At 36.1% G+C, this 144179-nt stretch overlaps 1 protein-coding gene across 2 annotated transcripts; it reads right to left on the bottom strand.

Annotated features, from left to right (window-relative positions):
* Positions 1-58295: 58295 nt before the first annotated feature.
* On the bottom strand, positions 58296-135316 carry LOC109097569 (ephrin type-A receptor 5-like). 2 transcript variants are annotated; one of them, XM_042732157.1, is made up of 17 exons: positions 134972-135316; positions 131179-131243; positions 120899-121562; positions 103482-103637; positions 102023-102358; positions 85530-85654; positions 82978-83137; positions 82541-82646; positions 73213-73280; positions 72363-72488; positions 71691-71876; positions 71320-71381; positions 68516-68725; positions 66886-67035; positions 61265-61458; positions 60058-60213; positions 58296-59225 (listed from the first exon to the last, which is right to left on the bottom strand). In XM_042732157.1, exons 1-17 carry the CDS (start codon positions 135060-135062, stop codon positions 59120-59122), a joined length of 2961 nt encoding a protein of 986 aa, XP_042588091.1. In that variant the 5' UTR covers positions 135063-135316; the 3' UTR covers positions 58296-59119. The 2 variants fall into 2 exon arrangements, with proteins under 2 accessions (XP_042588091.1, XP_042588092.1); XM_042732158.1 differs by having other exon boundaries at positions 82541-82643; positions 134972-135315.
* Between the last annotated feature and the right edge of the window lie 8863 nt (positions 135317-144179).

Genomic DNA, 144179 nt, shown 5'->3' with positions numbered 1-144179 from the left:
TGAAAGTGCAAAATCTAGCGACCCGGGTACAAATGCCGGAACACATTACCCGTGTATTTGCCGGAATCGCAGTGTGAAAGGGGCTTAAGTTGGAGACACGCTAGCTTTCCCAAGGCAGACAAGCTTAGAGTTTAAATCCAGGTTTAAATCACGCTCAAATTGATTTGATTTTGATGCAATACCTATATTTACTCTGAAGCTCACAACAGGCGGCTATGGTAAGGGGCAGGACATTTCCAGACCAGGCTCCGAGTGCTGTCAATCACAACACACACTGGCCCAGCTAACCAATCACAACACAGACTGGCACAGCTTACCAATCACAGCGCATTTCGTATTTCAGAAGGCGGGCCTTCATTTGATGCAGGAACTATTCCAGCCGTTCATCCCATACTGGGGAGAGAGGTGTTGTAATGTAAAATACGTGGAAAATATATGTTTTTCGAACAACCTAGTATGAGAGCCTGTTCTAGTAAACCCCCCAAACAAAATCAAGACTTTTTAAAAGTGCATAATAGGACCCCTTTAAAGTATAGTATTTCAGACAGATAATCATTGGTGTTTTTTTTTTTATGGAAGTCTTCTCAGTTTAGTTCTCCAATAAATGTCACACCACATATCTTTATGCAGGACAAATTTACACTAATTTAAAACCTGCCTTGATCAAAATTAAACAGTCACTCCTCAGATGAGAAATCATACCACAAAGTGAGCTCAAATTCAAAGCCAACTTAACAAAAAAGTTGGTAAACGTGGCATTTTCACACAACAAATTTGAACATGAGTGAAATCTGTGTGAGGAAATCCTTCACATTCACTCAAAACAGAAGATCACACAGATTCATGTTGAAATGAATTGATTTTACTCAACTGTAAATGTTACTGTATGAATTGAGTAAAGTGCAATGATGATCATATTCATGACTAAGTCAAAAGTCTGGATAAATAAGACTACAGACATTTCCTCAACTTCAGTCAAACTCAATAAAAGTGAAGTTAGCCTGGGAGGCCAGCTGACCTGCCAGAGTTCAAGCCTCAAAGTCAGACCACAAAGCTTGGCAGGAACTTAGTAAGATGAAATATGTAAGAGGTGTCAAAAGAGTAATTCACTATTGCCGTACACCTGCTGTCTCCAATCCACAGAGCTGAGCATGACTTTCCCCACGTAACAGTTACTCAGTCAAAGAATTTGCTGTATGCCCATAGAATAAGGGAGTATTGTCTGTCCATGTAATTCTGGAAACAACTGCACATCCTCTGACAAATGGACTCCTGTATTTCTGGATGGGAACACAAAATCACATTCATACAACTTCCAATTTTTGTCGTTTAGGATACAATAAGATGAGTTTAACCTATAATGCACTTTCAAGCAATGGCCATCTACTGCAAAATGGTTTACTCCAATGAAAATGGAGGTCAACAAACAAGTAAGGAAAAATACTAGATATCTTAAAATCTCATCTGCAACCTCAAAGTTGCTGATACTGCCCAACAACAATTTTATTGTAGACAATTTAGTTAAAAACCTAATTCAGCCCCCAACAAAGAACAAAACAATGAAAGTCAGTGGAGTGTTGTTTTGGACACTGACTTTCAATATATTGACAAAAACCTTTTTTTTTGTGGTCCGCAGAAGAAGAAGAAGAAGAAGAAGAAGAAGAAGAAGAAGAAGAAGAAGAAGAAGAAGAAAAAAAAAATCATACAGGTTTGGAGTGACGTGGGTGAGTAATTGATGATTGAATATTATTTTTGTTTTGAGTAAACTGTACGATTTACAACCCCAATTCCAGAGAAGTTGTGTGATTTGTTAATTCTCTTTAAATTTTATTTAATTGACAGTATTTCCAAAGTTTTCACTGACCAACATAAATGTATTTTGTAAATATGAACAAATTATGATTTTGATGGCTGCAACGCATTCCAAAAAAGTTAGGACAGAGGCTAAATAAAAGTGCAAAGGTTATAGAATATCCACTTTAAACTGTTTTGAAACAGTTCATAGTAAGCAGGTGAATTGGTGATAGGTCAAGGTATCATGTTTGGGTATAAAAGGAGCATCTCAGTCTTTGCAGGCAAAGCTGGATCATAGATCATCACTTTTTGAGTGGTCACATTTCATGAGAGAAGTGTCAAACAAATCAAAAATCACATTTCGCAATGCATAATTGCAAATAAATTATGTGTTTCACCAACTACACACATAATATTGTAAAAAGATTCAGGGAATCCAGAGAAATCACAGTACATGTAGGTCAAGGCAGGAAACCTCAGTTGAATGTGCTTGACCTTTGAGCCCTCAGATGGCATTGCATAAGAAGCCGTCATGCTGCGGTGTTAAATATAGCCACATGGGCTCAGGAGTACTTCAGAAATCTACTGTCACTTAACACAGTCTGCTGCATCAATAAATGCAACTTGAAACTCTGTTACACTGTTAGGAGAAAGCTATACATCAGTTCTATGCAGTGATGCCCCCAGATTCTCTGGGTCAGAGCTCATCTCAGATAGTCAACAATACTTTTAGTCTTCAGATCGAGTCTTCAATTCGATTTTGAGTTCTCAGTCCCAAAGACCAAAGGGACCAACCAGACATGAGTGCATGAGTGACTTTCATATGTGTGATGGTACCATTGACATGGAGGCATATATTGGAGTGGTACAGAGAAAAAAACTGCCATCAAGATGATATCTTTCATGGGAAGTCCTTGGTTATTAGATCAAAAAAATGCCAGCTCTCATTCTGCATGTGCTACAACAGCTCTGACTCCTATTGAAAATGTATGACCAGTCAAGAAAAGGAGAATTAGACAACGTCAATCACAGACTGCTGTGCATCTGAAGCCTTGTTTCAAGGGAGACTGGACAAAAATGTTGCTTGCAAAACATTAACAATTAGTATCCTTAATTCCCCAACAATGAAACATTGTAATTAAAAGGTAATTAAAAGTTGATGCGACACAGTATTAAACATGCCTCTGTCCCAACTTTTTTGGAGTGTGTTGCAGCCATCGAAAGTAAAATGTGTTCAAATTTACAAAATACATTTACGTTAGTCAGTGAAAACTTTGGAAATCTTTTCTTTGTACTTTTGTCAGTTAGGTAAAAGTTAAAGAGAATGAACAAATCACAGAATCTTATTTTATAGCATTTGTACAACACATTGTTTTTTTTTTTTTTTTTTACCAAATCAACTGACAATAAGTCAGATTAATTGAAATAAACCTGGCTTATTTGGTAAACTTGTTTTAAGAACAGCCCCCAGGTCTATTTGTGCTACATTTGCACTTTGGATGCACTTGGCTCAAATTCAAATGACAATCTCTATGTTTCGACAAAAAGAATTTATACATGTTTTTAAAGTGTGGTCCTGAAGAGAGCCAGCCTGAGGGAGTCTGTGTTTTGGAACAAGATGTTTACACCACCCACCCATTATGACAGTGTATTGCTGTCTTTTCCACAAACCACAAAACTTCATCACACTAAGCCTTTCTTCGTGGGAATGTTTCCCTACATGAGCTTTATAATGATCTTTTTGCCTCAAAACATTTATAGTTTTACATTCTTTTTTTTTTTTTTCATATGTTGCTCTTTCATAATTCGGGTGACATAATATTGCAGTTATGGAGTTATAAATATATAAATTTTATAATTAACGTGGAGCATATTGTTCATGTAATATTTTGTTGTTGGGATGTGATTTTTATTTATTTTTATTTCTTTTTAAATATATACAGTTCAAAAGTTAAGGGTCAGTAAGATCGTTTGCTTGTTTGTTTGCTTTCTGAAAGAAGTCTCTTATGCTCACCACAGCTACATTCATTTGATTAAAAAGACAGTCAAAAAGTATAATTAACAAGTGATTTTATTGAAAAGCTTTTATTTGAAAAGCTTTTTGAATACATTTAGGATAATTTATCATCATTGCATGGCCAGCAGAGGTGTCATTTAAAGAGAAATCAGGAAAACAACAGTAAAATTCCAAAATACAGCAAACTTTATGCATCATTAGAGCATTTAAACTAACATGTAGTTACACTTGGCTTGCCCGAGACAGTAAATAATTCAGGTTTGTTTATGGACAGCGACTCTAGACTGTTGACGTGATAGTCACTGTTTCTTTGTATTACAAAGGACGTGACCTTTTAATATTCACATGCCTCAGAGAATAACCAATTCAGATGTTCCTGCTGTAAGCAGGGTCTGAAACAAAGGCAAGCGGCGTAAACTGAAACACAGAGACCTTCTGGCATCCTGCATAGCTGCCTCACACCCTGCAGAATCATTTAACTCAGCCTGGGAGTTGCAAAAAGGCAGCATGGGAGTTCTCTGGGGTGGCTGTTTTTATGCGGCTGCTCTATCCGTGAAACGGCATTTCAGTGACCCGATCAGCCTGAGAGATCACGGCAGCTCGTAAAAACTAGGACATGGAGCAAAAGGAAAGATCCTTTTCAAATTTATGCTGTGCAATTAATTATCTGGAACCATTTCATATGTTGCATAAGCATGCACATAGGTTTTATAGGATCTTATAGTCCTGTAGATAATGTCAGGGGTCTTCTATAATAGGCTGTGTTTTCTTACATCATAGAAGCACATATATTGTTAGTGAGGCAGGAAGGGGTGTTTTTTATTTTTTTTAAGCAGGTTTTGTGTAATAATCCTCCAGTGCAAATTAGGCCAACTCGCATGCACAGGCACATGACACACTTCCTGCTTTTGTGCCCCATCTAGTGGATCAAACAGGGGTGACACAACTGTGAACCATTTTCTCTGTACTGCTTGCATACAAATGTGGAGACATATTCCATAATATATTTCATTGAGCATAACACTGCTACTTACATCATTACTCAAAGCATAACACTGCTACTAATATTAATGCATCACTGGAAAGCTGTACCAGAAGTTTATATCGAGAATCTATTCATATAATCTGCTTTTGTTCCTCTTTTGTAAGTGTCTTTGGATAAAAGTTTCTACTAAAAGCTTACATGTTAATGTAAATATCAGTTGCAAATTTAGGAGCACATCATCACACTCAGGCGTTTGGGGTCAGCTGGAGATCACGGACGAGGACGTGGTGCAGGAAACACCTCAGGAGCAGCTGGGATCCAACATCCCACTGGAGCTTTACGACTCAAATAAGCTGAATACCATATGCTGGTGCACCATATTGAAAACTCACTGACTTTCACATCCCAGAGAGCTTGGCACTTTCTGTCAAGGTCAAAATATAAGGCTCTGAGAGTCTGACATTTTAAAGTTCAGAGCTATTTGATTTGTTTGATTTGGGAAAACACATTCTCTTAAACTCTGAGGAATTGCATTCTGGAATTTTTCAGACCTTTGGGAATACCTAGGTGGACTTACTGTGTATGCAATCCAGCATTTTCCGAATATTAACTAGGTTAATTAAACTCATCCGCCATATGGTGTCTTATACTTCAAGAGAATGAATCCCGACATTTCGAGTGAAATCCACGGATGCTATGTAGCTTTTGGCACAACGTTACCTCAAGCAGCAATTAATATTTCTCTCTGCAGCCTGCAGATCTCAACCGAGTTCCAATGAAAATATTGTGACATACTTCACTTCAAATATCTCACCCTATGGCGAACTCCCAGAAGTGTGAAGGATGGAATTTCAAGCTCTGCTTTAGATTGCAGTGTAAACCCAGAAAACACATTTTGTTCTGAATTTTCTGTATTTGTGCTTTCTCGCGAAACTTCAAAATCTCAGAATGCTGACATCACAGCCAGCGTTTCATTATGTGGTTATTCCCCGCCAGAGTTGACCCAGCGCCTGTTTAATTGGTCGCTCCATTTCAGCTCAGTTTAACTCCAGCGTGCCATTCACCTCATGTAAGACCTGACCGACAAGATTAAGACGTCACTTCTTAAGAAGCATGAGAAATGTGGAATCTCACGGCGGAGCAGAGAGTCTGACACGGAAGAGGGAGAAGACAGAACTTAGGAGAGCAAACGATGATGTGAAGGTTACGGAGTTCAACCAGGAGTTGATGCTCTCTAATTAAGTCAGCTGGGACCGTGAAGCCGAACACATCATCCGCTTTTCTGGGTCAAACAGAATGGCTAAAAAGTGCTTTATGCAAGACATCCAAAGCAAATCCTAAATGTTTCATATTTGTTTGACACCAAATGCAACGATTCAGAATATACCTACTCTCAAGCAAGGCTTTGAGATAGTTTTGCACAACTTGAACATACAACTTCTAGCTCTGCTCTGCTCTGCTATATTCTTCACTCTGATTTGGGAATTATATGGCAATACAAGCGCCACAAGTACAAATTAAAGTGGTAGAAAACTCAGAGACATTAAATGCAGATGTCATTGTGCTTTTATTTATTTATTTATTTTTCATCCTAAAGCATTGAAGTGAGGTGAGGATAGTCAAGTGCAAAAAGGGCATTAACATTCTCTTACGGTGAATGAACGAAGCTTCATTGCTTAGCAATATTCAGCTGATTCATTCCTCAGCACCGACAGCTATCAACTGCATTTTGAACATACCAGACTCACTGGACACATATGGTGTTTTTCAGTCCAATATATTAAATATGGGTCCAACTTTATATTAGGTGGCCTTAACTGCTATGTACTTACATCAAAAAATAAGTACAATGTACTTACTGCGTTCATATTATATTGCAAAACACTTTTGCTGCTACTGAGGCGGGATACAGGTAAAACATAATCAACCAACATTATTAAATTACTAAATGTAATGTTGGGGCAAGTTCTAAGTTCAGTGCTGTACCAGTAGGAGGCAGCAGTTTTTATTGTATCAGACAGCTGAGGCCTCCTGAGACAAGAGACAGGCAAATGTGTTGTGTGTGTGTGTGCATGTATTGGGGATCTTCTTGCAGGAGACTAAGCACTTTTAGGGGGCACTATCATGTTTGTTTATAGCACTGAGATGGAGGTGTAATTGAAAGGGTAAGCTACACCATGCTCCCATTAGTATTGATCCACTGCTGTATGGTTACAGCTACAAAGTAGTCCCTTGCCGGCAGGAAAAGGGAGTCTTACGTTTCCTCCAATCGGCAGCTTTAACACTTAAAATTCAAACACACTATTAACATTAAGTAATGGTAGCTGAGAGACGTCCCAGAAGAGGGACTGTTAAAATGGCAGGTTAGCAGCTCTCACGCCACAATAGCTCAACACTGAAGAGTCACATGCACGCTTATCATTAAACAAGGATATGTGCGATGTGATGGATAACATCAGCTCTGCTATTGTAATGACCATCTGCGTGTAATCTGGGAAAGGACACCTTTGTAAAGCAATAATCATAGATTTGTGGTCTAACAGAAAAATCTGACAGCAAGTTGCAGGTCAAAAACACTATTAGTATCGCTCATCTTCTATAAACAGCATGCACTAATATAATCATAATGGATCCAGATACATTACAAAAGTCTTCTTTTTTTTTTTTTTTTTTTTTTTTAACCATGAATGGGTTTATGTGGAAACTGAGATGCCATGCCTTTAACAGCTTCACAGGCTACTTATGATGATGATGATGATGATAATAATAATAATAATAATAATAATTATTATTATTATTATTACTGGTTCTTAGTTATTACTTCTCAGCCCACACTAACCAGTAAAATGTTGTTAGTTACCATTATTACCATAATTTAATTTAATAATTAAATTAGAAATTAGTTAACAACAATAAATAACCATTATTTAATTGTTTAGGTAAACAAAATCATTGGATGTTTTTTACATTTTCAGTGCTCCAGAAACCTAAAAATCCATCTAATTTATTAATTATTAAACTTAATTAATTAATTGATAGAGTATTGCATGAACTGTTTTTAATTAATGATTTTTGATATTCAAACTGCAATATCATATTATGTAATAGCTGCTGCTGTATGTTATAACATATGTAAACAATTTGTGCACACTAATATTCAGTATAATATTTATAATTATAATTATAATTATAACAAACATTACAGCTTTTGCATGAGCAAAATTGACTACTATATGATATATTTATGGTCCCTTGGCATTCTTTTTGAAGCTTGAAAGCCTCAGTCCCCATGGGGACTAATTGCATTGAAAAGAGCAATCAGTACAATTCCCCTTTTGTATTTCAAAAAGAAAGCAATTCATATAGTTTGGAACAACGCTTACATACAGAATTTGGCCTCATTGTCTTCGGATGCACTATGTGCAACATAGGCCAGGAAGAGCTGCATGAGTGAACTGCACTCCCCTAACCTCAAGAGGTGCACTAGCAATGCAGCATTTAGCGGTCTTAAGTGTCCTTATTAACATAACCACCTACCATAATGGAGACATCAGTTCAAATCTGAGGGTGTTCCACAAGGCTCTGCTCTGGGACCTCTCCTTTTTTCTATTTTTATTACTGACTTACCTTTAATATATTAAAATTTTTCTTTACATCTTTTACTATTGAGCTTTAGATGACAACTAAGATTTTTTTTTTTCTTTCAATAAGTAAACTTATGTTTAAAATGTCTAAAATGGGAAGTTACTTTTTTGTGTTCATTTACTGTATGTACTAAAAATGAATCTTATACTGCTTTCTTCTAATTAGACTTTGTCTCTCTGTGTTAATTATTTTTCCTTCAGTTTCTCATGAGTTATAGTCCAAATTCATAATGTCAGCAGTCTAATTGATTCAAACAAGCATTTTTACACTTGCTCTGTATTCATGAGTTTAGACCACACCATAGTGTACACGTCTGGCAGCACTCAAGATGCAAATGACTGTGGATTTAGACATGCTGCTGATCTGTCGCTCTAGGGCATCTGTACTGTATCTTATTACCCACAATTCAGAGCAGACCACATCCATGTAAAAGTGGATAGCCTACATTCTCTGCCCTCCTCCTCAGTTTTTAAAGTTTGTTATAGCAGTGAGCAAGAAGTTGAGTGAAGATACCTGACATCAAAGACCCTTGTCATTATGCTCTACATTACAACATCATTTTGACCCCATTTTTTAAAAAATAGTTCTGTTTTTTACACAACCAATCTGGATGGTATAATGACTAGCTCAAAAAAAAGGACGAAAAACACAAAAGCGCACCATAAAAGTAGTCTGTAGACTTGTGTGCAGTAATTAATTTATAATGTTGCTCTCCATTGTGGCTTTCAAATTGTTTTCTAAACTGAAAAATGGCACCATTAATTTGGACATTGCTCCTTACATAAAACTATTCTATGGCTTTAAGAAAACCCTTAGAATGTGCACTCTCAAAAATAAAAGTTACATAATAAGGTTTTGACAGGTTTGTGAAGCCATTGAAGAAACATTTAGAGTTCCTGAAAGAACCTCTCAGTGAACATTATATATATTATTATATGCCGTATATTAGGAGTAACAACATACTTTTTTACTGTTTGATTGATTGATTTTAATGGATTGATTTTAATGTACATCTAAGTAAAACAGATTATCCAAAAATATAGAAAACATAGAGTGAGGACTTGTCTCTATACATCGGTTGTTGATTGGAAGGAGACAGATATCAATGCATGCTTGCAATCAATTAAAATAAAGGGGTGGGGTTTAACCAGACTAAATGATTGGAGAACTCCAGCCTACATCTGACATTTTTACTGGAAGATCTAGTTATGACATATATACAGTATATATCTTTAAAAAAATGAAATATATGGACGGATGATTGGTTCACAAAAAGATTAATAAGATGCATTTAAAAACTGAAGTGAATTTGCATTTCATATAGGATACACACTTCATATAGAATACACACCCACTTTAAAGGGATACAGTAGTTCACCCAAAAATGAAAATACCCCATAATTTGTCTGAAAGAAGAAAGTCATATACACTTAGGATGCCTTGAGGTTGTGTAAACCATGGGGTAATTTTCATTTTTGGGGGAACTAACCCTTTAATGTTCTTTTAAGGTGCAATTTTCCAGAGCCTAACAGGATCTGTTCCACTTTTTTTCCTACGGAAAACAAAAGCTCAAACATTATGCCTAACTTCTCCTTTTATGTTTCACAGAAGAAAGGAAGTCATTTGGGTTTGGAATGACATCAGAGTGAGTAAAATATGACCTTTTTTTTTTTTTTTTTTTTGGTGCAAACTATTCCTATAAAAGTAAAATGTCATCATTTGTTACAGTAATTGGTGTAAACAGGAAAGAAATAATGATGTTTTCTGCAGACTTTTGCCGGATTTCTTCTACTTATATTTCCTCAGGCATTTCCACCGAAGTACTGTCTCTAGAGGGCCCCCTATAGGGCACTTCTGCAAATGAATATCATATGCTATCCTCCAGAACTCTGTCTGGCAGATTGCTTATTCTGTTTGTCAAAAGTTTAAGCTGATGTAATGAACTCATTTTGACCTTTTCTGTTTGCCAAAAAAAAAAAAAAAAAAAAAAAAATTCTACAGACTCACTGCTCCTTTGGGAAAGGTCTGACTTCTTTACTTCTTTTACATGCTGCATTTTTTTTTTTTTCAGGGAATCGGCCAGACAAGAATATAAATGATGTTATTCCCACCCAAAATTATTATTATTTTTTATTAATTTTTTTAAAAAACACACTGGTTGCACCAGTAGCTTTTGATCGGGACACAGGGCTTCATCATAGAGCCCAGATGAAAGCAAAATGGCTGTTTAATGAACAAATAATAAAGCCTTTCAGAAGTTCCCACTGGAGCTGTCTGAATGCAATGTTACAAAGGCCACTTTTCTGCTCCTCACATGCACTATTTGAAATGATTAGGATCCGTGGTGAAGGCACATAATGAAAAATTAATTGCATCAATCTTTTCATTGTTGTGTACGAAACAGCTCATTTACAGATGGTCATTCCCCACCTGCTCAGCCAACCGGTGACAGCTGAGCAGAGCGCTGCTATGCATGCTAATGATACACACACACAACATGCCTGCATCTCTAAATGCTTCAGATGAGTGATTTACTTTTCTTGAAACACACTCTGGTAAGGAAGCACAGAAGTAACACTAATGATGAGAGAGTGCAGTAGGGTAAGAGTAAAACAGACCAGTATTTATCAGAGACTCATGAGAAGGTTGTGTAAGAAGCATGCCAATACTATGCAACAAAACTGCCCTGAAGTTGGTAGAATGTACTGTAATGTGTGAACCATTTGGGAAGCATGCAATTCTGAGATGTTACATCAAACGTGTGAAAGGCATTAATAAAATCGTATGCCTCATTCCATGCATAATACAATAAAGGCACAAATCCAATGTACTTTGAAGTGAAATCATATTAAATATGTTAGATGAACATATTATTTAGATACATATTATTTATTGTAACACATCATTTAGACACTACAGCCCAGGCAGGGGCAATGTCAATAATTGTACTCCATTTTGTGAATTTTGTATACAGTTTTGTTATTGTTAACTAAAATTAAAAGCATTAAAAATATTACATGGATTATATTAATTCAAAGCTGAAATAAAATAAAGCTAAGATAAAGTAGAAATAAACTTGTCAAATAAATGTAAAAAAAAATGTTGCTGTGAAAAAAGAAAAAGAAAATTTAAGTTGAAGTTGAAGTAAAATGACTAAAACCTACACATTTTTAAGTTTTAACATGACTAGAAATTTTAAACTTACAATTATTTAAACTAAAGCAAAAATTACAGCTAAAAAGAAATATAAAAATGACAAAAGCACATAACAAAATTACTCAAATTTAAACTAAAATTAAAACGGAAAATATAAAAAAATAAAAGCTAATATTTGTATAAAAAATGTTATAATTATATAAAATAATACAAACATACAATATTATATAAATGATAATAATAATAATAATAAACAACCGGGGTGCAAAAAAAAAAAAAAAAAAGGGCAAACCTCTGGAAAAAAAAAACAGCTCATATTTGAAAACAAATAAATAAACAAACAAACAAACAAACAAACAAACAAAATAATTAATTAATTACTTAATTAGAAACAATAAATAAAAAATATATATATACAGAAAATCTCAATAGTTCAAACTATAGATTGAAATTTGTATCCTCCCTGGACCATTCCAGAATTATGAGCACTATTGTGGTAATCACAATCATTTAGCTGACTATCTGGTTCACTATTGCACAAACCGCCATTACCGAGCGAGTTTGTGTGCTCACCGGCAGACACTGTCCAAACACCCAGGTCCTGGCCTGCACAGATTTGATATTGCCCTGGCTGGAGACGCGTGTTTGATCCCCTTGTGAGGCAGGCAGATGGCTTCCTTTGTGTAGCCATGGCTGTTATTAGCCATGACTCTCATCCATATGTTCCAATGGAAGGGCAGCTGGCCTAGAGATGAATTTTTTAAGCAGGTATGCTATGACTCTATCTGCACTCAGTATTCCCCAATGTGTAACCAACGGCGTTGTCTCCAATGTCAATGCCTTCTCTACTTCATTAACTGGCTCTGCTGATGCCATCATTGAAGTTATACATCCTGACTGACTGTAGACGGGCATTTTTGAAATCGTGCTACTGTGAAGGTCAGGGATGGGTTATGGAAAGGACACATCTGTAAATTTTACTCAGCTGAAGATGATAAATGCACCGCAACAGGAAGTACACGACTTCTTGGACAAACCAGCACAGGCAGAGCGAGTCTTTCTGCTCATGCTAATGTTACGAGTCCAGGGAAGTGCTGACATGAGTTACGCTTCAGCAAGTGCACTGAATACAAAAGCAAACATGCATAGTTTTAGATGAGCAGTGACTTGCCATGAATAAAAATCACTGATTCTTGAATACTAGGACAAAACAGACAACAATCCTGAAAAATGAAAGTTTGAGACAGGAATTATTTGGATTGATTAACACAAAATGTTAAGAAGTATTCGAGTACATTTTGATGTAACCTCCAATTACGTCTTCCAGTTTCTCACAAATTGTGAATTAATTTTGAATTAATTAATCAAAATGACAAACCCGATTCCAAAAAAGTTGGGACACTTTACAAATTGTGAATAAAAACAGAATGCAATGATGTGGAAGTTTCAAATTTCGATATTTTATTCAAAATACAACAAAGATGACATATCAAATGTTTAAACCGAGAAAATGTCTAATTTTAAGGGAAAAATAAGTTGATTTTAAATTTCATGGCATCAACACATCTCAAAAAAGTTGGGACAAGGCCATGTTTACCACTGTGTGGCATCCCCTCTTCTTTTTATAACTGTCTGCAAACGTCTGGGGACTGAGGAGACAAGGTGCTCAAGTTTAGGAATAGGAATGTTGTCCCATTCTTGTCTAATACAGGCTTCTAGTTGCTCAACTCCCTTAGGTCTTTTTTGTCGCATCTTCCTCTTTATGATGCACCAAATGTTTTCTATGGGTGAAAGATCTGGACTGCAGGCTGGCCATTTCAGTACCCGGATCATTCTTCTACGCAGCCATGATGTTGTAATTGATGCAGTATGTGGTCTGGCATTGTCATGTTGGAAAATCCAAGGTCTTCCCTGAAGGAGACGACGTCTGGATGGGAGCATATGTTGTTCTAGAACTTGGATATACCTTTCAGCATTGATGGTGCCTTTCCAGATGTGTAAGCTGCCCATGCAACACGCACTCATGCAATCCCATACCATCAGAGATGCAGGCTTCTGAACTGAGCTCTGATAACAACTTGGGTTGTCCTTGTCCTCTTTAGTCTGGATGACATGGTGTCCCAGATTTCCAAAAAGAACTTCAAATTTTGATTCGTCTGAACACAGAACAGTTTTCCACTTTGCCACAGTCCATTTTAAATAAGCCTTGGCCCAGAGAAAACACCTGCGCTTCTGGATCATGTTTAGATATGGCTTATTTTTTGACCTATAGAGTTTAAACCGGCAACGGCGAATGGCCAATGTTTTCTGGAAGTATTCCTGAGCCGGTGTTGTGATTTCCATTACAGTAGCATTCCTGTATGTGATGCAGTGCCGTCTAAGGACCCAAAGATCACGGGCATCCAGTATGGTTTTCCATCCTTGACCCTTACGCACAGAGATTGTTCCAGATTCTCTGAATCTTTGGATGATATTATGCATTGTAGATGATGATAACGTTAAACTCTTCGCAATTTTTCTCTGAGAAACTCCTTTCGGATATTGCTCCACTATTTTTCGCCGCAGCATTGGGGGAACTGGGTGATCCTCTGCCCACCTTGACTTCTGAGAGACACTGTCACTCTGAGAGGCTCTTTTTATACCCAATCATGTTGCCAATTGACCTAATAAGTTGCAAATTGGTCCTCCAGCTGTTCCTCATATGTACATTTAACTTTTCCAGCCATTTTTGGAATGAACCTTTTTGGAGCTCTCATGAAATCCAAAATGAGCCAATATTTGGCATGACATTTCAAAATGTCTCACTTTCAACATTTGGTATGCTATCTATATTCTATTGTGAATAAAGTATAAGTTTATGAGATTTGTAAATTATTCCATTCCCTTTTTACTCACAATTTGTTCAGTGTCCCAACTTTTTTGGAATCAGGTTTGTAATTCTGGAATTAATTTTGCCTAATAATGATTAATGAATTGAGAATACAAAATGTTTCCAACAATCTATATGAGCTCCATACACTGAAGAATCTCATTTTTTGATTACTTGTTTTTTTTTTGTTTTTTTTTTTGAGTGAATTATTCCTTTAATATGTTTATTAAAATATGCACTATATTATAATACTATACATTATTTCTCATCTTTTACAATAGAAACTACACTATACTATTGTCTTCTTCTACACTCTACAAAAGTCGCCTCAACTCAGTCTAAAACCTGTTTGTTGGGTATTCTTAGGATTGGGTGTCATAAAAAAATTGTCATAAAAGTGTATGTATTTGTGTGTTTTACAGGGTTTAGTCATATGGGAGCAGCCCAGTTGGATTTGGTAATAGAGCTTTCACGTTCCTGACAGCGAGTACTGTATTCACTTTAGGAATTTCTTTCTTTGTCAGACGATAGTGAAGTAACTTGTCACATGGAGACGGCTGTTAGCGAGAGCCATGGCAGTATTACTACACCTTCCTCAGGAGGAGGTGAATCCTCATCCACTCTCCTCCTCTTCATCAGGTCATTAGTTCCAAACCCTGCTGCCTCACTGTCCTACCTGGCATCCTTTGGGGGAGCAGAGCAAAGCAGAACTGGCAAGGAGAAAGGGAGGACATTTGTTGAGAGGAAGGAGGCAGATAATCACAAAGGCCACTTGATTGTGAACTCGACAGTGAGAATTCCCACTGTAAGGGTGTGAAAAGAAAAGAGCAACACAGAGCCGTAGCACAGGAAGCTCTCCTGTCAGAAGAATGATAAAAACGTTACAGGGATTAAACTCTTTCTCCGAGGAGGCAAAGGAGGCAGTGCTTTCTCAAACTAGTAATAAATAAATTAAAATAAGGAGAGAATAATCAGCAGTACAAAAACAAAACAAGTGATGTTACAGTTGTAATACACATAAAGAGTAAAATAGGTATAGTTATAGTTATCATTCTTGGTATGAGCCTAAATGGGTCGATGAATGACTCTTCATTCTGCACATTTAAGTGTCTGTTGAGTTGTACTTGCAAAAGCCGACAACAAAAACCACAAACAAATCATTGATCAAAGAAAGAGTTTGTGTGAATGTCTAACTCTTTTCTACCACACTTATTTTTCTATTTTAGGGATGCTTATTTAAAATGCATTAGTCCGTGCACAGGCACATAAAATATGCATCCTTTGGACTTTTCACCTTTTGAGAATTTATTTCTTGTATAAATCAAAGAGAAATTGAGTCTTTTATGGGTAAAAACTCATCCATGTTTCATGAGGTGCCAGAAGCAAGACCTAGATAATAGAATCCCTATCACAGGCGCTTTGTGTTCGGCTCTACCTTTCCCCAGATTCCATTACATCCCGCACATTAATAGGCATGCCACATTATAGTAGGGTTTCAAGTGTGCATCACCGAGAAAATGCAATAAACAATCCACTAAGCTATTGTTTTAAGGTCCAAAGCATCTAGTTAGACTGCAAGATGTTCACGATTGCATAAATGAGCTCAGAATGACAACAAGCTTCTACAATATTGTAGAAAACTTATGGAGCATTACGTTATTTTACTGACACGATGCTATAAGCAACAGGATGATTGTGCCTATAAAGCTCAAATGGGGCACTTGACTATACCATACAGGCACTGTGCAAATTAAACACTGACGTTCAAAAGGGATGCAAGTTTTTTTTAGGGCAATTTCTGTATGTCATTTTCAGAACACAGTATGTTGAAAATGCATACTCTAAATCTGTTACTTCAACGTGGTTAGAAACCCCTGTTGAAAAGTTACTCATATTGCGTAATCGGAGTGTCTATTAACACAAAGTGTAAATAGCTCCCCTTGTTGGCAGAGGCTATTTACACTAACTCCGCCCACCAAGGTGTGATTGGGATGGTCTGGACTACAACAAATGATTATCAAAAATCAGTTTCAGTGGCGAATAGGATAAAGCGGGTGCTGCAGTGTTTTTGATGCAATCGACCTGAGTTGGAATCCACTGTTGCCATACTTATTTTTTCTCCCTTTTAAAATCTCATATCACATCGGCAACACATTTATTTTCAATAAAAATTAAGGAAATATTCAAAAAGTTGAAAATAAAGTATTGGGAAGGGTTAGGGTAGGTGTAGGGAGGGCTTATATTGTCCCAATAAGGTGTAAATAATTTGATTTAATAATTTGAATTAAAATTATAATTTACACTCAATATGTTATTATTTTCCATGCTGTTTTATAATATACTACAATACTCAGGTGCAGATAATTGCCACAATTTGCAATAAGTAGTATAAACAACAGAAAATCCTGCTATTTTAACACAGTGTAAATAGAATCTATAGCTTAGGTATTTGCACTTAGTGTTAATAGTATATCGCTAAAAATACTGCTATTTTCACTTAGTGTAAATAGAATTCATTGCTATTTGTGGTTAGTGTAAATAGCATCCATCACTATTTGCGCTTAGTGTAGCATCTGTCACTAAGAAAATTAACTTAAAAATATCATCTAATTGCTGTTTACACTTAGTGCAAAAAGTCGCACCCTTACGTAATATATACTTGTATTCATCATATAGCTGTTCCTTTGTAATCAGTCGCAACTTAACACAATCCCCAGGACAAATTAGCTTCAGTAAGCAAAAAGCAGTAGGTGAAGGAAAAGTAGGCATGAAATCTCAATATCCACAAAAAGAGTAGGCGGGATTTACCTGGATGGAGCACTATTTCTCGCTAGATTTGGGCGTACGTATACATACATTTCGTTCAAATATGCCTACTTGCCTACTATATAGTAGGTGAAATGGGTACGTGAGAAGAGTAGTACGTCCGAAACCACAGTATTCATAAAAGAGTAGGTGAGAGATCCCCAGATGGCCTACTGCATCCCATCCAGACTCCGAAGTGCCGATCGAGGGATATTTTTCTGTCCTACAATGCCATGGGAAAGGATACATTAATTAAGAAGAAGAGGGGATGCATCTAGCCTGCTGCAAACCGCCGCAAATCCTTAAGGAGAAGAAGAAGAAGAAGATGAGGAAACGTCATAATCGAACATGGAGAAGAACGGGGATGTTTTCAAATGTGAGTATTAAAAACCAAAAACATGGTTTCTTGTGTTAATATTGCTTTTTTTAATTACTATAAAGTAAACTGTTGAATTGTTAAAGGTGTTGGCACAGATATGTTGTAATAACGTATTGCAGAAAAGAACATATCACAAGGGAAGTAGTGGCCTAGTGGTTAGAGAGTTTGACTCCTAACTCTAAGGTTGTGGGTTCGAGTCTCGGGCCAGCAATACCATGACCGAGGTGCCCTTGAGCAAGGCACTGAACCCCCAACTGCTCCCCAGGCGCTGCAGCATAAATGGCTGCCCACTGCAGAGCACGAATTCTGAGTATGGGTCACCATACTTGGCTGTATGTCACGTCACTCACTCTCACTCAACATGAAATAGACATCAGTGATGTGTGTGTGCTATTAGATATGCAGTAGAATTCACTGTTGTCAACACTGCAAAAAAATTTAAACAATTATGTAATGTAAATAAAACCATACTATTTTAAAGGTTTCAAGAAATTAAAGTTATCAATAAGCTATCAAATGTATTTGTCTATTAGTACAATTAGTACATTAGTAGCAAATGTTATTGGATAAAACACATCAGCAACTGCCTCAACATTTAAATGCACGTTTTAAAATAAATTGTGCTAAATAGCACTAAAAGTGGTTCGCTGACTCGTAATCATAGGGGAACCTTTTCAGTGCTATATAGCACCTGAACCAACCCACAGAACCACTGAAGAACTTGTTTCCTGTGTGTAGTGTTGAAAACATAAATCACATAAGTAACTTGTAACAATCTTGTTTGAATGTAACACACACACATGTGCTTATCTGGTGGAGAGTGTCTAATGAGGCCCTCTTTACCGGAAAACGAAATGAAGCCATCAAAGGCTTTGAATGAGTATACCGCAGAAACCAATAAATACGCGTTTCATATGCTGTTAACGTTATTTCAAACAGATATTACAGCACTTTTCTGATTCTTGATTTGTCTGTAGAGCTTTTGTGGGTGACGGCGGCCTTTGTAAACAAAAGGTGGCCTTTGTAAAAAAAAAAAAAGGGGGAAACCCTGAAAAAAAAAATATATAAAGTAAGATCATGTTGTTATTTCTAATACAGAAATCAGTTGACATTTTGCTGTTAAAATGATTGCTTTTGTTTTGTTTGTGCATTTTTGTAGGATCTCAAATGTCTGGCAACCGGTGTGAGCACTGAGGATGGAGAGCCCACAGCAACATCTTGGAAATGGTACAGGGCCATGGATGAGGCAACTGGGGGCAGATCCTTCAACATTCCACCTGCTCTTATTGCCTCATCTGGCCTGGATGTTGCTGTGGCCTCTACATCCTAACTGAGCTCAGACACACCAAGTGCATCAAGGAAAAGAACCCAGAAATCCATTGAGAATCTGATCAGGGAGATAGAGGAGAGGGAATTCGCAAGAGAGCAGGAAAAGTATTCAAAAGGGAGGAGAAAAGATGGAGAGAAATGGAGGAGAAGGAGGAGAGATAAGAACGAGACAGACAAGAGCGGGAGGAGAGATGATATGCTGAGGACAGAGAAATAGAAGAAAGGTGGCGCCAGGAAGCAAGTCAAAGGGAGGAAAGTTTACTTCGCCTCCTTGAATCAATTGCAAAAAAATAAGTCCATAATTAAATAATGTATATGTATATTTAAACATGGATTTTTGTGAAGAAAAAACATGTTTTAAATGAGAATTTAATTTCACACACATATACACACACACATTAGGGAAGGAAATGAACTCTGCTGGAAAATGGCCCTTCATAAGCTATGTTGAGAGTGTTTGCACAAGCCACATTCAATTTTGCATTTACTACATATAGTAACCATGATTTAAGTTCACCCAACTCAGTCATTATTTACTCAGTCATTACTTACTCAATTTCCATTCCTCTAGTTTTATTTCTGAACATAAAAGGTGATTTTGGTCAAGTATATTCACATTTAGAAGCCTCAAAAGCATCAACAAATAGTGTAATGAACAAAAACAGAAGGATAAAATGACATGGAAGTGAGTAAATAATGACTGAATTTACATGCTTGAGTGAACTAATCTCTCAAATAAAAATTGTAAGAAATGTATATACATTTATTAAAGCCTGTAGTAGTACCATGAAGAAATAAACTAAGACGACAGAGACACTTTCAAAAAAGGATTTACTAAGAAATACAAAACACATTTATTTTTATGTATGTATTTAGTAGACATTTTTATCCAAAGTGACTTAACCTGTTTTAATCTTTCACAGGTAGTCATGATCATGGAGAGCAGGCACACAAATTTTTGGAGCGGACACAGCAGCAGCCAGGTTGTCCCGCACATGTTCTCCCCCTCTTGGTTCAAGGTTGTGGGGTTCAGGGGGGCCATCATCATGGTCTTCCACCACTGGCTCAATGATGTCCCCATTGACAAGAGCGAGATTGTGAAGCACAGTGCAGCATGCAACAACCTCAGGCATGAAGACAGGGCTTATCTCCAAGGCCTTGAAGAAAAGGGAGCGCCAGCGTGTTTTCATCATGCCAAAGGCTCGTTCTACTATGCTTCGTGCTCAGGAGTGCTTGCTGTTTAAACAAGCCCTCACAGCATATACAGGGCTGTTCCTCAGCACCCTAGAATCATGCACAATGGTGTGTCGTGACTCAGATGGTAACCCAAGGGTGCTCTGCATTTACCAAGTGCACCACACAGCAGGATGAACACACCGTGAACACACACCCGAGCAGTTATATATCCAGCGCCCGGGGAGCAACTGCAGGTGGGGCACTTCATGGGTATTGAGGGTGGAAGAGAGCGCTGTTCATTCACATCCCTCCCAGCTACAACTCCTGCCAGCACCGAGACTCGAACCTGGCCTTCGGGTTACCACCCATGCACTTTCCTGCAGGTGGGTATATGCTGCTGGCATATACAGGGCTGTTCATCAACACCACGCAGGTGGGTATCAAGGAGCACCCTTTCCCCCTCGGATATCAAGGAATTTCCCCTGGTGATCAGTGATGGCCTGGGGTTGGATGGAATGAAACAGTTTCCTGTTGTAGTAGCATTGGGAGTTATTTGCTGGAGGTTTAATTCGGATGTGACCACCATCTATTGCACCGACTGCTCGACTGAAAGCTGGTGACCCAGCTAGCTGTGCAAATCCTGCTCCCACTGCCTCCAGGTCATCACTGGTTGGAAAAGAAATCACCCTCCTCAAAATTCCCATGACTGCCTTGCTCACTTTGTGCACAATCCCATGCACAGAGGATATGGGCATATCAAAATGTCTGTGAAACGACCCTATTGGATGCTGCATGTGCAAGTCAGTGGAGGAATATTAGGACTTCTATGTCCTTTTCCCACCCATGGTCAGATTCCAATCTGACTGCTGCAATGATGGACCTGATGGATGGCAAAGACAGGCAAAGGTGGGCCTGTTGGTCAGCTGCTTGGTCCAAATAAAACTGCAGAATCTGCACAGCTGTGTTGACATGGCAGTAGGATGCGGGGTTCACTGCGTGTAAATATGTTTGTTAGAACAATAAATTCAAATAAAGATTGTGTTGTTGACTTGTATATGTATACGGTTAATGTGATGGCTAATTTAATTCATTCACAAATTTTTTATTGTTTCCTAATGTCAGTAAATAAAGCAATTGTTTCATTACTTCATACATTAATTCACTGCTTGACTGAAAATTGATGTGTTCACATTGGCTCCATTTGTCTTATGTGTTTTCATGGATGTCATATGAAAACAATTATTTTGACTTTTTAATGGAATAACTAGCAGCCATATCACCCTGCAGCCCAAAACTGGTTGTCCACTGAAGCTAAGCAGGGCTGAGCCTGGTCAGTATCTGGATGGGAGACCTCCTGGGAAAACTAGGTTGCTGCTGGAAGAGGTGTTAGTGAGGCCAGCAGGGGGTGCTCACCCTGTGGTCTGTGTGGTTCCTAATGCCCCAGTGTAGTGATGGGGACACTATACTGACAAAAAGCACCGTCTTTCAGATGAGACGTTAAACTGAGGTCCTGAATCTCTGTGGTCATTAAAAATCCCAGGATGTCCTTCGAAAAAGAGTAGGGGTGTATCCCCGGTATCCTGGCCTCTGACCATCATGGCCTCCTAACCATCCCGATACACTGATTGGCTTCATCCCTCTGTCTCCTCTACACCAATAAGTTGGTGTGTGGTGGGCGTTCTGGTGCAATATGTCTGCCGTCACATCATCCAGACTGATGCTGCACAACGATATTACCCCACTATATTAACAAACATTTTGAGTGCCCAGAATAGCGCTAACTGAAACTAAGAAATTAATATTATATTATCAAACTATTTTTATTTATTATTTTTTAAAAGTTTCACGGTTAATTCATTTTTATAATTTTCCAGAAGATCCAATACACATCGTTACATGGATGTCTCATCCATATCATTGACCCAAGCAACACAAACACAAATCTAAATACATTCACAATCTTGGGCAACACATGGCTAAATGGATGGACAGTCTTTATTTTTCAAAAGGCTGTAACCTTGAGAACTATGTTGAGGAATTTCTCAACACCTGCCACAGTGCCAGCTGCGACGATGTCTGTTTGATGGAGGGACTTTGGTGTGGTCTGGATGACGATATCCACTTTGTCCTGCTCAGGGGAAATCCATGCTGGACCCTTAAGAACTACATCAATTTCGTGCTGTGTGTGAGTGGATCCACACTCTCAGCGGACGAAGTGGATGCAAACGGTAACATCAGTGTCCAGCCACACCTCACAGACATCTTGCAGCCAGACCCAGAACCCAGCCCAACATTACCCTGCTGAGTGGAGCTAAAGCCCGAGCCCACCGCTGACAGAGAGCCACAGCCAGCAGCGACAAACAAGCCATCCCCAAGAAGAGTGACAAAGAGTAGCCAAAAACCCATGTGTTGCGTGTATAACACAGAAGCCTTTAATTAGTATTCATTTATTGTGAAATTACTGCATTTCCGTGTCAATCCATGTTAATTTTTACCGCGAACAATGCGCTGTCATTTTAATTCAGCGCATGCAGCACAGCAAAAAATAGACTCGTACGTAAAACGATCGCTAGAGTTTTAGATGCAGACGCACCGCTCCTGGAACGCACTGACGGACCACAACCGCATTGAACGCTGAAATCGGTTAACATGGGTGCGTAAATAAAAATAAATAATCTGCATTAACGCACACGTAACTTGCATTACGGAGTATCTGTTAAACAGGCTCATTTAAATTTTTGCCGAAGTCATTCAAATTATGTTCAATAAGATGTACTTGTTTTAGTTTACTGATAGGAGCTGTTCTGCACTCAAACATACCACCTAAACGACAAAGCATCCCCTTAGCTACATGCGGTGGCCCGGCATCGTCCCGCATTAGGCCAAGGAATGCTTTGCGCAGGGGAACCCTGAGTCGTCGTCAAACTCCTACAGTAACGAGTCCAGCACAGCACTATCAGTACTAAACCTTACATCTGTTTGACACATACTCCGTTGAATGCCTAGGCGGCAGAATTTATTTATTTTTTTTACGCTGTTAACCGATAACCAGCGTAACGCGGTTGTGGTCCGTAGTGCGTTCCAGGAGCGGTGCAGTGAGAGTGCAGCGATAGTTTAATGTACCGAGTCCTATTTTTGCTGTGCTGCCCACGCTAATATATATATGACAGCGCATATATGGAGGTAAAAATTAACATGGATTCTCCACGGAAATTCAGTCTATTTCATAATAAATCCAATTACAGTCCATTGAGGCTCAGTGTCAACCTGCAACACATGGTGCAGTGGGCTAAGTTTAAAGCAAGAAAAAAGCACCTTTAGATAAACAGGCACCATGCTCTTTTATGGGCCCTAAGCCTGAAAAACAAAGTTCACTAGTAGCCGTCTCGCACCTGCTTGTAATAACGAGATTTAAATGCAAAGGGCACGAGAGTCACTGTTTCTGTCAGTCTTCTTTAATTTTAAATATTTGCCATATCGCTGCTGAAAAGTGGCTGCTAACTTGATGGTGGGCTAAATTGTTTTAGCCGCTTGCACTCAGCAGGGTAATTAATGGGCTGGGTCAAATGGGGTGCTGGCTGCAATATGTCTGTTTATATTGTGGCTGGTTTAAACTAATGTCTATGATTATGTAAGACTGTTACTGTTCTGTGATAAAAGTCACATTTTTTTTTTATAATTTTTTTTTTTTTACGGTTTGAAATATAGAATGATGAACAAATGTTGTGTTTGTGGACTAAACAGCCGCGGATCAGTAGCGGACTGCAAACGCGTCCTGTGTGAAAGCACAATGAGTCCGTGCTGCTTCTGCACTACATACGTAACGCACACGGACTGCATACGCACTGCAGATGGAGTATGTGTGAAACAGGCGTGAGTCTTTTGAGTTTTTTTTTTGGGAAGCTTGGTAATTTCACAGTAGGCATACACACAGACTCGTTCTCGCCGTCTACAGTGCAATTCGTCTAGGTATACATCCGCGCTAAACTATCACGGTGAAAGTCATCATAGCTTGCGTAGTATAGACCCAGCTCCCAACCCAACTTTGAGAATAGATTAACGGCGAAAAATTTTTTATCGCCCGATAAGAGTCTCACGTTAACGCAGCACGTTAACGCCGATAACGGCCCACCACTAATATATATAAACTCTCTGCCTGCCCTGAAACATCAGTCTGCCCTGAACCCTCTGTCTGTCCTGTTTCGGCTATGGAGGCCATTTGTGAACTCTCAGCCTGCCCCGAACTGTCTGTTAATGGGACAGTGACCATGGAGGTCATTCCTCTGTCTGCTCACAGTGCTGGGAGTCGCTATCTGGTGTGTGTGTGGGCAGCAAACACCATCCCTGAAAAAACTGGGGCTCACAAATTCAAACCCCACCCTCCCTTTCCTGCCTCTTCCTGTCAGCCCCTCTGCTCACCCTCAGCTCACCATTTGTGCGCTGGATTCGGCACGATTATGCCCAATGCTATCTCATGACCAATTCATACATATTTTATGAGGTGGCTAATTCGTACGAATTTGTACAACCTCACTCGTACAATTTTATACGATTTGTCTAAACCCCAGAGTGTGGTCGTACGAATTCGTACAAATTAGCCACGTCGTAAAATATGTATGAATTGCCATAAGATCGGGCTAGTCTACCAGTCTCCATCAGCCTTGGGGCTGGAGGATCCCTTGCCTCTGCCTCCAGCCTCTGAGTCCCGGACTCCGCCTTGGCCCTGTGACCCAGCGGCTCCTCCATGGCTCCTACCTCCCTCCTCTCCACAGTGGCCCATCAGTCCATCAGCTCCACCAAGCTCCCTCGTCCCTCCGGCTCCACCTTGGTCTGTTGTCGACAATCTGCCGCCTCGGGAAACCAAACCTAAACAGGCCCAGTGCCGGTTGCACAGGCGAGGCCCACAGCTTTGGGCTCACCGCAGGCTCTCTGTGAGCAGCCTACACTATGAGACTGCCCACATTAATCCCATGATGGCCCAGTGTGGGCCAGACATGAGCCTGTTAATAAGAATTTTGTGGGCAGTTTTCTTCCTTACCACTAGGGATGCTAGAGTGTTTTAGGTCTCCTTGTGTAAAGCCATATGGTAGAGAGAGTTAGCAAGCAGCAGTAGCCAGCATGGCTCACCTGCTGAAAACATTGTGCTGTGTCCTGGTTGGGAAATATATAATTTTAAGCCCAGTCTAAAGGAGTATTTACTGTATTTATTTTTTTCTATGTACACATTGCTGATGTTTTTTTTTTGTTGTTGTTGTTGTTCATTTTTTGCAGAGATGGTACATGTATGTATGGCCAATGTTTGGATTGATGCTAAGAGTTTAAGACAGTTTATTTGTAAGCATTTTAGAAGAACTAGTTATTGGTGAGGTTACCATATCATGGTCCAGTATGAATATGGATTTAACGTTCTTTTCGACATGAGACCATAGTCTGGACTATTTTTTGATTGTTCCTGATTAGGAAGAGTCTGGTGTTTGAGAGCTGTGGCTTGTTTTCCTTACAGTAGGTTGGATTATTAATTTGCTGTCAGCCAACTTCAGCTACGGTCAGTGATTGGACATTGATGTACTACAGATGAGACTTTCACACACATCAACTGACGAAATCCTACAATCTTTTTTTTTTTTTTTTTTTTTTTTTTTTTTTTTAATACATTTTTGTACTTTTGTGTATTTACATTTTTGGCTATATGCTGCTGTATTAACCTTGAATGTTTTCTATTTTGTATTTAATAAATCCATTGATTTGAAATCCCTTTGACTACTGTACATTTTTGACAATATAGACATTAGCTATGACTTCACCCAATCCATATCAAAAATAACAAAAACTGATTTTCCCAAAGACAAGATATAGTAGCTGAAAAGTATTAAATAAAACAGATGTATTGTTCTAGATCAGGGGTGCATCCTGTTCCTGGAGATCTACCTTCCCCCAGAGAGTTTAGTTCAAACCCTGATTAAACAAATCTGTGTAATTATCAAGTGCTCCATCAAATCCTAATTAGTTGGTTCAGGTGTGTTTGATCAGGACCAGAGTTGGGCACCCCTGTTGTAGATATAATAGTGTGGGCTAAGTGATGGCTGAGGGTCAGCACTAAGGGGCCAACGTTTTGCCAATGAGCAAAATCTCAGAGGCCCTGTGCTGGAATACCTGTGTGTGTGTGTGTGTGTGTGTGTGTGTGTGTGTGTGTGTGTGCGTATGTGTACTTAACCATATTTTGGGACAAATTATTACCCAGAAGTGAGAAAACCTCACAATATCAACAAAAACTTCCCTTTGAAGATGTCCTCATTTGTAAAACTGAGTGTTTTGCAATTTGTGAACATACAGCAGGATAGATGGGAGATGAACTGATCAGAGCTTGATCAGAGATGTATCAGAAGAAGGGAGACATATGGCATCAAATACATCATCAAACACAAATTAGATTACATTATAACATTTGATACTGCATATAGAGGCATTACCATGGTTAAATACTGCACTTCACTGTAGCTCACCTCTCATCTGAAAAGCTCAGTAACAGTATAGATTCAGTCATATGTCATACTGCATTGACAGTAAACTCTGTTCTAGCACCAAACCTTATAGCCTTTCATGTCACAGTTTCATCACACCTTTTGATACAGTTACACATTGTATTAATACATTTATAAACATTATGGATTTTATGTGAGTTATGCAAGCTAGGTAATGTAACTGTATTTTCTAACATGACCGTTATTGCCTCTATTACCGTAATTATTTCAGCAACAAAGGTGATTTGAAACATGTATCTTGCATTGTTTGCTCTTGAATGAACTGATTTTAAAAAGTACTAAGTTGAAAGAAGATCTTACTGTTGTGTTCTGAAACAATGATTATGTGGAATAACAATATGTGCAACTACAATGAAATCATGAGATCCGGTTTTGAAAGAGTGACTAGTCGTGTTACAAGTTGGATCAGTCTAAAGTTTTGTACTAAGAGTTTTGAAAATCTACACCTTACTTTTTTTTTTAAATTTGCAAATTAAATGTATTAAATTGCAATTTCATCATAACTAATGTGGAATTCCAAATATATTTAAGTGCATTACTTGTATGCATATTTTAATTGATCATAAATGCTTTTACCATGTTTCAAAGACAAAAAGAATTATGAAGTTACATATAACTATATTGCATTTATCATAAATGTAAACTATAATACAGTTTCATCTAGTTGCTATTAGCATGCCCTTAAACATTAGATCAGTTCGCATTTAAGTATATCCTTTAACATTAGGATTTACGAAATAAGTACACGCTTTCCAAAATTATGCTAACATGTGCTTCTTTTTCACAAGGGTGTATTTGCTTATGGTATATACTCTTAGAAGTTCAACCTCCACTGAATAACAGATGAAAAGATTTCCAGACTGACAGATACATCCATAAAGGTATGCTTTTGCTATAAGGAACTGTATCATATTGTGTGTTTCAATAATCATTTTATTCGTACATGAATCTCTTACATGAATAACATATAGTTTTATTTTTAGGTATGTAGGAGCAACTGGAATTAACAAGACTGTCTTGACCCCATTGCTGCAAATGCATCTGAATCACTTAATTAAAATTCTCTGAGTGTGTATAATTACAACATTGCATTATGAATAATGTGCATACGGCTGTTGTTAAGCTTCATTCTGGCAAATCTGGGTATTACATGCTCCACTTCTTTTAATTAATCTAAAACATGACCAATATGTTTAGATTTGAAAGATGCACAGCTAATTTTCCATGAATACTTCATGAAAAGGATAGTTTTCTCAAAATTGAAAGGTCTCTCATAGAATAAATGTAGACTAAATTATGACAGTTTTGGTGAACTAAGATATTAAGATATATTGGCAATACTCATGGTTGGAAAGACTTTTCACCCAATCAGATCTGAAGACCAGAACACGCTGTTGTTTGTATATGCACACTACATACAACACATACATAAAAAAAAAGGAGCTCATGGTACAGGATGCTGAAAAACTGTGTATATAGACCAACGAGTACTGCAAATAAAATGCTAGAATATGTGGTCATATTTACTATTGTTGGACAAACGTTTTGCTGAAATCCAGTCATTTTAATAGTAATCTGTGCATTCTGGAATGTCACTCTTTATTGTTCAAGTCATTATTTACACGCATGTTAATAGGGGAAAGAAAAGCCACCAATTTTGTAGAATAATCCTGAAACTACATTCCATCAAGTGCTCCACTAGTCCTCTTCACCACTCGCTACCTTAAACTTCCAATAAATGTAGGCTACTATATATGTTAATATCACCTCTTTTGTATTTCACACAAATCCAGTTGTTTGTTATGACACAAAATCTCATCTAACCATTGCGTTCCTTTGGGAAATCACATTGCTAAACATCGCCTTGGGTGTTAATTATCAATCCATGTTTCTCAACCTCAAGGGCATCGTCATTTATCAAATATCGAAATGGCCAAAGATTCCATATCAGCAATACAAGAAACCCCTCCGCACCGTTCATCTGCTAGTGCTGCCTTGCCTCACGTCATATTTGATTGTTCCTTTGATGGCTCATTGCTTGCGGCGCGGGCTGTCTGTGCTAATGTTGGAGGTGCGAGTCCCTGGACAGTGTCTTTGACTGGTAATGCAATTTTCATGTATAGAGGTGCCACTAGACCCACAATCCCTTGGGTCATTTAGAAATCATTTGGATTTTAATCATTATGAATGACCTTCATCAGAGTGTCTCTACTCCTGGCAGATTAGGGGGTTTATATGACATGTTTTTACTAAAAGCGTATTTTAACACTCTTTGTATCACCGGGTCTGCTCTATAAAGCCTTTTCTTTTAACACAGGCTCACTGGAAAAATGTGTCTAATGTTTGCAAAACCTAAACATTTCCAAAAACATACCTATACATATATACACAGAGATTACACTAGAGCAAGTTTCCATACAAATTATGATTAAAGAATCACATTATCAATTAATAAATGATTAATTATCGATTTATGTGTGCTTCTTTGCACAATAGCCATGTTATGGCCTTTCACCACTGTGCATGTTTTGCAAACGAATAAATTTTAACATTTGCATCATATAATCAGCTCCATATATATCGCTTTTCTGATGTAGTAAACTTTCTCCATAGCACACCTGGTATGGAGTTACACTTGCGATGCTAAGCATTTGCGTACGAGTCCTGTGAAACAAGAGTGTAGAAAAATTTGTAGAAAGCTAAATTATAGCTGTGTTTTCCTTACAGATTTGCGCAAATCTTTTGTGATATTTTATAAATGTAAAAAAAAAAAAAAAAAAAAACTATGGAGAAATAATAGCGTTTCCATTGACCAATGTTATGTGACTAAAACAGATTTTCTTTTTTTCTCACGATAAGTCATGGTGATGGATTTTGTTAGGTTTATGTTTATCGCAGCCACTGCACTAGCATTATTTTAATTTAATTTAATTTTTTTATTTTATTTAATATTCTCAATATTCTCAAGCAGAACGTTAATGTCATCTTGCATTTCAGCAAGGTATCTCTGGCTAAAACCTGCTAACATTAAAGTTAGTGAGTCAATGCTATTACAACACTATTACTAAATATGGACTGTTCTCACATCATGTACAGTATAAGTCAAAAACATAAACAAAGCTCTACATTTCAGTGCCTCTCCATATTAAACTGGTTAAATGTACATTAATTTAATCATACTCTGGAATCATGAACAGTGTTGATCATGCATGTTGTCATCCGCAATCGTGATGACCGTAATATAACACTTCTCCTGCTTGCATTGTGATCTGTAAACCCTCGCTTCAAGTCACCCACCATATTTATTTTAAAATCTTTTATATATCCCTCCATGAAATATTTAATTCCCACTTGAATGGTGGCCCTTCTGTGTCCAAAATAGTGCAAAAACATTTTGGGACATTTTTGCTTTTGTTTAACACGGTTTAGTGCAGGTTTCGTGTTTAGTGTCCAATGTTGTTGTGTTTTTATCATTTAAACTAAGTAATCATGCAATGCAATAAGAACAATTAAATAAAGTAAAATAAAATGTGCTCATGAATGCTAAAAAATAAATAACAACACAACAAATTAAAAAAATAATACACCAAAAAAAAACGACTTTTTCCCCCCGAACAAAAAAAAAGACATACACAAAACCCTACAACATTTATGTAACACAAAACATATATATATATATATACTAAATTTATATAATATATATATATATATATATATATATAAAATATGTTTTAATATGAAATTCGCTAAAAAGTCTGTCCACACCAAACCCTTACATCACAAAGCAGAAATCCACTTAGCTCTAATATTAGCTTAGCGCTAAGCTTTAAAAGGAAGCTATTTAGCAACAATTCTCTAAGACTCCACCTAAATGTACCATTTATCTACCAAACACCAATAACCTTTGTGATTCATCTTATCTCGCATCCAATTACCCAGTAACCTTTTTTGTCTAGCGCATGCTAATCTGCCTGTGTGGCTAAGATCCCTCCTGCCATATACAGCCAGTGCAATTAGATGCTCCTTTGCTCCAGGCTCTAGCGTTATTTCCCTCTTATTTACCTGTTAATGCCCTCATATTGATCTCGGCCACGATGTGTGATCTTAATAATTCCAGCCTTTGCTCGCTAGCCTGTGCTAGCCAGCCTCTGCAGTGTTATGAGCGCCCGCAGGCACAGGCCCAGGAGACTCTGAAAGGTGTGCGACAACAGACCACACGAGTGTGTGATGAGGGTCATTGTGTTTGTCACTTCAGCAGGACTCTCAAGGTCTCCCGTGTTTTAAAAGTGTGCTATCCCTGTAGTATGTGTGGGTGCGCTAAATTGCTATTGTCAGCAGGGGAGCTGACAGCGTTATTAGGTATGTTTCGCTGGAGGTCGTCCAAGGTGAAATGAAATAGTAGTTAACCTGTGACATCCCCGAGCTAAGGCATATTAATAATGGCCAATGCATGTAAGGAGAGCCATTATTTCTTTCTAATGAGCACTGTCATTGAGTGCTGCTATCTGCTCCCTGAGCTCTTCTCTTTAGATTTACACTCTTTTCCTAAGCTTCATTTCTGCAGATCATAAAGGATTGCTAATGTGTTGAAGCCATTGTGTGTGACTATGTAAACTTTCAGGAATAGTTTACTCATAAATGAGTATTTTGTCATCATTTTGTGATAATTAGGACATTCCAAGACTGTATGCTGTTTTTTTGTCTTCTTCTTCTGAAAAAAAAAAATAGACATAGAGATATAAAATTCACAATGACCATCAATTTCAAAAAGCACAAAAAATGTAAAATATAAAAACTAGATAAAAAAGTTCGTCAAGACAAACTTTAAGTTGGCTTGAGAAAGGCCTGAACAGAAAGTTTGAAAAAAGTTTGGAAAGTTTGAAAAGTTTAAAAAGTTTGAAAAGTTGGGAGTTTGAAGTTTGAAAAGTTTAAGAAGTTTAATTAAGCAAGTGACTAGCATGTCATTAGCATGATTAGCAAAGTTTTACTAGCATGTTTCTAGCATGAGAAGCTAGTTACTAGCATGTTGCTAACATAATTAGCAAGTTACTAGCATGTCGCTAGCATGGTTTCTAGCATGATTAGCAAGTGACTAGCATGTTTTTTCTTAGCATGATTAGCGAGAGTGACTAGCATGTCGCTAGCATGTTTCTAGCATGATTAGCAAGTGACTAGCATGTCAGTAGCATGTTATCGCCCTAGCATGTTTACACATGTTTCTAGCATGATTAGCAAATGACTAGCATGTTGCTAGCATGTTTTTAGCATGATTAGCAAGTGACTAGCATGTCACTAATATGTTTTTTAGCATGATTAGCGATTGACTAGCATGTCGTTAGCATTTTATCTAGCATGATTAGCAAGTGACTAGCATGTCACTAGCATGATAAGCAAGTTACTAGCATGTCGCTAGCATGTTTCTAGCATGATTAGCAAGTGGACTAGCATGTCAGTAGCATGATTAGCAAGTTACTAGCATGTCACTAGGCATTTTTCTACTAGCATGATTAGCATGTGACTAGCATGTCACTAGCATTTCACTAGCATGTTTTTAGCATGATTTAGCGAGTGACTAGCATGTCGCTAGCATGTTTCTAGCATGATTAGCAAATGACTAGCATGTCGCTAGCATGTTTTTAGCATGATTAGCAAGTGACTAGCATGTCGCTACCATGTTTTTAGCATGATTAGCCGGTGACTAGCATGTCGCTAGCATGTTTCTAGCATGATTAGCAAGTGACTAGCATGTTGCTAGCATGATTAGCGAGTTACTAGCATGTCGCTAGCATGTTTCCTAGCATGATTAGCAAGTGACTAGCATGTTTTAGCATGATTAGCGAGTGACTAGCATGTCGCTAGCATGTTTCTAGCATGATTAGCAAGTGACTAGCATGTCAGTAGCATGTCGCTAGCATGTTTTCTAGCATGATTAGCAAATGACTAGCATGTTGCTAGCATGTTTTTTAGCATGATTAGCAAGTGACTAGCATGTCACTAATATGTTTTTTAGCATGATTAACGAGTGACTAGCATTTCGTTAGCATTTTTCTAGCATGATTAGCAAGTGACTAGCATGTCACCTAGCATGATAAGCAAGGTTACTAGCATGTCGCTAGCATGTTTCTAGCATGATTAGCAAGTGACTAGCATGTCAGTAGCATGATTAGCAAGGTTACTAGCATGTCGCTAGCATGTTTCGAGCATGATTAACAAGTGACGAGCATGTCACTAGCATTTTCACACTAGCATGTTTTTAGCATGATTAGCGAGTGACTAGCATGTCGCTAGCATGTTTCTAGCATGATTAGCAAATGACGAGCATGTCGCTAGTATGTTTTAGCATTATTAGCAAGTGACTAGCATGTCGCTACCATGTTTTTAGCATGATTAGCCCGGTGACTAGCATGTTTCTAGCATGTCAGCTAGCATGTTTTCATGTTTAGCATGGGAATTAGCAAGTGACTAGCATGTTCGCTAGCATGATTAGCGAGCATTATTAGCAAGCATGTCTAGCATGTCGCATAGCATGTTTCTAGCATGATTAGCGAGTGACTAGCATGTCGCTAGCATGTTTTTAGCATGATTAGCGAGTGACTAGCATGTCGCTAGCACTGTTTCTAGCATGATTAGCGAGTGACTAGCATGTCGCTAGCATGTTTCTAGCATGATTAGCGAGTGACTAGCATGTCGCTAGCATGTTTTTTTTTTTTTTGTTAGCATGATTAGCGAGTTGACTAGCATGTCGCTAGCATGTTTTAAGCATGATTAGCGAGGACTAGCATGTCGCTAGCATGTTCTTACATGATTACGTAGCAATGGCTAGCATGTCGCTACCATGTTTCTCAAGCATGATTAGCGAGTTACAAGCATGTCGCTAGCATGTTTCTAGCATGATTAGCGAGTTACTAGCATGTCGCTAGCATGTTTTTTAGCATGATTAGCGAGTGACTAGCATGTCGCTAGCATGTTTTTAGCCATGATTAGCGAGTGACTAGCATGTTTCTAACACGATTAGCATGTCCCTAGGATAGATAGATAGATAGATAGATTAGAAATATTAGATAGATAGATAGCTAGATTGACAGATAGATAGACAGATAGATTTAGGATAGAAAGAAACATGTCTGGAGATAGATAGATGATAGATAGATAGATAGATAGATAGATAGATAGATAGATAGATAGATAGATAGAATAGATAGATAGATAGATAGATAGATAGATAGATAGATAGATAGATAGATAGATAGATAGAAAGAAACAGTCTGGAGATAGATAGATAGATAGATAGATAGATAGAGTCAGATGATAGATAGATAGATAGATAGATAGATATACATATAAATACATATATAGATAGATAGATAGATCGATAGATAGATAGATTGAGTCTCATAACTAAAACAAACATATACAAATTAATACCTTAACCTGACTCCCCTGCCACAACAAGTTTAGTGTTGTCCCATGTGAGACCGTTGCACATGCAGTATTGATGGATTAGAAATATTAGATAGATGAGTTTTGAATGATGTTTAAATGGATTAGAAATAGTACATAGAAGCGAAGCTTGATTGAGTCTAATGGGGGTTTAGTTTGTTTAGTTTTGAATTTTGACAGTTGGAGCTTGGCTCATCTGAACATTCCGTCAATGAAAGTCTATGGGATTTTTATGATTTTTAATCTTCATTTTTATGAAAACCATAAGTCTGATCAGTTAGAAAAGATATAGCACACCCGGCGAGATCAGTCTGAAGAGCTGGGCTGAGTTTGGATTCTATAGAGTTAAAGCTCTAGGAGGAGTTAGAGTCAGAAATTTTAGTCTCAGAAAAAGAATAATAATAATAATAACTAGATAAAAAAGTTCGTCAAGACAAACTTTAAGTTGGCTTGAGAAAGCCTGAACAGAAAGTTTAAAAAGTTTGGAAAGTTTGAAAAGTTTAAAAAGTTTGAAAAGGCAAGTTTTGAAGTTTGAAGTTTGAAAAGTTTAAGAATGTTTAATGATAAGCAAGTGACTAGCATGTCATTAGCATGATTAGCAAAGTTACTAGCATGTTTCTAGCATGATAAGCTAGTCAACTAGCATGTTGGCTAACATAATTAGCAAGTTACTAGCATGTCGCTAGCATGTTTCTAGCATGATTAGCAAGTGACTAGCATGTCGCTAGCATGTTTTAGCACGATTAGCGATTGACTAGCATGTCGCTAGCATGTTTTTAGCATGATTAGCAAGTGACATAGCATGTCACTAGCATGTTTTTATCATGATTTAGCAAGTGACTAGCATGTCGCTAGCATGTTTAGCATTGTTAGCGAGTGACTAGCATGTCGCTAGCATGTTTCTTAGCATGATTAGCGAGTGACTAGCATGTCCCACTAGCATGTTTTAGTGACTTAGCATGATTACAGCATGTGACTAGCATGTCATGCATGACTTAGCACTAGCAGTTCGCTAGCATGTTTCTAGCATGATTAGCAAATGACTAGCATGTCAACTAGCATGTTTCTATAGCATGATTAGCAGTGACTAGCATGTCGCTCATGTTTCTAGCATGATTAGCAAGTGACTAGCATGGTCACTAGCATGTTTTTAGCATGATTAGCAAGTGACTAGCTTGTTTTAGTAGCATGATTAGCAATGTTACTAGCATGTCGCTAGCATGTTTCTAGCATGATTAGCAATGACTAGCATGTCGCTAGCATGTTTTTAGCATGATTAGCAAGTGACTAGCATGTCACTAGCATGTTTTTAGCATGATTAGCGAGTGACTAGCATGTCGCTAGCATGTTTTCTAGCATGATTAGCAAGTGACTAGCATGTCGCTAGCATGTTTTTTAGCATGATTAGCATGATTAGCATGACTTAGCATGGGATTAGCGATTGACTAGCATGTCGCTAGCATGATTAGCATGATTAGCAAGTGACTAGCATGTCACAAGCATGATTAGCAGCATGTTACTAGCATGTCGACTAGCATGTTTCTAGCATGATTAGCAGTGGACTAGCATGTTTCTAACATGTTCTGCATGTTGCTAGCATAGATTAGCATAGTAGACTATAGATTAGCCGATAGTTTTAGCATGATTATAGAGTGATAGATGTCGATAGCATGTTTGATAGCATGATAGATAGATAGTGACTAGATAGATGATAGATAGAGTAAGCATAGATAGCTAGAGATGTAGTGTAGCCAGATAGATAGATATAGATTAGCAAGTTGACTAGCATGCCAATGAGTTCAGCATGTTTAGATTGAATTTTTGACATGGATTTAGCAAGGTGTGACAGATGTCGTCAATGCAAGTCCTATGTTTTTAGCATTTTTAGCGATCTGCATTTTTATGTCGTTAGCAAGTCCAATCAGTAGCATGATTTAGCAAGTCGAGTCAGATCATCCGAAGATCTGGCCTGCTGTAGATAAAGCTCTAGGTTACTAGCATGTCAGAAGCATGTTTTCATGATTAGCAATATAACTAGAATGTAATAGCATGTTTTTAAGTACATTTTCAAGTAAGTTAGCATGTCACTAGCCATGTTAACTAGCTAAGTTTAGCATGAATAGCATGTGAGTTGCATGTCTCTAGCCAGCTTCATGTAGCAAGTTTTTAGCATAGAATATCAGCGAAGTTGGACTAGCAAGTCCACTAAAATAGATGTTAAAGCATGATTCGCAAATGACTAGCATCATGGCTAGATGTTTTTAGCATGATTAGCAAGTGACTAAAGTTTTAGCATGTTTAGATGTCGCTAGAGTTTTTAGCAGATTAGCGGTGACTAGCATGTCGCTAGCATGTTTCTAGCATGATTAGCAAAGTTACTAGCATGTTTTCTAGCATGATTAACAAGTGACTAGCATGTTGCTAGCATAATTAGCAAGTTACTAGCATGTCGCTAGCATGTTTTAGCATGATTAGCGAGTTACTAGCATGTCGCTAGCATGTTTTCAGCATGATTAGCAAGTGACTAGCATGTCGCTAGCATGTTTCTAGCATGATTAGCGAGTTACTAGCATGTCGCTAGCATGTTTCTAGCACGATTAGCAAGTGACTAGCATGTCACTAGCATGATTAGCATGACTAGCATGTTCGCTAGCATGTTTCTAGCATGATTAGCAAGTGACTAGCATGTCGCTAGCATGTTTTTAGCATGATTAGCGAGTGACTAGCATGTCGCTAGCATGTTTTTTAGCATGATTAGCGAGTGACTAGCATGTCGCTAGCATGTTTCTAGCATGATTAGCAGTGATTAGCATGTCGCTAGCATGATTAGCGATAGCGGAGTTACTAGCATGTCGCTAGCATGTTTTTAGCATGATTTAGCGAGTGACTAGCATGTCGCTAGCATGTTTTTAGCATGATTAGCGATTGACTAGCATGTCACTAGCATGTTTTTAGCATGATTAGTGAGTGACTAGCATGTCGCTAGCATGTTTTAGCATGATTAGCGATAGATAGCATGTAGATAGCATAGATTTCTAGATAGATTAGCAAGAAACTAGCATGGTTTTAGCAGATTTCTAGATGAGATAGATATGTTACTAGATGTTTTTAGATGATTAGCAAGATACTAGATAGATGTTAGATAGATGTTTAGATAGATAGATAGCATGTAGATAGCATAAGAAACAGTCTGGATGATAGCAAGGATAGATAGATAGATAGATAGTAGATAGATAGATAGTCATAGTAGATAGATAGATAGATTAGATAGATGACTAGCATGTTTCTAGATGATTAGATAGATAGATAGGATAGATAGATAGATAGATAGATAGATAGATAGATAGATAGATAGATAGATAGATGATAGATAGATAGACAGATAGATAGATAGATAGATAGATAGATAGATAGATAGATAGATAGATAGATAGATAGATAGATTAGAAAGATTAGATAGATGACCTTTCAATGAGTGTAAATGGATTAGAAATAGTACATAGAAGCGAAGCTTGATTGAGTCTAATGGGGTTTAGTTTGTTTAGTTTTGAATTTTGACAGTTGGAGCTTGGCTCATCTGAACATTCCGTCAATAAAAGTCTATGGGATTTTTAATGATTTTTAATCTTCATTTTTATGAAAACCATAAGTCTGATCAGTTAGAAAAGATATAGCACACACCGGCGAGATCAGTCTGAAGAGCTGGGCTGAGTTTGAAGTCTGTAGAGTTAAAGCTCTAGGAGGAGTTAGAGTCAGAAATTTTAGTCTCAGAAAAAGAATAATAATAATAATAACTAGATAAAAAAGTTCGTCAAGACAAACTTTTAAGTTGGCTTGAGAAAAAAAAGCTTGAACAGAAAACTTTAAAAGTTTAGAAAGTCTGAACAAAAGTTTAAAAAGTTTGGAAAAAGCAAGTTTGAACATTCATTAGCATGATTAAGAAGTTTAAGTAAGCAAGTGACTAGCATGTCATTAGCATTATTAGCTAGTTACTAGCATGTTTCTAGCATAATAAGCTAGTTACTAGCATGTTGCTAGCATAATTAGCATGATTACGATTGAGCATGTCGCTAGCATGTTTCTCTAGCATGATTACCAAGTGACTAGCATGTTTTAGCATGATTAGCGAGTGACTAGCATGTCACTAGCATGTTTCTAGCATGATAGCAAGTGACTAGCATTAGCAGCATGTAGCATGATAGCAGACTAGCATGTCGCTAGCATGTTTCTAGCATGCATTTATTAGCAAGTGACTAGCATGTCGCTAGCATGTTTTAGCATGATTAGCGAGTGACTAGCATGTCGCTAGCATGTTTCTAGCATGATTAGCAAGTGACTAGCATGTCACTAGCATGTTTTTAGCATGATTAGCAAGTGACTAGCATGTCGCATATATGTTTTAGCATGATTAGCGAGTGACTAGCATGTCGCTAGCATGTTTCTAGCGTGATTAGCAGTGACTAGCATGTCACTACCATGTTTTTATCATGATTAGCAAGTTACTAGCATGTCGCTAGCATGTTTCTAGCATGATTAGCAAGTGACTAGCATGTCAGTAGCATGATTAGCAAGTGACTAGCATGTTTTTAGCATGATTAGCGAGTGACTAGCATGTCGCTAGCATGTTTCTAGCATGATTAGCAAGTCACTAGCATGTCGCTAGCATGTTTTTAGCATGATTAGCAAGTGACTAGCATGTCACTAGCATGTTTTTAGCATGATTAGCGAGTGACTAGCATGTCGCTAGCATGTTTTCTAGCATGATTAGCAAGTGACTAGCATGTCGCTAGCATGTTTTTAGCATGATTAGCAAGTGACTAGCATGTTTTTAGCATGATTAGCAATTGACTAGCATGTCGCTAGCATGTTCCTAGCATGATTAGCAAGTGACTAGCATGTCACTACCATGATTAGCAAGTTACTAGCATGTCGCTAGCATGTTTCTAGCATGATTAGCATGTGACTAGCATGTTTCTAACATTATTAGCATGTTGCTAATGTAGATAGATAGATAGATAGATAGATAGATAGATAGCATATATTGATAGATAGATAGTCAGTTTTTAGATAGATTAGATCAGATGATAGATAGATAGATAGATAGATAGATAGATAGATAGATAGATAGATAGAAACAGTCTGATTGAGTCCAATGAGCTTCAGTGTGTTTAGATTTGAATTTTTGACAGTTGGAGTTTACGCAAGTTCAGGTGAGCAGAGGCTTTTCAATTGCAAGTCTATGGGAGTTTTGATGATTTAATCTTCATTTTTAGAAAACCGTAAGTCCAATCAGTCTAAAAGATATAGCAACTCGAGTAGATCAGTCTGAGATCTGGCCTGAGTTTGGAGTCTGTAGAGTTAAAGCTCTAGGATGAGTCACTAGCAAATTTCTAGCATGATTAATAATAAGATCACTATAAGTGTCACTACAATTTCAGTAGCATGGCTCTCTCAAGCCATGATTAATAAGTTTAATAGAATGTCAGTAAGTTGGCTTTCTCAGCCAACTTAATAATAAGTTTAAATGAATATCAGTAAGTTGGCTTTCTCAGCAACTTAATTAGATAAAAAGTTCGTCAGATTAAACTTTAAGTTTGACTAGCAAGCCTGAACAGAAAGTTTTTAGCAAAGTTTGAAAAGTTAGCGGGTTTAAGAATGTCGCTAAGCAAGTGACTTGTCTAGCATGATTAGCAAGTGACTAGCATGTTTCTAGCATAGCATGTTTCTAGCGTTATAATTAGCAAGTGACTAGCATGTCGCTAGCATGTTTTTAGCATGATTAGCGAGTGACTAGCATGTCGCTAGCATGTTTTTAGCATGATTAGCAAGTGACTAGCATGTCGCTAGCATGTTTCTAGCATGATTAGCAAGTTACTAGCATGTCGCTAGCATGTTTCTAGCACGATTAGCAATTGACTAGCATGTCACTAGCATGTTTAGCGAGTGACTAGCATGTCGCTAGCATGTTTCTAGCATGATTAGCAGAGTGACTAGCATGTCACTAGCATGTTTTTAGCATGATTAGCGAGTGACTAGCATGTCGCTAGCATGTTTCTAGCATGAGTTAGCGAGTGACTAGCATGTCACTAGCATGTTTTAGCATGATTAAGCATGTCACTAGCATGATTAGCAAGTTACTAGCATGTCGCTAGCATGTTTCTAGCATGATTAGCAAGTGACTAGCATGTCACTAGCATGTTTTTAGCATGATTAGCGAGTGACTAGCATGTCACTAGCATGTTTTTAGCATGATTAGCGAGTGACTAGCATGTCGCTAGCATGTTTCTAGCATGATTAACAAGTCACTAGCATGTCGATATCATGTTTCTAGCATGATTAGAAAGTTACTAGCATGTCGCTAGCATGTTTCTAGCATGATTAGATGTTACTAGCAGTTTGTACCATGATTAGCAAGTTACTAGCATGTTGCTAGCATGTTTTCTAGCACGATTAGCAGTTACTAGCATGTTAGATAGCAGATTAGATTAGCATAGTAGACTAGCATGTCACTATAGCATAATAGAGCAAGTTACTAGCATGATCGATAGCATGATTCTAGATGATAGATAGATAGACTAGCATGTTTCTAGATTATTAGCATGATTGATAGATAGATAGATAGATAGATAGATAGATAGATAGGTATATAGATTAGATAGATAGACAGACAGACAGACAGATAGTAGATAGATAGATAGATAGATAATAGATAGATAGATAGATAGATAGATAGATAGATTAGAAATATTAGATAGATGAGTTTGAATGAGTTTAAAATGGATTAGAAATAGTACATAGAAGCGAAGCTTGATGGAGTCTAATGGGCTTTAGTTTGTTTAGTTTTGAATTTTGACAGTTGGAGCTTGGCTCATCTGAACATTCCGTCAATGAAAGTCTATGGGATTTTTATGATTTTTAATCTTCATTTTTATGAAAACAATAAGTCTGATCAGTTAGAAAAGATATAGCACACCCGGCAAGATCAGTCTGAAGATCTGGGCTGAGTTTGGATTCTATAGAGTTAAAGCTCTAGGAGGAGTTAGAGTCAGAAATTTTAGTCTCAGAAAAAGAATAATAATAATAATAACTAGATAAAAAAGTTTCGTCAAGACAAACTTTAAGTTGGCTTGAGAAAGCTTGAACAGAAAGTTTGAAAAGTTTAGAAAGTTGAAAAGTTTGAAGTTTAATAAAGCAAGTTTAACATGTCATTAGCATGATTAACAAAGTTACTAGCATGTTTCTAGCATAATTAACAAGTTACTAGCATGTTTCTAGCATGATAAACAAGTTACTAGCATGGTCGCTAGCATGTTTCTAGCATGATTAGCATACTAGCATGTCGCTAGCATGTTTCTAGCATGATTAGCAAGTCGCTACTAGCATGTTTCACTAACATAATTAGCAAGTTTACTAGCATGTCGCTAGCATGTTTTCTAGCATGATTGCAAGTACTAGCATGTCGCTAGCATGTTTTTAGCATGATTAGCGATTGACTAGCATGTCACTAGCATGTTTTTATCATGAATTAGCGAGTGACTAGCATGTCGCTAGCATTTTTCTAGCATGATTAGCAAGTGACTAGCATGTCGCTAGCATGTTTCTAGCATGATTAGCAAGTGACTAGCATGTCACTAGCATGATTAGGCAAGTTACTAGCAATGTCGCTAGCATGTTTCTAGCATGAATAGCAAGTGACTAGCATGTCGCTAGCATGTTTTCAGCATGATTAGCAAGTGACTAGCATGTCACTAGCCATGTTTTTAGCATGATTAGCGAGTGACTAGCATGTCGCTAGCATGTTTTTAGCATGATTAGCAAGTGACTAGCATGTCGCTAGCATGTTTCTAGCATGATTAGCAAGTGACTAGCATGTTTTTAGCATGATTAGCGATTGACTAGCATGTCGCTAGCACGCTTTCTAGCATGATTAGCAAGTGCTAGCATGTCGCTAGCATGTTTTCTAGCATGATTTTTAAGTGATTAGCATGTCACTAGCATGTTTTTAGCATGATTAGCGAGTGACTAGCATGTCGCTAGCATGTTTTTAGCATGATTAGCAAGTCACTAGCATGTCGCTAGCATGTTTTTAGCATGATTAGCAAGTGACTAGCATGTTTTTAGCATGATTACCGAGTGACTAGCATGTCGCTAGCATGTTTCTAGCATGATTAGCAAGTGACTAGCATGTCACTAGCATGTTTTAGCATGATTAGTGAGTGACTAGCATGTCGCTAGCATGTTTCTAGCATGATTAGCATGTTACTAGCATGTTTCTAACATTATTAGCATGTTGCTAGGAGAGAGATAGATAGATAGAGATAGATAGATATATGATAGATAGATAGATCGATAGATGTAGTTTCAGCATGATTAGCAAGATGACTAGTTAGTTAGATAGCAGATTTCGATAGATAGCATGATTAGCATTTGCTAGATAGATAGCATCTGTTGAGTCCAAGAGCTTCAGTGTGTTTTTTTGAATTTTTGATTGGAGTTTACGGAATGTTCAGGTGAGCATGGCTTTTCAATGCAAGTCTATGGGAGTTTTATGATTTTTAATCTTCATTTTTATGAAAACCGTAAGTCCAATCAGTCTAAAAATATATAGCAACTCGAGTCAGATCAGTCTGATATCTGGCCTGAGTTTGGAGCATGTAGAGCATGTTTCTAGCATGATTAGCAGTCACTAGCATGTCAGTATCATGATTAATCAAGTCTTACATGTCTTAGCAATTTCACTAGCATGTGCTCTCTCAAGCCAACTTAATAATAAGTTTAAATAGAGCATCAGTAACTAGCATGCTTTCTAAGCCAACTTATTAATAAGTTTTAATAGAATATAGCATGTCGTTGGCATTCTCAAGCCAAGTAATACTAGATAAAAAAGTTCGTCATAGCAAACTTTTAATAATAGCATGATTAGCAAATGACTAGCATTTGTCAGTTTGAGCAAGTTTTTAGCATGATTAGCGAAGTGACTAGCATGTCGCTTAGCATGTTTTTAGCATGATTAGCAAGTGACTAGCATGTCGCTAGCATGTTACTAGCATGATTTAGCAAGTGACTAGCATGTCGCTAGCATGTTGCTAGCATGATTAGCAAGTTACTAGCATGTCGCTAGCATGTTTTTAGCATGATTAGCGAGTGACTAGCATGTCGCGTAGCATGTTTTAGCATGATTAGCAAGTGACTAGCATGTCGCTAGCATGTTTCTAGCATGATTAGCGAGTGACTAGCATGTCGCTAGCATGTTTCTAGCATGATTAGCAAGTGACTAGCATGTCGCTAGCATGAGCATATTAGCGTGACTAGCATGTCGCTAGCATGTTTCTAGCATGATTAGCGAGTGACTAGCATGTCGCTAGCTTGTTTTTAGCATGATTAGCAAGTGTTAGCATGTCGCTAGCATGTTTCTAGCATGATTAGCGAATGACTAGCATGTCGCTAGCATGTTTTTAGCATGATTAGCGAGTGACTAGCATGTCGCTAGCATGTTTTTTAGCATGTCGCTAGCATGTTTCTAGCATGATTAGCAGTTGACTAGCATGTCGCTAGCATTTTTCTAGCATGATTTAGCAAGTGACTAGCATGTCACTAGCATGTTTTTAGCATGATTAGCGAGTGACTAGCATGTCGCTAGAATGTTTTTAGCATGATTAGCGAGTGACTAGCATGTTGCTAGCATGTTTTTAGCATGATTAGCAAGTCACTAGCATGTCGCTAGCATGTTTTCTAGCATGATTAGCAAGTTACTAGCATGTCGCTAGCATAGATTCTAGCATAGATTAGCATGTTAGATAGCATGATAGTTAGATGATTAGCATAGTTAGATGCTAGATAGTTGCTAGCATGTTTCTAGATAGATAGAGCATGTGACTAGATGTTCCTAGATGATTAGCAAGTGACTAGCATAGTCACTAGATAGATAGATAGATAGCAAGATAGATAGCATAGAGTAGATAGATAGCATAGATTAGCAGTGACTAGATAGATAGATAGATAGATTAGATAGATAGATAGATAGATAGATAGATAGATAGATAGATAGATAGATAGATAGATAGATAGAGTCAGATGATAGATAGAAATAGTTAGAAGATAGATAGATAGATAGATAGATAGATAGATAGATAGATAGATAGATAGATAGATTAGAAATATTAGATAGATGAGTTTAAATGGGTTTAAATAGATTAGAAATAGTACATAGAGGCGAAGCTTGATTGAGTATAATGGGCTTCAGTTTGTTTAGATTTGAATTTTGACAGTTGGAGCTTGGCTCATCTGAACATTCCGTCAATGAAAGTCTATGGGATTTTTATGATTTTTAATCTTCATTTTTATGAAAACCATAAGTCTGATCAGTTAGAAACGATATAGCACACCCGGCGAGATCAGTCTGAAGAGCTGGGCTGAGTTTGGAGTCTGTAGAGTAAAAGCTCTAGGAGGAGTTAGAGTCAGAAATTTTAGTCTCAGAAAAAGAATAATAATAATAATAACTAGATAAAAAAGTTCGTCAAGACAAACTTTAAGTTGGCTTTGAGAAAGCCTGAACAGAAAGTTTGAAAAGTTTAGAAAGTTTGAAAAGTTTAAGAAGTTTAATAAAGCAAGTGACTAGCATGTCATTAGCATGATTAACAAAGTTACTAGCATGTTTCTAGCATGATAAGCTAGTTACTAGCATGTTGCTAGCATAATTAGCAAGTTACTAGCATGTCGCTAGCATGTTTTTAGCATGATTAGCGAGTGACTAGCATGTCGCATGTTTTAGCATGATTAGCATGTGACTAGCATGTCACTAGCATGATTAGCCAGTTACTAGCATGTCGCTAGCATGTTTTTCTAGCATGATTAGCAAGTGACTAGCATGTCGCTAGCATGTTTTTTAGCATGATTAGCGAGTGACTAGCATGTCACTAGCATATTTTTAGCACGATTAGCGAGTGACTAGCATTTCGCTAGCATGTTTTCTAGCATGATTATGCGATTGACTAGCATGTCGCTAGCATGTTTCTAGCATGATTAGCAAGTGACTAGCATGTCACTAGCATGATTAGCAAGTTACTATGTCGCTAGCATGATTAGCATGCAACTAATTAGCATGCAACTAGCATGTTTTCTAGCATGATTAGCAAGTGACTAGCATGTCACTACCAGCATGTTTTTAGCATGATTAGCGAGTGACTAGCATGTCGCTAGCATGTTTTTAGCATGATTAGCAAGTGACTAGCATGTCGCTAGCATGTTTTTAGCATGATTAGCAAAGTGACTAGCATGTCACTAGCATGATTAGAAAGATAACTAGCATGTCGCTAGCATGTTTCTAGCATGATTAGCAAGTGACTAGCATGTCATTAGCATGTTTCTAGCATGATTAGCAAGTGACTAGCATGTCATGCTAGCATGATTTTAAGCATGATTAGCATGTCCACTAGCATGTCGCTAGCATGTTTCTAGCATGATTAGCATTACTAGCATGTCGCTAGCATGTTTTTAGCATGATTAGCAGGTGACTAGCATGTTCTCTAGCATTAGTTTTGAGCATGTCGCTAGCATGTTCCTGACTAGCATGTGACTAGCATGTTTCCTAGCATGATTAGCAGTTACTAGCATGTCACTAGCATGATTCTAGCATGATTAGCATGTGACAGCATGTTTCTAGCATTAGCATGTGGCAGGATAGATAGATAGATAGATAGATAGATAGATAGATAGATAGATAGATAGATTGACTAGATAGACTAGATAGCATGATAGAGCGAGTGATAGCATGTCGATAGCATGATTTTAGATAGCATAGATAGATAGCGCATAGATAGAAACAGTCTGCATGAGTCCAATAGCTTCAGTGTTTTAGATTTGATTTTTGAAGCATGAGTTGACTAGCATTCGCTGAGCATGGCTTTTCTAGCATGATTAGCATTTTATGACTTTTAATGTCTAAACATGAATTTTTCCATCATCTAAAAAGATTAGAACTCGAGTCATGTCAGCTAGCATGTTTCTAGCCTGATTAGTCAAGTTAAAGCTAGCATAGTTGCTGTCAGTCAATCTAAAGTTATGTCAGTAGCAAGATTAGCATGAATCACTATAGCATGTCGACTAGCATGTAATTAGCATGTCACTAGCATGTTGATGTTAAGCATGATTAGCGAGTCACTAGTTGGCTTTGTCAAGCTTAGATAATGTTTTAAATAGAATATCATGAGTTGGAATTAGCAAGTACTAGCATAACTAGATAAAAAAGTTCGTCAAGACAAACTTAGTGGCTTGTCCTTAGCATGATTAGCAAAGTTTGAAAAGTTTAGAAAGTTTGAAAAGTTAGAAAGTTTAAGAAGTTTAATAAAGCAAGTGACTAGTCATTAGCATGATTAGCAAAGTTACTAGCATGTTTCTAGCATGATAAGCTAGTTACTAGCATGTTGCTAGCATAATTAGCAAGTTACTAGCATGTCGCTAGCATGTTTTTAGCATGATTAGCGAGTGACTAGCATGTCGCTAGCATGTTTTTATAGCATATTAGCAAGTGACTAGCATGTCGCTAGCATGTTTCTAGCATGATTAGCAAGTGACTAGCATGTCGCTAGCATGTTTTCTAGCATGATTAGCGAGTGACTAGCATGTCACTAGCATGATTAGCGAGTGACTAGCATGGTCGCTAGCATGTTTTCTAGCATGATTAGCAAGTGACTAGCATGTCTAGCATGTTTTTAGCATGATTAGCAAGTTACTAGCATGTCGCTAGCATGTTTTTAGCATGATTAGCGAGTGGACTAGCATGTCGCTAGCATGTTTTTAGCATGATTAGCATGTGACTAAGCATGCATGAGCAAGTTACTAGCATGTCGCTAGCATGTTTCTAGCATGATTAGCAAGTGACTAGCATGTCACTATCATGTTTTTAGCATGATTAGCGAGCTGAGTGACTAGCATGTCACTAGCATGTTTTTAGCATGATTAGCGATTGACTAACATGTTGCTAGCATGTTTTAGCATGATTAGCATTGTCATAGCATAGCATGTCGCAAGCTTGTTTCTTGCATGATTAGCAAGTTACTAGCATGTCGCTAGCATGTTTCTAGCATGGTTAGCATGTTACTAGCATGTAGTTCCCATAGATAGCAAGTTACTAGCATGTTGCTAGCATGTTTCTAGCATAGATTAGATAGATATATAGATAGATAGATAGCATGATTAGATAATAGTAGATAGCATAGTAGATACTAGATAGATAGATAGATAGATAGCATGTCATAGCATGATTCTAGCATGATTAGCATAGTAGATAGATAGATAGATAGATAGATATTAGCATATGATAGATAGATAGATAGATAGATAGATAGATAGATAGATAGATAGATAGATAGATAGATAGATAGATATAGATAGATAGATAGATAGATAGATAGATAGATAGATAGATAGATAGATAGATAGATAGATAGATAGATAGATTAGAAATATTAGATAGATGAGTTTGAATGATTTAAATGGATTAGAAATAGTACATAGAGGCGAAGCTTGATTGAGTCTAATGGGCTTCAGTTTGTTTAGATTTGAATTTTGACAGTTGGAGCTTGGCTCATCTGAACATTCCGTCAATGAAAGTCTATGGGATTTTTATGATTTTTAATCTTCATTTTTTATGAAAACCATAAGTCTGATCAGTTAGAAAAGATATAGCACACCCGGCGAGATAAGTTTGAAGAGCTGGGCCGAGTTTGAAGTCTGTAGAGTTAAAGCTCTAGGAGGAGTTAGAGTTGATAATTTTAGTCTCAGAAGAATAATAATAATAACTAGATAAAAAAGTTCGTCAAGACAAACTTTAAGTTGGCTTGAGAAAGCCTGAACAGAAAGTTTGAAAAGTTTAGAAAGTTTGAAAAGTTTGAAAAGTTTAAGAAGTTTAATAAAGCAAGTGACTAGCATGTCATTAGCATGATTAGCAAAGTTACTAGCATGTTTCTAGCATGATAAGCTAGTTACTAGCATGTCGCTAGCATGTTTTCTAGCATGATTAGCAATTGACTAGCATGTCACTAGCATGTTTTTTAGCATGATTAGCGAGTGACTAGCATGTCGCTAGCATGTTTCTAGCATGATTAGCAAGTGACTAGCATGTCGCTAGCATGTTTATAGCATGATTAGCAAGTGACTAGCATGTTTTTAGCATGATTAGCGAGTGACTAGCATGTCGTTAACATGTTTCTAGCATGATTAGCAAGTGACTAGCATGTCACTAGCATGATTAGCAAGTTACTAGCATGTAGCTAACATGTTTCTAGCATGATTAGCGAGTGACTAGCATGTCGCTAGCATGTTTTTAGCATGATTAGCAATTGACTAGCGAGTGACTAGCATGTCGCTAGCATGATTAGCGAGTGACTAGCATGTCGCTAGCATGTTTTTAGCATGATTAGCGATTTGACTAGCATGTTTTTAGCATGATTAGCGAGTGACAAGCATGTCGCTAGCATGTTTTTAGCATGATTAGCGAGTGACTAGCATGTCACTAGCATGATTAGCAAGTTGCTAGCATGTCGCTAGCATGTTTCTAGCATGATTAGCATGTTACTAGCATGTCGCTAGCATGTTTCTAGCATGATTAAGCGAGTGACTAGCATGTCGCTAGCATGTTTCTAGCATGATTAGCAAGTGAATAGCATGTTTTTTAGCATGATTAGCGAGTGACTAGCATGTCGCTAGCATGTTTTTAGCATGATTAGCGAAGTGACTAGCATGTCGCTAGCATGTTTTTAGCATGATTAGCGAGTGACTAGCATGTCACTAGCATGTTTTTAGCATGATTAGCGAGTGACTAGCATGTCGCTAGCATGTTTAAAGCATGATTAGCGAGTGACTAGCATGTCGCTAGCAAGTTTTAGCATGATTAGCAAGTGACTAGCATGTCGCTAGCATGTTTCTAGCATGATTAGCAAGTGACTAGCATGTCACTAGCATGATTAGCGATTGACTAGCATGTCACTAGCATGTTTCTAGCATGATTAGCAAGTGACTAGCATGTTACTAGCATGTTTCTAGCATGATTAGCAAGTGACTAGCATGTCGCTAGCATGTTTCTAGCATGATTAGCAAGTGACTAGCATGTTTTTAGCATGATTAGCGAGTGACTAGCATGTCGCTAGCATGTTTTTAGCATGATTAGCGAGTGACTAGCATGTCGCTAGCAAGTTTTATACAGCATGATTAGCAAGTGACTAGCATGTCGCTAGCATGTTTATAGCATGATTAGTGCAAGTGACTAGCATGTCACTAGCATGATTAGCGATTGACTAGCATGTCACTAGCATGTTTTAGCGTATTATTAGCAAGTGACTAGCATGTCACTAGCATGATTAGCAAGATACTAGCATGTCGCTAGCATGTTCCTAGCATGATTAGCAAGTGACTGGCATGTCGCTAGCATGTTTTTAGCATGATTATTAAGTTACTAGCATTTCGTTAGCATGATTCTAGCATGATTTGCAAGTGACTAGCATGTTCCTAGCATGATTAGCGAGTGACTAGCATGTCGCTAGCATGTTTTTAGCATGATTAGCGAGTGACTAGCATGTCGCTAGCATGTTTTTAAGCATGATTAGCGAGTGACTAGCATGTCACTAGCATGTTTTTAGCATGATTAGCGAGTGACTAGCATGTCGCTAGCATGTTTTAAAATGATTAGCGAGTGACTAGCATGTCGCTAAGCAAGTTTTAGCATGATTAGCAAGTGACTAGCATGTCGCTAGCATGGTTTCTAGCATGATTAGCAAGTGACTAGCATGTCACTAGCATGATTAGCGAATTGACTAGCATGTCACTAGCAATGTTTCTAGCATGATTAGCAAGTGACTAGCATGTTACTAGCATGTTTTCTAGCATGATTAGCAAGTGACTAGCATGTCGCTAGCAGGTTAGCATGTTGCTAGCATTGATTAGCAAGTGACTAGCATGTTTTTAGCATGATTAGCGAGTGACTAGCATGTCGCTAGCATGTTTTTTAGCATGATTAGCGAGTGACTAGCATGTCGCTAGCAAGTTTTAGCATGATTAGCAAGTGACTAGCATGTCACTAGCATGTTTCTAGCATTGATTAGCAAGTGACTAGCATGTCACTAGCATGATTAGCGATGGACTAGCATGTCACTAGCATGTTGTCTAGCATGATTAGCAAGTGACTAGCATGTCACTAGCATGATTAGCAAGTTACTAGCATGTCGCTAGCATGTTTCTAGCATGATTAGCAAGTGACTAGCATGTCGCTAGCATGTTTCTAGCATGATTAGCAAGTGACTAGCATGTCACTAGCATGTTTCTAGCATGATTAGCGAGTGACTAGCATGTCCGCTAGCATGTTTTTAGCATGATTAGCAAGTGACTAGCATGTTGCTAGCATGTTTTTTTAGCATGATTAGCAAGTGACTAGCATGTCACTAGCATGATTAGCAAGTTACTAGCATGTTTCTAGCATGATTAGCATTTGACTAGCATGTTTCTAACATTATTAGCATGTTGCTAGGATAGATAGATAGATAGATAGATAGATAGATAGATAGATAGATAGATAGATAGATAGATAGATAGATAGAAACAGTCAGATAATAGATAGATAGATGATAGATAGATAGATAGATAGATAGATAGATAGATATAAATAGTCAGATGATAGATAGATAGATAGATAGATAGAAAGATAGATAGATAGATAGATAGATAGATAGATAGATAGATAGAAATAGTTTGATGATAGATAGATAAATAGAAAGATAGATAGATTAGAAATATTATATAGATGAGTTTGAATGATTTCAAATGGATTAGAAAAGTAAATAGAGGCGAAGCTTGATTGAGTCTAATGGGCTTCAGTTTGTTTAGATTGAATTTTGACAGTTGGAACTTGGCTCATCTGAACATTCCGTCAATGAAAGTCTATGGGGATTTTTATGATTTTTAATCTTCATTTTTATGAAAACCATAAGTCTGATCAGTTAGAAAAGATATAGCACACCCGGCGAGATCAGTTTGAAGAGCTGGGCTGAGTTTGAAGTCTGTAGAGTTAAAGCTCTAGGAGGAGATAGAGTTGATAATTTTAGTCTCAGAAGAATAATAATAATAATAATTTTAAATAGTAGATCAGTAAGTTGGCTTTCTCAAGAAACAAAGGACTAAGTTTAAATAGTAGATCAGTAAGTTGGCTTTCTCAAGCCAACTTAATAATTTAAATAGTAGATCAGTAAGTTGGCTTTCTCAAGCCAACTTAATAATAGTTTAAATGAGTAGATCAGTAAGTTGGCTTATTCCCAGTTGTAAATAAAGGCAGTTTATAAAACTATTTGTACTATATTCCCAGTTGTATGAATTAATACATTAGCCTTGTGAAAAATATATATATTTTCACTGTACTGGCACTTCCTGAACAAAACTGCAGTGAATGTGGGATAGTATTTTTAAATAAAGTTATAATCATCATCATCATCATCATCATCATCATCTTCATCATCATAGTAGTACAGTAGTATAAATAGTAGTTGAAATTTAGGGGTTATGGTTAGGTCTTATTTTTAAAACAGCATATTATGCAGCATGCATTTGAAACTGATATTCAAAAGTCTTTGCTGTCACTTTTGATCAATCGTATGCATCCTTGCTGAATAAAAGTGTTAATTTCTTATTGCCCAGGTTTTGGACCACTATAACTGCTATTTTAAAGACTGTTTTTATATGGAAAAGTGCTGTCCCATTGGGAAAAGGGTTTAGAGCCACATGAGGGTGAGTAAATAATGACCGAATTTTCATTCTCTAGTGAACTTTTCCTTTAATCCACCATAACAACTGTGCCATAACCCAGTGTTCTTGCTATTGAATTAAACTCTCTTGAACACAGGCATCTAAATGCTGATAAAGCTGGTTTTTGCTGAATGATGCAGCACTTTGCCTGCGGTGCAGCAAATGTGATTGCAGCCTACTTATTCTGCCTCACTACCCAAAGACACTCAGGCTTGGTTGCGGTATGCAGACATATTCAAAGTAATGAGCTGTGTGGACGTTCTTGTAGCAGAAATCACTTGAGAGCACCGGTGGCAGCCATAAGCCACAGCATGAGTTCACAAATGATCGGTCCTCATTATACTGATGAGCGAGGGGAGTTTTCAGAGCCAGAGTGGTCCAGGACGCTCCATCATCTGTCAGCGAACTCCAGATGGGAGCACTTTCAAGAGCAATCAGGGACGCCGTGTGATTCATCTACATGGACTCACAGTTATGCTTTAAAATGCTGTTAAAAAACACTCATATTTCAGAGTAGTAGTGGAGGATTATAATGTATCTTGGGAACTTTGATTGCTCAATTTACTGTGTTATAGTTTAATTTTGCTAGAATTGACAACAAGAATGCAAAGGTCTTGCTCATCATTATAGTATATATACATATATACATATACACACACACACACACACAACCCACTGACTTGCTGCTCAAGAAATATAGAAATATTCCTTATTATTATCACTGCCAAACAGTTAATATTTTATATTTATTTTTGCATAATGCTTACTATTTTTATTTGTATTTTTATTTATTTATTTATATTATTTATGTATTTTTCTAAGGCTAAATTAAATGAAGGCATTTGTTCAAAAGTTTAGGGCAAGAAAATTAATAAATAAATTAAATAAATACATGCATACATTACACACACACACACACACGATTATATATAGATATATAATATATATATATATATATATATCTAATATATATATATATTTATTTATTTATTTATTTATTTTTGTTTGTTTCTTTATTTATTTTATATTTAGTTCTTTATTTATTTATTTATTTATTTATTTATTTATTTATTTTACTTTCTATTAATCAAATAAAGAAATAATCACAGTATCAAAAAAACAAACAAACAAAAAATAAACAGTAACAAAAATATTTATTTCAAATAAATGCTATGTTTTGGAACTCTCTATTCATCAAAGAATGACCAAATAGCATTTTCTAAAAACAAACAAACAAACAAATAAATAAATATTATTATTTCATTTTTTTTTTTTTTTTTTTTACTTTATATTCATCAAAGAAAGAATCATAGTTTGGACAAACAATCAAATTAAACAATAAATAAATAATTACAAAATATTTATTTCAAATAAATGCTTTTTTTACCTTCTACTCATCAAAGAATTAAATAATCAGTTTCTACTAAATAAATAAATACAAACCAGTTTTCAGCATTGATAATAATAAGAACAATTACATTAGATGGGGGCAGCTGTGGCCTATTGGTTAGAGAGTTGGACTTGTAACCCGAAGGTCACAGGTTCGAGTCTCGGTGCTGGCAGGAGTTTTAGGTGGGAGGGAGCGAATGAACAGTGCTCTCTTCCACCCTCAATACCCATGGCTGAAGTGCCCTTAAGCAAGGCACTGAACCCCCAGTTGCTCCCCGGGTGCTGGCTATATAGCTGCCCACTGCTCTGGGTGTGTTAACTTCTCACTGCTGTGTGTGTGCACTGATTTCAGAAGGAAGACAAACAACCAATACTAAGTATTACCATACTTGGCAAATGTCACGACTTTCCCTTTTTTCACTTGCACTAGATTGATTTCAGAAGGATCATGTGACACTGAAGAACTGTGACCTCAATGATGGAAGACTTTAACTCCAAATGTCTAATGATGGATTACTTTGCTGTTCTGACGATGTGACACTCGGATGATAAACCTCTTAGCGTGTCTGTGAAGATGGATTTGGTTCTTCAGTGGTTTCCAATCTGGAGTCAACCAAAATATGCATTGCCTAAAAGAAAGGCAGTGAAGTGAATCCAAACCATTTAAGTTATCTTAAATGTTTCCTAAATCTAAAAATATTTCATGGCATGCTTTCGAAATGACATGATAGCAGTGACATGTAATGAATGATATCATGGGAAGTGCTCGCCAGCTGTGGTCCTATCAATGCATCACGGCGTAATTCACCTTGAATCACTTGACAGTGAGAAATGAACTTTGGGCTCAGTAGTGGCCAGAACCAGGAGGTTAACCTTTCATCACACTTTGTATTTGCACTGTTCTACAGTGGCAACACTAATGACTGTAATCGATCATCAAAAAATGGTGTAGCACTCGGGTGACTTTCCTGCAGCAAAACACCAATAATACCTCCCACCAACTCATCAATTAAGTTGGTTCAATCATTTTTAAGCATCTTTAAGCTTTTGGAGGTTAAAATGTCATTGTTTGAGAGGAAACAAACAAACAAACAAGCAAACAAACAAACAGACAAACAAATTAAGTCTGTCTGTCTGTCAACAGAAAAGTATTTATTTCAATAATGTTTTTTTTTTTTTTTATAAATGTTATTATACTATATGTCTTTACTGGCACTTTTGTTCAATTTAAATAAGCCCTTACTGAATGAAATAATACATTTTTAAAGATCTTACTACAGTTCTTGTTATTTATTTTTTTATGTAATAACACACTACAGTTAAAATTATGATCAAGTACCCTACATGTGCTTAAGTATGTTAGTCAACACATCAAAATAAGTGTACTTCTTAAAAATATGATAAAAAATACAAAAAAAAAATAAATAAATACATAAAGATTTAAAATGTACTTTAAAGCGTTTAATTTGATATTATTATTAGAAAGTGTACCTTTTTAAAAGTCTAGTTAGTGTGTTAAAAAAAAAAAAAAAACAGTCATGCATTCAGTGCAATTAACTGTACATTTCACAAGGCCACAAACACAAATGCATTGCATTGCAAACATGCAGCCATATTGTTTGTTATTCAAAGAATCTCAACACTCAAGGGGGCGATAGAGTAGCTTTCAAATATGCAATTTAACTGAATGTGTTATTATTCAGCAGCCATATGAGCTTGTCTACAGTTTAGCAAACTGTGACTAACTCGCTCAGCAAGATTCAGACTGTTGCTCCACCATGGCAGTGGTAAACCTAAAAAGAAAACCAGCCATAGAAAACAATTATTCCAGGGTTCTTCAGTTCTGCTCTGAGATTCATTTAGTATTGCAATAATGCACTGCATAGAGAACTCAGCAATATTGGGTTTCTCTCCAGTTTATTCCAAAAAAATATAAAATGTAATATCTTACACTACAAAAGACATTTACACAACAAAACACACAGCAGAAGGTAATAGACGAACAGTTATTACATAGAAACTACTTCTTTTTTTTGTCCCTGTGCTCTTCTTTCTTTCCCCGCTCTTCATTGGACCAAATATGATAAAAGATTCAAACAACATAGTCATTATATTGATAAAATGCATTTGTAATATGCCGCTTACCAACACCATGCATATCATTTTGTACTATTATAAATGTTTGGAAATAATTTGATGCACTCAATACAGTGTTTCGTGCAAAAATCAATGTAATCAGCATAATGTTTTTAGATGTTTTTGCAGGGTGGTAGGCTATATAAGGATATATTGTGTTACCTTGTGCTTGCTGTTATTCTGAATCACCGTACTAACCAGAAAGGTTCTTAATTGTAGCTACATTTGACATTTACGTGTGTGAAATAGATGTATTTTGTGTAACCACAATCATAAATGTCAAACGAAAGGCATAACTCTTCTATGTTTAGGACTATAACTTAAAGTCATCCAGATTTACATATTCTAAGTAAACAGCCTGATAATAAATCAAACATGCTTGTAAAACATATTCAAACTGGCTTTTCATTCGGGCAGATATGGTCAATGGTTATGAACAAATATCACTACAATAAACAACAGCCACAAATCTGAAAACGCTCAAGGATTTTGCAGTATTAAAGCATGGTGTGTGGGTTGGTCGCATTAAATGTTTTTCAGTCTACAATATTATTTTGAAAATAAAATGGGGTTAAAACAGATGTATAAATTCAAACTTAAGCCCATTTTTTACAAAGTGAATTTCAGTGCAAAATACCAACTGAAGGGTAACTGCATTGCGTAAAAGTTCTAAGCATATTATAGTAACATTCTTTGCAACAAATATCAAATACTCAGTACTCATTAAAAAAAAAAAAAAAAAAAAAAAATCAATGCTGATTCAGATTAACTGAACATTTGTAACTATCTGCCATTAAGATTTTTGACTATTATTAACTATGATCAATAAACCTTTGATTAGCTCCTCAATGATATCTTCATAATGTACTCACATAATCACAGGCACCTGAGTACTTTTCAGTTGACTAATTAAGGAACATTATGTTGCTAAAATCAAATTTCAAGAAATAAAAGTGTCGAAAAAAATCTAGCAGACTGGACTTCTTGAAAATACTAATACTGACCATAATTATAAGCAATTTTATGAGGTTTTAAGAAAATATGTGACATACTTGAGCACTTATTAATACAATCTTGTGGCCGTTCAGTAGTTTTAATAGCATAATAATGTGCTGTAATAAATATGGACCTAAAATATGGGTTGAAATGACCTAATGTCTGGAATTTGGTTTTGAATTATTTGATTCTGACTATGAGTCTTAACATTCAACATTTTCTTTTATTATGAAACCTATAAAGTAGTATCTATAATGCATGTGTGGCATGTTTTTGATTACCACAGACAATCATTTCAACTTGTACCTCAGTGCACATATAAAATGGAAGACAATGGGATTGGGAGACAATAAAACACTACTACTTCTGGTACTCGAGAAGTCGGAAAAAAAAGACCAAGACAACTGAAAACATTGGCATGTAATGTAATGTAATGTAGTAGCCTAGCATGCTAATGTTTTCAGTTGTCTTGGTCTTTTTTTTCTGACTTCTTGAGCTACTACATTATTGTCATCTACTATGTGCAATGCTTTTGCTGATGCGCTGTAAAATGTGTCATTATGATGATAAGCTGTCCAACTTGAAACGTTCTTTACAATAATAAGAGATTTTAAAGGAATAATTCACCCAAAAATAAAAATTTGCTGAGAATGTCCTCATCCTTAGCACATCCAAGATCTAGATCAGTTTGTTTTTTTCAACAGATTTGCAGAAATGTAGCATCACATCACTTGCTCAACAATGGATCTTCTGCAGTGAATGGGTGCCATCAGTATGAGAGTCCAAACAGCTGATAAACACATCAGAACAATAATTAATGTCTTGTGAACTGTTACTTCTGATGAAAATATGACTCTATAATTCATAATAATGCTTCCTCCAGTGAAAAAGTCCATCTCTATTGTCTTTCACATTAAAATCCACCCACATATGTTTAAAGCTGTTTTGGACTATTTTGACTTGTAAACGGTGCTTGATCCATGCAGATTTTTCTCCTGATGCAAAAAAAAAAAAAAAAAAAAAAAAAAAAATTAATGTAAGACATGGTCTTAATGATGGATTTGTTTCTTACAAACACACAGCTTTTGGCTTCACAAGACATTAATTGGTGGACTAGGGTGGTGTGGATTACTTGTGTATATTGTGAAGTTTTTATCAGTGTTTAGACACTCATTCTGACGGCACCCATTCACTGCAGAGGATCCATTGGTGAGACAGTGATGTAATGATACAGTTCTACAAATCTCATGAGGAAACAAACTCATTTGCAAATTTTATGGCCTAAAGATGAGTAAATGTATTACAAATTAAATTTTTTGGGATGAAATACTCCTGTTATGTTCCTGGCCTATCTGTCTATTTACTGTAAATATACACAATTCAGTGCTTGTCTGTACACTGAGGGACGAGTCAAAATTATTGTCTACAGTAACCGACAGATGTGGCATGTAGAATTTTAACTTATTTTCAGTGATTATGACATATTGAACCAACTTAAAGCCAACATGAAATTATATTCACAACCCATTTTACTTCTAGAATGAGACATATTTCACTGTATCCAAATGTATTGTTATCTGCTCTTGTCACCTAAATAGATATTTTTGCAGCCTAGCTAACATCAGGCAAAAAAGAAAGTTTTTTTTTTTTTTTTTTTTTTTACAGAAAACAATTATAATTTGTGCACAATAAAACCCAAAATCTGAATTAGGAAAGAAAAATAGGGTCCATTGTGATTTCATGTTGACTTTAATATCCACCTAGCTGTGAAAACTGAGCACGGCAATAATATGGGTAGCAAAATACAGTAGAGATCACAGATTCATTTTCTATCTAAAGAAGCACTGAGCGCCAATATAAACATTTATTGACCGGACTGAATATACATAGTATGTTAGCCCACCTGTGCACTAAAGTATATCAACCTCACATGAACATGGATGGATGCATTTGAGCTCCACTTCAACTACGCAACTGTACACTATTTACACATAAAACACCAAAACTTGGAACTAAAATAAATTTGTGGTTTTGAAACATGTCACATTTTTAAAGACAAATACATTTCCTCCTCCCTTCACGACATTATATTGTGCAAAAGGAAAACGATCCTGTCCATTGCTTTGTCCTCTTATTGAAACAAAGAAGCAACAATTTAAAAAAGAAGTAAAATCAACATCAAGCTTGGAATCTACTATTGCTTTGTTTAACACTGCCATACATTTCCTCAGCTCGTGACTTCAGTCTTACTGTCTGAATTTGCCTCAGGTGAACTTGTGGGCGAAAAAAAAAACAAAAAAAACAAAAAAAAAAAAAAAACATCCAAGCTTAAACCGACTGCAGTCTCTTCCGGAGGTAATAATATTGTTGAATGAGGTCATGGAAAAATGGTATACATTCAGCCCAGAGACATCTGATCCCAAGTCAGTAGTCCTACCTGGAGATGTGCCACACTTTTCCAAACAACCACTCAACATTTCAGTCATGTTCCTCCTGTCACTTTAGTTTGGAGGCTTTGCACAAACGAAACAGTAACCGTTTGTCCATCTATCCAACCATTTTATTCAATTTTTTTTTTCGTCAGTGTCAATTTTTTCATTAAATAGTTCCGTTCAATAAATAAGTGTCTGTAGAAAGTGCTAGGCTACTGCTGGAGGTTCCTCTGAGGCCGATCTCAGATGGGCATAGTGGCGTTCATCATTTGGACTCGCATCTCCTGAATACTGTTGAGGATCTTTTTCTGATGGCCGGCCAAAGTGACTCCAACCCTCCTAAGATCTCTGCAAAAGAACAAAAAATCAGTGTTTTTTAGCTATACTATATATCACTGATAATGATTAAAAAATCTGGAGTCAGAGGTAAATAAAGATTTATCTACTTGGACTGGACCAAATTTTAGGGACTTGTTAAATTGGAACTTCTAACAGTGAACATAGTTTGTTTAAATTCTGTTTTTGTCTGTAAAAGCTACTTTTGCCACTACCTTTGTTACACAAAATAAAAGGATGGATCTTTAAAAATTTTGCTTCACAAATAACATTGTTGCTGTTCATTTACAAATCTACAACAGCTAATCAAAATTAAACAGCATGTGGTTTAAACAAAAAATTAAAAAAAAAAAAAAAAAAAAAAAATGCTAAACATAGTTTACAAAACAAACAAAAAACAAACAAATGTTAAAAATAATAAAAAACATAATAAAATGACAAAAGCACATAAAATCATCAACCAACCAAGATTTGACATAATCCTGATAAAAGTTTGTCTTTTTCTCACAAATGATTGTCCCCCTCCCCAGTCTCCATTCGTTTATTTTATATACAAAATACAAATAAAAAAATTCAATTAGTGTTAAACTCTACCCTTAATTATGTCTTTATTAGTGCAGCCTATTCTGAAAGAACATAAAGATACATTTCGATTGTGGAAACAATTCACCTAAATTACGGTTAATCATTCTGCATCTCTTTAGCATTGTAAACTGTAGCAATTAACAGAAAGTGCCTCCAAGTTTCCCAGGTTCAAAACACTCTAAAAAAAACACTCTAAATACACTCATTTCTCAAGTATGTGAAAGGCAAAGAGGCTCAATGACCTCCACAAAAGACTTACTCCAAGGTCATTTGAGTGACGACTTCCAGAGAAGTGTATCCACTTTCCATGAAAAGCTCAGTGTATCGACCCATTTTTATGGCCTCTAACCATTCCTCCACCGATCTGAATACACAGCCCTCGGGGCTCCCATGCTCCACTAATAAATTGGACACTCTGCGGGAGAAACAGGTACAGTGGTGAACAAATAGATGTATAGAGCTGACATTACAGTTCTAGGTGAAGGTTGGATAATAAAAACGTTTACAGATCTGAGCTGACTCAAAGAATAATACACAATCTAACAAGCTTCTGAGGTATAGCCAACAATTATGATGCAGGTTTTCCCCTAAAAACATGTTATATGATAATAACTGTTATTATACTGTAATAACTATGTTATTATACTGTAATAACTGTTATTATAATGCATTAACTATGTTATGATACAAAAGTTTGATAACAAACTGGAAATCTGAGATTTCTTCACACAGTTCTTGAAATAAACAACATTTTATGATTAAACTCAAATTACTTTATTTTCAATGGAATTTGCAATAAAAAAGTTATATTTAATTAAAAGCATTTTAACTGGGGACTCAGACTTTGCACACACACACAATATTCAGAACAAATAATTGTATGAAACTCAGCTTATAATTCTGCTTTCATATGCATGTTAAAATTAAATCGCATTATGACTATACATATTAATATAATCAGTGATCTCTTGGCCACACTTGCTAATATTATCATCCAAGGCAAATAAAGAAAATTATGGTGCAATAACGCAGCTCCTGAAACATTCCCAGACTCCAAATCAATTTCATATTAAACCTGGACATAACTGCATAACACAATTACAGATAATGGATGATTCCAACATGTAAGAATACAGACGGAAAATGTATTCGATACGTATAATCACAGTAATTGGAAGTCATTTGCACACTGTCACTTCTGTTTAACAACACAACAAAAAACAAAAAAATATTACATAATATTCACCAACAGTGTCATTAAAGCTTGATTTCCTGTGACAGCCGTGTAGCAGGGTGGTTAACCCTCGGTTATCAATGCTTCACAGCCGTCACATCATTTGTGATCTCACAGTCGATGTTAATCACATGCTGTAAATAACAGCTCAATTAACGTATACACTCTGATAGGAACAGTAAAGAACGAGAACAATGAAACTCGAATAAACCAATAACGGCTGGTAGTCTACCTGTTCGATGGGTTAACTAGACCCTTCAGGCTGCTGGGATTGCGGATGAGTTTGTCCAGTAAGCTGACAATCTCCTCAAATTTGGGCCGGCTGTTCCTGTCTTTCTGCCAGCAGTCCATCATGAGATGATAAAGGGCGGTCGGGCAGTCCATGGGGCCTGGCAGCCTGTAGTTCTCCTCCACTGCCTTTATCACCTGAGACAACAGAAGAGATTGCAGGCATTTTACATCATGTTCCACGATAAATATATGATGTGCCTTCAGTGTCCGAACACGGATTGTTCTGCTTCATGAATTGCAGGTGGTGAATTCACACACTGACCTCGCCTTCTACTAGCCGCTCTAAATGAACAGCCACCTCAAAACAGACTTGTTTAGACGTAATGTAATGCTTTTTAGAGTACTATTACGGCATTATTAATATTAATATAATAAACAGGATAAGACTTTATTTTAAAGTGTCCTTGTTATATGTTACATGTACTTACTATTATAAAAACAATAAATTGTGCATAATTACATGCAGGTAACCCTAAGCCAAACTCTAATCCTAAACCTAACCATATAGTAAGTACGTGTAGTTTATTAATATTACTCAGTACATAAAGGGTCATGAAACCCCCTGTTTCAGCACTGGTTAGTTCTCACCACAGTTTAAAAAAACACACAAAAAAAGAGTGGACATGGTGCGCTGTGGAGTGGAGGGGGAAGAGGGGAGACAGCACAGACAGCTTCGGGTTCAGACACAGAGTTAAAAACACAATACACAGCCATTTGCACTCTTCATCAAAAACATATATATGAACGTGCTGTTGCACCTCTGATAACTTTTTAAGGCTTATTCTGTCGCGTGTATATAAGCCTTTTGATGGGTTGTGTCACAAAGTTGTAAAAACGGTTATGCTTACTAAGTGAATGAATCGCGTTTGTGCCAAACTCTTATTACAAAGCAAAAACAAACACTCTCCTACGATCCATGAATGTTTTGCTCAGTTAATGTGTGCAATGTCATCTCACAGTCTGAAGAGTCTGTCATAGCAAATCAAAACATGCTGTTGTGAATAATTAAGCAAAGCATCTTCTCATTGGATAATAACACGCAGTCTCATGAATAATTAAATAGACACCAACATCGATGTACTATCATCCTTTTGCCACGTCACAAGTTGTGACATCAACACGATGTAGATTTTAAACCCGGAAGATGTAAATAGCACAAAAAGGCTTAAAATTAATGAGTTTTCTCCAAAATTTAAAATTACTGGATGCTAACATTGTCTTCTTTGACGTGCAGCACAAACACCTCTGTTAAAATGGGTTTCATGAGCCTTTTAATGTATAATTACACTGTAACAGGGACACCTTAAAAATATAGCACTAATATTTTAGCACTAATATTAATATTAATAATGTTGTAACAGTACTGAACAAAACATAAAATGTATAATGTGTGTGTGTGTGTGTGTGTGTGTGTGTGTGTGTGTAGATGTATATGTATTTATATGTATATATAATGATATGTAAAAAAAGAATATAAAAAAAGCCTATATTATAAATATTTAAATGTTTGGAGTCAAATTTACTTTTTTTAAAAAAGTATTTTATTTAGCAAATTATTATATATTACTATATTATTGTATTTATGTAATGCATTACAGCATTATTAATATTATTACTAAACACAGTAATATAGTACTATAATAATATTAATATTAATATTGCTGTAACAGAATATAATATATTAAAATGTATAATATATAATTAAAAATATAGGCCTATATTATAAACATTTAAATATAAGATTTGTTTTTTAATAAATGTCTTTATTTAGCAAAGTACAACTTTTATTCACATTAAATTGATCAGTAAAGAGTAAAGTAACTTTCTACTGAAAGTTATTTTTAACTTTCTATTATATATAGTTTTTAAATGCAATGTTAATATTATTAATATTATAACAGTACTAATGCTTTCAAACGATTAATTGCGATTAATCACATCCAAAAATACAAGTTTTTGTTTGCATAATATATGTGTGTGTTCTGTGTATATTTATTATGTATACATAAATACATACACATAATATATACATATATATATATAAAATGTACATGTATTTACATGTCTTTATTTACATATAAATATAGACATGTAAAAAACAATCACATATATATATATATATATATATATATATTATATATATATATATTTATTTAGTCAATAAATACTGCTATTTGTATTAATTTGATCAAAAGTGACCAGAATATATATATATATATATATATATATATATATATATATACTATAAATGATTTATATATTTTTTATACATAAGTATATACATAAAAAATAAATAGCTAAAGAAATATTAAGCAGCTGAACAATTTTCAACATTAATAATAATCAGAAATGTTTCAGCAAATCAGCATATTATGATTTCACAATTAATGTTTCACAATATTACTGTTTTTACTGCCTTTTCGATTAAATATTTGCAACACTGGCGAGCCTAGGAATCATGTTTTGAATGGTATATAGCATGTGTTTTTGCAGTGTATCAGTTGATTATATATATATATATATATATATATATATATATATATGTATATATATATATATATATAAATCAACTGATACAAGACACAAGATGTCTTGTTTGCCTTACAGGGTGAATGTGATATGTTTATTAGATCAGTTTTACTTTTTCTGCGATTCAAAAACTGGCAACAGAAATCAGAGTCGCGAATCAACAAAGAGCATCTTCTCTCTAAAATGCCCTCGCTCCCACATCAAAAAGAGCAGCAGCAGCTCAGAAAGCAATCCCTCGCGGAAAACACAAACAGAGAAAGAGACCAACTGACAGACAGACAGAGCCAGAGAAACACACCAGCATCTAGCTGAGCAGAGGAAGCCGAGATCTAAAGGGGGAACCCTCAAGAAACCGCTAAATAAAACATCAAATAACTCTCCCTTCCCAAGCGTGTCTGAAACAGATTAATGATGGGGCACAGAATGAGATGTGAGGCGCAGATGAAGCCGTCACTGGCAACTGTAAAGGAGGAAAAAAGGTCAGTTGTGCTTGATAAAACCGTGACTGCTATGTGCACCTCCTTCAGGGATATGCTGGGAAAACTTAGGCATCGCCTTGTGTTTCATCTCTGCCTGCAAATATACTTGTCATCTCATACACTGGCATATGACGTGCACATCTACATAACAAAAGACAGAGAGGCGGCTGTTTGCCGTGTACTGTTTTTTTTTTTTTTTTTTTTTTTTTTATCTGAGGCTGCAGTGCTTTAATAATAGTTAATAAGATGCTTGTGATTGGTAATGTCTTTACTGCATTAACATTTAAAGCTATTTGTATTTAACATTTAGGAGTATATTTTTGTTTATTCGGATATACACTAATTCATGAACTGCCATATATAAGTTTTTTTATTACTTTTTGTTATATATATTTATTACTTTTTTAATCAAAGGCTGTTCTTTTGAACATCTGTTTATCAATGAATCCTAAAAAAAAAAAAAAAAAAATTCCACAAAGATATGGAGCAGTTAAACTGTTTTTAACACTGATAATAATCAGAAATGTTTCCTGACTATCAAATAAGCATATTAAAATGATTTCTGATCATGTGATACTGAAGACTGGAGCAATGATGCTAAAAATTTAGCTTTGATCACAGGAATGTGAGGAATTCATTTTAAAGTTTGTTCAGAAGAAGCAGTCGAGCAGCAGAAGAGGACAGCAGTTTGTAAGTGTTTTGTTTTCTGTTCTCGTTAGATTTTAGTGTGGTTGTCGTTGATAGAAAACATTGTTTTGTTTACTGAGTTTACCGTGGTAAATGCATGCTCTAGTCGCGTTTGTTTTTGTGTATATTGCGTGACTTTCCAGTTTCAGTTTGCTAAGTAGTAAGGCGTGGCCAGCTGACTTCAGTAACTTTGGATAAAAGTGACTGCTAAATGATTAAATGTAAGTGTAATGTTAAATGTTCAAGTAGAAAACATAAAAATGTTATGTTGTAATAATATTTCACATTATTACTGTTTTATTGTATTTTGTATTAAATAAATGCAGGCTTGGTGAAAAAAAAAAAAAACAGTTGACTTTGCTTGAATTATGAAAACAATATTTACTTAATTAAGAAATTCTTGAATACTAATTTATTAATATTTATATTCATATTTTGCTTTAAAAATAATTTATTTATTTAAATTTCAGTTATGAAAAGGGGAATTATTTATTTATTTATAGTTTAATATCCCTGGTATACACTTTTCTAAGCTGTTCATATGTTATTATTTGCTGTATGAATTAGTGTCTATCCAGTGAGATCATGTTTTTATTTAGACAGAGACAAGGAAACAATAGATGATGTTTGGTTCTGGTAAAAGCTACTGTACATAATGTCTTTTAAAGAAACTCTATGCCTGAGCCGAACTCCATGACGCCGGCAGATTTCTGTCTACAGAGAGCTGATGCTCTTTCCGTGCAGAAAAGCCAAGAGTAAAATTATTGTGGCCAAAACCTGAAACTCCCATTTTCAACCCAAATATCCATTACCCCAGCATCCTGTGTGTTCCTATTCTGCTGTTGAGCAGGTGACCTTTGACTGGACCGCAGGCAGATGTACCGCGGTGGGAGAAAGAGTTTATTCAGCCCCAACCCAACCCCAAAATCTGCATGGATCTCCCCCGCTGACAGTGTTCGATATGTCAGTTCAGCTCAGATTTTACCCTCACTTTCTGATCTATTTATAGACATCAGCATTCTATCGCTCTCATTTCCCCTAAGGCAAATACAAGAGAGCATGTGAGCGCTTAAAATGGCCATGGGAAGCAATTATTGTGGTGTAGTGATAAAAGACTGCAGGGGAAAACTGCACTTTAGCTTCACCGCTGCCCAGAGACTGAATCGTTTCATAAATGTATGCTATATCATCACTGCATATACCATATTATTATATTTACAATACTAATTCGTGTCAAGTGACTGAATTTTAAATTCAAAATAATTGCGCTTTAATTGTGGCTAAGAAATTACACCTCAAAAGATCACTTAAAATAATTATTGTGTTAAATGAGAAAAAACATTGAATATGCAATTATATTTAAATATGTAAATATGGAATTATTTCTTTTTTAATAAAACAATATTTAATATTAAAGAAGAACCACCAGTAGGTGGCACTAAGTCACTGTCTTAATAAACAAGTAATTCAGACATGCATTCAGCTGATTCGTTCAAATGGCTGATTCATTCAGAAACAAAGCAAATGGCTGTCTTTAAGAATGAGTCACTGAATTATTCACTCGATTTGTTCAAATGGCCAATTCATTCAGAAACGAAGCAAGCGACTGTCTTTATGAATGAGTCATTGAATCATTCACCACTCGATTAAAAAAAAATGTTGATTCATTCAGTAACAAAACACTGCAGTGTGTTGCTCGAAAAGACAAGTGGACAACTGACTAGAACTATTTTATTTTACGAAATTGAACAAAACATCTAAATGTCAAAAATGTAACACAATTTTCACTTATGAAGACACTATGTAGTCCCAATAAGACCACATATGAACTGCAGTTTAATAGAATTTTGGGCTCATTTTGACTTACGTCTTGATTGCTCATTTCCCAGTATGGTCTCTCTCCGTACGACATCACTTCCCACATCACAATGCCGTAGCTCCACACGTCACTGGCTGAGGTGAACTTCCTGTAGGCAATGGCCTCTGGAGCCGTCCACCTGATGGGAATTTTTCCTCCCTGCAAGACAAACAGCTTGCTGAAATCTCACATCGTCTCACATCAGAAACGTGTCTTGTCAGAGCATCTTAACGGGTGATTATCGCTGGGAAAGAATGGTGTCAGGCTGTGAAATGTGACAGGAAGCATTAGGTCTGTGGATGGCTGCTGCATGCTAATCTCTAATTGACTGTCCCGGTGTTAGTGCTCTTGGTCTCTGACGGCACTGAGGAGACATGTCTTAATTTACTTTGTCAACAGTTCACACAGCCATAAAATGCTTCCCTCAGTGTTACTTTGACACACCAAAACAAGAAACATACGACAAAGAGCACTATGCTATGCTAATTATGACAGCCACCATCAAACCTCTAATTATCCTCTTTCAGAACAAGGCAGCTCCATTTTCAGGGCTCAATAATAATTAGTTCTCACTGTGGAATACATTTTTTCTTGCTCTGACCAAATTTAACGTGTTTTGAGGCAATTCTGGCTGTGATGTAGCAACATATAAGAATATAGGAAATATATTTAACAAGAATAAATTATGGCTGCTGACAGTGTTATTTGCACATGCTATCTGGAGCTGGATTCACAAAACATTTTTAAAAATAAAATACTTATTAACTGCTATTTTCTATTTGCTTCTATTTACGACACTTACATACAGGACTCATTCTTTCTAGAGACAGGGCAAGAAAAAGATGTTCTTAAGAAAACATTTAAGAAGATACTTATATATAATAATTTTTAACTTAAAGAGTTTCAGACTTATGATTATTACATTAATCTGCAGGCTGTGCAAAAACATGGACTTTGAGGTCATTTCCATTCAGTCTTTGGCAAAAACGCCATACACAACACCAAAGCTTGTCATGTTAAGACAGTTCTTGAGAATTCTTAAAAAAAATGACCTTAGTAACATTCTTACGAACATTTTAGAATAAGTATTAAACTCCTGCCAAGCCATTCACAATGAAAATAATGCATGCTTGTTATGATTATTGTGGGCTGTGCAAAAACACAGTCTTTGAGGTATTTTTCATTAGATTCATTGGAAGTGGGAAAAACTGCCATACAATCAGATAACACCAAATTCTGTTTTAGAAAATACTTCTTAAAAAAAAAACCTTAAGAACTTTTTAAGGATTTTTCAAGAGTTGCAAACTTTACAAACTTGCGAATGTGTGAAATATAAACAACTCTGACAATTCTATGGTGGAAATAAGCATCCGTAGTTCAGGGTTTATTCATAGTTCTAGGTTGTGGAGGATGCAGCACATGATTTTGTAGTGTAAAATGTCCCTAATGCACTCTATGACAGAAAAGTCCAGCTTAATATGATATGCAATATCAGAGAGCGGGAAGACTACAGTATTGCAACAGGGTGCTAGTAGCACTGGGTTTGAATACAGGCTTAAAACAAAGCCCTGCTGCAAGGTAGCTAATAGATGGGAGGTGTAGTTAGCGTGACTCAGCGTTTATCCTCTGTAGCACGTACGCGGGTTGTGTAGGCCGCCTCTGGGTCGTCCTCCAGCACTCTTGACAAGCCGAAGTCGGACACCTTACACACCAGGTTGCTGTTGACCAGGATGTTGCGGGCAGCCAGGTCACGGTGCACATAGCCCATCTCAGAGAGGTAGCGCATGCCAGAAGCAATGCCACGCAGCATGCCAACCAACTGGATGACAGTGAACTGACCGTCGTTCTTCTGTTGGAGCAGTAAAGACATATATTATACATGAACATAAGCATAATACATAAAATTGAATGCTTATACTTCAGAAAGAATGAATAACTATACAAACTGAGTCATTACATGAGAAGAGCACTTTGTGTCTGCATATGATGGAGTGCACACAAAAATCTGGTATTAAGTGTTTGGTAGTTTATATATTAATGAATTAAAATGATTTCCAAATTAATTAGGAATATATAATTTCAAAGTTAATTATAAATTAGTATACTTCTCAAAAAATTAGCATATTGTGAAAAAGTTCATTATTTTCCATAATGTAATGATAAAAATTTAACTTTCATATATTTTAGATTCATTGCACACCAACTGAAATATTTCAGGTCTTTTATTGTTTTAATACTGATGATTTTGGCATACAGCTCATGAAAACCCAAAATTCCTATCTCAAAAAATTACCATATCATGAAAAGGTTCTCTAAACGAGCTATTAACCTAATCATCTGAATCAACTAATTAACTCTAAACACCTGCAAAAGACTCCTGAGGCTTTTAAAAACTCCCAGCCTGTTTCATTACTCAAAACCGCAATCATGGGTAAGACTGCCGACCTGACTGCTGTCCAGAAGGCCATCATTGACACCCTCAAGCGAGAGGGTAAGACACAGAAAGAAATTTCTGAACGAATAGGCTTTTCCCAGATTGCTGTATCAAGGCACCTCAGTGGGAAGTCTGTGGGAAGGAAAAAGTGTGGCAAAAAACGCTGCACAACGAGAAGAGGTGACCGGACCCTGAGGAAGATTGTGGAGAAGGACCGATTCCAGACCTTGGGGGACCTGCGGAAGCAGTGGACTGAGTCTGGAGTAGAAACACCCAGAGCCACCGTGCACAGGCGTGTGCTTTTGAACCAGAAACAGCGGCAGAAGCGCCTGACCTGGGCTACAGAGAAGCAGCACTGGACTGTTGCTCAGTGGTCCAAAGTACTTTTTTTTTTTCGGATGAAAGCAAATTTTGCATGTCATTCGGAAATCAAGGTGCCAGAGTCTGGAGGAAGACTGGGGAGAAGGAAATGCCAAAATGCCTGAAGTCCAGTGTCAAGTACCCACAGTCAGTGATGGTCTGGGGTGCCATGTCAGCTGCTGGTGTTGGTCCACTGTGTTTTATCAAGGGCAGGGTCAATGCAGCTAGCTATCAGGAGATTTTTGAGCACTTCATGCTTCCATCTGCTGAAAAGCTTTATGTAGATGAAAGATTTCGTTTTTCAGCACGACCTGGCACCTGCTCACAGTGCCAAAACCACTGGTAAATGGTTTACTGACCATGGTATTACTGTGCTCAATTGGCCTGCCAACTCTCCTGACCTGAACCCCATAGAGAATCTGTGCGATATTGTGAAGAGAAAGCTGAGAGACGCTAGACCCAACACTCTGGATGAGCTTAAGGCCGCTATCGAAGCATCCTGGGCCTCCATAACGCCTCAGCAGTGCCACAGGCTGATTGCCTCCATGCCACGCCGCATTGAAGCAGTCATTTCTGCAAAAGGATTCCCGACCAAGTATTGAGTGCATAACTGAACATAATTATTTGAAGGCTGACTTTTTTTGTATTAAAAAAACACTTTTCTTTTATTGGTCGGATGAAATATGCTAATTTTTTGAGATAGGCATTTTGGGTTTTCATGAGCTGTATGCCAAAATCATCAGTATTAAAACAATAAAAGACCTGAAATATTTCAGTTGGTGTGCAATGAATCTAAAATATATGAAAGTTAAATTTTTATCATTACATTATGGAAAATAATGAACTTTTTCACTTTGAGAAGGACCTGTATACATATATACACACACACACATATATATATATATATATATACATATATATATATATTACATTAATATTACATATATATATATATATATATATATATATATATATATATATATAATTTTATAATTAACTTTGAAATAGATGCAAAATGTAGTGGGTTAGTCATTAGTGTTATATTTATGTATTTTTATTGAAAAAAGAAAAATATAAAGAAATATTTTTGAGAAACAAATGCAAATCTGCATTTCATGAAACATGCAAAAACTTGAAAATAAAATGCGGCATATAAAATATAATTTAACGTTTATGAATTTTCTCATTTACAGAGAACTACACCAATGGCACTTAAATACAAATCTTTTTTTATCATAAAATAAGGTAACAAAAACATTTATATTTCATGTGATATACAAAAAACAAAAAAAAAACCAAACAAACAAAAAAACAAACAAACAAAAAAACAATAAAAAAATAAAATAATAATAATAATAATAATAAATGTGGATGGATTTTCTTGTTCACAAAACACACTAGCAACACTTTAATAACAACACTTTATTACAATAACTGGGTAATAACTAGTTACTAACATTGAACCAACCCCTAAACCTAATCCTATCCCATGTTGTTACATTTTATTATCCAGTACTTTATTAGGTAAGTACACTGTAAGTACAGTTATGTACTGTAAAATAAAGTACAACCAGCGCAATTATTCTTGACATTCCCATGAGATTCACAGAATGACTATTTACTGTACTTCCAAAAAGCAGGAAATGTACCTTCAAAAAGGTGTCCAGGGATCCATTCTCCATATATTCTGTTATAATCATCACTGGTTTACCACAGAAATAAATCACACACAGATTTCAGCTTCAAGGTCATTGTTAGGTTAATATTATGTGCCACTGTCTACATTAAACTGGTAACATACAAAACTGTGTGTCATGTGGTAACATCTAATTAACGGCTTTTATTTAAATCCAAAAACATGATTTAACATTACTGAATCAACCTAAACCTATAAGGTTACACCAACAAAACTAAACTGAAGGGTGAAATCTGAACAATTCCTGGTTAACACTTTTTACAGTATAATACTGAAGCAATCATTTTCAAAAGTAATCATAATCAAAGGCATCCCGGCACTCACTCTTGGTGACAACCCCCTTGAGGTGGATGATGTTGGGATGCTCGAACTGGCCCATAATGCTGGCTTCGCCCAGGAAGTCCCTCCTCTGCTTCTCGGTGTAACCGGCTTTCAGAGTTTTAATGGCCACTGGGATCTCTCTCTTCCCTGGCAGCCGCAGCAAACCGCTGCACACCTCACCGAACTCACCTGCAACCGCGAGCAGAGCCATCAGTGAACCGCGGCAGCAAAGAGCCAGACAATGAAATGCCTCATTGTGCTCGGGCAGATTTCCCTCGCCAAGCCACAAAGTGCAAATCTACTGAGGGATGAACTCGCTTCCTTCTGAATGAATAAAGTCTGGCAGTGAATACCTGTATATATATATATATATAATGCAAGACTTTCAGAGCAGGATTTTAAACTGAATGTTTATCCCAAACCTCTTGTATTAAGGATGTTACCATTTTTATTTTATTTATTTATTATATTTGGAAAAGAAGAAGGAGATTCTCAAGCCAATATAGTGATCCACATTTAATCTCATGCAAACACTGCACAGTCAGTCCTAAAGATGAGATTTGAAAACCAAACTGTCTCACATTCTCCTTCTCAGCAGTGAATGTTTCTCATGTAAGCTAATTGTACTTCTGTTCCGAAGGCCTGTTTTGTTTTAGTTGCTCATAACTCACTCACCGGCTCCAATAACCCGCTCGATGGTGATACAGGACACATCAATCTCCTTGGCAAACTCGTGGACGGCCTGGTTGGGATCTTCGTAGGTGTGAGGATCGATATACGTGCGGACCGCTGGGAATTTGACTGTAATGAAGAGAGAGAGGAGGAAATGTTGAATCCCGGCCCCTCACAGCTCTGGGGTTGGGTTATGTGATGTAACGCGAGAGGATGCGCAGGAGATGCTGCTTGAGGTTTCATCTCTAGAGACCCTGTTTGTTCTTCCCTGCTGCGCCAAGCACAACATGTTGATGGATTGCTTCAGGACTACATAATAAGAATCCACTATAATATGCCACATGTCTGTGTGTCACTGTATTATTGGGTACGTGGTTAGTGTGGTTGTAGCCTAATGGGCCAGTGAGGTTTTGGGGTTAGAAATGGGTGTCCCAGTAACTGCAATGTTAGTCGATGGGATTTTTCCATCAGTCCTTCTATCACTAATCAGTGAATAATAATAATAATAATTATTATTATTAATACTTGCCAATTCTTGGCAGGAAATTATTTATATTCTCTTTTTATTTTCTGTTTGCATGGCAATATTTTTGTATTATATATGTATAATACAATTAAAATGTAAATAATATTTTATGCATTATATATAAAATACATAAAAGAAAAAAAAGAAAAGAAAGATAAATACCTGGGTATTTTCTCTCCCCTTAATATAACAGCAATAATAATAAATAAAAATAATTCATGCTCAACCATCCTGACGTCATTTGTAAGCTTCTGATAGGATGAGACTAGCCCACTGAACTCTGCTTGAACTCAGACGTGTCTGTCTGTCTGTTTCAGTTAGACTTACTGTGTCCATTGTGGAAGTGCATCTTCTCCTCGTCCGGATCTTGCTTGGCTTTACTGTAGCCACAACGTCTGTGAAAAAGAAGAGCTGTGTTACTCTTTATACAGCACGGTTTGCCTTTCTCTAAAAGCCATTTCCCCGCACTCATTTCCTTAATTGAACAGCCTGGTAGAGAGAGGAGGGCTAGTAAACAGAGAGAATACGGTATGGTAATGGTTTTATCTGCTTTCAGCTCAGTAATCCTCCAGAGAGGACTATGCAAACACGCACACTTTCAGTATGACAGCAGTCTTAAGCGAACCCAAGGCATCACAGCTTTATCTGCCAGTAGAGTGTTTGTATGTGTGAAATGAGCAAGTGGACATTCACACACAAGGAACTGCAGAAACAAGGTGATATCCGCTTCAGATCTGAGAAACAGACATCAGAGTAAAATTATTTGACTACCAGTTGATGATCACTGTATATTATCTTGTATTTTGCAAACAAGATGAGTGAAAGCACAATTATTAGTGCATAAATATTAATTATTATTTTAAAATATATGATTTATATTTTATTACTGATTTGAAATCTTTGTCATAAAGTTATATGATAAATGTTACTAGCTGTAATGAAATTAATTAGAATGTAATATAATTAATTTGATTACAATTTAAACCAGATTTAAAATGGAAAATGAATGAATGAATGAACTTTATTAATAAACTTACATATTATATAATAAACTAAAATAACTGAAAAATATAGATAAAAACTGATAAAACGATGATGCTAAAATTTGATATTCAGTGATACACTGATATTAAAACTTTTTTAAACAAATGACAGTGTGAATTATTATTAATAATATAATTAACAATAATAGTTTCAAATATTATTGTACTGTGCATGCTGCCAGGAAAACTGTAATTAGTATGCAAAATAAATGTGATTGTGTACATTACTTGGCAAATATAGTGCATATGCATATTGCCTACTGTTTCCTTGGCAGCTTTCAGTATATATAATGTAGTACACTAGTATTTCATTATAAGTTTTCTATACAGTTTATAAAATAGCATTTACAGGATGCTTACTATGAATGTCAGTTTATGGCCCAGTTTTGTACAATTCCAAACAAGCCATTTTCCTTTCAGGCCGACCCTGCTCTGTTTAGGGGTATATTGTAGTCAATTGTTCTTATATGTGTGTGTGTGTGTGTGTGTGTGTGTGTGTGTGTGTGTGTGTGTGTGTGTGTGTGTGTGTGTGTGTGTGTGTGTGTCCCGTGGGATTTGGCTGTATTGCCGCAGCCTCGGGGGAGATATACATGCAGAGCTGATGAGTCTGACCAGCATGTCAACCCTGAAGCCCCGCCACTTCCTTTGCTCCAGTTTCTTCTGATGAATTTGATTGGACCTCTGTGCTGTCACTCAATCTGACATATTAAACTATGAAACCAAAATCCTAACTGGAAGAAAAGCTACTATTCAGAGTAGTATAAGCTTTATTTGTTTATAAGGCTGCATTTATTTAATTAAAATGCACAGCAAATGTGCTGCTCAAAATTCAGCTTTGCATCACAGGGACAAAATGCATTTAAAACATATTCAAATAGAAAACAACTATTTCAAATTGTAATACTATTTCAACATATTACTGTACTTACCAACATGGTAAGCATAAAATAAACACTAGTCTATTTTTTATTTATTTATTTATTTATTTTTAATGGACCAGATATATATTTTTTATTTATTTATTAGAATTTTGTTGTTGTTGTTTGCAAGAAATTAATTATATTTGTCAAGGGACATGTTAAAAATTCTTTGTGAACTGACTTAACATTCAACAACCACGTGATCATATCGATCTATCTATCGATCTATCTATCTATCTATCTATCTATCTATCTATCTATCTATCTATCTATCTATCTATCTATCTATCTATCTATCTTTTATTTATTTATTTATTTATTTATTTATTTATTTATTTGTGCAGCAAATTATATTAGAATGATTTCTGAAAGATCATGTCACACTGAAGACCGGAGTAATGATGCTGAAATTCAGCTTAGCATTCCAGAAATACATTACTTTTCACAATATATGAAATTAGAAAACTGTCATTTTAAATGATAATATAATATAATATAATATAATATAATATAATATAATATAATATAATATAATATAATATAATATAATATAATACTGTTGTTTTTCTCTCAGCATTTAGACAGGCTCATATAACCTCACAATTTAAGAAACCCACCCTTGATCCCATCTCTTTTATAAAACTACAGACCAGCTTCCTTTCTTATTTTCATTGCAAAAACACTTGAACGAGTTGTGTTCAACCAAGTCTATGCCTTTCTCACACATAACAACCTCCTCAAAAGCAACCAGTCTGGTTTCAGAAGTGAACATTCATCCGAGACGGCCTAGCTCTCAGTTGTTGAAGCTCTAAGACTGGCAAGAGCGGATTCCAGATCTTCAGTACTTATCTTGCTGGATCTGTCCACTGCTTTTGACACAGCTAACCACCAGATCCTCCTGTCAACCCTATTGGCAAAGGGCATCACAGGAACCACACTCCAGTGGTTTGAGTCTTATCTCTCAGATAGGTCCTTCAAGCAGTCTTGGAGAGGTGAGGTGTCCAAGTCGCAACATCTAACTACTGGGGTGCCTCAGGGCTCAGTTCTTGGACCACTTCTCTTCTCTGTCTACATGGCATCACTAGGTTCTGTCATTAAGAAACATGGCTTTTCATATCACTGCTATGCTGATGACACTCAACTCTACCTCTCATTCCATCCTGATGATCCGACGATAGCTGCTCACATCTCAACTTGTCTAACAGAAGTTTCTTGCTGAATGAAGGACCATCACCTTCAACTCAACCTTGCCAAGACAGAACTGCTTGTGGTTCCATCAAACCCATCATTTCATCACAATTGCACCATCCAGTTAGGAACATCGACCATAACTCCTTCAAAAACAACCAGAAACCTTGGAGTTATGACTGATAATCAGTTGAGGTTCTCAGGCCACATACAGTGGGTACGGAAAGTATTCAGACTCCCTTAAATTTTTCACTCTTTGTTATATTGCAGCCATTTGCTAAAATCATTTAAGTTCATTTTTTCCTCATTAATGTACACACAGCATCCCATATTGACAGAAAAACACAGAAATGTTGTCATTTTTGCAGATTTATTAAAAAAGAAAAACTGAAATATCACATGGTCCTAAGTATTCAGACCCTTTGCTGTGACATTCATATATTTAACTCAAGTGCTGTCAATTTCTTCTGATCATCCTTGAGATGGTTCTACATTTGAGTCCAGCTGTGTTTGATTACACTGATTGGACTTGATTAGGAAAACCACACACCTGTCTATATAAGACCTTACAGCTCACAGTGCATGTCAGAGCAAATGAGAATCATGAGGTCAAAGGAAATGCCTGAAGAGCTCAGAGACAGAATTGTGGCAAGGCACAGATCTGGCCAAGGTTACAAAAAAATTCCTGCTGCATTAAGTTTCCTAAGAGCACAGTGGCCTCCATAATCCTTAAATGGAAGACGTTTGGGATGACCAGAACCCTTGCTAGAGCTGGCCGTCCGGCCAAACTGAGCTATCGGGGGAGAAGAGCTTTGGTGAGAGAGGTAAAGAAGAACCCAAAGATCACTGTGGCTGTCCACCAACGTTTACCATCCAACCTGACAGAACTGGAGAGCAAGGAGGAAGGAGGAATGGCAGAGGATCCCCAAATCTAGGTGTGAAAAACTTGTTGCATCTTTCCCAAAAAAGACTCATGGCTGTATTAGATCAAAAGGGTGCTTCTACTAAATACTGAGCAAAGGGTCTGAATACTTAGGACCATGTGATATTTCCATTTTTCTTTTTTAATAAATGTGCAAAAATGTCACCAATTCTGTGTTTTTCTGTCAATATGGGGTGCTATGTGTACATTAATGAGGAAAAAAAATGAACTTAAATGATTTTAGCAAATGGCTGCAATATAACAAAGAGTGAAAAATTGAAGGGGGTCTGAATACTTTCCGTACCCACTGTAGCTTAAACTGCCTGGTCCTGCAGATTTGCTTTATTCAACATCAAAAAGATCAGCCCCTTTCTTTCGAAACATGCTTCACAACTCCTTGTTGAAGCTCTTGTTCTGTCCAGGCTGGACTATTGCAATGCTCTCTTGGCCAGTTCTAGCCAACTTTTACAATTAATCCAGAATGCGGCAGCAAGATGAATTTTTAACGAGCCGAAAAGAATGCATGTCACACCTCTGTTTATCAATTTGCACTGGCTACCAATAGCTGCTCACATAAAATTCAAGGCATTGATGTTTGCCTACAAAACCACCACTGGCTCTGCACCCTTTTACCTAAACTCATTATTTCAGACTTATGCGCCCTCTAGAAGCTTGCATTCTGCAAGTGAACGTCGCTTTATTGTGCCATCTAAAAAAGGCACAAAATCACTTTCATGGACTTTTAAATTAAATGTTCCCTCCTGGTGGAATGACCTGCCCAACTCAATCCAAGCAGCTGAGTCCTTAGCCATCTTCATGAATAAGCTAAAAACACATCTCTTCCATCTTTATTTGACCCTCTAAATCTAACACTATTCTTATTCTATTCTTAAAAAAATAAGTAAATAAAATGCCCCTTTTAGACTTGCACTCTTTTTATGTACTAACAGGTTGTTTTCTTTAAAAAAAAGAAACTAACAGTAGCTTCTCTAATATTTTGTATTCTATCTGTTTTCTTTTTTATTTATTATACAATAAACAAAAGCAAAAAACAGCCTCTAACACTAACTTGCTCTATTCTTTTCCTATTCTATCTTTTTTTTCGTTTTATTTTGATTTATTATATGATAAAATATATAGATAAAAAAAAAAAAAAAACTTGCTATGTGTACTGCATTAAGCTAACTGAGATGTATTATAACACTTGCATATCATTGCTCTTTTGTTTAATTTGATTGCTTCCGTTGTCCTCATTTGTAAGTCGCTTTGGATAAAAGTGTCTGCTAAATTACTAAAGTAAATGTAATGTAAATGTAATAATATTCCTGGTATTTTTGGTAAAATAAAATGTAGACAAAATAATAAAGTGTGAATTTGTGTACATTCTCAGCCAATGTCCTCGACTCAACCCAAAATTTTGATGTTTTTTTTTTTTTTGAGGATGGTTCTCTGACAGCTTCACTAACAGCCTTGTCCAGCAGGAGCTTGTTCTCCAGATAGCCTGCTGTAATGGCCTTCTGATGGAGCCCTGTAGCTCATTCATGAATACGTCTTGACCTAGTAAGGCCAAAGTGGCTATTAACAACCCTGATTGCTTCCTGCAGGAGAGAGCGTGCTTCAAACCCATCTGTGACATGAAAGGTGACAGAAGTGTCAAGGCTGTGACCCACGTGATACACTGATATACACTTTAAGAGTAATTGCCTGAAACCGTCGCACCCTTGAGGGACATCCTAACCCTTGCTTAAACAATTCAACTGCCTTTCAAGTGGCTTGTGAGAATTCAGCTAGCTGATGTCTGCTTGAGGTCTTGCTCTCGTGCCAATCGTCAATCTCGATGAGGACTTGACAGCATCAAATTAAAGGCTGTGACTCGGTTCAAGGGTGAAGAGTGAGGAGAGACGAACATTGTCTGATGTTAGCATTATCTAGTTCTTTACTGACAGACATTCAAACCCTTGAAAAACTTTGCTTAATTGTATTGATGTTACATGTATGCCTTGTTTTCTGTTCTCTCTGTTGTGACCTAGTTTTCCTGAGTTGCCTGATTATGTCATTCAGTTCACCTGCTGTCTGTTAATCATCTCATTAGTTCCCTTTGTTTGGTTCAGTTCTCCCTTAGTCTTCGTCAGTTCTCCGTATATGTTAAGTTGGTTTCCATGCCTGTTATACTGGATTTATATTTTCCTTTTTTCCCACTCCTCTGTCACCATGAACATTCCTGCAGGTGCCCTGCTATGCCTGGAGTAGGGTGACCATCCGCTGGAAGACCACACACGGGTTTGAGATTTTACATCTCACGTGCCTGTCCCATTACCCTGATCGTTCACGCTGTGTTTTTTTTTTTTTTTTTTCACAAGCCTGAGCGAGCAGTCGAAGGCACACATTCCAGCGGACGGTCCCAGGGACAATTTTGCTGAGTTAATAGTCAATAGTCCTCAGTTTGAACTTCAGCAAGTCATCTTCACCACATCCAGATGCCTAAATAGTATATGGCTGATTATACCAAGCAATTATATTTACCTATATAAAGTATATATATATACATACTACATAAAATCTTCCAGTAATTTCCTTGCCTTGCTAAATATGCTAATGTGTACTTCTTTTCCACAACAAAAATAGCCATGAATTCTGATTAAATACAATGTTAAGTTGTGTACTTCCATAAAAAAAAAAAAAAAAAAAAAAAAAACGTGTCTGTGTGTTCTGAGTTTCTGCTGTGACCTAGTTTTGCCTGTGTCTTCATCAGTTCATTGTTCCCACCTGTTGTGTCATTAATTATCCCATTAGTCCCTGTGTTGTTAAGTCCTGAGTTCTCCCCAGTTCATTTGCCAGTTCCTGAGTTATCCTGCCTGTTTTCAGAGTAGAATAACTTTCACTAAATATAATAAATACCATTCTGTGCAGAATAACTGGCCCTAATTTTGAGTAAGATTATTGTGTGCAATTTTTCTTTCTGTTTTTGTTTTTCTCCTCCTCATGGAATAGATATACCAGCCATCCAACTCCTTTGCCTGGAGCAGTTGGACCATTCGCTGGAGGACTATGCCAGGGACTTTCTCGATATTCCATGCCTTACCCACTTCCCGGACCGCTTGCTCTGTGTTTTCTATTACACCAGCCTGAGCAAGCGATATAAGGCATGCCTACCAGGGAACGGTCCCAGAGAGGATTTCACCGTGTTTGTGGAGTGGGTGCTGGTGAATAACGGCTCTCCATTCACTGTCTGCCCCACTGAGGATGACTTCACCAGCCCCACTCCTGACCCAGAGCCCAGCTAGCCTTCATCCCGCCGCACACAGCACGTGCCAGAGCATGGCGCGAGCACTGAATAAAGGGCCAGAGAGGAACATTGCCCTGGAACCTGAGCTCAACGACGCGACTGACCAGGTGTGTGAGCCGGCAACACCGTGTATGACCGTGGGAGTCCTTGTGGAGATCAAGGGCTTCGAGGGATGCCCTGTCCACATTCCAACCACTGAGGGTGAGCTCCACTGGCTTCCCTTGTCCCTCAGGCTCCACCTTGGTTAGTTGTCGAGCATCCACTGCCTCGGGACTCCAATCCACTGGCTTCACCTCGTCACTCCCTCCCTCTGGCTCTGCCGGGCTCCTTCCTCCTTCTGGCTCCACCTTGGTCCTCTGTTGCTCCGGCTCCGCCATGGTTTTCCAGATCCCTGTCTTTGCCTCCGCCTCGGTCACCTAAGCCACCAGCTCCACCTTGGCACTCCGGATCTTCGGTGTCACCCTAGCTCTGCGGCTCTCCTTCTCCATCCTCAATCTCCATCAGTCAGCCATCTCCACCATGGCTCCTCCCACCATCAACTCCACAATGGGTCACTATCCTGGCTAGTCTCTGGTTCCCCACCTGGCTTCTCCTGCTCTGGGCTCCTACTTCTATCTACTCTGCCCTGGCCTTATGAACTATGCCCCTTTTCAATTGCCTGCCATAGAACTGATATATTTTGCTGTTCAGTTAAACCTTTACATGTTTGAAAATAACAAACGAATGAATGAATGAATGAATGAATAAATAATCTTCAGAGGTAGAATAGAGATGTTTTGCCGTTAAATCAAACATTTACAGCTTAAGTTCATGTATATATTCCTTGGAAGCAGGAAGTGATTTTTCCAGACAATCACTCTTTTAATTTCAAATTCAATATTTAATCTATTTCGAATAAACTTAGCATTTCATAAGCACAAATAAACAAGAACACATGTTTATTTTTGCACCTACTGCACTTCCAGCATAATTGCAGACTGTTTATTATAGATAGACAAAGCGCGTCTTAGTTTGTTTCCTCTAGTCAGCGAGGACAATAGCATGCATTACTGTCTCATTTTAAAATGTTGTGCCTGAAATGCTAAATAGGACAGCATGTATGAAACAGGATATTATTGTTGGCTCCTCATCTTTCTCTGCCATTGTGTTTTGTGATAGTGCAAACAAATCTCCCAACACTGTTTACATTAAGAAGCGAACAGGCACATATTTTCCTTACTGTAGAACTGAGGCCAGTGATCAGAGATGTAGATACATATGGGAGGTCTTTAACTAGCTCAATACATGACAGCTAAAACTGACAGATAAATTGATTTATTTGTTAAATGTATTCACATGGCTATACATAAAGCTGATTAAACACTTATATACATTGCATTTTAACAGCTATAATTACAGATAATTAATAATTATGTAATGTACAGATACAGACAATTATGTAATTCCCTTTTTTCCCTCCTGTGTTTCTCATTTTGTGAACTTTGAAAATTCTGTAAATTATGTGGTTAGTCTTCGGCAAATACCAAAGTTATTAGGTTATAATCAGCAAAAGTTCAAAAGTTATGAGGCCTCCTTCCAATATTGTAAGAAGCTTTTAGAATCTTCCAGTAATTTTCCTTCTGATGACAACTTACCCCAGTTTTACTTTAGTAACAAAAATTTAGTACATGATTAGAGCTATTACTTAAGATTCACTTTTGTGATTTTTATCTATCTATCTATCTATTATCTATCTATCTATCTTATCTATCTACTTATAGATTTTATTAATTTTGCAGATAAGGATCAAACTTTAAAAAAAAATATATGTTCTTAATAAGGATCAAACTGTAAGACATAAGTTATGTTCTGAGGAAATTAAGTCTCACATGCTTCAAACATCACACTTATCTGTCAAAGCAACTGATGGGCAAGCCGTGCTAAATACTTATATGTTTGTTTGAAGTGCTTGATATAAAGCAGCTTGGGTCATGCACTTTTCCTGTAGCAGCCTGCTGTTCCTGGTGAGCTCCGCTGTTTTCCAGATGTGTTTTGTCCACAGAAATGCTTATTCACTACTTTAAAGTCACATGACAGACTAATGGATTTTCCGTGCACAGTGCACAAATGTGATTAACTGATAATCAGTGTTGATTATTTTCATTATTAGTTTGACTAGTTGTTGCAGACTTTTAAAAAATAAAAAATAATAAAAAAAATCACATCATTTATAGCAAACAATTGTGAAATAGTTGGTTATGGATTGTTCTGGAATGGATCTTTCAAACAAAAGGATTTTGTCATGACGTGTTCTTACCTGCCACTCATCAGGAAACCTGTGACCAATGCGATGAGGAGGATGGCCACAGTAACAGCGACAGCGATGATGGGCACCTGACCCTGATCACTGGAGGCCGCTACTGCTGGAACAGACACCAGAGAAACAGAAGAGCACGGTTTGAGAGTTCATCACAATCACTACCTTTTTTCTTGCTAAATTCATGAGGAATTACTGTAAGTGTAGAATGTGACATTCAATATTACACACACCCAACACTACTGTATGTGGCATGTTAAAACAAAATTAAGTTGATGTGCGGTCGTAGATTTAAGACAATAGTTGAGAAAACCCCAGCAATCTGAAAACATCTAGTTATTTTAGTTTATTTTAAGTTATTTTACAATTACCTTTTTTTGACTGGCTCATCAATTTAGAAACAAAAAAAAAAATAATAATAATTATGTTTCACTTACAGTAAGGGCTTGTTTCAAACTCAAAGCGGCGGCTGAAGCCTCCGTAGCCCGCGGAGGTGCGCGCTCTGATTTGAAAGATGTACGCTGAGGAAGGTTTAAGGCCATCCACCAAAACATCCGTCTCCTTTGACTTGATGATGGTGTAGCTTGTTTCCTGATCCTACAGAGCCACCAGAAGACAAGAGAAGACAAAAACGGTCAGAGAGGAAGAGAACGAGGGGTAAAGGCCTTCCGTCCCATGAGAGAACGGCAAAGTGTGTGTGGCCAGCAGTGAGGATCGGTTTCACGGTCTTCATTGGCTTTGTTTTAAAGCCCTGTGTTAAGTGCTCTGCCCATTAGCTTTCATACAAGCGGCATCGGGTCTTCATAGCTTTTTCGTTTTCTAAGTGCATCGTATCAGTGTTTCACAGAACGCTCCAAAACACTGAGGTCATGAGGAGCTGAGGCTCGTTTACAGACATATTCTGTCTTTAAATGGCTCAACAAAGCAACCGGCAAATGCTGCGAGGTGAGCAGCAATCAGAGATGCGATCATAGGGGGGATTTAGTTTCGGGCTTTGTGAGGATTGTCGCCAGCAGGGTGGTCGACTGAGATGCCCAACGACAGCCCTGCTGCTGTAACGCCACTTCAGTGTAGGATGAATCCTGTCATCATCTACTCAAGCTCATGATGTTGCACAGATGTCTCCTGGAGGAATATTGAATAGTTTACTGGTCACTGTTTTCCATGCACTGACAATGACTGTGGACTAGAGATTTTAAGCTTGTAAAAGGACAACAATGGCCAGATTTACTAACAACGTTCATCAGCGCTTATCCTTGTTTGGTGTTAAAAACTACTTTCATGACGTACTGAAACTTTAGCGATTATGCAAAAGTGTGTACATGGTAATTTTTATGGCTGACCTTATTTCATATGCATTTGTATTAGTTGCCCTTTCAGGGAAACTGTTTTGCTTTGAGAACCAGAAGAAATGAACATTCAGACTAATAAATAAATCAGTAACTCTGTACAATGAGATTTATTTGGTTAACATGTGTTAACTGCATTAGTTAACATAAACTAATTTTTAATAAAATATCATAAACTAAATGCATTTTAGCATTTAAAATATTAGGTAATATTGATTCCAACATTTACTAATACATTATTAAAATCAAAAAGTTCTATCTAATAACGGAACTGAGCTAATATGTACGCACATGGAACAGTTGGATTTTATTAATTAATGCTAATAAAGATGAATAAATACTATAACAATCCATTGCTAACTGTTAGTTAATATTTGTTAATGCATTAAATATAGTTAACAAAAGGAACCTCTTTGCAAAGTGTTACCAAAAATCTTAAACATTCTGAAATTAGTTTTTTTTTTCTTTTTTTCCTAGTAAACTTTTATTTTTATTTTATTTTATTTATTTATTTTACTGACATTTATACAAAACATGAAATGTTATGATTTTTCAGGATTATTTGAGGAATAGAAAATTTGAAATAATAGTATTTATTAAAAAAATATGTCTTTTGCACCACATACACTGAAAAAAATAAAATAATATGGTACTTTTTTTAAGGTAAGTGGTTGCAAACAATTTATTTTAGCTACATTTCAATAAAAATAAAGAAAAATATTAAATTTCAGTCAACTAAATTTGTTTATTTAAATGTAGATAACATACATTGATTGCAGCCACTTACCTTAAAAAAGCACATTCAATTATTTATTTATTTATTTATTTATTTATTTTTTTTTTTCAGTGCATAAATGCATTTAATGTCACTTTTATCCTGCAAAATGCATATTTATATAAATCTTACCAAAACCTTTGAATGGCAAGGTATCATGTTTTCTCAAAAAACATTAAGAAGGACAGCTGTTTTCAACAATGATAATAATCAGAAATATTTCTTGAGCAGCAAAACAACATATTCAAATGATTTCTGAAAGATCATGTCACACTGAAGACTCGAGTAATGATGCTGAAAATTCACATCAAAAAACAACAATAAACAACATATAAAAACATATACAAAAAATTATAATAAAATTTAACAATATTACACAATTTTTACCTTTTTTAATTTTTAATTTTTTTTTTTTTTTAATTTTTAATCTTTTTTTTTTTTACTGTATTGTTATAATCAAATAAATGCAGTCCTGGTGTGCAGAAGTGACATTTTATCTGAACCGTATCTTTTTAAGTATTACACTCTCAGAAAAAAAGGTACAAAAGTTGTCACTGGGGGAGTACCTTTTCAAAAAGGAAACCTTTGCACCTAAAGAGTCCATTTTGGTACCTTAACGATACATATGAGTAAATAAAGTGTACATATTAGTACCTAAAAATTACAAAAGTGTCCCTTTTAAAAAGCCACCGCCCCAGTGACAGCGGGATGTAAAAAGTATAAAAGTGTCCCTTTTAAAAAGGCACCGCCCCAGTGACAGCATTTGTACCTTTTTTTCTGAGAGTGTATAGAATTTTCTTTCTTTGTTTCTTTTGATTTTGGGGTGAAATGTAACCTGGGAATGTTTACAGCATGCAGTATTTACCTTCTCAAAATACTTGATCTCATACTCCAGGATGATGCCATTGGGTCGGTCGGGTTCCTGCCAGGACACTGCGATGCTATTCTTCGCTGTCTTGCCTTTCTTCACCACGGTTATAGGAGATGGAGCTGTGAACAAAATGGTTACATCTCACCTTACTTTTCACTTCAAATCAAGCAGAAAATGTATTTTCTTGCATGATGCAGTGAAGCCCTGATGCAATGTGCTGTAATTGTCATTTGAATACTACAAACTCAAAATAAAAAAGACTTATATTTGATAAGTCCAACCCCTCAGCAATTCCTAATTAAATGAAGATATCATGTTGTTCTAATTACTTGAATGAGTTTCATAAAGTTCAGAGAAAAAAGCAATTCACAAATATGAAATATTCCACACTTCAGTGGCAGAGACAATCAGAGAGAATGGCTTTCATCTTAACTGTTCGATCGCTTTGAGAAAACGCTTTGAACGTGGATTCAGGCAATGACATGCTTTAATGTTTGTACAACCTAATTATCGCAGATGAAAAATGCATGGTGAAATCTGTCCTGATTTACCTCCTTCCCATAAAGTCCCAGACATGACATCACTCTCAACAAGTATGCAACTGTTTTATAGTTTATATCACTTGTCCATAAAAGATTATGAATGATACTACTTACAATAACTTTGTTAATTATTCCCAATATTATATTATGGTGGATTTTAAACTCTATGTGGCAAGAGTGGTCTCTATAATGTATAACCTGAAGCATCTGTGTGTGTGTGTGTGTGTGTGTGTGTGTGTGTGTGTGTGTGTGTGTGTGTGTGTGTGTGTATATATATACATATATATACTGTATATAGTAACAAAAAGTAAAATATTTATTAAAAAAAAACATAAAAAGTAAAATATTTATAAATGCAACTATTACTATATGTTTGAATATAAAAAAAAAAACTAATTAAAATATTTAAATATTATTGTGAAACATCATTACTAGTTAATTTAATTTAATTGTATTATTTTAGTTTTTTTTTATTTTATTTTATTTATGTTTTTATTTAATTTACATAAGCCATTATATAATTGTAGGATGTTTTAAAAAAGACTGCTAAAATGACGTAAACTTGAAAAAAGGACACAAAAGCAATGTATTACTATCAGAACTATATCATAAACATAGTCCATACAATGCATGCACTATATACCAAGTCATGCCAAAAACAGAAAGATAAAGTACATTTTAAGGAGTAAATTTACTGGAACAATGACTCACTCAAGAACCAGATCAGTCCAAATAGTATATATGAACAATTCAGACTGGTTTTGTGTATCAACTTGATTCAAAATAGTCCAACTAAAAGAACACATTTGATTCTTCTTTACACAAATCTTAAATACTTAAGGGTGTTTTTTGTTATTTTTTTTTTATGACTGCTAAAATGAAGTATCATGCTTTTTTTGCATCTCATGCAATTATTTATATATACTGTGTGGGTAACACTATTTGGGATATTACATTATATAAATTTGAGACAGACTTTATATACTGTTACTAGTTATAATGCACTGTAGGAATTAAAAGCTCATAAAACTCACATCCTGTGTAGAATAAACACATAAAACATAATGCAAAGTAAAAACTTTAAATTCAATTGTTGATTTTCCAAATTCTTTCTCTTCTGCTTCTCAGTTTTCCTCCCACACGGCTGTGTTTGGTGTCACTTATATGAGAACAAACATAAAAAAGCCCCTATCTGTCTATACTTGGAGAGCTGAAATCAAACCCGGCTTTATATTCCTCAACAGAAGTGTCGGACTGTGTCCATGAGATAAATCGTGTTTAAATTCTCCGGACGATCCCTCAGGCGCTGATCCAATAGCTCAATAGAAGCCCATGATAGGAAAGCAAAGAAAAGTTTTTTTTTTCCCCCATCCTTTCTTTCCCAAACAAAGAGTAACTGTATCCTTTCTGCTCAGACAAAACTGTAATCATTCCTATCTTAAAAGCCTGAAACGGTATACTTGGCAACCTGATCTTCAGGCCTGCAGGAGAAGAGAGGTCTTGTGGAGGGTAGATTGGCCACTTAAACGGTCTGGCAGCCTGTTAAATGTTTGACTTTCAGTCAGGCAGGAGACACGGCCCTTTGAGTTATTGATTCTCAATAATCCTTAAGGTCAGCACAGGGAATTTTGATCTATATTGGTGATGGCAAGAAACAAAAACATCAGCAGGGGATCCATCAAACAAAATAGGCATGCTGTGTGACAGAGAGTGAGAATATATATCCAAACGCAAAAATGTAGGTAGGCCCGCGCAAAATCTTTGCTCCGCAGATTTACACAGAATCTGAATGCACGCATTGCATGTTAGATACAGTATGTCTCTGTTTATTTGGAAGAACCACTGAGTTTCTATGATAATAGATGTGGCTTGAGTTTCTCTTTCAATGTAAAACACTCATGCATTTCAAATCAGATTAAATATATTTATAATACGTATTTTATGACCAATTTTTTTCTTGAGCAAGGCACTGAACCCCCAGTTTGCTCCCCGGGCGCTGGATATTAAGCTGCCCACTGCTCCGGGTGTGTGTTCACCGGTGTGGTTCACTCTCACTGCTGTGTGTGTGCACTTGGATGGGTTAAATGCAGAGCACCAATTTCGAGTATGGGTTACGCATTAAACATCCAAAACAAACATTTTTAAACTTAAAAAAAAATTAAATTTAAAAACCAATTTTTTTAAGCTTCAAAAAGTACATAAATACATCACAAAAGCAACCCATTCAAATTAAGCAATTTAATACAAAGTGACATGTTTGCTTTTATGATTAAAAAATATATATATATTCAGTATACACTGAACAAAATTGTAAATGCAACACTTTTGTTTTTGCCCCCATTTTTCATGAGCTGAACTCAAAGATCTAAGACTTTTTCTATGTATACAAAAGGCCTTTTTCTCTCAAATATTGTTCAAAAATCTGTCTAAATCTGTGTTAGTGAGCACTTCTCCTTTGCCGAGATAATCCATCCACCTCACAGGTGTGGCATATCAAGATGCTGATTAGACAGCATTATTATTGCACAGGTGTGCCTTAGGGTGGCCACAATAAAAGGCCACTCTAAAATGTGCAGTTTTATAACACATCACAATGCCACAGATGTTGCAATTTTGTGGGAGCGTGCAATTGGCATGCTGACAGCAGGAATGTCCACAAGAGCCATTGCCCGTGAATTGAATGTTAATTTCTCTATCATAAGCCGTCTCCAAAGGCATTTCAGAGAATTTGGCAGTACATCCAACTGGCCTTACAACCGCAGACCACATGTAAATACACCAGCCCAGGACCTCCACATCCAGCATCTTCACCTCCAAGATCATCTGAGACCAGCCACCCAGACAGCTGCTGCAGCAATCGGTTTGCATAACCAAAGAATTTCTGCACAAACTGTCAGAAACCATCTCAGGGAAGCTCATCTGCATGCTCGTCGTCCTCATCGCGGTCTAGACCGGACTGCAGTTCGTTGTCACAACTGACTTGAGTGGGCAAATGCTCACATTCGATGGTGTCTGGCACTTTAGAGAGGTGTTCTCTTCACGGATGAATCCCGGTTTTCACTGTACAGGGCAGATGTCAGACAGCGTGTATGGCGTCATGTGGATGAGCGGTTTGCTAATGACTACGTTGTGGATCGAGTGGCCGATGGTGGCAGTGGGGTTATGGTACGGGCAGGCGTATGTTATGGACAACGGACACAGGTACGTTTTATTGATAGCATTTTGAATGCACAGAGATAGCGTGACGAGATCCTGAGGCCCCTTGTTGTGCCATTCATCCATGACCGTCACCTCATGTTGCAGCATGATAATGCAAGGCCCCATGTTGCAAGGATCTGTACACAATTCCTGGAAGCTGAAAACATCCCAGTTCTTGCATGTCCAGCACACTCACCGGACTTGTCACCCATTGAGCACCCATTGAGCATGCTCTGGACTGACGTATACGACAGCGTGTTCCAGTTCCTGCCAATATCAAGCAACTTCACACAGCCATTGAACAGGAGTGGACCAACATTCCACAGGCCACAATCAACAACCTGATCAACTCTATGTGAAGGAGATGTGGTGCACTGCGTGAGGCAAATGGTGGTAACAAAAGATACTGACTGGTTTTCATGAGACGGAAATGTTATGCCTCTAAACATATTGTGAAGCCTTGCCCGGCCGGAGTGCTGAGAAAAAAACAAAAAAAAACAACATAAATCCCATTATAAACATGATATAAACAATATAAACATTATTTCTATCCTTTTAAACTTAAAAAAAAATAAAAACAAACTATCTCAACCTAACAAAACCAAAACAACGCCACATCAACGCGAACATAAGTTAACAGATCTCGGAGGTCTAGAGTGAGCCGCGGCCGACTTGAGTGAGCAGAGGCGGGCGCCTTGTGCAGCAGGAGGATTCTACGAAGGAGCGTACCTTGGTCTTGCAGCAACCACATGTGACAACCCCGGGCTGGACTCTGCTTTGTCCACAGTGAAAGCCGATCCGGCGATCCACAGTGCAAAGTTGATGTATTTCCTCAGCAATCAGCACGGATCAGCTCCAGGCATGACGAAGCAGATATCGTCCTCTTTTGGAAGGCCAAACAAAGTAGTTTCGCTTTCACAGTGAAATACACAGCATCTATACGGCATGGCGGCGAAGGCAACAAAAATACTACAACAAGAATAAAAGGTACGTCTTCTTTCTTTGCGTGAACATTTGGGCGGCATTATGCAAATCTTCCCACATACTGACGTAGATATGTGGGGCGTGTTAGAACGAGCCGTTTCAGAGGGGCGTGGACGAGTCTCAACTTTTATAAAGAATATCTCTTTGGATTTTAGACTTTAGTCTTTGCAACTTCACAGATTTTCTTTATTCACCAAGAGCTTGTAACACTCCAAAGAGAAAGGAAAATTTGAAATCGCATCATATGACCCCTTTAACATGTACAGTTCTGGGTTTGTTCATACATTGCAAAAGACGAATGAACAAACAAACAAACACAAATAATCCATAAAGTTTTCATAAAAAGCTGTGGTTGCCAGAACTTTACAATAAATAAATACAATTTGAAGATAAAATTAAAAATGTGATTTTCAAAATGCATTAGTATTAAGATTAACTATGATTAATTAATGCTTTAGAAGAACTATGTATTGATAGTTATTGTTAACTAAAGAAGTCAACTAAGGTTAACTAAGGAGGTTTATTGTAAAGTGTTAACTCTTTCTTAAAATAAATAAATAAAACACTGAGTTCCACCTTAAAAACACAGGTGATAAAAAAAGAAAGTCACATGATGAATAAAAGTTCATCAAAAGTAGCCACAAGTCATACACACAAACACAAAACACCATAATGGTTACACAACTTCTTTTCCAATTCCAAAAATGTTTCATTCAACTGTATTTTACTGTAAAATGACATGAAATGTTTTAACATATAGAGTATATTGGATTTATTTGATCATACTTTGTAAGTACTTTGTAACCCCATTTCACCATACAGAAATCCATTTAGCATCTAATTCCACAGATATTCCTTTAAAACCAACACAGCAAATGTAAAAATGTGTGCAGAGTTGGTGTAGACCTATACGACAGCACAAAAGCAGCGAAACCTTCCTCTGTGTGAAATTTCACAGTCCTATTTTTAGCTCAGTGAGAAATTTTCATCTACAGTAGCATGCTTTGCGGAATACATTGGACCGTCTAATAAATGTGATAAAACCAGATACTGTGTATTTAACAGCTTGAACTGGATCTTTTACATTTCCAAAAGACCACAGTCAGTAAATCAAAACACTATGAGTTGCAAAACGAAACACAGTCAGCTATGAAATGGAAAGGTAACAAAGTCCTCGACAGTCTCATCACCAGTGACAGCTCACAGTGCAAAGGTCCCGTCAAAGCGCCGCCTCTCAGTTCATTAACAGATGGATCGGCAGCCTTCTCTGGGAAGCGTGTCAGAGGAAGTGTGATGATTGCACTCTGATTAATGCCTCCAAATGGGAAGTGTTGCCTTCATCTAGTGTGAGAATCTTCGAACTCGCAAAAGCCTGATATCTGCGCCAGCCAAAGAAACAGCATGAAATGTCACTACTTCCACACGAACTCATGTAGCAAACTATTTTTGTCTTTTATTTTTCACACAACCCGAGCCGCTTTAGCTTAGTTAATCGCAGCTGTCAACAAGAATCCAGCTTAGCGTGAGCAGCATCAAAAACCAAGAAAAAAAATAAAAATAAAAACATCAACACTGACTGCAGGCAGTCTTGGGTTTTGTGTAGGCGGAATCTTCCAAGCAAATATTTGCATGTGATTTAATTGAAGTTAGCATGCCGGGCCGTGGTTTTCATCTGGGTAAGAAAGGTCATCTCTTCCGCTCTGGCCCTGAATGACTGCCAGCATCAGGATCTCAACAGGCCGTGTGTTTGTAAACAAGTGTTGTTTGGGGAGCCCTGACGGGAAGCAAGATGAAAACCACTGGCAGAGCTGAGCGGCCCATCGGCCAAATCTAGGCCTGAGATATAACTCCTGCCAACAGAGGCCTGTGCCAGCCAGAGGCCTGGCCTGAGAACTATGAGCTACCAAACACAATCTTAACTATTTGCCAAACGTATCTGCCCTGATGCATAGCATCTGGCTAGACAGATTTTAAGACAATGCCAACATATTTTCTTAACCAGCACTGTCCATTCAAAAGTTTTTTTTTTTTTTTTTTTATATTGTTCAGCAAGGCTGTGTTTATTTGATCAAAATGACACTAAAATGGTATAATATTGTGAAATAGTACTTTGATTTAAAATAGCATTTTTCTATTTTATTATATTTTAAAATGTTTTTATTTCTGTTCATTTTCAGCATCATTACTCCAGTTTTCAGTGTCATGTGATCCTTCAGAAATCATTCAGATATGCTGATTTGCTGCTCAAGAAACATTTCTGATTATTATCCAACATAGGCTCATTGGAAATAAGTGCCTCTATCTCTATTTCTGCGAAACTCAAAAAAAAAAAAAGGACCTAAACACACGATTCGCTGCAAAAAATGAACACTAGAGGCAGTAAAACTCCCACAATTGTTATTCCTTTTCACACAAAGTATGATTTGCAGGTCCACAGCCTAATTTTCGCACAATTACTTGAGGAATATTATGATACAATATTATGATATGATAAACTGATACTTTTGAACGTCTCATCACATATACAGCTTCATATGCATGAGTTTTCTAATCCAGTAGGTGTTGCTCGGTAGCTCACGTGATTTGCCATTGCACTTGATAGACGAAGAGCTCTGGTACGAACAAAACAGCTCAAATCCCCATAAGGAAGTCAAAATAGTATGGCTGCATCAACAAATGTGTTTTTATATTACTTTTGCATTTGCTAACACTATCAGGTAGGTTTGGTGTTGGGGATATTTCCAACATGATAGAGCATTAACTTTTAGCGACACTCCTCAGATATTTGAATTATGAACCACTGCAATAATAGGTATGGGCCAATTACCAGTTTCAAGGTATACCGCGATTTGAAAATTTCACGGTTTCAAAACCACTAATATTTTTCATTATACCGTTCCTGCGGTATGCTCTGTTTTCCATGCTTCCTCGAAGCCTGAAAGAGTAGGAATCCCTCAGGCTGAGTGCAGTGTAGAGAGTAACACTGACCCCTCCTCCTCCTGTTGGTGCGAGTGAGCGGTCAGTCACGTGTGTGTAGGATGGTCAAACTTAAGGAGCTGCCCCTGGAACTTAAGGCCCGGGTACACTTCACATTCAGCGTTCCTTTCCGTCTCGCGCACAGCCTCGTCCACACAGCTTTCAAAAGTATACTCAACCGCAGATGAGCACGGACGGATGAGCTTGACACATGCGCAGTACCACGGGGTGCGCGGCTGTCCACGAGCCCTCTTGATGACAAAAATAATTTAATGCCGACAGTGCGTGGACCGATCGGCAACCAGACGTTTTTTGCCTTATTGCAACTCTCTGTTCTGGACTTGCACAAGCTGCGTTGCAATGCGTTGCATTTTCCAAAATATAATTTATGTGAAAATATGAAGTCCCGTTAACACAGTCCTGAGACGCTGAAAACGAAACAGAGAGAAAAATACTGTAGCAGGCAGATCACTCACTGTTTATGATGCACAAACTATTGGAAGAAAATCCTCAATATTGATTTGGGGGTTTATATATGAATGTGTTTCTGAGGGGAGCTGAGTGTCTTCTGAAAAGTTTACGTGGTATTTTCTTTTCATCTCGTCTCTGTATAGTTGTGTTTCAGCTCAGCACAGCTTTGTTTACAGCGGTAACCAAGGAAACGCTGTATCTGGTGTTCCAGAGGCACCTCCTGCTGTCAGAGAGTGAATCTGCATCTCATTCAGAGCTTCTGCTCTTTGTTTCATTCAGGCATGTAGTATAATTCACAAAGCTTGTCAGAACATTCTGTTTTTGCTTCAAATTAATTCACAAAGCTTGTCAGAACATTCTGTTTTTCTTCAGATTGGGTTATTAATAAATCAGATTATGTGTATGATTATTATTATATAACTAAATGATATGAAATTATATAAATGATATGTATATGAATTATATAACTAAAATTAACTGTAATTACAGATTTAGGTTAAATAAAAATGTCAGTCTTTATTTTTTTCTTTTTAAGAAACAAATCAATGAAAAATTATAATTCTACTGTTTCTAATATTCTGTATGTTGTTCAAAAACAAAATATATTGTGTCCAGCGAAAAAAAAAAAATGTTTACCCAGTCATTTAAAAAATACACATTTCAGAGCTGTAACAACAATACCGTGATACCATGAAACCGTGATATTTTTGCTTAAGGTTATCATAACGTCAAAATCTCATACCGGCCCATGCATACTGCAATACACACCTGAAGCAATGTTATACAAACACAGCAATACGTGCCTATATCAATGTAACAAAGGGTCACATATAGCATTTTAGTGCAACTCACTGAAGGTTTCACAAATGTGCAGTAAGGTACATAATTATGGTGCTGCAGAAATGTATTTAGAGGCATGTATTTCGAATGAGCCTGGGTTGTTATTATCAATGCTGAAAACGGAGACGTTATGTCAAACGACATATGGGGTCTCACTTGGGAGGCCAGTCATCTCTGAGTTTAAAAGAATGAAAATTGGCTAGTGGATTTTGCATGCTGAGCCACTCCCCATGCTTGCGGGTATATAAGACGGCAGCAGGAATCCACTCATTCAGGTTTTACGCTGAGAAGCTGAGAACGTGCCCCTGCAACAGTGAATAGTTCAAGGCTGTGGCATGGGGACATAACATGGGGACATTCCTTCCATCAGTGAATGAGGTTTACGTACGTAACCGAAACGTTCCCTATCTGTTGGTCACCACGAGTTATGTCTAATGACATATGTGGTCCATGGAAACGGCACAACCTGAACACCGTCACAACCCTGTGGCGGTGTAATTGTCAACAAGCCGCGGCGTGTCACAAAAGCTACACTTAAGGTCGTAACCTTCCCAAAGGCTTCTGCACGAATTCGCTAACCTTGGTACCAAAGGGGACCATCACTGCTGGAGAAGGCCATGCTGCTGTTCCGTCCACAAAAGTTAGCAGGTCTCTGAGGCAGGTCCTACCTTACAGTAGGGATGGAACAGCTGCCAGAAGAGACTGACAGAGTGGGTCTGTCAAGGGAAGAAACGGGTTTACCAAGAGGGGCTGAAAGCAAATGAAACCTTACCATGGAAGAATACACATATGGGATTACCCGTAGGGAAACAAGCCACATGGACATCTAGCCCAGTACAGGGGCTGACCGGGACTCCTGGCATGCTAACACCAGTACTGGGCCTGGAGACAGACTGCTCCGCCAAGTCTGACCACCGAGGGTGCTGGAGGATGCTCGACCAGGGTATGCCAGCCGGGGAACTCTACTGGGAGAAAAAAGGCACTCGCATCTCTGTGTCAAGGGGAATGGAACAGCAAGTGTGACACCGAGCCAGTTTTTCCCGTCAATTACATGTTACCCAACACACTGGAAGAAATTTTCTCTACACGTAGGTTGAAAAACCTCGCGAAGGTGTCAGGTGTCACCCAGGACTATTCCTCCCAGTGGCGGCGTTTTGCAGGCACAGGTGCACTGCAATCGCACTCTCCCATTGGGGAACGCTGACGCACCCCCTAGCTGCCCCACCATCGAGGGTAGTGAGGACGGAGGAAGGAGACGAGCGGCTTCTGGCCGTAAAGGGGGCCATCCATGACTACGTCACTTCCCCATGCACATCTGGGAAGAAAGGCACCAGAGCAAAACGCGGTTGTGAACTGTGCTGTACATCGAGAACCAATCGACCAGCCCTGAGCACTTAGGGCTGGGCAGTGTATTCACCTCCAACCTGATGCTCACAGTTGGGCCCGATTCCACAGTGGCGGCAACAACCGAGGGGGGCAGCCCCGCCGAATCTTCATCCACAGAGGTCAACTAATACCTCTTTAAGATTTTTTTTTTTTTTATAAAAATATTTCATAACATTATAAATGTCTTTACTATCACTTTTGATGAATTTAATGCATATTTGCTGTATTTATTATATTAGAAAAATATTCATTTCTGACTTTTAAACTTTCAAATTTAAAACACAAAATTTCATGTAGAAGCAGAGTTCGCTAGAAATCGCTAGTAAATTAATTACAATTAATTAAGACAAGTAACACAACAAATGAAACATGACATTTCAAAGTAGCAAAACTTAGATCTCAGCCCGATCTCACGGCAATTCTTACATATTTTGCGTAGTGGCTAATTTGTACGAATTCGTACGAACTCACTCATACAAATTCATACAATTTTTGCTAAACGAGTTGCAAAATATGTTCGAATTTGTAGGAATGACCTACACCTAACCCTGCCCCTAAACCTACCCATCACTGGTGTCTAGACAAATCATACAAAATTGTACAAGTGAGGTCATACGAATTAGCCACCTCACAAAATATGTACGAACTGGCCATGAGATAGCGTTCTTGCAAAACATAATTTTAATAATCTTTATTTGTTTTTTTTTGTTTTTTTAACTTCATATATATTTTTACATTGTACTTTGAAATTGTAGTTTGTAGTTACAAGTTACTTATAACTTAAGGTAGTCAAACTGCAGTCCAGATATTCTTTTAAAAAGCATAATTAGACATGTTGCTACAGCCTATGAACAAAACGTAGCTAACAACACTGAAGCTACTCAAATGCTGAATCAGTTTTTTGCATTGATTCCTTTGCATGATCTTGACAAACAAATAACTACATTGTCAAAACACACATATCTACGAAAATGACTAAAAATGCTGTTTTATTCTTGCCAAGGCACATTCATGCCAGTGCACATTAGCATTCTTCAACAGAACCAGAGAGTGGTAAACACACATGATACGATAGTGCATTTTTGTAGTTTACACAGAGACAATAAATGTATAATTTTCAGAAATGTGCACTTAGAAACTTTTTTTTTTTTTTTTGCATTTTCAGGCCCACAAAATGGCTGAAACACATAACACTTAAAGATTTTAGTTTTACTTTGTTTGTGTAAAAAAAAGTAATGCTACTGATTGGTAACATAAACATGTCACTGGAAAACTAGTTTTAAAAATGACTGCCACACAATTGAAAGTTAGTTGTGTCAGTACTTTTAGCTAGTTACTTTCTAAAATCGACTGGGTCACCATCTGCAGAGACTCAAACAATCCAGTGCTGGAAGTGCTGAGTTTAGTAAAGCACAAGTGCTCACAGCCGTGTGCAAGAAGAGCTTTGCTGAGAGGCTTTGAGAATACTTAGTGTCACAACTCTTTTCAGACCGACACGTCATGCACTCAGCTGTCAATGAGAAAATAGTCAAAGCTCACAAAATAATTTGGCAAAAAGAGCTCCACAAATGCCTCCACTCATGTGTCTGTCGTCATTTATCAGGGAAAGCACTTGAGAGGCACGCCAATGCTACGCGCTAATCACTTGCACCTGCAAACTATTCAGTTTGTTTTGAAATCCCGCTCAAAAACGCTAGAAATTAGCGCGCATTTGATCAACCTGTACAATCTGCTCACGGTTCTAAAAATCCCAGCACTTGTGAAGTAAAAACAGAATTTATTTCATCGATGTCTTTGTAAAGATGCACATTAGCGAGCTATCGTTCCGCACACAAGCTTTGTTGACAATGCGTGGCGGCTCGCCCTGTGCTGCAAAAATTATCATTTTGCTTGTCATAATTAATAGTGTTTTAAAGAGCATAATTCCTCTGTTGATTTGAGAGTAACTTAATGAGCTGAGCAGATGTTGAAGTCGCCTCTTCAGGGGGAAAATACTGTAGCCTCACAGGCCCAGTAAAAAAAATTAGCACCCTAAGACTGTTTCTGTACGCCTCGTAACCACATCTGCTGCGCTTTTGTGACAGAGATACATCGGCACGGAAATAGGCACAAATATTATGTTAAATATTTCTCCCTAAATTAGAATGCAACGGCTGTGCGTAAAGGTTGCAAAAAAAAAAAAAAAAGGCCTGAGAGTTTAGGATAATGGATTACGCAAAGTGAAAATAAATGTTTTTAGCCTGACGGCACCTGCAGCACCTGCGTCTCTTATTGCGTTATTGCGTTGCAGCGCTGTGGGTCTGTAAGCTGGAGCAACTCTGCCTTATTCTAATATTGACTTATAGGTCACTAGCGGGTTGAAGTTTGTATGCTGTTTAGCATTGACTTGATTGTCACAACGTTCAATAATGAAAATAAGAAACTGATTGACCAGTAGCATTTCATTTGATAGGTAGATCATTTCTGTTATCCAGAACCTTTATCTCCATAACTTAATAAAATAATAGCAAAAAAAGAGGCAGGATTGAATCATATACAGTAGGTGATTATAACAGTATTACAATGTTATGACTATGTTATTTTAATACCAATCTATGTATTTATATCAAACATTATATAGAGTGATACAAATCAACTAATAGCATGAAAAGTATCAGAATCCATGGAATGGACTTCTAATACTTAGTGACGTTTGTTTTCTCTTAGAAATTATGTAATTTCTGCAAAAATAATTCAAGTAAAATATTATTAAAAAATATAAAAATATTAAATACAGTGTTATTGTTATAATTTTAGTTTTAATAGTTTAAATTTAAGACTAATTAATAAATCACCAGTTTTTGTATCAACCAATCCATGTTTAGTTCAGTGATGTTTTAGTGTGATTTATATACTAAATACTATATTTATATACTATATAGTATTTAGTAATATTTTAAATACAGTGTTATTGTTATAATTTTAGTTTTAATAGTTTTAATTTTAGTTTAAGTCATTTTATGTGTTATTGTCATGTTTTATAATTCTGTTTTATATTTATTTTATTTATGTATTTAGTTGTTGCAGTAATAGTAGTAGTAGAAGTAATATTTGTATGTTTTTTTTCTTTTTTTTTGCTGCCAATGTTTCTACTTTTCATTTAAGTTTTCCATCTAAAATGAAGTTAATATAAGTTATTTTTTTCATCTAAAATTATATAAAGTTAAAACATCATAAAAATATAAATACATATATATTCATAAAAATATATATAAATGGGTTACACTTTATTTTAAGGTGTCCTTGTTACAATGCAATTTTATATTTAAGTACTGAGTAATATATGGTTAGGTTTAGGATTAGGGTTTGGCTTAAGGTTACTTGCATGTAGTTATGCATAATTTATTGTTATTATAATAGTAAATACATGTAATGTAACAAGGACACCATAAAATATTGTGTTACTAAAAATGCTTTTGGTAACTGAAATAAAGCTAAAATAATATTAAATTTAGGCTTTATTAGTTTAATAGTTTTAATTTTAACAACAACGTAACAATATTAATTATGATACTGTTATAAAGAAAACTAACTACTATGATTTCCATCTTCAATCAAAGTTGTCAGTGTAATTTTTTAACTGGTATATTAAGATAAGAACATAATGCACTGCATTGTAGGATTGTCTCAGAATGTGTTTGCTTTAAATGCTGGTTTGAAGTTCTGCTTCAAATGAGGGAAGACAAAAGCAAGATACTGGAAAAATGATTTTCAGTCAGTTGACGCAGAGGAAGCCTGTATCCCCCCTCAATATTTCAATAGCCCATCACCTTCAGACAGTCAAGCACCTTTGTGAGCACGTCTGGTCTCAGAACTCCAACCAAACCTCTCGCTTAGCCTCCAGCCATCCAGTTCACATAAAACATGACCGCTACTCAACACATCGAACAAACGGATTATCCCTACCGCGCCGGCAGAGCGCTCAGCATTCACTGCGACCTGCGCTTGCCTCACGCAAAACCCTTCATTTCAAAGAGGCCTTATCAACACTAGCACTGCCCTGATCCACACAAAACACACACACACACACACACAAAGGAGTCCCTACCCCCTATCTCTGGCCAATCCCCAGCAATTACAGACCCTCTTTCAGATAAAGCAGATTACGCTTCAGTGTACATTAGGGTCATCATTAGCCTAATGAAAAGTCAATAGCAGTCCAAAAAAGGTGCCACTGTATTGAAAAGGGTTTAGGGCCAGTTTACCCCCTTATTTATGTGACAGAGAAGTCACATGACAACCACAAAAAAATTAATTCCATATTATATATTATATATATTAACTGTTGTTTTAAAGCCAACATGTAATACAGTTTTACTTTATTAGAATTTTCCCCTATTTAATTGTAGTATTATTATGTGCATTATTCTAAATTAAAATGTTTGTTTTCATGAGCTTTCCTAAAATCTAATTACTTCCGCCATCTCTGAAATGATTTTCCTTTCTAATAATATAAACAAGGTCATGTGAGTGGGGAAAAATAATATTAACCAATATTATAATGCTGTAGAAAAGATAAATCACTTTTAATATCGTTTAATTTCTGCAAAAATAATGGTTCTTTATCGGCTTCCAAATAACTTTTTTTTCCAGTCCACAAAAAGGTTCATTAAAGAGGAACAAGGTTTCTTAGAATAATTTAAGAACATTTAAGAATAATTTAAGAATATACAGATGCATCTATTTATTTATTTTTTTCAGTTATTTTAAAAAGTTAAACTTTCATATATTCTAGATTCATTGCATGTATAGTAAAACATTAAAAATTAATAGTATAAACTCAAATATTTCCCATCACATTCTCCCAACCCCTTGTGAAAAAGAAGTACACTTTAGCATACTAAATATATACATATATTACAGAAATAACATAATTTTGAATAATTTTAAATGTTACTGTAAACTAAATGTAATGTTCTCAGGCACTTAATCAGTTGTTAGAATATTCATTACATCCAATTGAATTTCAGTAGGACTTAAATGCATGTTATACATATTTTCATAACTTATTCTATTGTCTTTGATATATGGTTAGTGTGTACTCTTAAATGTACTTACAAGTATTTATGATAAACTGCAATGCACATATATGAATAAAATATAATTACATAACACCATTTCTATTTAAACTTGTATGTCTTTATTTAAATATACTTGTAATTACATATTTATTATGACAAAGCTGCAGCTTTGTCCAATTAAAAATGATAATTTACATTATATTATGAATATGAATATTATGAATTATATAAATTGTAAATTATTATAATCAGGTACTTTAAATGTGCTATAATATATTAGTCAACACATCAAAATAAGTGTACTATAAAACAAGCATGAAAAATATCAAAACACAAGGATTAAAAAATTATTTTAAAGTAACATTTTTAATTGGATATTATTACCAAGTGCACTTTTTGAAAGTGTACTTAAGTGTGCTAAGAATCATGAAAGTCTTTGTCTTTAAGTAAGCTTTAGTGTATTTTATTTTATTTTATTTTATTTTATTTTATTTAATTATTTTATTTTATTTTATTTTATTTTATTTTATTTTATTTCAACAAATGTACATTCAATAAAATAAAATGCACTTATTTTTCACAGAGTGTATTATTATACTTTACAGGTACACTACAAAGGAACACTACAAATGTACATTCAATACAATTAAATGCACTTATTTTTCACAGGGGCCACCAAATGATCATTTCAGCCCCATTCTTATATTTCACCTAACGAATTTGAAATATTAAACAAAACATAAGTAAAACTGCATTAAGCCTCATTATGGCCTAGGAAAGACTACGATTGCAAATACAGTTTATGTTTAAAATAAACACTTTTCCTGATCCAGTCAAATCCAAAGATCAAACAAATCCCCGTCCTACATTATGTTCATGCAAATATTTAGTTTCACACTTAAATGTGTCGCATTACATAAATTAAATGATTTTGCAAATGCCATTTTAAGCTCCAGCGGACAGCATGAACTTTGTCATGTTAAGCTTTAGCATGTAAAAGGAACAATTCCAGAGGGACGAATCTACTCACCAGCCTGGTTGGTGGTGACATTGAGTGAGACGTACTGCCTCAAAGGGGCGGTTAGTTCCGACACCCCGTTCACAGCCTCCACCTCAAAGGTGTAGTTGGTGTGAGCCAGGAGATCCATGACCATGATGGAGGTGTTCTTCAGACCCGTCCGCTGAGGCAGATATCGCGCATGACTTCCACATGGCTCGTACTGGCCTGAATCTGTGTTGATCTTGCTGCACACGATGTTGTATCGAACATCCTTCCGACCGCCCGTCTCCTCCGGAGCGCTCCACTCCAAGAAGACACTGGTCTCGTTCACGTTGGAAATAGCGTTACGTGGTGCCGAAGGTGGCTCTGCAAGATAATAAAGTATATCATGACAAAATAATGAACATTATACCAAAAAAATGGCATAAGAGTACACTTAAAAAGATAGTTCAGCCAAAAAAAAAATAAATAAATAAAATTCTGTTAATTTTCTCATCCCCAGCCCTATCCAAGATGTGTGTTTTTTTTTTTTCTTCAGTAGAGAAAAAATGATTTTTAGTTGAAACCATGGTCTTTGGTGGTTCTTAAAATGCAAGTCAATGGCTACAAACACTTCTAAAAAAGAATATCAAGGAACACAATATTAATACCTGTGGCTCCTGACGAACGATGGATTGAGGTCTTATGAAGCGAAACGATCAGTCTGTGCAAGAAACTAAACATTATATACAACATCAGGAAATGGGGAAATCCAATTATGTTTTCGCAAACTGGTTCTTTCGGACAGTTTGTTTCAATTACTGGTTCAAATAACCGATTCACCCATCAGTTTACATAATCACGCAATGACATAACATATGCACAATTATATCAGAGCACCCAATAATGATATGAAACATGGACATAGCTCGTCAGTTTAACTGTTTCCTCAGTTCAGTGACTGTTGGAGGAACTGGAGCACTGAATCAGTTCATTCATCATAGAATCACATACACTGGTATTTTGGCTCATTTCGAGTCAGGGTTAGTGTCAGGCTTCCGAAAGTGAGTTTTGATTGAGTAACTTGTAGATCTTTGCTGTTTGAGCTGCAGACTGTTTTAGATAGTTCAAAAAGAACCGGATTTAGTTCAAATGATTTGTTTGTGAACCGGGCATCATTCCGCACCATTTGCCTGAGGCTCTAGATTAAAGGTAATAGTGCTGTAAATAATGTTCAGTTTCTTGCACAGACCAGTCGTTTCGATACATAAGATCTCAATATATTGTCAGGAGCCACAGGGATTAATTTTGTGTTTTTGACTCTGAAAGTGCCGGTTGCCTCGCATTTTATGAATCACCAAGGACCACAGTTTCAGCTAAAATTTGTTCTACTTAAAAAAAAAAAAAAAAAAAAAAAAAAAAAATCTTCTTGGATGACCTAAAAGTGAGAAAAATCACAGCAAATTTTAATTTCTGGGTGAACTATCCCTTTAATGGAAGCAGTTCTTACTTGTGCAGGCCATGTTGGTGGGGTCCGATTCGGTCCGGAAGTATCCCTGCTCACACTGACAGGAGGTGGAGGCCTCCACTTTGGTGAAACTTCTGGGAGGACATTTACTGCAGCTTTTGGTCTGAAGAGCTGATCGGTAAAAGCCCGGCTTGCACACTGCAGAGATATCAAGCACAATAGGGAGGTGATTACATTACTAATGCCATCGATCAGTGCCTGTGTACTGCTTGTTCAGAGCTGATGAGAAAATTTAGTCATTAAAGTCAAACATGCAACAACTTCATTAAAAAGAGCAGGTGCTTATTTCAATAGAGAGCTGATGCTTTGAACACACAGGGTTTAATGAATTGCCTACTTTCTGTTCTTGGCTATTGACTCAAAATGAGTCTTTTACTGGTTTTATAAAAGATGGGAAACATTTCCTTTGTATAATGTTACTGAATTATTTATAATTAGCATCTGTTTATTTTTAATGTTAATCTTATTGGGTAGAATGGAAATATGTGTGTATAGAACTGTTAAAAGTTTGGGGTTGGTTAGAATATTTACTATATATATATATATATATATATATATATATAAGAGTTATTTAAGTTTTTATATTTAAGATATAAAGAGAGAGAGAGAGAGAGAGAGAGAGAGAGAGAGAGAGAGAGAGAAAGAGAGAATGTTAGACTATGTTGGTTTCTTTTATATTTAATTGTATTGAAAATTTTTACTATAAATTTCATTATCACAAAATAAATCAAAAACAACAATAATATGCTATATTTTTATAAGTAAAAAAATATATTATCTATTTAAATATATTATAAAATGTATTATTTTTCCTGTGATGTAAAGCTGATTTTTCAGCAACATTACTTCAATCTCAGTGTCTCATGCTAGTAATCTTTGTTATATTATGAATGTATTTACTGTAACTTTTGATCAGTTTAACACATCTTTCCTGAATAAAGTATTACATTATTTAGAACTGACCCAAACTTTTAAACTGTAGTATATATTAATGGATTGAGATCTGAAGTTAGCAGAATGCCCATGCTGTTCTTTTCCATGCAATGAAAGTGCATTGGGACTGGGAATAGAATAGAATAGAATAGAATAGAATAGAATAGAATAGAATAGAATAGAATAGAATAGAATAGAATAGTTAATAGAATAGAATAGAATAGAATAGATTTGATTTAATTTAATTTAATTTAATTTAATTTAATTTAATTTAATTTAATTTAATTTAATTTAATTTAATTTAATTTAGAATGGGGAATAATAAAATAAAATAAAATAAAATAAAATAAAATAAAATAAAATAAAATAAAATAAAATAAAATTAAATTAAATTAAATTAAATTAAATTAAATTAAATTAAATTAAATTAAATTAAATAAAAAATTTTGCTTCAGCCAATATTGCTGCAGTCTTGCTCACTGAGATTCATCTCTGAACTCGCATTTGCATATGGCACATAAAAATGTATTATAACAGGTTTGGCATCAGACGAAAAGGATTTGAGAGTTACTGTATGGTGGAAGGCAATTACTTAATTTTTAGTATGTTCCTCAATCAAAGTTACTAAAGTAGCATATGAGTGAGATTGCCATTTTGTAATTTTAGGAGCTTTAATTTTATTCAGCTAAAGAGCAGTCTGAACATGTTGCTAAACTTCTCCATATGGGTTCAGAATGGAATGAGGGTAAGTAAACAATAACATTAGTTGTATTTTTTAGGTGAACTGTTCCTTTAAAAACAATGTAATGTATAAGTCTTCACACATTCACCCATCAAACACCACACTCATCCAGCCTCTTAAACAGCAACATTTCCAGAAAGCATAAAAACCACAATTTACAGTGTTACACCCACAAGTGGGACAAATGGATTCAGTATATTTGGTTTTTGCAATGCTTCTCCATTCAGGACAGGTGCTTATGCACAGCAGACACCCTGTCAGTGCAAAATACATTTAGATAATGTATTGCCATGAAGAGAAAGAGAGAGATAGATTATCAATGGCCTCGGCAGTCCAAAGTGCACACAAAGACATTAATTAAAGCCTCCCTGGTGTGCATTAAGAGGCAGACAGCAGAGGTGCGCTGTGAATTCAACCCAACTCTGAGCCACGGCGAGAACAAGCCGAGCTGAAAGAGGCGGCTAATGCAGAATAATATGATATATAATATCATTCAGCGTTTAACTATTATTAATGGACCATATTCAGCACTTTTGCAGTATTTTATGCTTTTCCCTGAAGTCCACTTTAGTGCAACAAAACAGTTGTAGTTTTGCTACTTTGCCTTAAAAGTCAACATGAAATCAAAAGTAAGCCTATTTACTTTTTAATACCCATTCCATCTCATTGTAAAATGATTTATCACTTTATTCCAAAGAATGTTTATCTTCATAGTTTGTCGATGAAATATTTAATCACCTGCTCTGCCTCTGTCCTTTTCGGTTGACTTCACCACCTGGCTCCATTCTGGTGTGTATCATTAATATATATAAAACACAATAAAACAACCAGGTGACGACAACAAAAAAAAATAAAAAAAAAAAAATAAAATAAAAAAAAAAAAAAAAATAAAAATTAAAGTAAAAATAAAAAAAAAATAAAAAAATAAAAAAATAAAATAAAATAAAATAAAATAAAAAAACATTTATATTTTAAAACATATATATATATATTTATTATAAAACATAATAAAATGTATTTATATGAGTAACCTATTTTACCTAAAAAATAATGCTTTAAACGTTTTCTATTAAATTTGCCCTATAAAAATTTGCCAATCACTATGTGTCCTGTTCACACCAACAATGGTGTCTATAAAGACAACTATAACAATAACTATATTAGTATCCACGCCAAACAATAACATCCTGTTTAAAAGTCTAAAGTCGAATGGATTCTGATTGTTTGTCAGTGCTTTTATTGTTCATAAGCAGTAAAAAATTATCGTGAAAGTGAACCATTAAGTTCCTCTGCATTGTTATTGTTATCGTTGTGATGTGGACTTCCCTATTCTCAGGAATTAGATTGATTTTTATAACTTTATAGGTATAGTTTTCATTATTATTATTCCTGGGCTCAATTCTCTCTTAATTTGTTGTCAAATCATGTGAACTAAAGCAGGGTGAAATTCTCTCAAGACTTTCTCTTCTGCATGAGCAACATATCCATCTTTTTCTGAGAGGCAGTGCCGTGGCCTCCAGACGAGATTTGCTCAGCTGTAGCCGCCTGTCTGAGGCCGTAAATACATCATCTTTGCCCCATTGGCAGCGTTTAGACGAGACCATCCTCACATGAGCTAAATGGATTGCTTGTTTTAGGTTAGTATGATGAAAAATTGTGTTTCACAGAAGAAAGATATGCATAGAGGTTTAGAGGTTGAGAAAATGACAGAATTTTCATTTTTAGGTAACTGTCGCTTTAAAATCTCTTGGCCTCCTGTTGTTTTAGAGCAGTGCTAACAGGAATCTACTCTAAATTACACACATTTCTAAGTGACCTTGCAATTAGCATTAACCTGCGTCCTGCTGGAAAACACTAAAGCATTCTAAAGCTCACAGTCTTATTATTACGATCTAAATGGCCATGAAAGGGCAAACACAGAGCAGTTACAGTTTTCCAACAGCATGAGTTTTAGTGAGATTATATGTCATTCAAATAATATATGATATTTGTATGAAACTATATGTATTGAAAAGCACTATGTAAATAAATTTGAATTGAACTGAATTGAATAGGCATATACTGTATGAGTGGCACTTGGTCACTGAGCATTGTAGGGAAAAGAAGATGATTAATGAAACATTATAGCAGAATTTATATTTGATTTAAACAGAATTGAATCTGAAATTATAACTTTACATATTTTATTTTATTTATTTTTTTCAGAAGTGACAGTCAAAACAAATATAATATATTTCAATTGAATGCTGTTCTTTTGAACCTTTTTATTCATCATTTCATTAATTTCTTACATGTTGTTATACAATGGAAAACACATATTTTGAACTGTAATAAAATTTTGCAATTATACTGTTTTTACAGTGTATTTGATTAAAGAAATGCATTAAAATGAATTTATTGCATTTAAAAATGTAAATACATTTTATGTAAACACACACACACACACACTTGGTTTAGACATTCTGTCATCTGACCATGATCCATTTAGATGTGATAGCAAGCTGACAGATACAGATCACGACATGGCAAAATACATTTTTCCACTCTTCACTCAACTCAACTATAGCATAATCCCCGCAAACGACATGCGGCATTATGACCTAAAAGCCCATGTTAATGGAAACCAGACGAGTTTTGATTAAATAAAGCATTGGTGCTGGGCTGCACTAATGGAGCTTGTAGGAACCTTTGATTGCATTACACACAGAGCTGCTGTGCTTTCGATCGGACACACGTCTTTATTAAATGAACAGCTCCGGCGACAAGATTATTCAACAGTTTATCTGCATAATGAAGTCACAAGACAAGTATATATCTGTTCTGACATGCTCGACTCAAACCAGCGCAGAATGGATATTTACAAATATCTAAAAATGCATTTTTCATGAAATTGTTTCATGAACCGTGCAGATGCCTATTTGAAGATTGGAAAAAAAATAAAAAAAAAATAAAAATGCATTCTGTTTACAAAAAGTGCTTGAAGCTATAATCCAATAGCTCCAAAAAGGATGGATTTGGAAGTCTTATTTTATGTATTTATTTATATTCCAAAGGCCTTTTCCCTTTGCAAACCTTACTGGGCTTTATTATTTATTTATTTTTTAAGTCAGTCACTGAATTTCTTGTCATGCAACATTAGACTAGGAAACACAATGCTAAAACCTTTCATCACACGACCAATGGGCTTTTTGGGGGGCTGATTTTATTCTACTTATTGATTTAGCATACTGTAGATGTCTAGCACTGAAAGCATTTTGATGTCTTCGTATTGATTTGTAAACTGAACAGAATCATATTTTTTTAGTACACCATGGTTTTATTGATTTGTTTTTGCATTTTTTGACAAGCCTGTTAACAGCGGTGAGAAAATAGCAAAGCAGAAATTAAAGCATTCCCAGATGAAACTCAGGATAACAGAAACATTACACTGTTGATTATATAACATCATAATTAAAAGAAGGAAACTGGGTCATAGACAGGCATTATATGAGCATCACCATTTTATCATTAGATATGAAAAATGCATTGTAAGATAACATTATCACTTTTTAATGGATGTGTTTTTCTCTTTGATTGTTGTCAGAGCCTTCCCATTTTAACTGACAAATATCATTTAACTAAAACAAAACAAAACAAAACATGCTGGTAGTTAAAGCATGGTAAAAATAAATAAAATAAATAAATAAACAAAATAAATAGTTTTCTAAATGCATTAGTTTTACCAGCCTTGAAAGAGACATCAAAAACCTAAATTATGATTGTCAGATATATACGGCCATTGAAAGTATGTTTTATCATGAGCTCTCCTGATATGACCCAGATATATTTAAGAAAAGATTCTTGGCACAGATTGTTGGCCAACAAGCACCTGTGAGCACACACACACACACACACACACACACACACATCTGATAGCCAGCCGCTCTGTTTATCACCTCTCAATGTCTCAGTCTTTTGTGAGACCTGCTCACAAGCTCAATTCATCACTGTCACCAGGCTCTTTCAATGCTGACGCACACACACACACACACACACACACACACACACACACACACACACACACACACACACACACACATGCTCTTATCGCTCTTCAGCTGGGTGGTAACTCAATCATCACCTCTGTGTCTCTCCAACACAAGAGAGCCAAAGATGTCACAGCAAATCTGTGTTTTGTCTGTGAAACGAGAAAAAAATGACTTCACTGTTGTCATTCGTTCACTTATTAACTGAGTTGAGAACGACAGCAAAAACGTAAGTTATTTGTGTTTCATGTCAGAGAAGTTTTTTAAATTTGCATTTAAAATACATATGTCAATCAGTTAAACAGTTTAATCAAATTAACCATATTATGTTAACACTGTATCAGTATTTGTAATGGAATTTTATTCATTCATTCATTCATTCATTCATTCATTCATTCATTCCCTAAAAACATAAAATAATAATTAATTTAATGTCAAATTGACTGTTCTGTGTAAACTAGCAGCAAAGCAAAATTTCCACCATGTTCATTCATTCATTCATTGAAAATTCCACTTTACTCAATTTTCCTGTTTTTTTTTTGTCATTCATTCATTCATTCATTCATAAATAAATAAATCCAGCCATGCATAAATAAATAGTCTAAACACTGAATATGGCACAATAACAATAAATGAAAACATATTTGATGAAACACAAGTTGTATTATTATTATTATTATTATTATTATTATTATTATTTCAGTATTAGTTATTTTAAAAATGAAAATGAGAAATTTTGCCTTAATGTTTATAGTAAGTTACACTGCATTTTAAATAATGGCGGGTGAGGGCGTTTTCGAACGCGTCTGGCCAATCAATGTCTACTTATGTCACGGGTAGTACCAGTCGTGCTGGTTAGATCCTGCTCCAGACTAGGCGTTAATTTGGTTCTCAAAAAAGGCAGTCCAGTACTAAAATCGCACCAAGTTCCTGTGGTGAAAACGCCCAAAAGTGGGTAGTTCCACAATTAGTTCTGGTATGGAAAGGTTCCTGTGGTGCGAAAGGCCCTAGTGTCTACGCCGGATGCGACACTGCGTTGCATCAGGTTTGTGTAGTGTCTACCCAGGACATATGAACTCTGTGTCAGTACCCCATAAATAGGACGATGCAGTTTACTGTCAGGGATTTGTCATGTCGTGTAGTGCTTCATCCAGTGTAGCATCACCGGTTGATTATAATGAATTCTATAGTATTTTGCCGCTCCGCTCCTGTCCTGCAGGCAGGGTGTATTTAACTTTCTTATTTAGGCTACTTTCTTTTTTAATTGTATTATTTCTTTTATATTTATTTTAGTGTTTTGCAGGCTGCGTATTCACTGTCAGAAGTGCTAAAATAAACACGCACATTTGTTAATAGAGGATTGACCATCAATCAACATTATCTATCTATAAAACTATGTATCTATCTATCTATCTACAGTATCTATCTATCTATCTATCTATATAGAAATTTTATATATATATATATATATATATATATATATATATATATATATATATATATAGGCAGTAGTTGGATATTAATTATATATGCATCAACACCGTGCCACCGGCAGTAGTTGGCCCATTACCCCCGCGGTGGTAAAAATCTGGCACTGTCACAGCCCTGTTGTTTGATTGATTATCGATCAATCGATTGATCTACTTATTTATTAATTTACGCATGCATGCATATTTAAAACAACATCACACCACATCTAACCCAAACAACAACCCACCGTACAATGACAGACGCTAAATATTATCTCACAATCCCTTCAAGCAGAACGCTGGCCATGAAATGTGGAAATCACTCTGGTGCACTTTGGCCTTGACTTGAATGTGATGTGATTTGGACATGCTCGACTGCGGCGTCTCATTGACGATTCAGGGATGATCACTGCTCACTGTGGAGGGAGTCTAGCCAAAGTCATAATGCGCTGCGCACAAGGCTAATAGGTAATTAATATGCAGCAAACAGTGGTGGGTCTGGCAATTAACGAGTTGCAAGGATCTCAATATGTGCGCCTTTAATAGAGAGACATTCTGAGACAAGAAATGTTGATTAAAAAGCCTTTATATTTACCAGAGAGAGAGAGAACAAACAAAAAGCCAGCTTCGATAGCAGATATGTCCAATAATTGAAACCATGATGCTCGCTATAAGAGGCAGAGCAGGTTAATGAACACTAATTGGTTGGAGAACATTATGATGATAAATGCAGTGACAAATAGATTTGATGCTAATTAGAACAGGAAGTGAGCATTTGACATGCATTTAATAAAGGGCACATTGAGAATGGAGAATAGCATAGTCTGTTGCTTTAGTGTACTTTAGGGATTGTGCCGATAGACAATAGTATTTGTATCGACGACAGTCAGAGATATCGCTTGAGGCTGATGCCACTGACGATAGCAAGATGATCATTTATTATTATTATTATTCATTTATATGATATTATTATTATTATAGATGTATTCATCATACAGTGTAGATAGCTTCACTGATTATAATGGGAGTGTTTTTTAAAGTGCATAAACTCATGCCAGACTGAAGTCAGTGATTGTTCCTTGGTAATGTAAATGTTCTTTGCTCGTCATCCGCATCTGCTGTTTGAATAACAGGAAATGTAAGCATTCGAATTAGTAACTTACAGTGTTTCTATTAAATTGTTTTTGTGTTAAATACAAATTCAGACTTAAGTAATGTTTATACTCTGATTTCAAAATTGTGTCTGTTTCTGTTGAAATATGGTTAAAATGTAACTGCTGAATGTATAGCCAAACATTCATGGTAAACTAAAATATAATTTAATGGCATTTCTATTCAAACTCATATGTTATGTGTTTAAATAGATTTGCAAATATGCATTTGCCTTGCATTTGAATATAGTAACTTTGAATAAAACAGTAGAATTAAAATGTTATTCAATAACATATTTAAGCATGTTAGCTGTAGTATATTAGTCAACATGTCAAAATAAGTGTATCAACAATTTAAAATTTACTTTAAAATAAAACCTTCAATTTGACATAACGAAGTGGACTTTTTAAAAGTGTACTTAAAGTGTTAATTATAGTCAGGAAAGTTCCCTTTAAGTATCTTTTTCATTTGATTGTATTAATATATTATACTTTTTTTTTTCATTGGGCTACATTTAATAACAAAATATGGTGCAGCCACTGAAAACTAACTGATGAATGAATGGATATTATAACCTAGCTTGTTGCAGTCAAAAATACACAAGAATCAGACTTGAAAGGAAATGTTCTCACAATTTTACCAAATATTCTGGAAAGTTTTTTTCAAAGTTATGAACAAATGCTCTTACAGTAACTTTAATAGAATGATTGTTTAAAGTCATCCAGTCTTTAATAATGTTCTCAAAAAATTATCCAAAAAACAAACGATGATTGATTGAAAAATTATTTTCTTCTAAAAATTTTAAAATGTTGGATGTTTGTCTAACATTTTTTTAAATGTTACTACTTGTTTAAGAACATTGGGAGAACTTTCAAAACTAATGTTCTCATTATTTTTGTAAAATGAAAAAATATAACGTTCCCTTAACATTTGTTAACTAATAAAAACTAATAAAAAATAAATTAAATAAAAAAAATAAAGCATTAAAAAAAGGAAAATAGGCATTTTAAAAATGTAGAAAACATTCAGAAAATTTTTATTAAAATAAATAAATAAATAAAAACATTTTATAACTAAAAATTGAACAAAACCAAAATTATCCCAGAACATATAAAATCCCATCACTAGCTGAAATCAATAATAACATCAAAACTTGGCCAGAATTGCTAAATTCCCATCTCTAGCTGAAATCTATGCTAACATCAACATGTCAAACAAAACCAGTCAGAAAACATAAACTTGCATTTCCAAGAATGCATTTTAAAACAGAAAAAGACAGCAAAGTAAAGCGTAACAATGGTACCCCAGATGGCTATTGAGCGCCGCCAATAAACATCCTTTTCCTGTGTTTAACGTCCTGTGAGCAAACGCCACTATAAACCAATACATTCAAATCACAATATGCAAACATGTGATTGGCAGCGGCTAGTGTTGGTCTTTGTGTTCGGCTATTGTGGAGGCCAAACGTGTGTATTTTTCCTCAGTGCTGTGTTTGAATAGCGGGCCGGACTGAAGCTGATTCATGGCATAGCAAATCTGCTATCTAAATTCCATTATGTCAATGACATCGAGTTGGACGTCTGCTAATACCCACAGCGTGTCATCTCTAGCTGATGCCCACTATATGCAGGCCTGAAAACGCATCAGAAATGCCATTGTTGGGTTTTGTCATTCATTGTGAGATATGAAAAGTGCTTAGATTGGATGTAATGCTACACTATTTACTGCACAAAAATGGGAAAAATCAATTAGATTCTCTGCATTTTTGGTGCAAACTGGTTCAAATGAAGCCCTGCCAAAATCCACCTAATTATAGACCATAAAATAATCAGTCTGAGGGTTAATGTTTCATTCCATTAAACTCATACATTCAGAATTGACAGCTTCTTTCTGGACATATGATAACATGAAGACATCGTTTGATCTTAGACTTGCAGTTTAGAAACTTCAAATTCTGAAAATCTCAAACACAGGAGTTTGAAATCACACTACCCTGCAGTTTAGTTGACTGTTTAAGCAAAGAACATGCATTATTAAGTCAAAGTTCCCACATTTTCATGACAGTAAAACCAGTTTAGCAGATGTTTGCAGATAAAGGCATGGAAAACACGGTGAATGATTTCCTCTGAAACAAATGCTAGCATTGCTGTTTGTTTATATGTCATCTTCTGATAAATATTCCATCTGACTTCACCAATATCTTGATGATTTAACAGCTTTTGGTTCAGGTTTTCATTCTTCGTTTTGATAAAATACCCCAAAAACATATTCAAAAGCAACGATTAGCATTCAGAAACTGTAGCGTGCTGCTTGTAAAAGGAATAAAGGAATTGTGTGCAGGTGCTGCAGGTATTGAAAGGGAATTTAATAGGGAGAAAGATTGGATATAATTATGCATAATTACAACATTTCTGTCATTTTATCTAATTCAGATATTCTCAAAAAACAGGTCACTGATCTATTCTGCTCAAGGACAGCAGAAAAAGAGAGAGAGAGAGAGAGAGAGAGAGAGAGAGAGAGAGAGAGAGAGAGAGAGAGAGAACTGTCCTAAATACCAAATAATAACATGCAGCTCATTTTACAATATATAATTACGAAGAGTGAGGAAATCCTTATCAACTTTTCAAAGGGAAGAGGAAATATTTTTTCCATTAATTTGATTTTTTTTTTTTTTTTTTTTTTTTTTTGATTGACATTAGCATTAATTTGCACTTGATATTGAAGCAAATGCTTAAACAGTTTTTAGCCCTGTGTTTGTTCCATGCATTATCTAAATCACCACTTAAAAATTGTAAATTTTATGTTCATAATTCTGCATATTGCATAAAAATTTGCCATATAAATGTTTAAAAATTATGTTAAAAAAATAAATAAATAAATAAAATAAAAATACATTTTGGTACTGGGTTGAGTCAAAAAGTAAGTTAATATACTTATAAAATAAAATAAAATAAAATAAAATAAATGTATACAAATATTATGACTAACTAACTAACTAAATAATAATAGTAATAATAATAAATTGAAACATTGAAACATGTAAACAGCGATAGCTTCTCAGTGTGTTTGAATAAGGCAAAACGTGTGCTTGATTTGCATTTGACTGCAACTCCAAAATAACCTCCAAAGGCCTTGCATTTATTTAGTGTCAATGCAGACCTAGTTTGCTCAAGAACAGCCTACATACCACACTTCAGTCTGCTCAGATCAATGTTCACCCACACATAATCACATCAGAAACGTTAATCCCACACACGACTGCCATCTAAAAATAATACGAATAAAACCAGGGACATGTTAGACACATCTGACCTGTGAAAAACCTGCAACCGTGAAACTCGGCGTCGACTAACAAGACTATGTAGTAACTGTAGAATGGTGGTGTGCAGGAGGAAATGCTGAATTAAACACGACCCGGGCGGTTTCTCGCACAGCAGTGAGTGTGGACTGCTCAGGCTGTGGCATTTTCACTTGTGTGTGTGAAGCTGGGCTTCTTTCGCCAGCGGGGCCCACAGACGGGGTGAGAAGACTTTCTGGATGAAGCTGTCATTTCCTGATTCTCAAGAAGAGGCGACGTACCGCTTTCAGAGCGACATCTCTGCACTGCAGTCTGCAGCAGTGGGTGAAATCACAGGTAGAACGGCTTACAAATGAGCCCATAAAAAATCCTATTAAATTCTCATACTGAGGGCACAAGAAAGTGTAGTCAATCACTATAAAATTACCATCCTACTGAAGTAGCAAGCCGTTTATGAACAGTGCATTGAAATAAATCAATCACTAATTCAGTTTTTATACTTCTGGTATTACATGCCACGAATGATTGTGAAATTGTCAGCTGATATGAAAAATGTGAAGAATAATTCATCCAAAATAGAAAATTCTGTTATGATTTTCTTGCCATGAGGCCATTTAAAACACTTACTTTCCTCCATGAAACACAACAGACGTTTAGCAGAATGTTCATGCTGCTCTTTACCATTTAATAACAATACACATATAATATGACCTAAGGCTGTCAAGCTCCAAAAAGGATAAAAAGTAGATAAATAAAATGATAAAAAAAGGCTTTGTCTACTAAATATTATTGTACGCATACTCTCTGAATACGTTTTGAATAATATTCACACTACAGAACATTCACATTGCATACAAGAACAGTTTATTTTGATTATGGCTTTCAAGTTAAAATATTTAATACATATTGACATATAATCAAATTCACAATTGTGGCTTATTGCGATTATCAAAATACAAAGACTGTGATTTAATTAAACATATACATGGCATGTTAAACTAAACATTTTAAAAAATTATTAACAATTAAATTAATGTTAAACGTTTGAAACTGAAGTGAGCAAGTAAATATCATTTAAATTTTAAAGTTGTACTATAAAAATATTATTAATTGTATTAAATTCTCAGGTAGTATTATTACAACAGTATGTATGTTATATAATTTAATATTATGTAACTTTTTTATAATAATCACAATACAATTCACAATAATATTTATTTTATTGCCATAATGAATAAGTCATAAACAGTGGGAATGTGGCCTATAATAAGTGGAAAATTATTTTATTAAGGGTAAAAAAATATATATTTTTATTTTATTTTATTTTATTATTGCCTCCAACAAAGTAATATTTTAATCTATACAAAACAATAATACAATATGTGGATAAGTACATTTTATTTTATTTTATTTTATTTTATTTTATTTTATTTTATTTTATTTTATTTTATTTTTGGGGGGTAAGCTATTCCTTTAAAAATCTGTAACAACTTCGTAATATGTTTTCTTATTGCTACACAGTAGAAATACACAGTACACAGTTTTCTTACACAGTAGAAATAAGACCCTCCACATTTCACTGAAACCCTGCCAGTTCTGGTCTCCTGATGCTGTTAGCATGATGTGCTCTCCAAAATATCTTTGTCTTTGGTGCATTTCCACAGTAGCTCAGTCCCTTGGTATGTAGCGAGTGACCGGATCGAGTTTGACATCTGCAGCAGTAACGGCTGACAGGAATGAAAATAGAGGGAGATCAGTGGAGATCCAGCTCTTTCAGAAAGCTTCCGGCCCGGAGAGCTGACTCAATCCCACAGAGAGCCGAACGCCGTCCCATCCACACTCCTGTACTTCACTCACACCTCCACAGGCCTGGCAGGACAGTCGTTGCCAATTAGTTTGTTATGTCCACCGCTGTTCATTTGTATGAGACATGCTCTGGCATTTAATTTTGGTGCAAATGATATGAATTCTCAGTTCAGCCGTGTGTGATATGGCTACATGGAGACAGCAGATTCATTCCAATAAGACTAATCTCCACTGCTTTATTAAACTTTTTTTGTCTGACATGCATTGAGGATTTTAAGAGGACATGGCAACATTAAATTACACCAAGACTCTGGATTTAATCTAAACACTTTAGATCAAGGTATATATTTATATTAAATTAATATTGATTTAAGTTAAAACATAGTGTTCTATTATTCTAGATGAGTCAAATTTTGACATTAATCAGAAAAGGGTGGCATAGACACTGCAGTCAGATGAAATTAACTACTCATAGTCTATAAGAGAGAAAAAAAATACAAAGACTATAGTATGATGCATTGTTGAAGAAACAATTAGCAGCTATCCTGTTTCCTGAAAATGCAGAAACTTTGCCGCACATCTGTCGTTCAAATCTGTTGTTAATGATGTCAAGCAGGTGGTGGAGTGATAACTTCTGCTAATGAATCAGCTCAAGATCAAATGTTGGTCCGATTATTGCTGTAAACATTGTTCTGTTATTAAGCTTTATTAGCACATGTTTCCTTACATGACTCTATGGTTCCCTGTGGTATATTGCTATTAAAGTCCACATGTCATATTACACAAGAAACCGCTTCTAACCGCTTTAGAGCTGCAGTTACAAGTATTCGTTGGAACTATGGATTCAGGAAACACCAAATAGTTGAATTTACAGTATGTTGGTAATGATGGAACCTACTTGCTTCTTATTGGCCCAATACTCAACTTCATAAGTATGTTTTCTGTAACTATAGATTCTTCATATGATTCCATTTTTTTTATGCCAGTCTATAATTTTGGTTATCTTTTTTTCTCTTTAACATTAACCTCTAAATATCATTTATAAAAATAAATAAAAGTCAAAAACTGGCAATGTGAGACCAAATGTGTCCTACATTTATAAGGGCAAAAGGAAGCTTGACTCTACAATAGTCACATGAGTATTATTATCACTGTACAACTATGAGCACAAAGGCATGTTCTCGCCTAGAACAATAAATACAACTACAAAGCTGTGAATTTTTTTTTTTTTTTTTTTAAATGTAAGGGTGCAGTCACATTTAACACTTCAAGTTAATAAGTGATCATTACACTTTTGACAACAGACAATCAGCCTTTTTTGTCCTCGATTAGGTTTGGAAATCAGTGATGTGATGGCAAACGTAGTTACCACTACAGTAGCAGACACTACAACATTAAAGATAATGGCATAGAGGAACGATATAACTGGAATCACTTTCAGAGCGTTTTCAGATCGTCCGTTGATGTGATGGCAAACGTAGTTACCACTACAGTTAGCGTTCTTGGTGTGAACGAGCCTTAAGGCCTTTCCTGCTGGGTAATTGCACAAGTTGTCGTAGTTTAACTCATAAGATCTATTCTATTCTAATTACAAGAGGTGCAAACTCTCATCTAAGCCATCAGCATCTGCATTATTTATATTCTACTCTGATAAAATGTCCTATTTATTTGACAAACTGAATGCATTCAGAGTGTCTCCCTAAAGAGCATCCAGACAGCCCCTTTCCTCTTTATCTCAGGTGACTGTCATGTTTACATTCATTTTATAATTGTCTGCATGAAACATTTGAATAGAAACAGCGCTGCACACCCACACCCACAGCTCCAGTGCTCATTGTACTATTTTGCCCACTGAATTGCAGCCCGTCCTCCAGACAAAAGCCCTGAAAGCGTTTCCGACACTTTGTCGCCTGGTCTGCTTGGAAACCTGGCCAACTCCACAAACCAACTCCCCGTAAAGCTTACACTGCAGAGGCACAGGACATTCCCTCAGGACAGCTCAATGGAAATTAATTCGCACAGAAATATCACACTGAGCTCAAAAAGAACCCTTATCGCAAAGCGCCAACTCTGGCAGCAGACAAAGGAAGCAATCTGAGGAGAGGTGGAGGAGGATGAAGGCACTGTTTCATTCACAGGACACACTGCCCTCCTCCACCGCTGGAGCGTGGACCCCTCGATCACTTCCTGTCTCCTCTATCCAAGCCATCATCATATCCTCTGGGCTCCAGTGGTGTGAATACCGATAAAACAAAACCACAAAAACTAATACAAGAACAACCAATAAAACAAAAACAAATTCAAAACATTAAAACTAATGATTAAAAGGTAAACTAATTCAAAATTAGTACGCCAATATTAAAAATCAAGAAGAATCTTTTGTTGCTCTTTTCCATATAACAACAGTTCATAGTGCTCATGCAAGCGCCCCCAAACAACAACAACAAAACGTATCAATGTATTTTAATCCATGCAAAGTGCATTATATTACAAATCTTGAAAAGTCATATAATAGGTCTGTTAAAGGAACAGCTTTGAAATATAAGTTATTTACTAATAAAGATAAATCCAAAGCTGATAACCAAACTAAAGAATAACTGGCCTATGAATTTTCAGTTTCTGAGATGAAAAAAGACACCACTAAGTAAGATGTGCTACCAATGTCAAAGCATTTCAGGAAGGATAGTGCAGAAAGCAAAAGCATAGTCCATAGGGAATGAAAATCTAAAATTTAATACAACCGATGATCAAAGACTGTGGTGCCTACAGAATCCAAAGTCAGACTGCAAAATAGTCTTACCATCTTTACCTGATGCTTCCGAGGAAAAAAACTAAACAAAAAGAATAAAGTATTTGGAGTATCACTAGATTTGAGGGCAACACGAGCATTGGTTGCACAGCATCTAAACAATGTAAGACAACTGCTACTAAAGAGAAAAGAAATGGAGAGGCTAGTAGTGTCAAATCATTAAGTCAGCTAGCTGTGTGATTGGTTTTTGAGTACATATTGTGGATTTTTTTGTTTGTTGCATTACTTTTATGTACATTTTACTTGTTGTTATTGAATTTTCATACTCATACTTCCATAACATAAGTCATATAATAGATATTGTAAAGATACTGACTTCAACCATTCAAAATCCCATCGACAATGTATACTAATAACAACAGCTATAAAAAACCTTATAACTATTTATTTGAAGCCACTTGGCATTAACAAATCAAATCAAATCAAGACTAATTTCTAAGACCAATTTTGCATAGACACAAAGAATGGCAACAATCTATATATAAAAAGAAATGTTTACTGTGAGACTAATACAAACTGAACCATTATGGATTTGGCGGAGTTTCCTAGAACAAACTGAGCCCACCTACAGTCTCTAAAACAAAACTTTCCTGCCAAGCCTTGAAAACATTTCCTCATTGTGAGGCATAAACATTTTTGCACACAATTCACATGACTTTCAGACTCTCTGAATGCAAGTATGTTGCAGTGTAAATGGTGTTATTTAAAACAATAAACTCTGCAGCATCCAGCATGAAGTGGCCTGCCATCCAGTTAGATTCATTGTATTGTTTAATCTGCCTGTCATTCTTACACTTTCTGACAGCTGTTACACTACCATTTCCTCCATGATTAACGCCGCCTCTCAGCACTGAGTCACGTAATTCCATCTAACCATCTTGAGAAAGTATCTTAAAAACCTGCCGAGTGCTCTAAGTAGCTTAAATATGCACACAACCATTATAAACATCTCAAATATAAACTCTGTCTGCCATAATACATGAGAAATGCAAACCGTAAAATTACTAGATTGTGAAATGAACGTCACAGTCTGCCCACGCCACACAAAGAGGTCAGGTTCTCATCAGCGTGTGTGACATTCAGAGATGCAGTTCAAGAGGATACGTCACACACATGCGGCATCGGCAACGTTCACATTTGCATAATAATGAAGATGTTCACCAACCTTGACAGGAGCCATTAACTTCCTCATGGCCCGCCTGGCACATGCACCTCCCAATGGGCACCAGCCACTCCCCCTCCGCGCTGCAATGCATTCTGGGAAGTTCATCAGCCACCGAGTTGTTGACACAGGTCCCTGACACCTCCAGAAGCTGGGAGGAATCTGGCCCAGTTATAGTATCCGGGAAGAGGGCCAAATTCCTGACAACAAAAGGACACTTTTTGTAGAAGACACGGACGGACACGAGCGCGATACATGCGCCCAGGTCTTGGAAAGCCAAGTAGAAGCCTTTCTTGGTCAACGGACCCAGATCCCGAACTTCCGTGTTCAGCTTCAAGACTCTGTCTCCGAGATCAAGCTCCGTGAAGCTCTCATCGGCCGCGATGGTGTCGATCTTGGTGTATTGGCTTTCCCGAATATTTCTCCTCTCCTCGTCGTTGGTTTCGTAATAGTAGACATTGAAAGTCTCTTTGCACGTGCCCAGACCTCCGGGGAGACTGTTGCAGTCCCGTAGAGTGAACTTTAGCTCCACGAACACTCTCTGGGCACCTTGGTTTAATATGAGGTCCGTCTGCAACCAGTTGTTCTGGTTGTGCTCCATCACTTTACACACCTGGTACGTGTGGATGGGCGCGTAGTTCTCGTCCACCTCTCCAATTTCTTCCCACTAAAAAAACAAGGAGAGAAAAAGCAGATTAAAAGATAGTTCATTTTTCATTCATTTTTGGGGGTTTTGTTTGAGAGGACAGTTCAAGGCCGCATTCACACTGCAGTTCTTGATGCCCAATTCTGATTTGTTGATTATATCCATTTTTTTTTTTTTTTTGTGTTTAAAAAGTGACCTGTGTCCGATATCTGCATTTGCACTATACACTTATCGAAACAACCCAGAGTGACAATTCAGAATTTGTGAAAACTGTGACGTCATGCGCATGAATTTGTGAAAACTGTGACGTCATGCGCATGAGTATTATGTGTTCATGCTATAGGTTTGTGCACAGAAGCGTGGATTTATTTTACAAAGTAAGATTGCCACCTACTGGCCTGGCATGAATATAACAGTATCGTCTACACACAAAACTTTAAAAACTGAAAAACGTTTCCATTTTTAGTACAATCACATTTATGTAATTGTACCCCGATACCTGAAATGGGTGTGTCAGATAAGAGTAGTTTCGCGTAGCCAGACCTTCAGACTGAGTTGATCCTGATAAGCGCTCAATGTCACCATTGTAAACACAATGGTTTTCTTCTTCCATAAGGGGGTTTGGCATCATGGCATCCAGGCAGAATGGTAAAGGACGCTACACACACAGAGTTTCCTATTTTGTGTGCCGTATGCATCAGACATTCAACCAACAGTACGTGGGTGTGATGTCTGTGGCTGAGACTAGATAAAAATGACATTCAAAATATCTACTGCTGGGAGTAATCCATGCAGGACCAGGGTTTGGAACCACCATAGAAGTGGACAGTGGCCCCGTCCCAAATATAGGTCCACATTTAGGTAAAGTAATGACTGTCAGACAGTGCGTGCTTGGAAGAGGGGTGCATTGAGGGCACATTTTTATTATGCCCGCTAAGGGTGCGCTCGCCCATCTGAATCATGAAATGACAAATGCTATACCCTGCGGTCTAGTGGACTTCATGGACATGTCATTTGGGTCAAGTACAGTCTGGGAATAATATATTAAAATATATTCAGTGGCTGATGCAATATTAGTGGAACTGGGTGTTTCTTCAACTACGAGATCTTTTGGTGCTGTGGACTAATCCTGAAAACTCACTTTTATATCCTCATTAGTTAACTCAATTTATCTGAAGGATGAGAAAGGTGAATTATGAATTATGTTTTATTATTATTATTATTATTATTATTTTTATTTTATTTTATTTTTATTTTTAATATATAAGATGTGACATTTGTGCAAACAAATGTTATGTTAAAGATCATTTTTAAAACTAGCATTTTATATATATTAAATCCATCAAATGAAATTAATTTTCACATCTTTTGTAAAAATTACACCTTTATTGGAATTTAAAATGTCCTATTTTATTCACAAGTTCTGTTTACCTTGATTGTCTACATCACACATCACATGAAGTTTTTCTCACACATAACATGTTTCATTCATCCCATGCATGCTCTTCACAAACACAGTAGACTAATTTAGGGGGAAAAAAGTGTCAAATAATTGTAATTTTCTAATAAAATGTTTATAATTTTATCAAATAACTGCAGGCTGCATGGGTGAGCATAAGAAACTTATGTTTGAAAATGCTTTTTTTCAGGAAAAGTCTTACTCTGAGACAAGTGTAAAACAATAAAATCTATACATATAAGACATGCTAATAGTAGAAAGTCTTGGTAGAGGAAACACACACACACACACACACACACACAACTATAAAAATTCTGTCAGTAAAATTCCATTAAACCCTATAAGCATGTTGGGGAATATTCTGCATGTGTACTTTAACATAATGGTACGACAACCCACAAAACAAACCACAAATCCAACAAAAAACAAAAGTATGCATTTATGCCCAGCTGTCCACATAGATGCTCAATAACAATACATGAGGTGGCAGAATGATTGGAAAAACAATCTGCCAGTTATAATCTACGCAGTCAGGAGGCTTGTAACATGGCAGTTAACAAAGCAAGACCTCAGAATGCACCCCATGGGCCCTTCAGCACTCTTCAAACGCATAGTCAATGACCAGAGAGACCCTCCCGAGGCCTCATATTACCTCTGCCTGACGCGCTCTGAATGTGAGCGATTGTGAGCTGTGTGGACAGTAGAAGAACTGAAGTCTGGACCGTGGGGAGTCATTCAGTATGTGCTAACAGTCTGAGTCTTGCAGTTTACACACTGAAAATGCATTGCCTATACTTAGCATGACTTAAGGTGTAATCACCCTGCAGGCCTGCACATTCCAATGATTTTCATTCATATGCATGCGAATGCAGGAGAGCAGAAATGCAAATTCATGCAAATTGTTTCACATCTTGCTAAGCTCTAAAGTTCAAGACTGGTGAACTTTGACCTGTGAATTCATATCATTTGAAACTCTGTGACCAATAAAAGATCAATACATCACAGCGTGACCTCGTAGTATAATTAAAAGAACATAAATGTTAAACTGCATTGCTGCAGGAAAGTGGAGGAGAATGTATGCTTGTACATTTTGGATTTATTATTATCTGTTAATGTGTTTATTTTTTAAAAGAGAAACTGCAAAGTGTGACGTTATATCATGACCGTTCCAGCGTCTGAAGAAATTTTGTATGCTCAAATCTAGTGCGAGCAAGGATTTTCTGTTGGAAGGTGTACAAATGCTACATAGGCAGTAATTTTAGTTAATATGGAAATGGCATAAATCCTTCAAAATGTACAACAAAATACATCAAAAAAAGGGTCCTTGTTATTGCATGTGGCTCAGTCATAGTTGAAAAATATGTACATTTTAGTATACTTTTAAAAAGAGTTTTAATTATGGAAATAATATACTTTATGAGAATACACAATGCAAACTGAATGTAACATTTTGCATGTTATTTGCAATTAATTAAGAATGTATTACAGTTCAAATTTATATTAAATCCAGTTGAAGTTGAATGAAATTTAGAGTGCTTTTTTGAGGCTCTTAAGTAGGACGTAAGTACAATTAATATGAAATTTCATAATTACTTCTATTGTCTGTTGAAATATAGTTAAGATGGACTGTTGGATGTACTGACAGGCATTTATGGTAAACTAAAATATGCTTTAATGTTATTTCTATCGAAGCCCATGTGTCATTAATTGAAATATGTTTGTAATTGCACATTTGTAAAGATGAAGTTGCAATTTAGTAAATTTTAAAATATATTAACATTAAATTGCATTATATCATATAACACTAAAGTTAAAATTATAATCAAGTGATTTACATGTGCTTTAATATGTTATTACTTTTTAATGTTAGTTTTAATTTGACATCAGTACAAAGTGAAGAAATGGTCATGAAAGTATATATTTGAAGTACACTTACTGTAAGTGACCTTATTTATTAATTTATTTATAAATTCATCAAATATCCCCATACTTAATATAAGTACAGTACACTGCAAGTGCACATTCAATGCAGCTAAGCACTTCATTTTCATAAGCATTTATAGTTCATAATTTACTCCATTTGTTAAAATATTCAGTACATAGAGCACACTGAATATTTGTCATTTACTGGTAAATATTAACAAGATTTTAACTAAGAAATCAGTATCTGTACTATGCAGAGCATAGCACATTCAATAATTAATTGGTTTTATGAACCATTCAACCTTTAGTCAAGTATAAATTCTCTGAAATGGGTTTAAAGTCATTCTGCAACTAAGAAACCTATGGATTGCTTAATTTATTCATTGTGCCCACTAACATATAATATTGTCATGAAATTATTTATATACCTGTGCACTCTTTTGTAGCTTTCATAAAATTCCAACATGAGTTTCAAAGTCACAGCTTAAGCACATCTCATTTGAAAAACTGAACCATAAATCCATTTCCCTGTACCATTACCGCTCTTCCTTTTCTCTACCTCACGTTCAACAATCAAAGGACATTCACGGCACATTTTAATTTCATTCCAATCAGCCCAACGTCCATATTACCATATGAATTTTACTCGAGGTGATCATACATAGCGAAGGGCCCCGTGGTGATGCATCAGGAGCAGAATGATGCAGAAAAGTGTGTGTCACAGATTTCTCCAATATGAGTCAATGTGGCCACGATCTGGTAAATTGCATTGGCAAAGCTGCAATTTACGGAAAGCCGCCATTTGAAATAAAAATGGGCCTGTGCGAATTTGGATCATGCAGATATCCAAGGGCGTTTGGATATTCATTTCAACCTCTCACATGAAAATACATTACTAACACCAGGCACTCTGGGACAACAACATTTCTGACACATGGATGAAGATGAATAGATAATTCAAAAAGGCTTTCATTACAAACACCACATTGAGAAGGGATATTGCACGAGGATGGGTGTCACATCTGTGTAGTGATAACATGAATCATATCAAGCCAAAGACTGAAATGGCACACCTGGACATCAGCCTGGTATATTTGGTATGCTAGTGGCTATGCTAGTGCATGCTAATGTAGACCATTTATTAAAAATCTGATGATCCATAACCCATTGTTTGTTACATACGGCATGAATCTGAAAATTAATTCCTTGTGACCGATTTGGAATATACAAATAGCAAACCTTGCATGGAGACTCAACTCATTGTTTTCAACAGTGTTTGAGTTAGCATGTTGCTAAGCTAACAGTAATTAAAAAAAAAAAATCAAAACAAACAAATCCAAATATAAAAAACAACAATAAAGTTAATTAACTAAATTAATTTTTTTTTTTTTTTTTAACAATATGTTTCAATACTGAATGAAATTACATTATACACCATCTTGGGCTTGTTTTAATATAGACTGTTGTAATGCATTATGGGTATACCTTTTCTATGAAGGGTAGAGTAAACGGTAAAGTACTTGTGCAATAAACCAGTGTGTTTATGAATATGATAATACATTAAAATAATATGATGAAAAATAGCATTTTACAATATCAAGGAATACAATTTACTATACTGTCTTCAACCAGGTGAAATAACTAAACACTTGAATGAAACGGAAGTCCTGCATATTAAAGGTGAAAAATGTTTATGTCTGCTCTTACAATAAAAATAAGGTGGATAATTTGTTTACTGGAGTTCTACCTTAAAAAAAAAAAAAAAAAAAAAAATTGAATGAGAAGTTTAAACCTTGGTCTGACACTGGTCCAGTTCTTGTGTGAGGGAACAAATCCAATTAGTGCTGGTCAATCAAGTGGAGGTTAACAGACCAGGTTTGACTTTAAGATAGCTTAAAACCAGATGGTGCATTTAACTAAAAAAAAAGAAGAAGAAAAAAAATAAACTCAATATTTAATCTATGTTTTAAAGTTGTCTGGTCAATGTATGTTTTATTGTATGGAAATTGTTGCCATTAACAGTCTACTTGTGTTTCATGAAAAAAGTCTGGACTGACATGAAAGTGAAGTTGGCATTTCATTTTTGCGTGTTAAATTTAAAGGGATACTTCGTCCAGAAAATTAAAATTATGACATATTTTACCCACATTTTATGCCAAATAAATAAGACTTTGCTTCATCTTCAAAACACAAATGGAGATATTGTTATTAAAAACCAGAGAGATTTCTTTCCCAACATTGAAAGTCTAGGTAACCAAAACTTTGACATTTAAAAAGAATATATATATATATATATATATTATCTATATAAATTATATAGATATATATAATATATATAATCTATCTATATAAATCTAATGATTTAATCCAAATCTTCTGAAGAGACATAATCACTTTCTATAGTTTGATAAAGAGATTTAATGTAATATTTTATTCACATACTGTATACACACTTATCAACAAAGAGCACACCAAGTATGATAAATGGAGATTCAAATGCGCTTACTTGCCATGCACCAAAAAAAATAATAAAAAAACTCATTAGCTTGTTTTTTAAAATACCAGAAGATGAACAAATGTCTTATGTGCAACTAATGGCATAATTTTCATATTTGGGTGGATTATCCCTTTAACAACAGCAGTCAGTGGTGTCCATATACAGTATATACTATTATGTGTCAGAAATAGTCTAACAAACCATATAAAAAATAACCATATAATTTCTCTTTCTCTTTGCTCGTTCACTTGTCAGGCATACAAATTTCTGTGAACCATCATCATTCAAACTCTCTTTCCTACCGTCCCCTACTGAGACCCTCTCCATTTTCTCATTCCCTCTGTCTAAATCCTTCCCTCCTCTGTACCGGCACACTTATTTACCAATGTTTTCTGCCCCTAAAACCCTCAATTCTCCCAGTGTGAGTTAGCGTGTGCTATAAGCATGCATTTACTAGCTCCCAGAGCACTTCCTCCTCGGCTTATCACTGGCCCTGCACCACAGAGAACGAGCAAGTATGACCCACTGCCTTTCAAAAAATAACCAGTCATTACCCACCAATCACCATCACCCAGCCATCCCTCTCATTGCCGTCCAGAGTCCACAGGGGGCGGAGCCAAACATGACTGACAGGCTGAGTTGAAAACGGCTCCCTGCTATGTTTCTGGCTGAATGTCGTTGCGTGAGAGTGTGGTGGGACATGTGAATGTGACTTTTCAGGGAGGGTGGAGTGGCTCCTCTGTTGAGCATCACGTCAATGCATTTTTCCCCTTCGGTAAGAGACAGCGGTGTGAGCCAGAGGTGCCCTAGGCCTGCACAAAGCCCGGATTTAGCTGAGCTCCTGTAAACCGCTTCGTTGACTTGGCAAAGCTGGGTCGCTCTGACAGCGGTTAAAGCAGCATGAAGCCAGGGTTGAAAACAAACAAACCGGGGAGAAAAGATAATCGCTGGCGTTTTGTGATGTACCTGCCAGTACAGATTGCTGATTGTAGATCCAAAAGCCTTTGAGTCTTCAAAAACAAGCATTTGACCCAATTGCGTTACTGACATAAATCATGCAAACAAGAATTTAAACTGTTGTTATTTAACAGCTCTGTTACAAAATCTAGTGAGCTGCCTACGTAGACAGCATTTTATGGAACACTTTTATGCACCTATATCTTCTTAAACACTTGCGGAGAAGGCAATCCCAGAATGATCTATAAGAAGAGATTTGTTTGTAGCCAAACAATCGCTGGTCCCTATTGAGTTCCATAGCATTTTGTCCATATTATGGAAGTCAATGGGGGCCAACAACTGTTTGGCTGCACACATTCTATAAAATATGTTCTCTTATGTCTCACAGAAGAAAGAAATTCATGCAGAATTGGATCAACAAGAGGGTGAGTAAATGATAGGAGAAACTATTTTTGGGTGAACTGTCATTTTAAGTGAAAATGTTGATTGTGAAAATGAACGGATGAATGAATGACTTGAAAAATCAATGAAAAATCAACATATTAACAGCTCGACCAATTCACTCAGCCCTTAAAATCAACTGTTTGATCAAACTTCCGACACATAATGCATAATAGCAATACTAGTTAATATCCCATGCTTGCTGACATAATCTCAGACGGTGCATGTCACCCTTGAGTAATTTGAACATCTAATAATAGAGCAAAAATCATTTAATCTAAATAGCCATTGAGGAGGATGTGAAAAGCCCTCTGCCATATCTGACATTGATTTATCGTTCTCCAGATTCCACGTCATATACAGGATATCACACAAGGATGTTTGTATTTCCATCTGAGAGGTGGAATAATCATCTCCTTTAACAGGTGTTATCCAGCGCGTCTGGAGACTTTGGCATCTATTGTCGGCCCGTATTGTTGCATTGGATGGCAGGTGCAGGTAAGCACAATGCAAGCACTCTTTTTACCATCACAACAGGAAACTGAATTAAGTTATAACTGCACACTGTCAACACTGGATGCAGGCCACGCTAGATAACAATAAAGCCCTTTAAAAAGCAGCTGGGATGAGCAAGCTGATATTGAGAATGGAGAAATGTCAAAATCCAAAACTAGAAGTGAGAGCTAGGTCAGTGATAAGGGTGTGCAATAGTTACCATCTGCAATTATATCATATTATATATATATATATATATATATATATATATATATATATATATATATATATATATATATATATATATATATATATAATATATATATGAATCATATATAATTTTTTTTTCTCTGTTTTGCTGATGAAAATAGTTCCAAAGAAAGCCAGAGCAGAACATTTGCATGTCTCAGAGCAACACATAGTGATATTTCAATTGTGAATAAATCTGTTTTTGAACTAATTGCTTGAATGAATGATCAAATAAATCACTCATTAAGACAGGGACTTGCCGCCACCTACCGGTGTATTTATGTATTTGTCCATGACAGGCCTAAACCTATGGCCATTTCCGACACAGAACAAAAATGAAAATAAATAAATAAAAAAGGTATTTGCGACTTTTTATCTAACAATTCAATTTTTTTTTCCTCCAAATTCTGACTTGTTTTGTAATGACAACAAAAAAGTCACAATTACGAGATTTAAACTTGTAGTTCTGCAAAATAAAGTCACAAGTCTGAAAAATATAGTCAGATTCTGAGTTTTTATCTCACAATTTTTTCTCAGAATTCTGAGTTTTTATCTCACAATTTTGACTTTGTAACTCACAATTGTGTGTTATAAAGTCAGAAATGTGAGATATAAACTCAAAATTGTAAGAAAACAGACTTTTTGTCCCTCAGAATTAGACTTTATAACTCGCTCTATATCTCCCAATTTTGACTCCATAGCTTGCAATTGTGACTTTATTTCATGCGATTCTGAACTGCTAGCAATTGCGAGTTCATATCTCACAATTCTGAGAAAAGTCAAACAATGAGTTTTTTTTTTTTTTTTTTTTTCTTACAGTGGTGAAAATGGTCTTCCATATAGACCAGTCATGGTACCAGCACAAAAACAAACTCAGCACAATATTGTTTAATTATTGAAAAAATCCCAATAAACATTGAAAAATAAGTTTTTGTCAATATTGCACAGCCGTAGTCAGTGCACTATTCTTGTAACAGCAAACTAGGTGATGTCGTGATAAGAAGTTAAAATGATGGTGTTGCTTTTTGGGGTGGTGGGGAGAGGGGGTTATAAAAACATTGTGATACTGACAGACCTGAGGCAATACTGGGATATTTATTTTCATGTTTTGTTCGAGTTTGTAGCTGCTTATTCTTGTCAGCCTGTCAAAAACAACCGAGGTACTCAACACATGTACCTTTTCTGCTGACAAACCATTTCATGTAGCTTCAGCTTTCTTCACTTTGGCATTCTCAAAGGAAATCGGGAATCCAAAAACAGATATTTATATAAAGTTGGCCATCTGTCGTTAAAATTCAACATATTGTTCAGTGGGTTTACCAATCGGCTGGCTCAACAGAAATGAATCACACTCTAAGTGTCACAAAGAAATTAGAACAGCAGGTTTAGTGGGTCTTTGTGCCTCCTTTAGAACAAAAAAAGGGCTTTCCCTTCTTCTCTGTTTGTCTCTGACCTCTCATAGTCCCTTTCTCTCTGTGCTGCGCTCTCCATGTTCTATTATTTTTCACTTTGAAACTGTCTTTTCTGCCGTTGAGGGAATCGGAGACCTTGAGATGTTCTCCTAAGTCGGCTCTTAACTCAAAGTGTTGAAAGACAGGAAGATGTGTGGAACTCACCCCATTCTTTGGGTAGGCAACCCACCCCAGGTCACCAATGACAGAGCGAGAGTCCAGCAAGTTCACTGCGGGAGAACGAGAAACGGGGACAAATCAATGAACTGGAGATGTAAAAGCAATATATAAAGAGCATTTATATGCAGATCACAGATCACATTATATATTCTTTATTACAACAATCGTCATTCTCAGATCATGTTCATTTTTATAGATTTTGGTAGCACTTGTTGTTACATGCACTTACTGTAGTAATACATAATTACTACAACTATCCCTAAACCAAACTCTAACTGTTTAGTAAGTACATGTTATTAACTAATATAACATAGTAGTTACAATGTAATTACATTGTAACAATGACATCTTAAATTGAAGCGCAAACTGTACATACACTGTACACACATTCTTCAATCACATAATCATATAGTTTTATATATATATATATATATATATATATATATATATATATATATATATATATATATATATATATAGTTTTTTTTTTATCCCTTAATAACAATATAGTATCAGTCTACTTGTTTTATAGACATTTATAAGTAAAACACATATTAATATATTGCAAATAGATTTTAAATTGATTTTTTTATTAAACATATTTAATCTGTTTCATTCAAAGTAAAATAAAATGACTATATGAATTACATGAATGCAATAATCTATGACCCTTAAAGAAAAGATGCATGTCTGTAAAATGTTTTAGATGATGCTAATAATGTTATATTGTAACAGGTCCAAATTTAATTAGGTCCTGGGTCAAAAATGTCATTAAAATAAAATAAAATAAAATAAAATAAAATAAAATAAAATAAAATAAAATAAAAGTCTTATGATTTAGGGGAAAAATTGCCCTTGAAAACCAATCCCAGACAGAAAATAGTATGTATCTAGACACTTCACATCTGAATGTCTGCAAAAACAAATGAGATCACATGGGCTTGTTGCGATATTGATCAAAATGTTTCAGAACATTGCGGACAATCATTTGAAAATACCCTATAGAAAACATAAAAGAACATGAAATAATATCTGTAGTATAATTTTTGCCCTTGGTTAAATTGAGTGCACATTCTATGTGAGATGTCTATTAAACAAGCCAGCCTTTCTAGATTATTGTGCCAGTATTTGATACCCAGAGTAGGTCACAGGTTCTTTTTTATCTGCTGGAACCTTTTACGAATGAGTACCACCACAGCTAATTAGATGACCTTTACATTCACAGTCCAATCAAGGCTGCATTTTAATTTGACCTTGTGTTGATCAAAGGTTATGTGGCGAGACTGTTTAGCATGTGTGAGATGACTCACAATAGCAATATCATTTTGGGAATCAAAACAACATGCTAATGACTAAGACACCAACACAAATGTCATAATGGAGCTAAAAAGGAAAATGTAAATGATGAAGATTTGTTTTTCAAAACTGCTGAAATTGAAAGTACATATTTAGGATAATTTTTGCACTTCATGCCCTAATAAACAAGACCAACAGCTGAATGCGAATAATGGTTATTGATCTTAAATATTATGTAACCTCAAATTTGATAATGATTTGTGAGAACACTAAAACACATTTACATTTAATCCACTTGTGTCCTATTTAAATAAGGTCTAAATGTGTTTCCTTTGAATGACAGACATTCATGTGCATTGTCCTACTTAAACTGAAAAAAAAAAAAATATCCTGGGGAGAATTGCATAAATCTAATTAGCAGGAAGAAATACAGTTCTGAACTAGATAAAAGAGAGGTTATGTCCATCCTTAGGCAAATACAAATGTCGAAAGAGGTGGAAATATGTGGAAATCTAACTTCAGGAGAGGAAAAATACATTTTAAAACTAAAAAAAAGAAAAACATTGAAGAAAAAGTGTATGGAAGATTAGTATGTTTCAGAATATTTAACGTAAATATTCTGATGTGTTGCCTTTCTGCTTTTGAATACTCAAGGTTAAACAGTCCAGTCGTACTGTAACTGCAAATATTGTTAACGTTCATTTGAAAGTGCATTACAGATTACAGTTCACAGCAGGTCGCAGCTCTCCGAATCGACAGGTTTGTTGAAATTCTAGCAGACTATTGCCGCTATTGTGGTTTTGGAGTGGCCGTTGTCCTTGTGCGTCTGCTGGGCCATTGTGCCAGTCTGTGTAGGCACCCGAGCGCCCTCCCCCATCCTGCTCTCATTTTTATTGTGCCATCATCAGCGTACAATCAATCAACTCATCCCCACACTTGTCACTGCACTATCCATATGCTGACTTCTGCTCATTAGAATATTTACATATTCTATAGTCTGCACACTTCAGCTCGAGTGATAAATTGGAACACATCAATTTTACTCGCAGATAATTTGTTGACATTTCCCATGGTATCACCGGGTGAAATCTTTTTTTTTTTTTTTTTTTATGTACGCTAGTTAAAACATCCAGTAACTTGAAAGGGTTTCACAGGAATACAGTTTTGTGTCCTGGGAAATAAAGCTGTAAAATATGAAATATGATTTGTAGTCGGTGCCTGCTGTTCTCTGACCACTACAAAGCAAATTTAGGGAACTTTGATGAAGCCGTGTCTGTGTTTCCTTTGTCTTTACGCCTTTCATGCAAATGCAGCATCCCACGTGTACACATCAGCTCTCACAAAAAAAAAAAAAAAAAAAAAAAAAAAACATCATATTTTTACCAAAAGTGCCATTGTGGTCCAATGCAACAGATATTTTTGCCATTGAAAATCAAACATTTTAAATAAAAAACTTAATTAAAACCCTAATAAATCTTTGTCATATATATCTTTGTTTGTGTGCACTGAGAAATTGTATTATATAGGCATTACATTTAATCTATCGTTTAATATCTGTGTCTTGAAAGATCATGCTACAACAGGTCTTTAACAGACCATTGAACTGACTCTTGTTAATCTTGATGGTTGAGCTTCACTGAATAGTGCTTTCATTTTACACATCTAAGCTGTGATTGTGAATGGATGTTCTTACTGAACAATACAGATCATCAAATATTTAAAGGGACCCAGTGAACGTTCAAAGGCAATGAAGCGATTCACAACAGACTTTATGAATTCATGTTTTCAATGAATGTGCAATAGTGAATTGAGATGTTTAGAAACAACCTGGCTGGGAGTTTGGTGAACTGTAATCGCTGATCTTCACAGGAACTTCTGCTCCATTAAACAGTCTGGTGTGAAATCATTGTTGGCTTTGTGGATAATATATTGCGTAATGCTTCACATATGATGAATTCATGTTGTGTGGAGAACATTTCTGATGGAGAACCATCCACGTCATATTCCACAAAATACAGGCTACCACCTATAGACCTATAAAACGTTCTGGATAAGATCTGATGGGTTTTTGATGCATTGATACTTCTCTAATGTTCTGTATTTGTTCTCATATATATGGGGTAAATTCTGCGTGTCTATGAAAAACAATGGAAAAACAAAAAATCAAAAACCATCACAGACTAAATCCAATTTATACTAACAAACTAACAACTTCTTAAAATTATTTTCTGGTCATTTTAAAAACACTGTATCGTGATAATGTAGCGAACTCAGACACTTTAAGATCAAATGAATCTTTAATTTAACATTAAGCACTTTTGTTGTAGTCTCCAAACAACCATAAGAATCAAATGGAGCCAAAAAAAAAACGGTTCTTGATCTGAAGAGCGTTCTTTGCCTAACCTTCATTTCCAGGCGGAACCCAGTGACTGTCAACCATCAATCCCTTCAAACAGCACCGTTCCCAGATCCCGCGTCTTACCTTCATTATCGGGAATGCAGAAAGTCCTGAACGCGCCGAGACCGAAGACGCAGATCCAGGCGATGTAACTCCACCGTGAACGCATACTCATCGACTGAAGAAATGTGCCAAATGAATGAAAGTACCGGACTCACATCAGCACTGAGACGACCCTGAGAGAGTTACGGAGGACATGAGGAGCGCGGAACGTAGGTACGCAGGAATAAAAGCACATTTGAGCGGAGAGCGGCGAGTGTTGAAGCGCTCCGGTCTGAGACTTACGGAGCTGTCAGACACCCACACAGCCGACAGCATGAGGAGAAGGAGGAGTAAACGATTACAGCTCTCCAATAGACATCAACGACTGCTCATGACTCCAGACTCATCCAGACTAATGAAGGTGTAAGTCAGACGAATCATGCTAAAAATGACAGCTATGCGCACGTTGTGTCAGTCGTATATTATATTGATTGAGTTGGATTGATATTATGCTGCAATTTCCCCAATGCGAACAACACTTTCTATTAAGCCTGTAAGCTACATAATATGCTATAATCCCGTGTAAAATGTATTGAGATAAAGATGATAGACTCAGTAACACTTGTATATCCTGTACCTAAATGTTGTCGTATAAATAAACTTATTGCATTATAAATCTATAAATTCCAACTAATTTCAATCACATAATACACCAAAACACGACCTATCTATCTATCTATCTATCTATCTATCTATCTATCTATCTATCTATCATAACACAATATATCTATCTATCTACCTATCTATCTATCTATCTATCTATCTATCTAGTCTGTCTATCTATCTATCTTACCATAACAGAATCTATCTACTAATCTATCTATCTATCTATCTATCTATCTATCTATCTATCTATCTATCTATCATAACACAATATATCTATCTATCTACCTATCTATCTATCTATCTATCTATCTATCTATCTATCTATCTATCTATCGATCATAAAACTATCTATCTATCTATCTATCTATCTATCTATCTATCTATCTATCTATCTATCTATCAAACACAATCTATCTATCTATCTATCTATCTATCTATCAAACACAATCTATCTATCTATCTATCTATCTATCTATCTATCTATCTATCTATCTATCTATCTATCTATCTATCATAGCACAATCTATCTATCATCTATCTATCTATCTATCTATCTATCTATCTATCTATCATAACATAATCTATCTATCTATCTATCTATCTATCGATCATAACACAATCTATCTATCTATCTATCTATCTATCTATCTATCTATCTATCTATCTATCGATCATAACACAATCTATCTATCTATCTATCTATCTATCTATCTATCTATCGCACAATCTAATCTATCTATCTATCTATCTATCTATCTATCATAACATAACCAACCTACCTACCACATAACAACCAACTATCAGTTAGTTAGTTAGCTAGTCTATCTATCTATCTGTCTGTCTACCTATCATCTATCTATCAGTTAGTTAGTTAGCTAATCTATCAATCAATCTATCTATCTAAACAGGATCTATCTATATATCTATCTATCTATCTATCTATCTATCTAAACAGGATCTATCTATCTATCTATCTATCTATCTATCTATCTATCTATCTATCTATCTATCTATCTATCTATCTATCTATCTATCTATCTATCTATCATAACATAATCTATCTATCTATCATAGCACAATCTATCTATCTATCTATCTATCTATCTATCTATCTATCTATCTATCTATCTATCTATCTATCATAACATAATCTATCTATCTATCTATCATAGCACAATCTATCTATCTATCTATCTATCTATCATAACATAATCTATCTATCTATCTATCTATATATCTATCTATCATAGCACAATCTATCTATCTATCGATCTATCTATCTATCTATCTATCTATCTATCTATCTATCTATCATAACATAATCTATCTATCTATCATAGCACAATCTATCTATCTATCTATCTATCTATCATAACATAATCTATCTATCTATCTATATATCTATCTATCATATCAAAATATATATATCAACCAACCAACATTATCTATCTATCTATCTATCTATCTATCTATCTATCTATCTATCTATCTATCATAGCACAATCTATCTATCTATCTATCTATCTATCTATCTATCTATCTATCTATCTATCTATCTATCATTGTTTAGGCACTGCGGGAAAAACCTTCTGGCATGACAAATCCTGGCTTGACATTGTTCTGCAGTTATATCAGCACAAGCTTCATTCATGGCTTGAAGAAGGGTGACATGCTCATGGGGATGGCGATCATACACCTTCCACCTCCATGTAGAGAATCCCTTAACTGGGTTGAAGAAAGGAGAGTATGGGGGAAGGTTAGGGTCATGAACCAAGGATGTGCCTGAAACCATTCCCGAACCAGCTCTGCATGGTGGAAACTGACATTGTCCCACACGATAACAGATGACATCTTCACTCTGACAGGCCTGCTCAAGCTCATTTAGAAAAGCTATCAGGTGTCCAGTGTTGTGTGATCCTAGAACTAATCTACAGCCTACCACACCATCTTTAGATATAGCTGCTCACATTAAGATCCCCACCCCATCCAGTCAATTCAATTGTATCCCTTCCCCCAATAAAATAACGTCCACAGAATCTGTTTTTTTTTTTTTTTTTTTTTTTCAGATTGAAACCGGCCTCATCAATAAAAATATACCTGTGGTGATTCACAGCAGCGTCTAGCTCCATCACCCTCTAAAATAATAACAATTTGCTTAGCTCTTTTACCAATAGTTGACAAATACAGTAAATAACATGTCATACAGTACACCAATTTAGTGTTGTACCTGAACATATTCTGAACGAATCTGAACCAACCCGTTCCACCCGGGCGGTTTCTCTCAAAAGGCACCAAGTACATTTGTTTTATAGAAACCTGGTGCTTCTTCAAAAGGTGGGCAATAGTTGGAAGGCTTATTGATGGCACATTGGCAAAGGTGTCATTGCTGTTCTCAATAGCCTGCTTGATTTCAGACAGCCGTGTGTCCTTGCCCTCATCATTTCCACGACAGCTAACTCCTGCTGGTCAGTCGAAACACGTGGGAGACCACCGCCAGGTTGTCTCCTGTTAATTCTGAGAGGACAACAGTATGCTTTTAATATTTTACTATTACAAGTTACATAAAACTGTGACAATTACATGCTATTCTTCTATAGCAGTAACAGTACTGTATTGTAATAGTATAGTGAAGTTACTTTAGAAGACTTACCGGTATTATTAGTGAAAAATTCTGATGATAGAGCTGACAGTTGACCTTTGTAAGTTAGGCTGAACTAACCTGGCAGCCTCTGCCATGGTAAGGCTTCTGTTAACCACATGGTCAGCAATGATGGCCCGGACTTCATCAGAGATGATGGTGCCCTGCCTTCTGCCAACATCTCTCTGAAGACCACCTCTTTCTCTTGGCCCATGTCCACCTCTCTGTTGAGGAGCACCACCTCTTCAATGCAGGTTTCATCTCTCTACAAATCTATCCTGCTGGATGTTTGAACATTACAAAGTCTCACACACAGTTCTACTTATATGGTATCTAATTGTGATCATCAGGTGAAAATAACTAGTAATTGTTTTTTTCTTGATTAAAAGCTCTTGCAGCAATTTGTAACTTACAAATGATCAGACAACAATCAGACAAGTTGAAAATCTATGGACCTAATAAATGATTCATTGATTAAACATTAAGATCAGTTGAATTAAATGATAGACAAATGTATTAAACTGAATGATAAGAGATGCAAATCAAAAGTGTAATGTTTGAAAAATTTGTGCACTTTTGATGAAAAGGATCTGTTGTGATATACGTACTAAGAATTTTGAAAATGTACCCAATTGCTTGTGAAAATTGCGCCAAGTTTAGCAACCTTAAAACAACAAGCTAAACAACAACTGTAAACTATAACTATTCCTTAAAACAACAAGCTTTTGCAACATAAACATGTAAAGGTTTCCAAAAGCAGGTCTGTATTCACAGAGCAAATGTGATTTAAGGTCACGTGGCCTATTTTAGCTCTATATTTCCACTGCATTCTTAAAATCCAAATTTAAGCCGAAGCAGCACTTCCACCCACAAGATAAATGTGGCTCAATGACAGCAGCTCAATCTCTTTCATCTGCATGATTATACATATTCCCGTGCCGTGCCCTCCCGACACATCCCACGCTCCTCAGCGCTTGTCCTCATTCACCAGACACTCAGCCGACATCAGACCCTGTTCCTTCTCAGTTCAAAATGACAAGCTGAAGAAGGCTTTTTCTTCAGATGTCAGCAAAATCAGGCAAGGAAAGAGTTGGCATATACAAACCTATCCATAACAACACCATTGTCTCGGTTGGATGTGACATCACAAAATCATGGCCAGGATCTGATACTAAATGTCTAGATAAGGAGCAGAGTACAATAAAAATAAGGGCCAAACCTCTGAAAAAGTCTTTAAATCTGAATAAATGTATTAAAGACAATCTTGTTTAATTTAAGGTGTTCACACTGGATTTCCGAACACACCTATGCATTGCTGAGTCATTGATAGGTGGTTGCTGCTGTATAAGCTGCCAAAAGTCACTTCAGAGTATTAAACCCTTCCTTCAATGTAAGTTTAATTGCATTTGTTGTGTTGCTGGGATGGATCCGCCAAGACATGAAAACATCCAATAATATCAGTGAGGCCTGTTTTAACAAGCAATGCAAATGAAGAAAAACAAGTTGGAAATAGATGGGTTATGTGTTCGGTTAAAATGCACAAAGCTTTTTTTGGAGTACTGCATGCAAAGATTTCATGCAGGTCTAGTTAAATCTCATTTAAAATGAACAGGCTGCCACTTCTAAATGAAAGAGTGAACTGGACTTGTCAAGGACTACAGTGAAGCAGCAGGGTCTTTGCCACTGCACTCAGAGGGGAGGCTCGGTTTGGGCAGACACAGCTGAGCTGTCGCTACTGATAATCGTGTCCTGGCATTAAAGAGAGCGAGGACTTGGACAAAAGTACAGGAAGAGGAACAATTTGAGAGTCAGCACACTGTCTGAGAGCAGCACACTGGTGCATTGTGGGATGCAGAGGGTGACTCAGAAGCCAGTGGGTAGTCATAACTGACAAAATACAACCTATAATATGGTTCGAGAACATTTCACAGAACTGTTTTACACACTAAAAATGTTTTGTGAGGACATTCTTGTTACAGCTCTCTGAGTGCTCAATCACTGCATTATGCAGTCAAGTATTTCATTTTAGTTTTATTTAAGGGTTAAGTAATTTTGTTATATTTTGTCATTTTTATTAGTGCAATTTAAAACGTCTAACATATTTATACATTTTTTATTTCAGCTTAGTTATTTTAGTACTTGTAGTTTTTGCACTAAGTGAAAATAAATGAAATAAAACATTTAAGCATACGTTTTATTATTATTATTATTATTGTTGTTGTTTTATTTAAAGTTTATTTTTAATTTAAGTAACAAAAGTTTTTTTTTTATGGTTTTAGTTTTAATTAACTATATCTCTCAGACGACAAGCGAATCAAACTTATGCTCTCCATATTTCACTGCATGTGCTTCAGAGTCATTAATAAACTGGATCAAACCCTGTATTGGCAGAGAATGTGTATAGCAAGTGTTGTAAACCTGCTGAACCTGATCGAAACCCGTTTTGATATAATTTGTTTTGTCAACTCCAAACCTACTCTTAAGCGCTGATTTTGCTCAACTGTGAGTAACGGGCCATAATATTTTGATTACTATATGTACTCCCCGCATTTGTAAACTTGGCAAGTGGCGCTAAAGTTCCTAATTGTGCATTTCACTTCCATTGTGTCTCTATTGTCCAAACATGAAGCTCACGGAGTCACTGGTCACTGGCCACTGCCAGAGTTTTTCTCCCTTCTATTCAAAGAGCTTGACAGTGTGACAGTGAAAAAAATCATTGATCAACCAACTCATACACACAAATTAATTAACAAACAATGAAAACAAAAGCAGTTTGGAAGCTTTCAAAAACCTCCCATTTCCAAAGGTGATTTAGTCTTTAAATGAAAGTGAGAGGATTGCTTCATGAAATTACTCTGAAACAAGATTGCTGGTTGTCCATATAAAAGTCGCTGCCATCGTGCTGTTTGTGGTTTCCAGGGCATTGCTACAGAGTTCTGAGTGATTTTCGAATGCTGCTATACAATTGCAAGCATTGCTGAGGGACTGAAGAGCCTGTTCACACCATAAATGCTAACTTTATAATTGTAACTATATTAGCCTTCTTGGTGTAAACAGACATTAAAAATAAACTATGGAAGTATTTCTGGTCGTTACCACCATGGAATTTATAGAAAAAAAATAAATAAATAAATAAATAAATAAATAAATAAAGATAATTGCATAATTGTATCTGAAAACTCTGACTTCTCACAATTTTGAGTTTAATCTTACATTTCCAAGTTTAAATTTCAGAATGCCAAGTATACGTCTTAAAACTTTGAGTTTAGATCACACAATTATGAGTTTAAATCTCACAATTTTAAGTTTGACTACCACAATTCCAATTTTAGAGTACATTTATAAATTCCAAATTTATATCTCACAATTTTGGATTTAATTTCACAATTCCAAATATAAAAATATATTGTTTCAAAATAGAAAAAAACCCAAAATTCCCATCTCAAAAATACAACATAATCTCAAAATAAAAAATCAAAACTCAAATTTTATATTTTAAAAATGCAAGTTTACATTTAAAAATGACAAGTTTACGTTTTTTAACAATTCATGTTTAGATCTCACAATTATGAGTTTAAATTTCACAATTTAAAATTTGAATCCCACAATTCCAAGTTTACAGTACATTTCATAATTTCAAATTTATATCTCACAATTTTGGATTTAATCTCACAATTCCAAGTTTACATTTCATAGTTCCAAATTCATATCTCACAATTTTGAGTTTAACAAAAGTCTAGCAGTCTAAAATTTCCAAGTTTTAATCTCACAATTCTGAGTTTAAATCTCAAATTTTCAAATTAAAATCTCACAAATCCAAGTTTACGTATCACAATTCCAAGTTTATTACTCACAATTCCCACAAAAAAATATCCCTAAATAAAAATTACTACAGCTTTATCACTAATAAACCTTATAACAAAAATCTACTGAGAATTTCCTTACAACATTAAATATTTAGTGCTTTAAATTGAGATTACTACAGCCAATGACCAAGTCTTTACATGCATCTCAATATAAACTGAAAGAGATATTGAGAGTAATCCATAGCAGCATGTTTTTAAGCCGGTCCTTGAGCATGTTGGATGCTCCTGAGGTAACACTGTGAAACTCAAGCATATGGTGAGTGTGTGAGCTGCATACGAGCTGCTACAGAGGCGAAACAGACCAGACGTCTGCTACACCACGTCTCTGTATGACACCACTGCCAGCTGCAATTCACTCGTAACCAAAGACGTTATTTCCATCTCAAATGCTAATTCTGAATGCGTACATTTTATTATTTAATTGCAGAACTTGATTCTTCATTACAAGTTAACACCAGGTGCTCTGCTATCAAATGCAATTTACAAAATCCGACTTGCTGTCGGGATTGCGGGTGAAAGGCTTAACCCCCTATGGTGAGGATCGGCTGAGATCTTCCAATGACGTTATAAAACACCAATGCTATCAAACTAGTCAAACCACATGACTTCATGACTGCATATTTGTGCTGTTAGATGTCTTTTATTCAGTACACGGCTCAGAATAAAAAAAAATATATAGAGATATTATAGCAGGATCTATGAAGCAAACCAAGCAGATTTCTGTTGGTCAACATCAAACCCCTTGCAAAAATAGCAGGATCTATGAAGCAAACCAAGCAGATTTCTGTTGGTCAACATCAAACCCCTTGCAAAATATGCATGGAGAAGTTTTTTGCCTTCACATAAAATTTTCAGTTGCATGAAAAACTGCCATGACCCATGCTCTTTTGTTTGCCGTCAAACGGTTGACCACTGCTGTGTGTGTGTATCCTGTCAAAAAATGCTGCGAAAAGTCCTACATGACGATAATAGTGTGATTAAGGTGTGTACATGTACTGCATTTCAATAATGCGACTAAAATGTGAAACTGAACTGTGAAATTTTGACAATGTGACAATCCCCAAAACTGCCAGGCACACATTTGATGTCGGGGTCATTCAGAGCTTCATTATTCTGAAAGAAGTCCACAAAAACATATTGTTTTTTAATTAAAACCATCATAAACAACATGTGTAGGGCGGAAATTAATAATAGATGTAGACAGCACTCAGTGTGTTACCTTGAACCAGTGGCTGTGAATAATCATACATGACACTATAAAATTCTGTGTGCAGTGTGCAAGAATTGTTGCATCATTATACATATTAAATTTTCAAAATGTAGATATAAAGTTCATTCATCACGGATGTGAGCAGATATTTGCATATTACACCAATCTATCAAATGATAATTACTCAGAGACGCGTCTGGGGTTGCTGGTAAATGCTGAGGAGGGTTGGTTTGGGCCATGAACTGACAGACCAGCTGTCTGAACAACAAATCTTCTTAGTCCAAAGGGAGGGGGAGCAGACCAGTGGGCAAACCCGTCTGTTAGTGTGTGCGAGTACTGTACGTCTCACACAGAAACATCCCTGTCCCCATGGTACCCCGCAACCCTTCTGACACTTTGACAGTGGCCCTAGGTTCTGGGCTGCAGAGACAAACGACCAACATTTGGACCCTGGTTACAGTAGTTGGTCTGTGTTTTCCTGCTAGATAACCTGAGGCTGAAAGCGTGTGTGGCTCTTGAGGTTGCACATGCGTATGACTCTTCTAATCACACGACCCACAACACTGATTGGACTTCGGGGATTTAGGAACATGAGGAGACTTAGCTGATGAGTGTATCCATCACTTGCTTTGCATAATGGTTCAACCTGTCAAAATACTTACAATGTCATTAGTGGCATATGGATTATGAAGCACCACTGGCTTTACACCTGGTTGGGACTATAAACAGGGAACTCATTGATGTTCTAACTGTTTATAACTATGTAATAAATGTATTAGTAATATTGTATGATAATTATATTGTGTTTATATTGATATACTCTTTTATTAAATCCAAGACACATAAAATAATACTTTTAAAATTGCTACA

Source organism: Cyprinus carpio, chromosome B10 (assembly GCF_018340385.1).
Source record: "Cyprinus carpio isolate SPL01 chromosome B10, ASM1834038v1, whole genome shotgun sequence".
In the NCBI taxonomy this organism is placed as follows: domain Eukaryota; kingdom Metazoa; phylum Chordata; class Actinopteri; order Cypriniformes; family Cyprinidae; genus Cyprinus; species Cyprinus carpio.
Note: the sequence above shows the minus strand (reverse complement) of the source record. Positions and strands in the feature narration are given on the sequence as shown.

What these genes read in the sequence shown, in the direction of transcription:
- LOC109097569 (XM_042732157.1), bottom strand. Translation starts at nt 135,062, where the DNA reads ATGAGTATGCGTTCACGGTGGAGTTACATCGCCTGGATCTGCGTCTTC. An exon ending in CTGCATTCCCGATAATGAAG is followed by an intron (nt 131,244 to 134,971) that starts GTAAGACGCGGG and finishes GTTCTCCCGCAG; the next exon opens with TGAACTTGCTGGACTCTCGC. An exon ending in TTGCCTACCCAAAGAATGGG is followed by an intron (nt 121,563 to 131,178) that starts GTGAGTTCCACA and finishes TTGTTTTTTTAG; the next exon opens with TGGGAAGAAATTGGAGAGGT.